Source organism: Hydra viridissima, unplaced genomic scaffold (assembly GCF_058129835.1).
Source record: "Hydra viridissima isolate aposymbiotic clone 2 unplaced genomic scaffold, HvirCarnegie_v1 scaffold_8, whole genome shotgun sequence".
Lineage (NCBI taxonomy): Eukaryota > Metazoa > Cnidaria > Hydrozoa > Anthoathecata > Hydridae > Hydra > Hydra viridissima.
The window spans coordinates 8,041,877-8,186,055 of record NW_028324307.1 but is presented as its reverse complement, the minus strand read 5'-3'; the positions used below and the strand labels follow the sequence as shown (position 1 = coordinate 8,186,055).

Below are 144,179 nucleotides of genomic sequence, written 5' to 3'. Positions count from 1 at the left end.
AATGAGATTGTTAAAAGCTTCAAAATACTGGGAGCTTGCATCTTAATAAAATTACATTTCCTCAATTCACATCTTGACTAGAAAACTGTGGAGATCATAGCAAGGAACCAGGGGAAAATTTTCACTAAGGTATAAAAATGATGGAGACCAGATATCAAGGATGCTGGAATATCAACATGTTAGCTAACTGTTATTGGTGTCTTCAATCCACAAACCAATATTGTTTCACAAGTGGAAGTCATTAAGGACTTCTTTCTTTGAGAAATAGATTTTTTACAGCCTTGGGTAAGTTCATAAGTTTTAAGTAAAATTTAATTTAAAAAGTAGTTAAACTGAGTCACAATTTTTTTGAAAAATGATGTTTTTTTTTAAAATAATGAGTGTGCTGTATCTCTAAAGTCTGACCTTGTTGAGCAAAAAGGATGGCTGATGGATTTGGATTTTGGAGGTCAATTTTGTTTAAGGATTACTTGGTGAAAAAAAACCTATCTAAGAAACCCCTCCCAGGAAAAGCATTTTTTTTTTCATATGCAAGCCAGGTTATCAATCAAAAAACGATTATTAATGATGCTTTGATAAAGTCAGGTTTAGTTGGTGCGAAATTGTTTGTCTTGAGAAAGTTTTTTTTACTTGTATTAGAATATTTTCCAATTTGATAGATTCAGAATAACTAGTAAAATTGGTCTCTTTGATGAAATCAAAGATAAAAAATGTATTAGTCATAACTGTCAATTGTTGTCTCACTGCAGTTAGCTTAAATAAGCGTGTTACAAAAAATGTTACTTAGATCTATCAATAAAAAGAAAAGTCTGGTGATGTCTTTTTTTTAACAACTTTATTCATCGGTGAAAAGTTCTGTAGCTCAAAATCTTCACTTTAATTTCCACAAAAAGTCACTAATCATTCAAAGTGAATGCTTATGTTGAATTCACGTTGAAAAGTATTGTGAGATGCATGTTCAGCAAACAAGAAAAAATATGCTATAAATATTTATTTAAAAAAAAATCAACTTTTTATTATTATTATTAAAATTATTATTATTAAAATATTAATTAATGAAATCTAACTAAGACATGTATATATGTATGTGTGTATATATATGTGTATGTATGTATGTATGTATGTATGTATGTATGTATGTATGTATGTATGTATGTATGTATGTATGTATGTATGTATGTATGTATGTATGTATGTATGTATGTATGTATGTATGAATTCATTCATGCATGCATGCATGAATGCATGCATGCATGCATGCATGAATGTATGTATGTATGTATGTATGTATGTATGTATGTATGTATGTATGTATGTATGTATGTATGTATGTATATATATATATGTATATATATATATATATATGTATGTATATATATATATATATATATATATATATATATATATATATATATATATATATATATATATATATATATATATATATATATATATATATATATATATATATATATATATATATATATATTCCAATAGAAGGAAAAAGCAAGTCCTGTGAGATTTTAGACCAATCAGGTAATAAGAACCCAATAATGTACCCCAATACCTCTGGCTGAGGCAGCAACATTACATATTTTAGTGTTAAAAAAGCAAAATATTAGATAAATGAATGATGCAATCCATACAAAGCCATGATTGATTTTAAAATATAATTGCTATTATAGTTTAACTAGTTTTCTTAATTTAGTAAGTATTGTTTAGAACACTTTTTGTAAAGTTAAATAAAAAAAATAAACAGTCTTGTCTCTTTTTATGGAAATTGGAAATTTCCTAAAAAAGAGACAAGACTGTTTATTTATTTATTGTTGGCAATAAATCTAAACAGTCAGATATCATTGAATTTCTGCTGAGGGGCTCCTTGCTCCTTTTAAATTAAGCCCTTCTGAATTCACTAATGCCAGTGATGGGTTTTAAGAGGGGTCAAATGATGGTCAAAGTCAAGAGCTTTAATAACAGGATTCCGATTGTCTATCTTGTTTATAAGCAGATGTTCAGCATTCGCAACATCAAAAGGGCTTGATAGATCCATCCTTTTGATGAGTGAATCCCACTATGAAGCGAGAATGACTGTGTATTTTTTTGTCTTTGCTTTTCAATACATCCAAAATCCCAATCACATGGCATTTGTCTATGTCCTAGGAGTAGATAGTTTACATGCACTGTTGTCAGAAACGGACTTTTGTTTACAATGCCCTGCAGATATGTAAAAATGTACAGACTCTTGTTCTGCAAGAAGCATTTATCCATAAACAAGATAAGCTTTGATATGGAATTATAAAGTGTAGAAATATAATGATCTAGACAAGAGATCACCTCATTAGGATCTTTGGCTGCAAAATGTTCTGCATAAAAATACATTTTTTGCTGAATTATTCAGATTGTCATGAATACACAAATTATTTATTCAAAGTTATCTCTTATAGTGCTCTTGTTCAAAACCAGTTAAAAGCAGTGGCAGGTTTTTTCAAAATGCAAGTTGCTGTAGTGTCTTGACTTAGCTTTGAAGCTAAAGTGGATCTGTGATTAGTATAATAGATACTTCAGCTTTCCTGCTGTGATGTTCATACTGTGTTTTCAGGTCTTCCAAAAAAACATTGCTATTTGCTTTTTCAACAGACTTTTTTTAGCTATAAATCTCTCACAATTATTGCAAATGTCATAATAAGAAAATCCAAACTTAATATTGAGTTTACAAATGTCATGGTATGACTAGTATTTTCATTTCTTTTTCAGATCAGGATTATCATCTATAGATAAACAATGCATTTCACCAACAAACAAAGAAGCATCAAAGTTTTTCTATGCCGATTTTTTAATCTGCTGTTGTGGCTTTCATGTGCAAGAACCATTTTTATGTGGTCACAAACATACTTTCAAATATCTTCATCAATCTCTTTATGATTGCTATGTTTTGTGCATCCATCTGCAAGCTTAAAAGAAAAATTAAGTACTTTTCTTTTTATTCTTGATTCTTTTATACCATGCATACCAAGTAATGTTGCTTTTCATATCAAAACAGTTTGTTCCTGGGCAGTAACAGAATAAGAAAACTGCTTTACTCATTAGCATCTATATTTCATGGTTTAGAAGTATTCCACTGTCAAGATTTACACTTATGCATCTCCATAGGTACATATTTTAATCCTTATGATCCTTGAAAATCTCTCATCTTCAGCAAGTTTTGTGAAGCATTTTCAACAACATTCCACAATGAAAGGTTCCTTTGATGGCTTGAGCTTTTTACCATAAGGTTTAAGTGCTTTAGAAAAGATATGTATATTTTTTTAGTATTAATTTTATAATTTTGAACTCAGTAATAAAAATTGTTAACACAAAATATAATAAGCTACTTAAAAAAACAAGAAAAAAGTGCAATATTGTAATATAAAATCATGGTATTAATATACTTTTTCTGATTCAATTAAATTTAATATTATTACCAGTAGATCTAATATATATGACTAGATCTAATATAATACTTAAATACTATTTTAAATAACAATAAGCCCAATACTAATTAAGTAGCAAGAGCTAAACGTTAATCTAAAAATACATAACATTCCTACTAACAGACTAATAGTAGTCTAACAGAAACTGTGAAAAAAATGATTAAATTGGTAAAGTTAAGAACGTTTAGCACTGAAACACTGGAGTTAATTATTTTTTGTTTACAAAATCTGTTTTTTTTTTTTTTTTGGTTTGCTTAAATAGGGAACTTAGGTACATAGATAAGCATCTTTATTTATACAGTATGTAAAGTTTAACTAGAAATATAGCAATGGCTACTTGGTTTGATTTTGAAAAAAATGTGGCTTAAGTACTGTAGCTTTATGGTCTTCAAATATTGTTTTGATTTTTCTTATTGTTTGGTACCTTGCCTGTCTCATTTAAACACTCACATGGTTTTTAATAAATAAAAGCAAGAAGGTTATTGTATGCATTGCTTAAGCAGATGAAAAATTGATGTTTGTGCATTTTTTTTTTTTTAAATAAATGTAAAGCAATAATATTTCATTAACATATTTATTAAACAATCATTTATTGTTATTTAACATTAGAACAATTTGATATTCTGATCCTTACACTATATGTATAATTACTTACTTTAGTAAGGTTTCCTTTTTTGCATTTGAAAATTATTTTACTTTCATCAGATCCCAATATCTTCATTTTCATTTGAAAATGACATTGATCATGTTTTTTCAATACTCTCATATTTAATCTATTGAACTATTTTATTGAGTTTACAGAATTACTATGAATCTACAATAACAAAAAAAATAAAAATACTTAAAATGTGCTTTAAAAATTCAGCAAATTATCTATGTTCTTGAATATATCCTTAAACTTTTTATTTATATGTTTGTAATTAATTAAAGTCATTGATATTTCAAGAAATATATTTCATGCATCATCCTAACTACATTGCATGTTTGTATGAAATTTTCTATTGGGTCAGTGTTGTTGAAGAAGTTAACAAGGAAGACATTAAAGTTAGATTCATGTATTCACTACATGAACTTGGAACATGTATACACATGGAACTACAAGAAACTTTCCAAAAAGAGTGAGTGTTAGATATCAGCAAATGACTTTAGTGCATGTAGAGTTGTTAAGAAATGTCACAGAACTAATGTTAAAGCAGATTACTTTAATTTGATGCTGCAAAAAGATAATAATCTTTTTAATTCTTGTTTGTTTTGTTTTTAATTCTTGTGTGTTGTAGCTAAAAAATGTACCATATACACAATCAAATGCCTTTAAGATTTTTATGGCATCTGTAAAATAAAGGAGATAATTCTGTTTTAATTTATTTTTTCTAAACAAACATAACAATTACATATTATGCTATGGCTAAGGGTTTTAACTATGGCATGGTTATTACTTATGTTAGGACAATGCCAAATTCTTTGCAATCTTCATCCTATTTTGAATTAATACGTAAGTTTCTAAAATATTCTATTGCCATAAATAATATTGTAATAAAAGGTTTATATTAAGATGTATTTATACTTTATCTTTAACTATTGTTTAACTTACAGGCTGTCCTTAGTGATAGTAGTGGTATATCTATTGATTCACTATTTTTAACTACAGATCAGGTAATTTAATTTTTTAGAAGTAAAACATTTTTATTTTGCATTTTTAAAATAGCTAATTATATGTTTTGACTAATTATTTTAAGTTAAGAAATGCTTTAAAATGTTCACACACACAAAAAAATTATATTTTAGTTGTGTAAAGGTTATGAGCTTGAAAGTGAAAAGTTTCTTATAACAATTGAAGAAAAAGAAAATGAGTCAAAAAAAGTACTCGAGTCAAAACCTGTTTTTCAAGAATCCAAAGCATCATGGAAACCAGCAAAGGTGAGTTTTCACTTTTTTTTCTTTGATTCTCAGTAAAAATTAACTTTAATAGCAGGTGTTCCGAAACTAGAGCATTTTTAATGTTGCAGAAAAGACATGGGTTCTTTAGGAGATTTATGAGATTAACAATATTTTTTATTATTTCACTTTTTGTTAGAAGTTCAATTAACAATAAAAATCTTTTCCTGGTTTTATTGACAAATTATCTGCTTTTTAAATTATTGTGATTTTTTATTAATTAGAAAAAAGATTTTTTATTACATAATTAACTTTTTTCTTTAATCTTATGATAATTTTTTTCTTTTTTTTTTTTCTTCTGATTGTGTTCTGATGATGTCATTTTTTGTTTTAGAAACATAGCTTTGAAAATAAAACTCAAAAGAAACCTTGTATTCAAACGAATGTTGAAAGAATCAGCCAAGATTGTCTAGTTAAAAGATCATCTCCTCTTGATCAAAGCCTCACATCTTTAAATAGTTCAAATTCACATGGTCTTTTAGGCACAAAAAATTTTAAACAGTTTTCATCTTATGACAAGTGATTATTCTTGTTTACTTTTTGATTTTTTGTTCGACTATTAAAAGGTTTATGATTTTTATTCGACTTTAATAAATGAAATTTTGAGTTTTGTGAAATTCCTTTGCAGCTTTTATAAACATAAATTTTTGGACAAAGTTTGCTTATTTGAAAATGATCGTTATAGAACAATCGAGGCAGAGAATAAACTTCAAGTGAACGACAGAAAGAGGAACGTGTGCGATATTATTGCATTGTTTGATTGTTGTGATGAAAGAGAATCTGTTAACTATTATAAAAAGAAAATTTCTCAGAAGTCCTTAGAGTGCAAAGGCGCTCAAAAAATGAAAGAACAAAACAATGATACGGCGATAGAACAAGTGCCTCTAAAGGACTGTATTCTTGAGGTCAGCCCCATTATTATTGACAAAGCTTTTTTAAAAACGACAAACCAATCGATATTTTCTGATTGCAGGATCGTTGATGATCAATAGGCACATTTATTCTTGATAAGCCTAATTTTGTTTTCGTAATGCCGCAGTACTATTGGTTCTAGTGACGAACTTTTCAATCATGTTTATTGCTTTTTGTTGTATCAAATTTTTTCATCATGAGTTGTATTTCAAACTTTTTTTAACATCCGGGACAGATTTTGTTAGTCATTTTGGCAAGTTTGAAGGGTTGCTGGTTACACTAAGAGAGGTTTGTGTTATAATTCATATTCTTTTATCGTAAAACGAAAGTTTCTATTTTAGACTTCATTCAAAGAAAGTGATCAAAAACTAAAATCTAGTTTTAAACCTGCAAAGTGCATCTATAAAAGTAATATTCTTTCACATGCTTCTGAGAGATCTATTGGTAATTTTTCATCTGCAAAAGCCATAACAGCTATGAATAATCAATTATCAATGTGCACTGAATTCGAATACAAAGATTGCTTCAATTCTGATATGTCAACGAATGTTAATAATGGAACTCAGGGAAAAGCTAATTATTTGAAACAGATGTGTGGGAAATCGTTTTCCGTCCCTCTGTTGCCTAACATGCCTAGTTCGACCTTTTTTTTTCCTTCTCACGACGATGTTAAAAACAAAAAAGTACCCAAACGACAAACCATTATCCCTGTGCGCTTTGACTCAGTTACAAGTTACAAGCAAGTATTTAAGTCAGCATTAATGGAACATTTAAATATCGTCTTATTCAGTGTTGCCATCAAATACTTTGAAGCATTAGCATGCGTGGATGTTTCAGCCATTACAAAAGATTTATGTTTAAAAGGATCCTACACTACAGTACCCAGTTGCGAGCATGGTCTTACGGTTATGCGAACAGTACAAAAGGACGGAAAAAATAAAGGACGCACCTTTTTCTGTTGCTCATCAACATCTCAACCGAAATGTAATTTTTTTGTCTGGGTTGATGAAACAAGCAAATGCAATAAGTTTTCTACTGGAGCTAAAACCCCAATTTTGGACCAGACGAGTGCAGTTGCCTACTTAAACTCAAAAGGAGTCGAAGTTTATTTTGGTGTAAAATTTTTACGAAAAACTCATGGTCATTCTTCGAAAGTAACATTGTTCCTTCTTTTACCAATAAAAAAACCGGCTTTACGATATAACAAAGATGATTTGTGGGTTGTTTCTAAGACATTTGATTTTAAATGTGAAACAACATTTATTGCAAAGAGTGTTTTTTACGGACCGAATTCTGTTGGCGAGTTAGAGGTTTCTCCACTATCTGGATATTCCCGTGGTGATTGGCACAATGGGGAAGTCTGCTACGCTATACAAGCATACAATGCGTCCAGTGAACTTGTTTGTTGTTCCAACCTTGATCATTTTTTGAATCCTATTGACGTACCCATTCTCAGATACTTAATTGAAAGTCCCTCTTTAACAAAAAAGCGCAATATTTATCAGTCTGATCCTTTTAAAATTAAACTTCCTGCATCAGGTGTTCTTGAATTGTTAAATGAAACTGTGCATAGTTATAATTTAAACCAGGATCAAGCCGCAGCTTTAGAAGGAATTGCGAACATGTTTTTAAAAGATGATCGTGTGATCCTAATTCATGGAGTTTTTGGATCAGGTTTGGATCAGTTTTCTTTTGCATTTTAGCTGTGTTCAAAAAATTTGTAGTAACTGAAAAGACTTTTCAGTTTCTTACTCGAATTAATGTAGAAACCGGTAAAATTCACAGAAGAATATTTGTAGCAACATTTAACTTATTTCTAAGAGCAATTCTTCTAACGTCCGTAAACCTAAAATACTCAATTTAACGTTGTTTTTTTTTTGTGTTTTTTGACTGTTCAATAAAACAAAAGTACCATTTTCATTTGCACTTTTCTTGGAAATTAAATCTGATAATTATATGTGTTTCGACATTTACTGATACGGTTAATTTTCAGCTACACTTATATCTACTTTCATATTGAGCTGTGGAAAGCGTTGTACTGAGAAAGATGTTCAAGATAACGAATGTTCACCAGCTAGACAAGTCTAAAAGATTGTATGCTCAGCAAAACAGTACATAAAATATACTTCTACTAAGTTCATACAGGAGTTGAATTTGGCTGCTAGTACTGTAAAAACAGCGTTTTTTTCGAGGAACGCTTCAATTGACCTTTAAAAAAAAAAAAGATATAAGGTCTGGTTTTGTCTTGCAAGGTTCTGCTGGTACTCATCAAAATATCAGAAGAATGCCATGAACAGCTTCAAGATTGTTCGGAATAATGGGATTTTTGAAATATTTCGAGAACCACTTAATCAATTTTTATTGTTTTAAAGAAATTCATTTCCAAATACAGTAAAGCTTTTAGAAAATATCATCGAGCTAGTCACAATATGATCGAAATTTTACGAAAACTGTAGTCCAAAAGATAACAGTTTTCGTAAAACTTCGTGATGTCACCCCTCAATTTTGGGAAAATAAAGCCCACTGCAATTTTTCCCTCTTTACTCAGCTCGCGTTTCATTTGCTCAAGATTTTTGAATTGGACGAAGCTGTGGCATGTTTGATAGATTCATGTTTTTAAGAGAAAATCGAAGCCATTTTGTTGATACAATTCGATTACATTTCTTGACTAATAGCAATATGTAAGAGAGGGGGAAGAGGGGGTACATCATCATGCTTTTGGATCATAGGCATAAGTCGCTTCTTAGAACATTTTCAAGTAAATTTCTAAGTTCGTGAAAATAGGCTGAGTCTTGAAACCACACGAACAAATGGCTTGCCAAACCATAACTTTATTGCCAAGACTTTTGATTTTAATTGCTTTTAGCAAAACCTCAAGCTATGTTCCTTTCGAGATAGTATAAAATTGCTGGCCTGGGAGTGTCGAACAGTCGAGTTTGCAGTAGGTTTTGTTATCAATTGTATTGCACTTTTGATTTCCTCGAACCTTCTCTCGTTGCAGTTTTTGAGCCGTGGATTCGTATCACATACATATACATACATATACATACATACATACATACATACATACATACATACATACATACATACATACATACATACATACATACATACATACATACATACATACATACATACATTCCTTCCTACTTTTTTCCTATCGAAATACTTGAAGCATTACGATTTTTAAGCTATTTGCCCAAAATGAATTTTCTCACATCTACTTGTAAACACATTTTCTTTGTTTACAATCAACTTTTTTAAAACTACTTTTTTATTATTTAAATGAGAGATGAATTTGCTTTAAAATAATTTTAAAATGACCAAAATCCATTAAGTGGTTCTCAAAATATTTTTAAAAATGCCAATATTCCGAAGCACACTAGAATGATTCCAAAAAATAGGTTTTCAGTCATCTGAATCCTATAGAAAACCTATGGGCTATGATATTAAAAAGCAATTTTTAAAAAGAAGTTCACCATAAAAACTAAATTTTGGGAGGTGTACATTACTTGCAGACTTAATGCAGCGTCGTTGTTCAGCCGTTACTTAAAATGCTGTAATAAACACTTAACATGTTTTTACTGCAAATTCCGTTATTTGATAGCAGTCTTGTTTAAGTAAAAGTTAATGACTATTATTTGAACAATGAAACAAGTTTGAGAAATTTATATCTTGAAGTTGAAAATGTTTTACTAACTCTGGAGTATTAAACTATTTTTTGTTTAAAGTCAACACATCTTAAAATATTAAAAATAATGATTTTTTTTTCTTTTTTGCAAAAACAAGATAAAACACTCCATTTCTGAAAACTTGAAAACTCACTGCTATCAGTTTGAGCACAGCTGTAAAACACTTGTGATCTATTTTATTGTACAGCTTGTTAATTATTTTTTGATCATTTTTTATTATTAAAAATAAAATCGTTTTTTTTTCTCATTTTCTCTAATTTTAATAGGGAAGAGTTATTTGTTGTCGACAGTTGTTGTATTCCTTACTCGTTTATTTTTAATGATCAAAACACATGGCGGTGGAAAGATCAAAGTATTAGTATCTTCAGCAACAAACGTGGCGGTCGATAGAGTTCTTCAAGGATTGTTAGATATAGGTTTACTTTTTAGTAATTGTTTTCTTTTTTCTTTTTTTGTTAAATGTTTCTTTTAGCTTCCTGAATTAATCCTCTTAAAGTAATTAATCTTGTATTAATTAATCTTGTATTAATTATTAATTAATCTTGTATTAACATCCACCTCTTGTATTAATCACTTTTTGTACAATAAAAATTGTAATAAACTCGTAATATGCCATTCGAGATATTTTTAGGTTTTGAGAGCTTTGTTCGTGTCGGAAGTGTCAAAAAGATAGCTAAAAGCATACTTCCTTATACCGTCCACGCGAGTGAAGAAGAAGATAACGAGTTGCGCGAGTTAAATGATATTCTCAAAACTGACCTAAGTGTAAAAGACAGGGGTAAGGTCGATGAAGTAAAGAGAGTGTAAAAAAAGCCTTTTTATACCATTAATTAACAGCATGTTAAATTAGCAAGTAAAAGCTTTTCAAGTTTAGTTTTGAAACAATTTTTATGTTTTCTATATTCCAGGGTATGTTCGCAAAGCAATAGAGCATCACAAGCTTGGAGTCAACAGAAAGAAATTAGCTGATGTCAATGTAGTTGGAGTCACGTGTGCTGCCTGTGTCTTTCCTTATTTACAAAAACTTGAATTTAAAGTTCAACTTCTCGATGAATGCACTCAGATGCTGGAGCCTCTTTGCATGCTTCCTATTGCACGTTTTCGCTGCGAAAGACTGATATTAGTTGGTGACCCGAAACAACTGAGTCCAACAATTCAAGGGTCTGAATCAGAGCACAAAATGGGTCTTGAGATGACACTATTTGAACGAATGCAAAAACTTTCTTTAAACACTTACATCTTGCGGACACAGTATCGATGTCACCCGAGCATAAGTTCGGTATGCAACCAAATGTTTTATGATAATAAGTTATTGGACGGCGTAACTGCCGACGAACGTCAAAAAATAATTGATTGGCTTCCAACTTTGTCTTTTATTGATGTTGATGGACATGAAAAATGCGAGTTGGAGAACAGTTACTGTAATGTTAGTGAAGCGCATTTTGTTGTACGGTTACTTGAATTGATTTTTAAGACTGGAATAGATCCATACCAAATCGGTGTCATTACACAATATAAGTCCCAAGTTGCAAAAATAACTAGTTTTCTAAGAGAAAGTAAATCAAGCTTTACTTCCAGCGATTTAAAAGCAATTCAAATGTCCACAGTCGACGCTTTTCAAGGGGCTGAGAAGGAAATTATCATTCTATCATGCGTCCGTAGTCAACATATTGGATTTATTGATTGTCCATTCCGTACAAATGTTGCTCTCTCTCGCGCTAAACGTCATCTGGTCGTTGCTGGCAATAAAACATTATTAGCTGGCAATACCTGCTGGTCTGCTATCTTGAATATATGTAAACTTAAAGATGCTATAATTGTGAAATCTGATGAATTTTTGAAAGACGTTGAGAAAAGAATCGTTAACTAGTCGCTGTAAAACAATTTTGTTCCAGGTGTTACGAATTTGAACTTTGATAAATTTTGAAAGCGTGTGCACTTCAATATTTCTTTCTTCCTGTTTTGATCTCATTGATATTTTAACAACAAACGGTGGTTTGTATACTTTTTAAAAATAATTTTTACTGCGTTTTTTTGTTTTATCTTTCAAATCCGCAAAACATTTTGCAAGAAGCGAATTCAACAAACTGATTTTGAGATGATCAGGTCTGCATGGTATCTCATAAAAGCACTATGTTAAAAATATTAGCTAAATGTATACTTTTAAACATATGCTTAAAATTTTGTCTTTGGAAAAACATTTCACCATATCGTTAACTCCAACAACATTTTAAAACTAAATTTAGCATAATTAAAAGTGTAAGCGCATTAATACAATATTTTTGGAATAATGACTATTGGAGCTAGAGCATCCTGCCATCGGAAATTGCGTAATTGCGTAAATTTCGATGAGAGAAATAGTTTATAAAGGTGGTTCCGATGTGATACGATGGTGAGGAATGGTATCACATTTGAGCTGCGATGTAGTCCGAGGCCGATGGCGAGATTTCACAATAAATCGTATTTACAGTGAAACTCGTAATATTGTGATATTTCCGATGTATTTATCTGTAATTACGAAGTTTTCGCAAAATTTTGCAAACCATCAGAAAATAAAAAGATTAAATTTTTTTTTTACATTTTATTTACATTTCATAAGCCATTGTAAACACATCGGAATATTTTTTTTCATTTAATTTATATTTGTTACAAAATTACAAAAAATTATCAAATAATTGATTCAGGTGATGAGTTTCCACCACTGCGGCTGTCATACATTTCATCTGGTACATCTATTTGCTTTGACCTGTGAATAATTCTCTTTAATAAAAACTAAGATTTTGAGTGTTTAATAGACTGCCGTTTGGCACTTATAATATTGCCACCTGTAGAAAACATCCTTTCTGATGAAGCTGATGTCACTGGTATACACAGATGGTCTCTTGCAACAGCTGACAACACTTGAAATTCCTTTTCATGCTTCTACCATTGTAGTGAATTCACATTATAACTTTGTGCAGGCAATTCCATGTATTTAATTATTTCAATTTCCATTGGGGGACATTTCAGCTTCGATGGTGAAGTTTTCAACATTACTTGCTCCTGAATGATATCAAACAGTTCATCAACCTCAGCTTTATCCAATTCTTCACCATTTTCCACTGTCTGAATTCAAGTGTTGTTGGATGATTTTCCACCAAAAAATTTGTCATTTCTAACAATTTGTCTGTGTCTTTTGTGATAGGTTTGACACCAACACCTCTTTTAGATTGGTTAAAAAAATTTCCATAGTTGTAATATTTATAATTTATGCCTTTTTCTGGTAGGCGAGTTTCTAATTCTGACTGGAAGTTTTTCAAAAGTGCTTTAAGAACTAATGAATCCCAATGTCCTTTTTTCACAGAACATCATGTGGAATTTTAACAATTGTTGTTTGTGTGTCGGATGCCCACATTTCACTGTTATGTTTGCACTTGGCAAAAAAAGGTTCAATTGCCTCAATTAATTCAAATTCTTCAGGTATTGGGATGGGTTCTGTGAGAATTGCATTGACACTGTTTTCCTGAACATGTCTCAAACCTGGCCCAAGGGTAGAAATTGATTTCATCATCATTTAGTTTGAGCTTCATCTTGCAGCAGCAGGTTGGATTAATTTGTTTGCAATTATTCCTTCTTCAGAACATGCAAGTTTGGTTTCCTGCCAATCAATTGTACTCTGATGTGCTTTTTGGGCCAGTTTCTTGCATTTGCTAATTACTTCATAAACCATTTGTTTGTTTTTAACAGCAGACTGGACGAAAATATACACTTAGTTCTTGATTTGTTAGATTTTTAACAGGTTTCTTAATGGTAAAACAAACTAATGCAGAAGTACTGCAATCATTTGGGTCATCTTCCAAACCTTTGCCTAATATTCGTTTTTTGGTTCAAAAAACGAATATTAGGCAAAGGTTTGGAAGATGATCAAAAATTTAAATTAAAATTTAAATTAAAACAAAAATTTAAATTAAAAAAAGGTTTATACAAATGGAAAGTTGATTATTAAGCCAAGCTGATACCGAAATCAAATTAAAATAATTACAAATCACTTTTAAAATGAATACCGCAAACAGTTTGTTTACATTTTTATCCTCTCATAATGGCAATTTTCGTCAAAAGTCACGTCTCTACGGGAACACTCTACAGAAACTTTGGAAAAATAAAAACATCGAAATTCTCAAGAGGTTTTTTGAGGTACGATGTAATTCGACGATTTATCACGAGATTTCACGGTAAATATGAAGTATTTCTTATAATACGAGGTATTTAAATAAATTTCCGATGGTAATCTGTAAAAAGAGTGAATTAGCTGTAAAAACAGGAACCAGGTTTTTGCAAATTCCCTCAGCAATTAAACACTTCATCGAAAAAAAATTGGTTGATAAAAAACTTGCAGTGAAGCATTGTTAAATAAACTACAGCCGTAAAAGCTTATTTAAACTAAATAAATAAACCAACCTGGTTAAATAAACTACAGCCGTAAAAGCTGCAGTTTATTTAACAATGCTTCACTTCAAGTTTTGTTTCACTGCATTTCACTCTCTCATAAAATATCCTTCAAAGAAAATGTTGACCAAAAGTAAATTTACTTACTTTTTAAGTATAGATTACTTTTAATTGTTACTAAAAGTTTTTTAAAATGTAAACTTAAGTCATATAAAGTAGTTTTATATAATTTACTTTTAATAGTCGTTTCACTTAACTTATATAAAAAAACATATCTACTTAGAAAAACTAATTTTTTAAGTAAATTTTATTTACATTTAATTACGTTTATTGTATTACCTTCATATAATGTATTTTAAAATGCAAGTTTTTTTAAAATTAAGGAATATAATTTTTTTTTTAAATAAATTTTTTTAAGTGTAAAAGTAAGTTACATTTGAGGTAAAATTATGTGGTATAATATCAAAAAAATAATTAAGTGCAAAAGTAAATTACTTTTTGGTGTAATCTACTTTTACATGTAAATTTACTTTCAACGTTTGTAAGTAAATGCGTAATTTACTGTTTCATAAAAACTTAAATTTATAAAAAATTAAGTGAAAAAAGCCATCCCTAAAACCATACCATACCAGTTTAAAATAAAAAGTTTGTAAATTAATAAGTTAATTTAAAAATTAATAAATCAATCAATCTATCAATCAGCATGGTTGTTCAACTCATTTGGGAATACTTCACTACTTGATGAGGACTCTATTGAATGGACGCTAACACTAAGAGTGAAAAGAGGAAGAATTATGATGCCAAATGTATTCTGTGTCCTGGCATCAGAAAACCATTTAAATGTACGAATGGAAGCACTATGAAATCAGAGGACATTTAGAGTAAGTTTTTAAAATAATACATCGCATTTTGTTAAGAAACAAATATTTGTAGTTATATAAATGTAGTTATAACTGTAATTACGAGTATTCGCTGTAAATACGAGTATTCGCTGTAATTACGAGATTTCGCTGTAATTACGAGATTTCTCTGTAAATACGAGATTTCGCTGTAAATAAGTGATAGTTTTGCTATATATTCTGGTTAAAGAAGCAAGGCCAATAGTTGTAGACTGAAGTTTTGTAGAAATACAGTATTATATTAAGAGAATATTTAGTTTGTTTAATTAAAATTACCAAAATAAACAGTAAAACTGAAATTTTACTATAATTATGGGTAATTCACGTTTTACAGTAAAATATTGCATATAGGAAATGCCATTTAAGGCGCCATCTGTAAATAACTTTAATTTCCCATGTTTAACCTTTTGTTTTTAAATTCTTTTTTGGAGATCTCCGCATCCTAAACAATTTGCTGGATGGAGGCTAAAACTTCTGCCCTTTGCAAGATGCTGGAAGCTGATAAAGAGGAAGCGAAGAAACAAAAAGAATTATTAGGTCTAAGATGAGGGTTCTTTTCTCCCATGAAGAAGACCCAATCTCTATCTAAGTCTTAGTCAAAATTTAAGGCAAAATCTAAAAAAAAATCCCAAGCACAAAGTCAGATAGAAGATTATATTGATGCATCAAAATGGTCCTTACAGTTATTCCTTTTCATGCTAAACAGACTCTAAATGTTCTAAAAAAATTCTTTTCTAAGGGCCTCTTTATATGGAAAGCGGGCTGGCTCGGTAAACGAGCCAGCCCGTTTGCCGAGATCTCGACGTCGTCCTTATTTCAACTTAAAGTTATTTTGCGTTTATATGAATAAACGAACTAGCCCGGATCGCTATCCGGGCCAGCTCGTTTATTCATATTAAGCATCGGCGTTACCGCACCGGCGGTAAAAAAATTTCGGTAAAACGCGGTAAAATGCGGTAAAACGCGTAATACGCATTTTTACCGCAGTGCGGTAAAAATGCGTATTACGCACTTTTACCGTATGCGGTAAAAATGCGTATTACGCATTTTTACGCTTCTTGTAACAGAAGACGGTAAAATTGCGTAAAAATGCGTAAAATCGGTAAAAATGCGTAAAAATGCGTAAAATGCGTAAAAATGCGTAAAAACGGTAAAATTGCGTAAATACGGTAAAACTGCGTAAAAGCGGTAAAAATCGGTAATTTCGGTAAATTGTGATAAAAGTTTGTATAAGCGGTAATTATTATGGTAAAAAATTACTTTGTTTTTATCAAGTCAGATAGTTGTTAAATAATTAATTACCCTCTAAAATTAAATTAGTCTCCTATATAAGCTTAACAAAAGTCAAGAAAGACTAACAACCTCAAAGTTCTTCAGTGATCTGATTAGTATACCAAAATCACTACCGAATCAAACCATCTTCAAGAAACAATGTCTCTTTGGAATTATTTTACCAAGCTAGACAGAGAAGAGGATAACATCTCTGGCTCTGGCAGAAAATCAGGATTTGCTGAGTGCAATAAGTGCAAAAAAGTGATTAAGCTGTCTCAAGGTAGCACCAGTGGAGTTAAAGCTCATTTAAAGTAAGTGTTTTACTCTTACTATAATTTAGTATATTTTAAACCACTGATCTCAAAATATAACTAGATAGCGTATTCTATTGTTGTTTTCGAAAAAATATTGAAGCAAAAATTGGCCTTCCAAGATGGTGGCGATCAGAGCTCTTAGCGGTGAACCGATGTACATCTAATAAGACTATTGTAATATGAAAGAAAATAATTAAACAGTTTTGAAAGAAAAACAAGACAATGAAACAAATTTTTAAAAAGTTTATAGAAATGAAATGATTTTAAAAAAATTAGACAATTAAAGAAATTGTTAATTTAAATGCTAAAGTTCAAAATATTCGATATAATTTTTTTATGTGCAATTTACGATTAAATTAATATTTATGTATAACTTATGTACCTTTTAGTTCTTAGTTACCCAATACAGTGTGCTAGAAGGTTGATAACACAACTGAATGGTAAGCGGCAGTGGTGTCTACCTACAATTTTGACAAATTTTATATTTTCAATAACGCAACATGCAGTTGTGCTACTAACCTTCTCAGGGCGTGTCTAGGGGATGTCTGCTACGTCGCTGGACATACCCAAAATATGTATCTTTATATATTTTTTCACAACTTCAATATTTTGAATAAATATGATGCCTCGGTAGATAAAAGCAAACAGAGCGAATAATTATAGCAAACTAAAGCAATAATTAAGCAAACTATACAAGGTTAATTGTTCGAACGGATGCACAGTGGGCCAGAATTCACTTTTACTGGACAAAATTTGTAACTAATTTAATATTAGAGCTATATTCACTAAAATTAGTATGAGTACTAATATGATGTCTGCGCTTTTTATGAAGATAATATTTTTTTATTTCGTTGCTATGGATACCTTTTTTTACTTAGCAACAACCTATTTTTGTTATCTGCAGATATTTTATAAGTGCTATATTCACTAAATTTGTCATGAGTACCAATATGAGATCACACTTCTTACAAAAGTGATAATTTTTTAAATTTAGTTGCTATGGATACTTATATTGCTTAGTTTCCGGATACTCTCCTTAGTTACAAAGTGGTAAATTGATATTTGAATATTTTATCGGATTTTTGTCCCACCTATATTGAATAACAATTGAGTATTTAGGTAAATAATGTTTTAGGAATAATAAAAGCAAAAATAGTGCAAGAAAACATTGTCAACTTTAAATTGCATCAAAAAATTATAAAACAATAATATCGTTTGAACCTTCCCATCAATCATTGTATGTTCAATAATACAAATTACTTCAATAGAAGATCTACAAACCTCAAATAAAATCATTCCCAAGCTTTCTATCTCACTTTTAATGTACTGATCTTCTTCAATCACAGATTCCTTGGATTCCATTTTGTATGCAAATCTTATGGGTCTACAATAGGCTGTGGAGGACGACTTTTGATTTTTCCAAATAGGCACCTTTTCGTTGCTGTTGTTAAATCCAGTCAAAACTAATGGTACTAGACAAGTAATAAATAGTGATTCTTCACGCTTTAAATCTCTGTTAATGTCGGGTTCTGATAAAACTTGTTTATAAATACTTTAGCCAGTAGCACCATCAAAACCAGCCTTACACGTTAGTGTCATTGTTTTTATTGCTTTGTCGTTCAATATCAAGTGCCTTAGCACAGGTTCCCGAACTGCACAGATTCTTATCAAAGTATAAATTATTAAATCTTTTAAAGGAACTGAAGCTGAATAGTCCTCCACTGTTATGTTTGCAGGATAACATTTCAATTTTGCATCTCTGACATCATTGTAAGCAGGGTAAATGTTATATTCTTTCTCCAAGGCTCCGCTTCTAACCAATTGATAGGAAGCTTTTGTCAGACTTGCATCAATTAATAAAGCCAGTGCTTCGTTTGCTGAATATTTAGTTGCTTTATCTGTATTTGAAATATTTAAAACGTTCTTGGCAGCAATAATAATAGATTCATCTCTAAATTTTTTATTAGCAGCAAAAAATAATTCATTGGATGAATGAGATTCACTTAAACAAGATACACGCCGTTTTTTAGTTTTATTAGAACAATTATCAAATGCAACTGGTTTTCGACCACGTCTACTTGCAGTTGGTTCATTGTCTTTTTTTCTGACAATTAAATATTCATTAAGCCAGCTCACAAACTTCTTTTCAAAATTTTTGACAGTATAGTTTGCAGATTTCCACTTTTTTTTATACAAGTAAACAAATCGTTGAACAGCGTGTCTAAAATCAACGTCTTTAAAATCAGCAAATTTTGGCTGAATAAATTTTAATATATCTTCAGAAATATATTGTTTTGAAATACTAAGATTGTTTTTTAGGAGAAAATTATGAATGTCTAAGTTTAATAAAACCATAACTAAATTATTATTGTAACAAGTATTTTGTATTTAAAAGTTTAATGTTATAATATATATGCCGTCCGGACTACTGATACTTGTTATTAATTAAGTTACTACAAGTGCTAGTAATTAAAATTAAAAGTAATTAAATTACTGTCAGTGTTAGTAATTAAATTACTAACAACTACCGAAAATATGTTGTTGCTATGCTATGCAAAGTAAGGTATCCTTACTAACCAAAAAAAATAATCTCATAAGAATTGTGAATCTCATTTTAATACATACCCCCAATATTGTGTACTTAGCGCATGTAAAATACTGTTAAAACAACGTTAATGTAAAAATGAGTTGTTGCCATGCAAAATTTAGTACCATAGCAACCAAGTTAAAACATATATAAAATCTGAACGGGGATTTAAGGGGTCGAGCAATCAATTAAAACTCAATTGAAGCATCATATAGATCAAATAAATATAAGATAGCACATGGCAAATTGTGGTAATTATTAGTTATAGTGCGGCAAAAAACAAATTTCTTAAGGAATTTTTTTTTTTAATCTGTGATTTTCAAAGTATGACTGAGATAACATGCTATGACAAATTTATTTCACACATTTGGTTTTTCTAATTTTTTTTTTCAAAAACGTAGATGTAATTGAAATATAACACAACGTTGATATCACCGTTAATTACTTATTTAAAATTTTTTTTTTTTTTTTTAATTTCAATATTCAAATGCTTAGAGTCCTGGTAACTAAGGGATTTAATATAAATAAGTTATCAATAAATTTCTCCTAATATATATAGATACTAAAATTAAATAAGTTTTCAAGATTAGACAACTAAAATTTTTCCCATTTTGTCCACCTTCTGGCCCACTGTGGGATGGTAAGAAGTTATTAATCTGGGATAACAGTTAGATTTACGATTTGGTATTTTATTATAGCGCTTTTCAAATCGAGAACGGTCTAAAGTTTATTAAAAAACGATTTATATATTAAACGGAGGTTGTTTTAATTTTTGACTTAAACAAATTAATAAAAAACTTGAATGGACATACCTTTTTTTATTAAGTTATAAGGTACTTCATTTTTTAAATATTTTCTTTTGTTAATTTAAAAAAAATAAAAGTTATTATTTCTTAGAGAACAAATTCCGGACTTCCATTTCAATTACACCCTTAGTAAAGTTTTAGTCAAATTCTTTTGATATTTATCATCAGGAGGAGAAGACTACAGTTAACAACAAGCATATATTAAAATATATCAATGGACATCCCCAATTGTTTTATACAAAGCTGTGTATCTTTTTAATTACTTGCATTTTGAACAATATAAAAAGAAAGTAAGGGTTTTAAACACTAAAAATTAAATTCGGACTTACGTTTGTACATACACTAAGCCGTCTTACCTCATATATGCGTTTCTCAATGAGGAAGGGGGGGGGGGGGATGCTAAAATTTAACATTTTTGGGAAGGGGTTAAAATTGCGACTTATCCAAAAAAATTCCTGTACAGGCCCCTGCTTCTAGCACAAGCATTGGGTAGTTAAGAACTAAAAGGTACGTAAGTTATATTGCAAATGCTAATTATTTTAAATTTGAGATTTCTGCACAAGTAAACAAATACTTTTCTTCACTACTATTAAACAAACTAAATTGAAACAAACTAAAATTAAAACTCCTACTTAGTTTGACTGAGAATCTGTATTTTATCATATGTGCCCATAATTATGAAAGTGGTCTAAGTCAAAATTAAAAAAAAAATGAATTTATCACTTATTTCACACGACATGATTTTAAACTAAATATATTCAATGTAATTTTTACGATATCGTCAAAAATGAACCTTTAAAAAGTAGTTGTAATTACAACGTTATACGGAATTTTTAATTTATTCAAATGCGAATCATTAAATATCTCGAAATAAGAAATATGACTTAGACCACTTTCATAATTATGGGCTCATATTTATTCTAAAAAACGAAAAGCAGAAAGTTAACATACAACAAGCTATTGTAAGAATATGTTTTGTTAAATAAAAAAATATTTATACTTGAAGTTTATGTAATTATGTAATATTTCGTTATTTTTATGAAAAAAATCTTATGCTAAACAAAAAAATAGATTTTTATTTGAAACTTATCAATATTTGAGCTTAAGATATAAAATTTGATTATCATTAGTTTCTTAATTTTCATATAGCCGTTCGTTGTATCCGCCGCCTTCTTGAGAGGCCAAAACTGGCTTCGAAAAATTTTGCGTTTATATGAATAAACGAGCTGGCCCGGTTTGTTTATTCATATAAACGCAAAATAAAATTAAGTTGAAATAAGGACAACGTCGAGATCTCGGTAAACGGGCTGGCTCGTTTGCCGAGCCAGCCCGCTTTCCATATAAAGAGGCCCTAACTCTAAATTTTCACCAGTCAACAAAAAAATCTATTAAAATGGCTGCCCACAGTTTAAAAACAGAACCTCTGATCACGTGGTATTAGTTTAAACTTTTATAGCATTTGTTTAATAAGACTGTACTTCAGGATAAAGTAACTACTTCACGCGTTGACAAATTACTAAACAAATTACACCAAGGTAAAGGAAATTAGTTGTCGGCACGAACAGATTTTCATCATTTTTTCAAGATAAATATTTGTAAATTTGGGAACTTTTTTCGTGTAAACAAAGTCTGTCAATGATAAAATAGATCTGTATGGATAATGTTAAAATGACTAAAAAAAGTATAGCGAAGTATAAAAAAGCTTAAATTAAATTTGTTATTAAGATCTGGTTTCATTCAACTCTTTGGTCCTTCATTCACCAGCCTTAATTTTGTGTATTTTTTTAGTATTTTTTCCGACATGTCGCCATTTTTTGCCTCGGCTACTTTATAAGCTCCATAATTTATATTCCTTAATGCATTATTTTTTTAGTAGGTGTATTTTCTTATAGACTTTTTTATAATTCATTTGATAAAGCATAACCTTTTAAAAAGTTATTCAAATTTATAATTATCTTGCAAAATGCGGTCAGATATTTCATGTTTTCGCTTTTCATATTTCATATACTATTTCAATTGTCATAATAAGCTCATAATAACCCATTTGTTTTTGTCAAATAAAAATTAGTTTATATATAGCTGGTAAATCATTTTATGTTAATATTAAATACTTAGTTATTCTTGCGGTTTGCCATAAATTGACTTTGCTAAATTCTTTAAAACTGTGACAAATTATTTTTTTCTTTATTGTATTTACATTCATTTTATGTATAAGTTATTTATTCTTTACTGTATATATTTCTGTTGTTAAACATAAAAATAGAAAATTCTATAATATTCATAAACTGGATGTCTACAGCAATATAATAGATGGAGTAATTCCCTAGACATGAAACCATTGTGCTCTAGGTAGCTACAAAACAATTTGATTTTTGTATTATTTATTTTATCTCAAGTTATACATGTACTAAGGTAGTCAAGCAAATGATCTCAATTTCTTTTCATTGTCCGCGTTATTTCTTAAGGTATTAAGAATGTCTATCTATATAAAATTAAGCTTAAAACTTGGTTCTTTTGCTGTTATCTTTAATAAATGAGAGGAAGTTGAAATGACTGGTTAGACGAGTCCAAAAATTTTCGTTAAATCCGACAGACTTTAATATAATTTAATTTCTATTGCTTAAAACAAAAGATTTCTAACTATGCGCAACGAGCATGGTTCGCAAAAAAAACAATAGGTTGCACGTCCATTTCTTATATGTCCATGGTAAAATGCAACATGATAAAAAAAAATTTATTTAGAATTTTTAAAAAAACACTAATGTGTCTTGTGGTTCATGTATTTATTTTTTATGAACTATCTACTACTGAAACATTGTAATTCGCATCCTTTTAAACATATATAATTCCACTATTTTATTTCAGATCCTGCAATCCGCTATCTTTTTACCAGATGCAAAAAGTCGATAACGAAAATAAAGAGAAGAAATTTCAAGAAAAGAGGAATGCTCAGGCAGAGGCTGATAAGTCCAGTACCATAAGAAGATATTTTGGTCCTATTAATAAAAACAAAAGGCTGGATAACCTCCCACATGATGCATCATCAAGTCACCAAACAAAAATGGACGACTTTACTGAAACAATAAAGTGGCCTTCACAAAGTGCTCAACAGTTGGAATTTGATACCATCCTAACCCTTTCACTAGTTCTCTCTAACCTCCCGTTTCACGTTATTGAAACTGATGGCTTCAAAATGCTGCTGAATTATCTTTGTCCACAAGCCAACCTAAAAAGTCCAACCACCTTATCCAAATTCAAGCTACCAATGATTTATCGCAATCTAAGACGTGATGTAAAAATGCAAATTGAGAGAGACATCCCGCATTGCGAAATGGCAGCTTTCACTACAGATGGATGGACTGCAAGAAATGGTGATCCCTTCGTCTCCCTTACATTGCATTATGTTACCAAAGACTTTGAACTCAAAAACTTATCTTTGGATTGCCAAAACTTTATTGGGAGACATACAGGGGTTTTGCTTGCACAAGGAATACACCACATGATTTCTCAATTTCCTGGTCTTCAGAGGGAAGACCTTTACAAAGTGGGTGTTACTGATGCTGCAGCCAACATGAAGAAAGCAATCACGGAAAGCAAAGAGATCAGTGATCATCTAACCTGTGCCGATCATCTGCTCAACACTTGTTTAACAAAGGCTGTAGAAAAATCAGAAGGAATCAATGGTATAATTAAGAAATGTAAAGGACTTGCTCAAAGGACCCACCAAAGTTCATTAGACTGGCAGGACATCAAGAAAGCGTGCGTGGAAGCAAATATAGAACCAGTCAAGATCATTCAGCCAATTGTAACAAGATGGAATTCTAACTTTATGATGCTTAAGTCAATCCTCAGATTGAAGGCTACTACTACAATTTGCGGGTTCTGGCTCATGGGCATTTTTGCGCATGCTCATGGATATTTTTTGCGCATGCTCATGGATATTTTTTGCGCATGCTCATGGATATTTTTTGCGTATTTCCATTTTTGTGGATTTTCATAATGAGATGACATAATGAAAAAAAGGTTGTGAATGACTTAATTTATTCTTTGTAGTTCAAGTATGGAAAAAGATGTTTATATTTTTCTCTTCGCGTTTCTCTAATTCTTTGTGCATGTTGTTTTTGTGTTGATCATCGTATTTTTCTATTCTACAGTAAACGATAGTGACGTATATATTGTGAAGATGTAAATTTTATATATCTGAAAATATATAAAATAGTTTTTAATGTGAATCAAGGAGTTCAGATGGAACAGGTTTTTTAATTATATATTTATAATATCTTGCTAGCCTTTGTTTTTGATAATTTAAATTTTGTTCTTTTTCTTCAATTCTCATTTTGCGCATCTGATCATATTTCCATGACTCTATTTTCCTTTTTTTTAGTTTATTTAATTTTTCTATTTCTTTTAACAATTGTCTACATTGTTGATTTGCTTCAATCTCTCTACTGTTATCTTTGAAATCTTTATCTAGGAGAATACGTTTTCTGATATATTGATCATAATCATTAAATACGTATGTATAGTACCTGTTTGATTCTTTATCAAAAATTTTAAAGGAGTATGTCATTTTTATATAGCAAGAAAAAATTTATTTATATCATTTTAAAAAGTTTTTTTTCTTTGTACAATTTACAAGAGTTTATTCATAGAATAGCACCTAAAAAGGGAATGCTATTAAAGGGTGAGTTTGGTCCGAGAAGCAAACCAGCTCCGATAGATTCATATCCTCTTCCGCTTTTAACGTAAACTCCGTCTTTGAATGATCCTCCTTTAGACCAGGGTGTTAAAAATAATCCGTTTCCTCTGTGCGTTCCCGTTTTCATTCCATTTTCATTCCATTTCCATTCTTTTTCTAATAAACGATACCTCTTCCTGCAATTTTATCAACCATAGCAGAACCTGCAGAAGATCCTACGCCTGCTAACAATCCGGTGGCAAGAGCTGGAACTACTCTTGTTGCAAGTGTACTACCCAACATACCTAATAAAGGTAGAAGAGCTCCAATAAATCCTCCTTTCACATTTGCGTTATGTTCCAATTGGGTTTTGCTCATTTTAATGGTGACTCCAACTCCTCGATGGAGAGCGTCCAAAAGTTTTCGATGTTGATTTTGTGTTACAAGTAAAACGTCGTTTCCATTAAAATCATCTTTTGAAATACGGATGCTCACAGGTTTACCTGCTATCATTGATTTTTTTATTTTTTCAATCTGTCCCTGAGACACATTTAATTTAACACTAACATATTTGCTCATTTTTAAATGTGAGAAAAAATATTTATTTCACTTCTCGAATGAGATAACGGATTGTAATGTCCTCTCCACGAAAATCAACCAAATTTCCATTTTGATCAACAACGCGAGTGATCATTGTAGAAATTTCTGGAACCTTAACAGGGAGGAAAGTCAAATGAGTGGGTCTTTCGATGATTTTAAAACCAGGACCAACAGCTGGATAAAAAGAGTAGATGCAATTGAGTGGGGTTCCGTTGACGTAAGCAGACCCGATGACGTTGTTGAGGATTCTGATTGTGTTGATGCTTGAAATTCTAACAATATCGTCAGACTCGTATGTTGAATTGGAGTCCAATTGTCTTTTTGTAAATCCTAAAAGTGGGGCGATGCTGTTATCCACGTTCAAATCCATCAAATAATTCATTCCAAGTGTGATGCTTGATTTTAAAGTGTTTAAATTGGCTTCTATTTTTATGTTATCGGGAGAGTAGCTGATTTTATTTGCTGTGACGTAGCTGGAGCTTTGAGACGCATAATTTTTTATTGTGTTTGAGACAGTCTTTTGTAAATAATTGTTGATGTCTTTGATGTCGTAGCTACCGTCTGGAATGACGACGTTTTCCCAATGAACTCCATTGTTCATGCTATACCGGAAAGAATTGTTTTTGCTGATGATGTTTGGAAAGCTGTTGTACGTCTCAAGCCCAAAAAAAGCCATTTCATAAGTTTTTCCTTTGTCAAAAACGATTTTGTCTAAAAATTCTGTTATGATTACGTTGGAATTTCCATCCACGTCGATGATTATGCTTGACATTTTTTATTATGTAACATTTTTTAAATGGCTTCTTTTGGAAAATAAAAAGTGTCAAATCCGCTTCGATATTTTCCATTGTCTTTTTTTGATGACAAATCAATCACCGCAAATCCGTGAGGTTCAGACCAGCAATGATTGCAAAAGGCTTTAAAATCTTCTATTTTCATATCGGTAGATACATGATCTCGATAAATGCGACCAACGTTTTGTAAGTCTTGAGGAAAGAGGCAGATAAAATTGGTGTTTTCTCTGATCGTTTGTCTTGGGAGCATGAAATAATTTTGAGCGAGGTAAAAGCAGTCGACGTTAGAGTGTCTTCCTTGGAGGTAATATTTTTCACATTTGTTTTGTTTGGTCAATTGCAAATCGTCAAAGATCATTAAATTGTTTTTGGATGAATCAAGATCTTCAGGATTAGGCACATCGTCAGCCGTTTCAAAAAATTCACACTCCATATCCTCGGTTTCGGAAAAATTTTTTGAAAGATCTTTGATAACACATTCAGGATCTAGTTTCAATTTTTCAATTTCGGTTTGTACCTTGAACAAGTCGAGAATTACTTTTTTTGGTAATTTTTTTTCGAACGAACTTTTTAGTATTTTGTACTCGGGTTGGAAAAGAGATTTTCCAAAAACTTGCAAATGGTTATAATCCAACCATCCAGGCCTGAGCAATAAATTGAGAAGCAACGTTTTTTTTCCACATCCGGATTTCCCAACGATGATTCCGCGTATGCTTCTCGGTAAAAGCTTGTTGTTGTTTCTTTTGATTTTTCCAATATTCCATGACAAATCAGACACTTCCATTTTTAGTTTAAAAATATTTTTTTTTAAATAAAATGTATTGTGTTAAATGCAAAAGGAAAACAGAAACGAATCATTTGAGAAACGAAATCACAAAAAACAACAGGCATATGGTTAAAGGGGCTTGTAACGTTTGCGGAACGACCAAATGTAAGTTTGTTTCTTCACATGCACTCAAAGGATCATCTTCGCATACGACAAAAGGAGGAGACTTGGTGGAAACGATTAACAATTTTTCAAAAAAAATAAAGCTTCCATGGGCAAAATTTCCAGGAGAAATGCACATTCCAGGAATGAATTTTGCAGGACCTGGCACAAACTTGGACAAAAGACTCACATCTACCGATATGTATCAAGAGTGGAGCAAACCGGTAGATCGAGTGGACAATGCAGCATACCACCACGATTTAGCTTATAAATATTTAAACGACGTTCAAAGCAGAAATTTGGCAGATCAAATGATGCTTGAAGAAATGAACTCCATTCCAAACCCTACTCAAAAAGAGATAAACGAAAGAAAACTGATCACTCCCATCATCAAAGCAAAAGCTAAATTCGGATTAGGTCTAAAAAATCAAAGATTTTCCATGGATTCGCAAGCGAATCTAAAAAAAAAGCACCGGAGAACCTGAAATGGACGGATCAGCTTGCAAACGAGCTTCATAAACCAGTCATTCATCATTTTAAAAGAAGAAAAGTGTTTGTGAACGACATGGATGAAATATGGGCTGCAGATTTGGTTGACATGCAATCGTTTTCAAAATTCAACAACGGGGTAAAATATTTGCTCATGGTGATCGACGTGTTTTCAAAGTATGGATGGATTGTTCCGTTAAAGAGTAAAACTGGAGTTGATGTAGCTAACGCTCTAAGCAAAATATTTGAGGAGAGAAGGTGTACAAAGATGTGGGTGGATAAAGGTAAAGAGTTTTATAACAAGCATGTACAAGCTCTAGGTGTGCAATTATACTCCACTGAAAACGAGGAAAAAAGTTCTGTTGTCGAGCGATGGAATAGAACGATGAAAGAGAGAATGTTTAAATATTTTTCATCCAACAATACCAATAAATACATTGACGTATTAGATGAAATGGTTGATAACTACAACCACACAAAACACTCTTCCATTAAAATGACACCAGTGGAAGCCAGGGATAAAAAGAATAAATATAGGGTTTGGATGAACCTGAATGGAAAGACGCAAACAGAAAGAGCAGAACCAAAATTTTCAATGGGAGACAAAGTGAGGATCGTAAAAAAGAAGTCTCATTTTGAAAAGGGGTATACACCGAGATGGACTGAAGAGGTTTTTACCGTGTCAAAAGTTCAGCATACGAATCCAACCACGTATAAAATCGCTGATGCTAACGGTGAAGAAATTAAAGGTACGTTTTATGAACAAGAAATGCAAAAGACCAATCAAGACATATTTAGAATTGAAAAAGTCATTCGAAAGCAAAAGAACAGATCTTTAGTCAAATGGAAAGGATATCCAGATTCATTCAACTCGTGGGTGGATAATGAAGAATTGATACGTTTGCAAAAATAGTCGTTTTGTATGGCAAGAAAAAAATTTTTGATTTTGAGTTAAATAAAATCTTGTATATAGAAAAGAAATGAATGCGATGATTGAATTAATAAATGTGTCTGAAATTGCTATGTATAAGCGCATGAGAGATAATGATTTGCATATGTTCATGTCTAGGTATCAATTGTTGTTGAATGAATTACGTTGTAGTATGTATGAAGCAGAGAATTTAGATGATATGAATGATATCCTTAAAAAGATGGAAAATCTTCATACTAAATTGGCTGATGATTATTTAGAAGTACAAGATGAATATCGTTGGGATAGAGAAAATATGAAATTGAGAACAACCAAGAATAACTTGAAGTTTTGCTACCGTAAAATGAGTGAAATAATTCAAATGATGATAAAGTTAATTCCTTAGTCAAAAGGTTAGGATAATAAAGAAGTGAAAAAAATTTTTATTTTGAGTTAAATAAAAATCTTGTATATAGAAAAGAAATGAATTTTATTACAATTGGAAATTTTGATGAGAGCAAATTATCAGTTGGAGAAATTTACGCAGCGACCAAACCAGTTGTCTATCAAAAAGTACCAGTAAAATATTCTTATCCAAGTGGAGATGGTCCTCTTGTATTACGAACACCTATATTATTTTCGTATGGTGTGTGTGAGAATAAAGATCCGACAACACAAAAATTGACTGGGTATTCCATGTCCTTTGTTTGCTTTGATGCTAAAAAGGGTAAAACTGAAGAAGAAGCAAATTTTATTAGTACAATGGAAAAGATTACTTTGTTTATTAGAGGTGAAGTAGATAAATTGTCAGCCAAACTTAAAAAAGGAGGAAGAAAAAAGCAAATTAATTCAGACGAATTGAGTATTTTAAAATATAAGCCTGATCATCCTGAAGCAGCGCCAGTGTTTTATGCTAAAATGTATATTACTAAAAGATCTAAAAATTTCCATGAATCCGCAAGCGAATTTAAAAATGAAGACGAAATATTCATTACTTCTACATTTCATAGAAGGAAAACAGCTCTTGATATAAAAAATGGAGTCAAAGGAGAACGTAGTAATAAAAATTTGGTCAACTCTTCTGGATATGATTTTATCAACCAACGATGTTACGCTATTGGAGGACTTAGAATTGAGGGGGTGTATATTGGTCCTTCGATTGTGTCTATTCAAGTTAAACTGGTCGAGGCAGTCATCGTGAAAAATGCATCTTTGTCTCATAGCATCATGATGTGTGAAGACTTGGATTTAGAGGTAAAAGAATTAGACGAGGAAATGTAAAAGCACAAAAAACTGAAAATAAAACGACTTAAAACATTTTATTTTCATATTAAAAAATGCATGCCCCACACAAGTTGCTTAAAAACAGCGCCTCAGTAGAGATTCACAATTTTAATTTCCAACTGAGTCATTTAGAGGATAGAATCAAAGAGTTGGAACGAAAAAATACGAAAAACATTATTGTAACAAAGAAAAAGTTGGATTATCCCACCTATTTCAACACCAACAGACAGCACGAGATTTTTGCTCAACAAGACATTAAATTTTCTCCTGTATCTCACAAGCAGATATCGTTGTCTGTAGGTTTACAATTAGACAAAGGAATTGCTGTCGTCACTTTGATGGATAAAATAAGCAACCAATTGAATTATTTCAAAAACGATGCTATTTTTTCCGAGTCTGTGGATGACATAGTTATGACCATACACAATTATAACAACCAGGAAGTCACCGTTAAAAAAGGTGAAAAGCTTTGTAAAATAAACTACATCGATTCGAATTAAAAAAAAATGTGTCTTTGTTAAAAAGATGGAGATAATCAAAAACACTGAAAAAATTTATCCAGTTCTTCCAACGGCACCATCAGATGGAGGGCATTTATATCGACTTCAAAAAATCAGTGAGATCCAAAAAGAAATAGAGGATGAAAAAGTGAAACGAATGGCTTTGAGTAAAAAATACCATCGAGCTGCAAAAATAATTCGTTTCACCGACGACGGATTGCAAACGGTATGGATTGGTTTAGGGGTTACAGGGATTGCACTTTTATCAACCGTTGTTGCCACTCCAGTTTCGATTGCGTGTGAAGGGGTTGCTGTTGTATTGGGAGCTTTATCCATTTTCGGAAATCATCAGAACAAAAAAATGATGATAAAGGCTGAAAAGCATGAAAAATTGAAAGTTCTTTCCGAGTCAAAATTGAATACGATTAGTGACCACATTTCAAAATCTCTTATGGATGGATTTGTGAGTGATTCCGAGTACGAACTCATTCTCAGCGAGCTTCAAAAATTCAAAGTCATGAGTGAAGAAATCCGAACCAAGACAAAAAGCGTCATTGACGAATTGACTAAAGAGTCGTTGATCCAAAAAGGAAGAGAAGACGCGATAAAAGCATTCAACAACCTGTTTAAAAAATAGTAGATTTCCATAGGATTCATAGAATCTAAGAAAAATTAAAGAATCAAGAAATCGTAAACGCAATCGAGTTTTTGTTTTAAGTTTTTTTCTCCATATTCTAAAAATGTCTTTTTTTAGAATACAAGATCCTGAAAAGCGAGATGAGATTTTGAGAGAATATAGAGCTAATAGAGAAAAGCTTTACAATGAGAGTCTCAACACCAACATTTCAGATGCAAATTATCAGACTGATTTGAGCAAGTTTTTTAAGCCTCTGATTGAAAGCAATGAGAAGACGTTCAAAAAGATAAAATCCGAGGTTAAAAACGAGGTTAAAAACGAGGAGGAGAGCATCAAGCAAGAAGCGTCTTTAGAGTCGTCTTTTTTTCCTGAGGATGATCAGTTCATAAAAAGTTTGTTTGATCTGGACACAAGAGCTGAATTTAAAAGAAGCTTTAAGAACAAGTTTGAATTGAGCAAAAGCGATGGTCAATATACGATTGGAAAAATGGGGGTGATGTTTGAAGGAAACGATATGATTGTTGGAGGTGAAAGGTATGAAGGAACCAAAGGTCTTTGGGAGTTGATGACCAATCCAAACGTTTCAAAAAACGTGACAGCAGAAGATGTGGATAATTACTCGAAAATTTTAATAGAGAGTGAGGCCGTAAAGTCGGATGCGAGACACAACAAGCCTAAAGTAACAGAGGTTGAGAAATACAATAAATTCATCATACCTATTGAAAACAGACTTAAAGAAAAAAAAGGTCATGGTTTGATTATCCTTCCGAGCGATCCTAATGCGTTGGTGAAAAAACTTAAATTGAGCATCGCCGCAGTACATACTGGAAATATAGCATCGAGAAACGTAGCCGTTGCCATTTGTGATGAGCTTTTGAGACAGGGTATAATCAACAAAGAAGAATACAGAGCGATTCAAAAATACATCGAGTCGTGAGAACGGATTCACTTGTGAATTTCCATGAATCCAAAGGATTTAAAAAAATATTTTCTCATTTTAAAAAATGCTCATTGTGAACAACAGAAGATATTTTAAAAAGAACGTCGTTGGAGGTGGAGGAATCATGGACGCGATTAAAAATTTTTTGAGGAGAATGGCAGCTTCAAACGCTTCACGATCGTCTCTTCATTTATTGAGAAAAGCAGCCGCAAGCGAAATTGGAAGAGAAGCAATCACAGCCGCCAAATCAGCTGGAAAAGAATTAGCCTCTTCAGCTATATCCACTGCTAAAGACGTTGCCATCGACAAAGGAAAAAAAGCGCTTGAAAAAGTTTACGCCAAGACAGGAACAGTGAATCCAAACCAAATACTAACCACGAATGTAAACGAAGAGGTAAAGACTGATCATTGGATTAATCCAATGGAAGAGCTGTATAAAAAAATGCTTGGTTCTTCCATTCAAGTGAAAAAGAAATTGACGAAAAAGAACGCGGCTAGAATCCAAGATCTCGTTAAAATGGGGAGCGGGCTTTTGATTGCTTGATTATTTTTAAACCCTTCAGGTCCATGGAAAAATCTTTGATTTTTTTTAACAAATCAAAAATGACATAAATTTTTTTTTCTCATTTTAAAAATGATAAACACCGATAGATTAAGAGTTGATGAAATGCCAGAGTATGACACTGGAATTGAAAAAATCAACTTTTTTGAGTACCACCCAACAGTCCTCGATTTAAATTCTTCAGGATCGATCGATTTTGAAATTGATTGTCAATCTGTGCATACAGTTCCGTCTGAGGCTTACATACTTGTTGAAGGGGTTCTCAAAAAAGCGGATGGAACTGCATACACAGCAGCAGACAACATTGCTCTGGTAAACAACGCCATCATGTATTTGTTTAGCTATGTCACCTATGATTTAGAAGGGCAACAAGTGGAAAAGGTCATGTATCCAGGTCAAGGAACAACCATGCTCGGATTGTTGAAATACCCTTTTAGTTTTCAGCTTGCAGATGGATTGAAGCAAATGTGGTATAAAGACACTTCAGCCGCCACCGGAAATTCAGGATTTGTTATGAGGCGAGACCACTTGTTTGCAGACACGACATCCATTGGCGCATTTTCGTTCAAGATACCATTAAAACACATTTTTGGTTTTTGCGAAACTTACGACAAAGTTGTTTATGGATTCAGACACGTCATTAAATTTGCAAAAAAAGATTACGACGACGCCATTTACAGAGCTGAGACTGTTGCCGCAGGAATGATCGACCTTAAAAAATTCAGACTTTTTATGCCTAGAATAGAGTTGGATGTTTCGAATAAATCAGAATTCTTGAAATTAATGGCAAGTAAAATTAAAATCCCAGTAGCTTATAAGTCAAACAGAGTCGAAAGACAGGTCGTTCCTGCTGGTCTTACAGAATTTACTTGGACTCTTGGAAGAATCGTAGACAAAAGCGTTCCGAGATATATCGTGTTTGGGCTTCAAACAAACAAGAATTCCAGTCAAATTTTAAATCCAGCCATTTTCAACCATTGTGATGTCAGCAATTTTTTCGTAACCGTCAATGGAATAAAATATCCATATTACGATTACGATTTGAATTTTGGAGAAAAGAGAATTACCATGGCTCATTCTGACGCGTTCTCTTTTGACGATAAATATTACGGTACAAACGAACTTGTTTGTCAATCTGGTTTGACTCTTCTTGAATATAAAAATTTGTATCCGTTGTTTTTTGTAGACATTAGCAAGCAAAAAGAAAGAGTTGTTTCTGAAACGGCAGAATTGGTGCTCAACCTCAAATTTCGAACAGCAGTACCAGAAAACACCGTTATTTTTGCAGTGATCATTTCAGACAGATTGATCACTTTCGAATCCAACGGAACCAGCATGAACGTTGTTTATTAGGTTTAAAAGACCGTCATGAGATTCTTAACAAAAATGATTTAAATAAATTTTTTTCTTTTTAAAACTAAAACATGAGATATACAAAAAATTATCTGAAAAATTTGCTTATGGAAAATGGAATCACATTAACCTCAAACAAATTGTTACCTTTGATGATGATTGCGATTGATAATAATCTAATAAGTAAAGATTCGCTTTTGAAAGGTGTAAAAGAACACAGGGCAGTGGGTCGACCAAAAAAAGAAATAAAAATGAAAAATGAGAAAACGGAAAAAAAACCGATCGATCCAAAATACGAGAGGCTTGCTTCAATTCGAAATAAACCTGTGTCTGTGAAAACAACCAATATGGAAACCGGGGAAGTGGTTGAATACAAGTCCCTTTACAAAGCAATGAAAAAGACAGGACATGGATGGAGATATTTAGAACGTCGAAATGGAAAAGTGGAAGATGGAATAAAGATTGAAATTTTAAATTCGGAAAAGCTAGAAAGAAAAAGTCAGTGAGAAATTCCATGAATCCGCGTGCGGATTTAAAAATTTTTTCAATTCTTTTTCAGAGAATTGAAAAGAAATAAAAAAATATTAGAAAAATGATTTTGAGTTAAATAAATTTCTTGCTATATTAAAAATGGAAAACAAAACGTTGAAAGAATTGCGAGAAATCGCTAAAGATCAAAAAATAAGAGGGTATTCTAAAATGAGAAAAGGTGAGCTTATGATGACTTTGCAACCTTCAAGACCTGTGGTAAAACCTCCTATTGCTCCGAAACCAGCAATCATTCCACCGAGACCTGTGGTAAAGCCTCCTATTGCTCCTAAACCAATTCATTTGCAAAAACACATCCTTGATGAACCGGTTTCAGATTTAACACCTGTCATAACACCAAAACCAGTCATTCCACCGAGACCTTCATTTATTCCAAGTCTGAAGGCAGCTGCAAAAAGTGTAGCGTCGTATGTTAAAACTAAGTTTAATGATATTAAAGAATGGATAGAACCCTACGTTCCTGAAATAGTCAAGGAGAAGGTAAGAGAATCAGTGGAACAAATCGATAAAAAGATACAGTCTATCAAATCACTTGTATTAAAAACAGTGTATAAAAAGCCCTTGCCAAAGCCTTATAAAATAAAATTCAAGTTGACTGAAAACGCGTTGGGTAGTACTGCTAGGTTATATTCTTACGAGCCTTCTTCTCAATATCAAGACATTGCATCCTTTTTTAATTTGGTAAGAGAGTCTGCCATTCAAACCATGGAAGGAGAAAGGAATACAAAAGTAAGAATTATTTTAACATGCAAAATGAAATCTGTAAGCATGATGACTGGTGAAGAAGTGACTCGGGAAGCAAGCTTTTCATCCAGCTCGGAAATTATTCTAGCAGCTACAGATGTAAGAGAGTTAATGAGCGAAATGGAAGAAAAAGTCTTGGAAAATAGTGTCAAATACAATGCTTTAGGTTCTAATAGCATCCTATCTAAGATTTTAAGAATGGATATAAACTTTATCGAATACACACCTCTCAGCGGTGGATCCCACATTGAGCTGACTGACGATCTAAAAGACAAAAAGGCAATCATCAACATGAAAAACAACGACAATCAATGCTTTAAATGGTCAGTTACCAGAGCGTTGAATCTGAAAAATAAAAACAACGTAAGAATTGATGAAGACTTGATTGAAAAGTCGAAAAAGCTGAATTGGGATGGGATAGAGTTTCCTGTGAATTACCATAATATTAGCAAGTTTGAAAAAAATAATCCAGACATTAGTATCAACGTTTTTGAGTATGAAAATGAAAAACCCAACCCTTTGAAAATATCTGACTTTCTCGATCGAAAGCATAATGTTGATTTGCTGTATATTAAAAACAAAGACACAGAACATTACTGTCTCATTAATAGTTTCAGTCGATTTGCAGGCTCCTCAGCAACAAAAGGTAAAAGAAAACAACATTTTTGTAGAAGGTGTCTTCAATGTTATGATCAAGAAGAAAAGCTTCAAAATCATCGAGAAGATTGTTATAAAAACGCGCCAATGAGAATTGAACTTCCTAGAAAGGGTTCAACTCTACAGTTTAAAGGCATCGGAAAGTCAATGAGGGTTCCATTTATCGTATATGCTGACTTTGAAAGCTTTATCAAGCCGATAGACTCGTGCGTTCCCAACTCAAACCAGTCTTACACAAAAAAGTTTCAAAGACACATTCCAAATTCCTTTTACTATTACATCAAATGTTTTGATGAAACCGTTTTAGAGCACGATCCAGTCATTTCCGTATCGTCAAACGAGAACCAAGACGTGGCTCAATTTTTTGTTGAAAATTTGGAAAGCGCAATAAAAGAACTTTTTGGAAAAATCGAGAAAAAAAAGATGGTTTTTACAAAAGAGGACAAAAATAATTTCAAATCCGCAACAGTTTGTCACATTTGCAATAAAAAACTCAAAGACGACAAAGTACGCGATCACTGTCATTTTACTGGAAAATATCGTGGAGCGGCTCACGACGAATGCAATAAAAAATTTCAACTTCCAAAATTCATTCCTGTTGTCTTTCATAATTTGTCTGGTTACGACACTCATTTGTTCATCAAGAAATTAGGTGGAAAGATCACCTGTATACCCAACAATGAAGAAAAATATATCAGCTTCTCGAAAAAAATCAAAGTGGGAGAGTACATTGGGAAAGATGGAAAACCAAAAAACAAAAAAATTGAATTGAGGTTCATCGACAGCTTTAAATTCCTTTCCTCCAGTTTGGATACTTTGTCTAAAAATTTAAAGCCAGAGCAGTTTAAAAGCCTTTCATTACATTTTGAAGGTGAAAAATTTAATTTGCTTTGTAAAAAAGGTGTGTACCCTTACGATTGGGTGGACGGATTCGATAAATTTCAAGAAACGCAATTACCTCCAAAAGAATCGTTTTTCTCAAAACTTAGACACGAGGGAATAAGCGATGAAGAATACGCGCATGCGCAAAAGGTTTGGAACACGTTTCAATGCAAAACATTTAGAGATTATCACGATTTGTACAACGTGTCGGACGTGTTAATACTAGCAGATGTCTTTGAAACTTTTAGAGACACTTGTATGAAACATTACAGTCTTGATCCTGCTTGGTATTACACCTCTCCTGGTTTGGCTTGGGATGCTATGTTAAAGAAAACTGAAGTTGTAATAGATCTTATAACCGATATTGATATGCTCAACATGATTAGAAAAGGAATACGCGGTGGAATCTGCATGATCTCCAATCGACATGGAACTGCTAACAACAAATACATGAGTGATGATTATAAACCTTCAGAACCTTCGAAGTTTCTTCAATATTTAGACGCCAATAATCTTTATGGATATGCTATGAGCAAACCTCTTCCAGTTAGAGGATTTAGTTGGATGACTGAGGATGAACTTTTAAATTGGAAATCAATGCCTTGCATTCTCGAAGTCGATTTAGATTATCCTGAAAGTCTTCACGATTTACACAATGATTACCCTTTAGCTCCTGAAAGAATGCTCGTTGGAAAAGTGGAAAAGTTAGTTCCCAATTTAAACAACAAGGAAAAATATGTCATTCACCATGAAAACCTAAAACTCTATGAACGAATGGGGTTGATCACTACTAAAATTCATCGAGGTATCACCTTTGAAGAAGAACCTTTCATGAAAAAGTACATTGATCTCAACACCGATAAGAGAAAAGAAGCTACAAACGAATCTGATAAAGAATTTTTCAAACTCATGAACAACTCTGTCTTTGGGAAAACCATGGAGAATATTCTAAAACGCGTTGATGTTAGACTCGTTACTACGAGAAAAGAAGCTATAAAATTATCTAAAAAAATTAAATATAAACGAAACACCATTTTTGATGAAAACTTAATCGCGGTTCACATGGAAAAGGCAGTTGTTTTTTACGACAAACCTGTTTTCTTGGGAATGAGCATCCTTGACATCAGCAAAACACTCATGTATGAACATCACTACGACTACATGAAACCTAAATACGGGGATAAGCTGAAATTACTCATGACTGATACTGACTCGCTCTTTTATGAAATAGAAACGGAAGACTTTTACAAAGACATTGCTGATGGCGTTGAAAGCAAGTTTGACACGAGCGACTTTCCTAAAGATCATCCTGCCGTTCAAAACTTTGCATTTGACGTTGGGTTTAAAAATAAAAAGGTTATCGGTAAGTTTAAGGATGAAACAGGTGGTAAGCAAATTAAAGAGTTTGTTGGGCTTCGTCCTAAGCTCTACTCTTATGAGGTCTTTAATGAAAAAAAAGAACACAAAAAATGCAAAGGAATTCAGAAATGTGTGGTTGAAAAGCACATCACTCATCAAGATTATAAAGATTGCTTAATGACAAAAGAAAATCAGCTCAGAAAAATGAACGTCTTACGATCTCATCATCACGATGTCTACACCGAAGAAATCAACAAAGTCGCACTCAGCTCTAACGATGACAAAAGGTTCATTTTGGAAGATGGAATACACACGTTGGCTTATGGGCACTACAAGTTGAAAAAATCGGCAGAGACAGAGGTAGAACATGAGCCAGAGGAAGAACACGGTGTAGAGGTAGAACCAGAACCAATGACAGAGGTAGAACACGGTGTAGAGGTAGAAGCAGAACCAATGACAGAGGTAGAACACGGTGTAGAGGTAGAAGCAGAACCAATGACAGAGGCAAAAAGGTTGATCGCAGAGTGCAGAAAGATAATCGAGGAAAACAAAGAATTTTCAGGTAAGTCAAAAATGTTGATCGAAGAGTGCAGAGGTATAATCGCAGTGACAAAAAGGTAAGTGACAAAAATGAAGAATTTTTCACGGATCTGAAAGATTTAAAAAAAATAACAAAATAAAAAATGAGAAACAAAAAAATAAATGTGGAGGGAATTGTTTTACCAAACGAGGCTTTATCCACTATTCAGTTGATGGAAGCAGCAAAAAAACTAAAAATAAAAAACTTTCGAGGAGTTTTTGTCAGAGACGCGTTGCCAAAAAAGCCAAGAAAAAAAGAATGTGGAATTGTCAACACGGGTGATTCGAGCACAGATGGGTTTCATTGGGTGTGTTGGTTCAAAGACGGAGACAAAAAGTTCAGCTTTGACTCTTACGCTCAACCACCTCTCGTCGAGCTCGTTGACTATTTGAAAAGTCCTGTCTTTTACAACAGTGAAAGGGTACAATTTGGAAACACGTCTTATTGTGGTCACTTGTGTCTTTACGTCTTGAAAAAATGCGAAGAGGGAGTCAGCTTTCAAGACGTTGTTAACACCCTTTGGTGAATTTTTTTTTAGATTCAAAGGATTTAAAAAAATTTTTCACCATTAAAAAATGATTGACAAATTCAACAGAAACGAATTCAGTGCTTATTTTGATAATCTTGCATCAGACTCAGCCAGCAACGTTTATATTAAAACGGACGGATCGAGCACCATCACTGCAGATTTGGATTACAACTCTCATAAAATCATAAACCTGGGTGAACCCACCAACGCACACGATGCTGCCACAAAATATTAAGTAGACAATCACGTGACAGGTGGTACTGGAACTGTAGTGGGAACTGCAGACTTGGATTTGAATTTTCACAAGGCGATCAATTTGAACGAACCGACTAATCTTCATGACGCTGCCACCAAAAATTACGTCGACGTTAGCTCGAGCATGAATGTGAAAGTAGATGGATCCAGCACCATCACTGGAGCCTTGGATTTAAATAGCCACAAGTTGATCAACGTTTCCGACCCTACCGCTTTAAAAGACGCAGCGACAAAAGGGTATGTAGACACCAAAGTCTCTTATAACACTATTTCATACACCGACATTAACATGACGGCTCATAAACTAACTAATTTGGCTGAACCTACATCAGCTTCGGATGCGGCTACGAAAAATTATGTAGATACGCATGCGTCAGGTGGTACTGGAACTGTAGTGGGAACTGCAGACTTGGATTTGAATTCACACAAATTAATTAATGTGACTGATCCAACCAACGCGCAAGATGGAGCGACAAAGAATTATGTAGATTTGCTATTGCAAAAGTCGAGTTTGACCAGCGTTGTTCCAGGATCCAGTTTTACCAGTTTGGGGTTGAAGTCTCAGACGGTTGCAGCATTAACCACTTCGCCAGTGTTTGCGTTTTCCGGAAAATCCGGAGTGTTGAGAAGACTGTGGCTGGCTTTATACAGCACCTCTGGCACAAATATTCCAGGTCAAGTTTTTATTCGAATCTTTACTGACGGAGAAATCAATGTAGGGAATTATGCAGAAACCACGGAAGGAATTGGAGTGGATCAAACAGGACTTGCTACCGATTTGCTTTTTTCACCATTGGGAGGAGCTTTTTACGCCAATTCTTTGCAGGGATGCAACATGTATAACACCACTTCCTTGGGAGGATATTTCACATTGGACATGCCTTTCAGAAACGACATCTCCATTCAACTGGTTAACAAAAATGCAACAGCCATCACGTATTGGATTCAACCGTTCATTTCCACACTTGCTTCCATTCCTGCAACCATCCCTCTTTACAAGCTGTACTGCAGAACGTTTCGATATTTGAATACCACTTACGGCAGTGAATACGTTTTGCTGAACACCAGCGGGAAAGGAAATGGCGTGTCGTTGAAATACATCAGGATGCACATCATTGGAGCCTCTGGAAACTGGTGGGAATCAAGAGTTAGAATGTACGATGGGAATTTACCTCCAGGTAACGGTACTGTACTCACTCCTTGGACACCGTACAACACCAACAATTACACCTACTTTCCAGGATATGACGGTGACAGCACATGCATCTTTTCCTCTTCTGGATTAGAAGATTTTTATTTGTCGTCATGGAACGGATCAAATGTGACTTCATTCAACAACAAATCGACTGGACTGCTGTATCAATCCACTTCATCCATCGGCTCTACATCTACCATCTCTTTTTACAGAAATTTCGGAGAAGCAGATTCTATGCCTACTGTCGCAGCTGGTAGAAGACTCGTTGTCACGCTCAACTCTGGTGATGCTCAAGTCGGTCAATCCGGAAGCTTTTACCTTCTTCTAGGACAAGTCTATTACTACGCTTAAAAAATCGCAGATTTTCCACGGTTTCAAAGAAACTAAAAATCACTTGCGAAATTCTATGGATCTATTATACAGATGAAATAAAAAAAATGAAAATGACTTAAATAAATTCTTCTTGCTATAAAAAGATGAGTATTACAGAACAAGAAGAATTTGAGGAATTCCTTTACAGTGAACTACCGGAAATAATTAATCCCACTTTTGATCCAGAATTACACAGAATGGCCATACAATTCCACGATGATCAACACAAAAACAACATGCACAAAGAATTAGAGAAACGCGAAGAGAAAAATATAAACATCTTTTTCCATACTTGAACTACAAAGAATAAATTAAGTCATTCACAACCTTTTTTTCATTATGTCATCTCATTATGAAAATCCACAAAAATGGAAATACGCAAAAAATATCCATGAGCATGCGCAAAAAATATCCATGAGCATGCGCAAAAAATATCCATGAGCATGCGCAAAAATGCCCATGAGCCAGAACCCGCAAATTGTAGTAGTAAGGCTGGTTTACTGGTTGCTCTAGAAACTCTAAACAAACCAGATCTTCAAAGTTTGATTCCGGATGAGTTAGAGTTTATTAGTATTTACAACATTTTACCATTTCTGGCAGAATGTAAGCGATGCTCTGATTCCTGGTCTTCTGAAAATCTAGTGACTATGCATAAAGTTCAAAAAGACATATTAAATCTCCACTTGCTTTGCAAAAGAACCATAAATGACATTGAAGAGCGTGACCCTCAAGTTGCAGAGTGCCTACACAACTTCATGAAAGAATTTGAGAAGGGTTTACCTAATTATGGCGTTGGAGTCAAATACTATAATGTGGGTTCACTTCTGCACCCATATTATAGAGGATATACACTCAAAAATATTGCAAACAGTGAGGAAGGGAGGGAAGCCGCCATCAAGGAATTGGTTGACAATCACCCAACCACAATCCAGTTCTGCGAGTCATTGGTTGATGATCATACTTCGCTAGAAACATCAGATCTTGACGAAACTATGGATCCAGTGGACCTTGAGTTTTTGAAAGACAGGAGGCAGGTTTCAGCGCATCGCCCTGGGACTTCACAGCCTAGCCAATCAAAGCTCAAGCCACCCTTGATGCTTGAATTTGAAAAGTATCAGACTATGGCCTTAACTGAAAGGGATGTGGATGCTTTAGAATGGTGGAAGCAAAATAAAAATGAGTTACCTTTGCTAGCTGGTCTGGCTAGAAGTTACTTGGCTATACCTGTGACTTCTGCTTCATCAGAAAGAATGTTTTCAGTAGGAGGTAGGACAGTTACTGATTTTAGACATAATGTAAAACCAGAAAACACTAGCATGTTAGTTTTTGTGAGTCAAAATTACGCAAGGGTTCCTTCTAACCTCAACGATTGGGAAAAAACTTGCGAAGAAGAGCCGTATGAATTACCACATGTCACACCACCAACTAAGAAGACTCACCAACAGGGAAAATCACATAGTCAAACTGAAACTAAAAAAAGAGGTGCACTTGAAAAGGCTTCTCCAACTTTATCAGATACTCAAACTGGTCCTGAACCTAATAAGCAACAACAGCTACAGTTAGATACTCAAGAGAGTCAAAGGACTCTAGCTCAACAAGAAGGGTATGAAGTGACTCAAGGTAAAGACCAAACTCAAAGTGTCTCTTTGTTTATTCCAATGACAATCCAGCACAATCAAAGTAGAATCAAAAAAGCAAAATTAGGTAATATAATGAAGTCGAATTGGAAGGGGAATGAGAAAAAAAAGTACAGAGCATCTGAGCTTGCAAACATTTTATTAGAGACAGATGATGATATATCTGATGATTAATTTTTTATCAATAACTTGTTTGTTTAAAACTGTAAATGTAATATTTACTAATAGAAATACAAAAAGCAATTTAAAGTATCTTTTTTTAGTTTTTCGGTAATCAGCAAAAAAAGAGGTAATTTGTGATAAAATGCAGTAAATCGTGATAAAAAGCGGTAAAAAGTGATAAAAAGCGGTAAAAAGTGATAAAAACGGTAAAAAGTGATAAATGCGGTAAAATTGCGTATTACGCATTTTTACGCAAAATTACCGCGGTAATTACGCATTTTTACGCATTTTTACGCAGATTTACGCATTTTTACGCAAATTTACGCATTTTACGCATTTTTACGCATTTTACGCATTTTACGCAAATTTACGCATTTTTACCGACGGTGCGGTAACGCCGATGCTTAATTCATATAAACGCAAAATAAAATTAAGTTAAAATATTGATGACGTCGATATCTCGGCAAACGGGCTGGCTCGTGTGCCGAGCCAGACCGCTTTCCATATAAACAGGCCCTTAAACAGTTCATTTTATACCCCATTCGCACCAAAAATAAAACTTGTTTTAATCGTGGTTATTTAAACTTGTGACGCATTTTTTCCGTTCACACTGCTTTTTAAAACCTTGTTTCAAAGAAAAGAGTTTAAAAAAGCGGTAGCTAAATAAAACACCGTTTTAAAAGCGAGTGTTATTAAAACTCGGTTTTTTTGGTGTGAATGGGGTATTAGTTAAATATCATCCACCCAATTAAACAAATACCCTTGGTATTCATTTTAAATAAATTAGGTTTTTCAAAAAGACTTTTCTTCACATTAGTTTACTTTACGTCATAAAAGTTACATAGTTTTGGCTTTTAAATGACGTGAAGTCAATCCGTGAAAGAATTATTTGTTTAAAACTAAAATATTTTTTTTAACGAGTGCACGTCACGTTGCTTTCCGCTATGAGAACAAATTCATTTATTAAGTTTTTTTTTTGAAGGTCCTTTCTTCAGAAAACATTTTGGTAAGACGCTTTAATTAATTTTAAACAATTTTGTGTTCTTAAGATTTTTAAATTTTTTAAAATTTATATTGTTCATATGTATATGAACCAAATAAATCAAAAAATTTATATATATATATATATATATATATATATATATATATATATATATATATATATATTTATTTATTTATACATACATACATACAAACATACATGCATACATACATACATACATACATACATACATACATACATACATACATACATACATACATACATACATACATACATACATACATACATACATACATACATACATACATACATACATACATACATACATACATACATACATACATACATACATACATACATACATACATACATACATACATACATACATACATACATACATACATACATACATACATACATACATACATACATACATACATACATACATACATACATACATACATACATACATACATACATACATACATACATACATACATACATACATACATACATACATACATTTCATACATACATGCATACATACATACATACATACATACATACATACATACATACATACATACATACATACATACATACATACATACATACATACATACATACATACATACATACATACATACATACATACATACATACATACATACATACATACATACATACATACATACATACATACATACATACATACATACATACATACATACATACATACATACATACATACATACATACATACATACATACATACATACATACATACATACATACATACATACATACATACATACATACATACATACATACATACATACATACATACATACATTTTGGCGCTTTATATTTTAGCGGACCGGCAAAATCAACACCTGTAACCTTAAACGGTTCGATATCTTCAGTTCTAAATCGTGGTAACATTGCTTTTGTTGGCGGTAACAGCGGTTTCACTCTATATCTCTTACATAAATTAACATTCACGAATGATCTTTTTTAAAATAACTCTCATGTTTGGTATCCAAAATCTTTCTCTTATGCAACCCATCTCCTACTCCCCCGTGTGGCGTTTTCGCGTGATGATGTTCGATAATTTATAGAGTTAGTTGGAATCTTTTTGTTACAAATATTGGATATTACCCAGAGACTTTTCCGTGACATCTCCAAAGCTGTTTTTTATCCTGTTTAAGTTTCAAATTGAACTTTATTGAAACATCGTCTAGTAGTTATTTGATATTCATTAACTTTGCTTCTATTATCTCTTCGGCTTTTAGCGGTCCTGTTATTTTTTCTTTATTACGACATTTGTAAATAAACCTTTTTATAAAGGATGATATTCTTATAATCTTCCAATACTTGTGTTTGCTCAACATTTCTTTAAATGCATGATGTCCCTTTATTTCTTCTGTTGCCATAACGACGTTTTCTTTCACAATAATTATTTCATATAATGCATACAGCGCTTCGATTATTTCCAGTTGAGTTGGCCATCTTTCTTTGTGTTTCAACCATATCGGTCCATTGAACCACAAGCTTGATAATTTCTCTGCACTCCCTCCTCTTGTTCCTAGATCACTTGGGTTTTCTTTTGTTGGGACATAAAGCCATTTTACTTCTCCATTTAATAAGATCTGTTGAACTCGGTTTCTAACAAACTGTGACCAACTGCCTCTTTCTTTCAACCAATAAAGTACCGCAGTACTGTCAAACAAATGATATACTTCAATAGTATTATACTTCTTTAATGTCTTCCTAAAATGATTCATCAACTTGCTTAAGGTGTGCACCGCTACCAGCTCCAGTCTTGGAATACTAAGATCCCTTGGTGCAATCCGTGCTTTCGCTACAAGTAGGTTGTTTGTTTTCGAATATTGATGACTCACTGCAACTAAGACGCATGCACATAGTGCTAATTTACTTGTATCTAAAAATTCATGGAGCTCCATTTCAATGATTCTTTTAGACACAAAAATTCATTTGGAATTTGTTGATCCCATCCGAGTTTTAATAAGCATAGTCGACTGTATAGTATTTTTCCAGTAATTAAAACAGGTGCACTAAATCCCAATACGTCAAAGACACTGTTGATAGCGGATAGCATTGTCCTTTTTGTTATCACTTCTTTATTTCCGATAGTGATGCATGCAGTAAAGTCAATCGATAGTTGATCCGTTTCTTTGTTCCAAGAAATCTCAAGTATTTTTTTGTTGATTTGGCCTCAGCGACGCTTTCCAATTTGCTTACGTTGCTATACCATTTGTACAGCTGGAAACCAGCTTCCATTAAGATTTGCGTTGATTCATTTGGAAACCTGATAAGTTCTTCTTCCGTTTCTCCACCTGCTTGTGAATCATTGACATAAGTATCTTCTTCCAGAGCAAGCACCGTTTTTGGATAAATGTCCTTGTATTTTGATATATGCTTTTTAATCGTGGCGCCGAGAATGTAAGGACTTGAACTTGAACCAAAAATCACCCTTGTAAATCGTAACTCCGTTAATTCCATTTTATTTAAGTCGTTATACCAAATTAATTGTTGTGTGTCTCTATCCATTTCGTGTATTCTAATTTGTAGAAACGCCTTCTTTACATCAGCTAAAACGCAGAGTTTATTCATCCGATTTCGTATGAGTATGTCAAATATTAAAGGTTGCAGCGATGGTCCCACTTCTAGACAGTCATTTAATGAAGGTGATTGAGCGTCTTTTCTTGCTGAACAATCATAAATACCATAGATTTCCCTAATTCCGAACAAAATCGTACCTAAAGTTGAATAACTTCGCTTGCTTTTTGAAACTCATATTAATTTTTTTAAACAAATAAACTGGAACCTAAACTGAATCGAACCATATTAAGCAACAAGTATATTTATTATAAAAGAATTGTTAATTTTTAAATTTAAAAAGAAAAGTTTTCGTTCGGAATTAGGAACATGTGTTCCAAATTGCGAACGTACATATCAAATCCCAAAAAATGGCATTCAATTTAAAAAAGTAAAGAATTTATACTAGCGTAGACCCTCTAGATAAGAATTAGGTAAAAAGATTTTTAAAATTTAAAATTACTTATATTTTAATGTAAGGGTATAACTTTGTGTTGGTGCAGAGTACGAATTATCTATTTATAAGATCCTGTCTTCCATTAATTTCTTGGAATCAGTTAAAAAAAACCTTCACAGTCACTGCCTGTTTCTGTCAGTTAACCAGAGGTCACTACTATAAAACTCATTCCGATTGGAATCCACGACCATTTCATCTGAAACCCGCTGAAATCAGCGGATTGTTACTATAAACATATTTTTTCGTAATTTCCGCTAATTTCAGCGTACAAACCCAATTAAAGTTTACGCGATCTTTGTGTAGCGGAAATCGTAAATCCGATAATTTGAGCTAGCTTTTTTTTTAACAGTTTCTTGTTTTGAAAACAAAAACAGAAATCAAACTCAATTTCTAACATTTCTTATTGTCAAAATTAGAATAATAAGTTCTACATTTCATTTTTCACAGTCCACCTCGACAACAGATAATCAACAATGGGTAAGAAATTTAAAATATGAATTTGGGCACGAATAAATTTCTTACTTTGTTCAGACCAAACTCTTTTTTCATATGAATTTCTCCACAAATATCAAACACCAAGGTTATCATTAAATATTATTTGCAAGAAAAGAGACTATTAAGGTTAGCGTCACTAATAATGAAAGAAACTGCTTTGCCAATTACAAATACTTTTATCTAGATTTCTTTATATTATAGTAGAACACACTGAATTTGAATGTAAAAACTCAGAATTTAATTCTAGAATAGTTGTACTATATTCTATAGAACTATTTGAGTCTAATGTCAAAAACAATTTCATCCAGTGGTATTAGCTTTTGACTCCACATACTACTTTTGTTAGAATCTGTCACCTTCTTTGTAGTCACTTGTTTGATGTTGTCCCAGAAGTCCTACATAGTTAAATAATACATTTTAAGTTTGTAACATTTTACAACATTGATTACATCCTATACTATGACATTGCATTATTGCAGTATTTTGCACCGTCTAGGAATCATTTACACCTTGGGCAATAGGTCACTTTTACTACATTAAAATATTGTCAGGTAACTAAAACTGATGCCTGGCAATTTTTATTTTAGTAAAAATGACACAAATTTTCCAACATACAAAATGTGTAAATGGCATCTAAGGGTCAACATAGACAGGTGATACTAAAGCAATACTTTTTATAAAGTAAAATTATAAAGGATATGATAACCACTGACTTTCACTAAATAATTAAAAAGAGAATTAAACTTTTCAGGAGACAACAAATAAAGTTTTTGATTGGTCAGAGCAGCCTTGATTATTACTTTAATTTCTCCTAAAAAAAAATTTTAAATAAATGGAATTGAATTGTTCAATTTTAGTTTGCTAGTACAACTTTTAGGATATTTTTTTATGCTTTTTAAAGGTATTTATTGTTTTTTATAGTGTAGTAGAAGTGGCGAAGGCTTCCTTTTAAGGGCTTATGATAAGTTGCATTTAGGACCAATACATTTTGTCTGGTCAAAATGGATCCTGCTTCTAACAAACCAAACTAACATCTAATGTGAATTAAACTTGGTAATCTAATTTTAAACTAGGTTTAGAATACTTTTGGAAATGTAAGAAATTATTACATGTCTTAGGTAGTAGATGTTTGGAATAGGGAGTCCATTTCCAACTGCTTTAGAATAGATAGCCTCAGATGCCCAGGTTTTTTTCAAGATTGGTAACCTTTGGTGTTTTTGAGCCATCTGTGACTTTTCACCAAATCTTCTCATTAAAACATCTTTGAATTGTTTAATCCAGTCTGCCAAATTTTTGTGACAAACTCAATGACACTCGAGCTATGTAGGCATCTTTTTTCTGTCCCCTTGGATAAAAAACATTAAAGCACATTAAATGTAATGAACTAAGTGTAAGAATAGTATTATGTATAGGGTCAACACAAACAGGCAACAATAACAATAAAGAATAACTTTGATGTAATGTGATGAAAATTATTTAACATGACATAATAATTTCACTACTTTAAAATTACTATTTAACTGTGGCTGTGTGCATGTCTTTGTTATGTCTTAGAAAAAATTTTTTTTTTAATTAGAAGTTCTATGACATAATTATTGCCTTTGTGGTATGCCTATAACATAGGAATATTACAGTGAAAAAATTACTTATAACTATTTAATGGTTTTAATCGTTTAATAAAACATTGATTAGCTGGCCTTGTAAATTGATAAAGAAAGTCTTAAAACTCCTAAATTATATGAACGTAGGACTGTGCTAGCTAGTTACACAGAATGATTCATAACTGGAAATAACTGTAATGTTTATTTAAGATAAGGATATTGGGTTTACATTTCTTTTGTGAAATTTGTTTTTCTTGCGGCATTTAGTTGAAAATTTGCACAACTGTCCATAATATAAACAAAACAAAATGTAAAAAAACAATGGATTAACTAGATAATATCTTTTTGTTTTTCATGAATCCGCTAACATTTTCGTCGGAAAGTTTTTACGATACGAAAAAAAATGTTTTTAGTAAGAGGCAATTAGGGATTATCGGGTTTACGCCAATTTTGTCGAACCGAAGAAATTCATCGCTCAAGTGAACTAAGGCGGGAAACCAGGATTTTTTCAACAAAAACTGTACTTATGCTATAGTTGATATTTTGTTTAAAAGTTAAACAAAATGCCACATATTTGGTACCGTTGGAAAGATCTTTTGATGAATTTCTTGATGAAATTAAAATATATATTTTATAGTAACCTATGAGATAGGATAGGCGCTAGAAAGTAGCCAATATTTACTACAAAACCTGTCCGCGCACAGAGATTAGCGCTCGTTTTCGGCTAAATTTTGCTTCAGAATATCCGTTGAGCTTTGAGCCATACAATTACATCGTGACAAAGTCTTTTAAATTAACATAGAGCTCGAAAATTAAATAAAAACCATCTTTTTTTTGTGTTACAATAATAAAACTTTGTTTTTTATAGAACAAAAACAAAAGTGATACCGTTTGTCACGTACTTTTTGTGCACAGTTTTCAGTCATGTTCACTAAAAAGTAATAAAAATTTATAAATAAATTATGGTTCGGTTGCGCCAAAGATAAATGTAATAAAAATGAGTCTCGGTTGTATTTTACTCGGTTATATTTCCTCAATATTCTCGGCTGTAGTTTTCGGTAAATTTATTATATAAATTATCTTACACGTCATTCGCAACAGAACTGTTTTTTAAAAATTGCTTATATATACAAAAGAAATTATTGACGCCAAATACGGTTTGCATAAGTTATAAAGTTCTCGGTAGCGAAGCTTACCGCGGTATGCATAAGTTATTAACGAAACAACCGATCGAATTTAACTAAAGCTTTCGGCTTTTTTTTTAGAAAAAAACTGGTTTCCCGCCTTAATACACTTGAGCGGGTTTACAATTTTTTAAGTTCCGATCGGAATGAGTTTTATAATAGTGACCCCAGAAGAAACCTCAGTTATTAGTATCAGGATGGTTGCAGCCTCAGCGAATGCTTCCCCATTAATCAAATAGGAAGCTTTTTTTTATTAACAAACGATAAGATAAACAAGACGTTTAGAAATTCAATAAAAAGGTTAAAAGCGTTTATAAGTTAATGTCGTTAAAATACTATTGTTAAATATTGCTGTTAATTACTTGCGAGTAAAAACGCCAGCTTTTGCAAAAAAAAAGGTGCATTCCAAAATCTTTTCAGAATTTGGGAAACGTTTTAATTATGCAGAAAAGTACTTTTTTTAAGATATCTTACGAAGTATTGCTAACTTTTGACTTTTTTTTTAGATAAATAATCACCATTAAATTTTTTAAGTCGGTTTTATATTTTTGGTTTTTCATGGTTTTAAAAAGTGTTTTCCTTGCAATTAAAAAATTTAATGTTATAAATATACATTTTGAAAATATTTTTTTTATATTCTTATTACCCTAGTCTTCCAATTTATTAATCAGTTTTCCTTTTAAAAATCCCACAAAATAAAAGATGTAATAATAAGTGAACTAAAGCTGTTCGGAATTAGGGACTGTTCGGAATTAGGGAAATCTACGGTAATTCTCATTTTCGTTGACTTGGCATTTTCTTTATTTATCACTTGACGAGGAACGTAGCGTGAGGGCAGGGTTTTGTCAGATGACTTTTTTTTTATATATATATATTGTGAGGGCGGCGGATTTTTATTAATTAATTTTATTTTATTTTTTTAAATTTATGTTAAAGATGATGATTATTAAATGTGACTGTGGTGGTTCTATGTAAGAGTAATGGTAGCGCAAATATAGAGAGTGATAGAATGTGAGGTAGGACTGTCAGTGTGTAACGCAGATGTGGTAAAAGCGCGATAGGAGCTTCAGACTTTTTAATAAAAATTGTTTACTCGAATAAAGCAATAATAAAAATATTTATAATGATAATATTGCCTTACTTAAAATGAAAGCAAAAGTAAAAAATACTTACGACTGATTTTTCTTTTCTTACTTATTTTTCCTAATCAATATTCTCAATTATTTGTCATCAATATATATATTCTCTTAATATTAACTCATACAAATAACAATACATTAATAATTATAACAACGCAAATTGAAAGTTACTCAAATACATTTCCTTACCAAATCCTTCTCATAAGTTCCTCTTTAACTTGTTCATAAATTCTTTTCATTAAATTCTCTTTAAATCTTCAAAAACCCTTTTCTCATAAAATCGTCTTTTAAAATCTCTTAAAATTCTTTTAAATTCTTTTCTCATATTATCTCTTAAAATCTCTTAAAACTTTTTCTTTCTCTTAAAATTCTTTTTTTTTTATAATCTTTCATAACTCTTTCTTAATACTTCTTCAAAAACTCTCTTTAAAACATTTCATCAAAATTTTCCGAAAACATCTCTCTAACGAGAGGTCTCAAGAAAATCTACTAAAAAATCTCCCCCAAAAGAAAACGTAAAAATCTCTAAAAGATTTTCTCAACCGTTCCTTTTCTATCTGTCCGCAGGTGTTATTTTGAATTCTCGTCCAGACAATAGATTTCTCTTTCTTCAAGTTCGTTCAGTACTTAAGTTTCAACTTCTGAGTCATGGTATTCTTTAAAACAAGTTTTACTAGTTTTCTTTTTATTAGTCTTTATATCAGAGTGGCTACAGAACTTTCTAGAACTTTACTAATTAAAATCATATCATTGTGTTTCAAGTCGTGTTTGCGAAACAGTTTTAATCATTTATGGTGTGACTTATTCATTTTTCATGTTATTAGACATGTGTGTTCACCTGGTGTTTTTTTTTGGTTGACTTACTCTTTTCCTCGTTCGAATGTAGCGTGTTTGAGTCGGGTAAAACTTAAAGATAATGTTTACAATTTTCTTCATCTTCCCTCCTCACAATATATATTTTTTTGGTGTTTTATTTTAGTGTGATGATTTAAAGAGAGTTGTAGAAGTGATGGTAGTGTGACGCAAAGTAGTGACGCTGGTAGTTGGACAGAGGTAGTGTGGGGACAGTGATGTAAGTGTGGAACAGAGGTAGTGTGGGAGTAGCGCAAATATAGCATGAGATGTAGGTTTGTCTGTGTAACGCAGATAGTGTAGACGCGCGGTTGGAGCATCAGGCTTTTCAATAATAACAAATGTAACATATATAGTAAAGTAATCTTAATATTATCTTGATGCAAATAAAATACTTGCAATAAATATTTCCATCAGTTCTTCTCTAAAATCTCTTAAAAATCTATAAATACAATCTCTTAAAATTATTTACTCTTGAAATCCTTTTAAAACTCTTAACATTCTTTTCTCATACTACCTTCTTTTCTGCATTGGTACATTCGACCTTAATGCAAAATTCCGGTATCGTTGTTGATTCTAGCGTAATGTTATATAATTCCACACGCTTGTCCACCGTTCCATAGAGCTGTCCGATGCTTTTATATTCCTTTCGTGTAGGTTTCAGCTTTAGTTTTGTTATCAAGTTTGTACATATATAGGAACATCCAGCACCCGTATCCAACATTATCCTTGCTTTTTCACCGTTTACTTTTGCAATCACGGCCGGGTGAATAGTTTTACTCATAATAAGCACCGCTCCCATGGTTTCTTTTTTACTTTCAATTTTACCGTCCATCGTTACATTCCCACTTTGACAAATGGAGGTGTGATGTTTTTTATTACACTTTCTGCATCCTCTTGATTTACAATTTGCCGCCAAGTGTCCGTAACCAATAAAGTTGTAACATAATCTTTTACTTATAAATATCCCTGCGTCTTGCGGCAGTCGCAATTGTTAAATGTTTTTCACGGTTTTTATTAAAGGTTTTGGTTCACAGCAACTTTGGCTCTTACTTAACAAAGTATAAGACTGTTCTTGGGCTTTTAGATCAGCAGCGTGTCTCATAAAAGCAATATGTTTATTTTAGCAATGTGTTAAAAATGTTAGCAAAATGTATACTTTTAAACATATGCGTAAAAATTTGTCTCTGAAAAAACATTTAACCATCTCTTTAACTCCAACAACATTTTGAAACTAAATTTAGCTTAATTAAAACTGTGAGCACATTAATACAATATAATTGGAATATTGACTACATAAAAAGTTTTCTGTCAATTCACGCAATGTGTCGTAACAATAAAAACGTTTTATTTATACTTAATTCGAGTTAAAGCCTGTTTACAGGTATAAAAATTCAAAACATATCTGTATACTCTCATAACTTTTTCAGTTGTAAGCGCTTTAGCCTTTAACTCATTTTTATAATGGGTGGTGATGTGCTAACTGCCGGGCAGGTACTGAGAAAGCGTCAACGATATTTGAAATGGGCTACGGTCATGCTGAAGATTTTTGTTTTGACTCTTGATTCCTCAAATTTAACCGGCAAAAAACAACCGGCACTACCAAAGAATGGCAGCAATGTAGATACAAGTTCATTGAGCTTAAATAAAAAAATTGGGTTTACATTTTTAAACATTCGTGATATAACTCTTCATACAGTGATAAAAAGGTTTTGGGCGCTACTGCAGTTTCTCCCCCCCCCCCCCTTTTTTTTATTTTTGATTATGATAGAGAATTTTATGCTGATTCAGAAAAATATAAAAACATGGACCTGAAAATTAACGGAAAGTGCTCTATTTCGAAGTCAAAGTTGAAAAAAATCCCACTAAAAACCCTTATATTCGCCATTTTGAGAATATTAAGTTAATGATTTTTTAGCTGACAAAAGCAATACATTTATAGCATGGTTTTTACATTAAAAAAAGTCGTTAAAGTATGTTTATCTCGCGCAATTTTCGTGGCAATGAAAATAGCCGTTTTTTGATTTATTAGAGAATAAACTATATTGCAAGTAATGTACTTTTGTAATGAATTTTAAAAAAGAATTCAGCAGTTTTGTTTTCTAAAAGAAGAACTTTTGAAACTTAGTTCATAGTTGTTTTATCACATGTAAAATTAAGAAAATGTCATCTTTAAACCGTTTTTTTAAATAAAAAAAACCAGCGTACAATACAATAATAATTATTCATCAGTTTGTCTACATTCCCACACTCTACGTTCAACTTTTATTTGAAATCTTCCATTAATTTCATTTCGTTTATTACACTTTCGTTATAACACTTTAAAATAGTAATGCGAAGGCTGATGGAAACCAGGTCTTTTTATTGCGCAATGTAACGGTAATTAACTTTCGTTAAAAATGAAAGCGTTTTGAAAAAAAATGGCGAATATTAGGGTTTTTAGTGGGATTTTTTTCAACTTTGACTTCGAAATAGAGCACTTTCCGTTGATTTTCAGGTCCATGTTTTTATATTTTTCTGAATCAGCATAAAATTCTCTATCATAATCAAAAATAAAAAAAAGGGGGGGGGGGAGAAACTGCAGTAGCGCCAAGGTTTTGTGTAATTATTTTTTTTAATAAAGTGTGACGTGCTTAAAGTAAATTGTTAGTTTTTTCTTACTTTATCTTCAATTGAGAATCCCAAAACTTATTTTTTCGTATTGTAAAATACTTATTAAAAATAAAGTGAATGTCTAAAACTGTCCACAAAACAACTATCAATTTACGTTTTAAAAGTTACTATTTAGATACCGAATATTTGGACAACGCGATCCCTAGTACGTAATCGATCTCCTGATAAATGTACTTCGAGTTATAATTACCTTCAACATTTGGTATATTAATGTTGAGTTTTGGCAATAGGGAGTTCTTAACTAATTCATGGTTACATAAAATGCAACAACACAAAATAACTTTAGATGGAAAAGCTGGGCAGAAACGAAGTGTTCCACTAGTACCATTAAGGCATTTAAACCTGCTCTTTAAAAACTTGCTAGTCTTGGATCAAAAGTTCTATCTGTTGTCGAGGAAATTGGTACAACTCAATTAATTTAAAATCGAGTTTTCCAATGAGTTGTATTGATCTCGGAAAGGTCTCTGCCGATGAAACGATCTGTAGTCGACGGTCTCCACCATTTCATCAAATTCAACCAAAAATACATGCGTCATAATGAAATAAAAATTTTATGCTGTAACAGATGAGTGATAAACCAAATTCAAAATAGCTGTTGCTTGCTTAATGTTGTTAATCTGATGTTGAAATTCCACAATAATTGCCACATTTTCTAATTTTGTCAAAAATCTTAACTATTTATAAGACAAAATTTGTTTAACCACATTGCTATTTTTGTTTAACAATGTGTCTAATCTCTAACGATATGGATAATACTATATGAATTTTATGAGATAAAAACAGTTGTCCAAATGTTAACTTGCACAGCAATGTCGTTAAAATAATCATATTGCTTTTATGAGATACCCTACAGATTTTCTCAAAATCTTAAAATAAAAAAAAAATGAGTTTGAATAAACTGGTTAGTCAATTAATTTCTTTTTTTATCGTTTGCAATTTTATCTATCAGTTGCAATTTTTTGCAACCTTTTATGGAAAAACAGAAATTCATCAAAGTTTAAGAAGAGAAAAGCAAAGAAAGTGATTTAAAACTTTACGCGTCAATTTGTTTACAACATTTTCCCATATATTTTTTTTATATGCAAACGATGATGACCTAAAGATATATTAATTGTTGAGAAATATTTTTCTGTTATACAAAAAAAACAATCCTAAATGTGATTACTTTTCAGTTTTAAAAAAGATTAAACTCACAGTTTTTTATGCACCTAATTTTTTCTAGTGCATCTAAATGCTTAATGAACAAAATATTTTTAAGTACATATGTATGCTTTCAAAACCGTTTGCTTTATTTTTATTATCACTGAGTTTTAATCAGAATTTCACAACGCTTGATCAAGGTTAAAATCTTTGATTAGGTGTTTGTTATGGTCCATTCTAGAACTTTCTAGATACAACAGAAAATTCGAGAATTTTCTGTTGAATAGAACCCTCTAGATATAATAACGTTCCAGAATGTTCTGTATCTTTCGAGGAACTTTCTATTTTACTATAAATATTAGGTTTGTGATATTATTTGTATTGTATTGGTATTCTTGAACCAAAAATAAAAGCTTTACTGAAATCGAACTTTTCTTTGGATCTGTCAAGAAATATAACTATTACAGCGTTCTTGTTCTCTATAAGCAAGATTATATATTATGACAGATGACAAATTTCCACGTCTATCTTTTAAAAATCTTTTCATATGTATTTCACCACAAATCATCCACTTTCATGCGAAAACTAAACATTAATGTAATCTTATTTTAACAAATACCGTACTTTCTTGTGGGGATTTCTGGCTCCCAATCAGCACAAATCAAGGTAAAATCTATATTGTAGCATTAAGTACATAACAATTACTATGACAGTAATCTATTATATTAAAATAAAACTTTTTGAAATTTTGTTTCTTAAGGTCAGTAATGGTTAAAGAAAAGATCAACTGGGAACCTGAGTGTAAGATATTTGTTTTCCATGAAGAGATTAAAGGAAAACCTAGAATGCACACCAAACGCTTAGAGCTTAAGGATTGGATAAAAATTGATAATAGTTACATCAACCAGCAACGGCTGAAAAAAACTATCCTAGAAAAGAATCGTGACAAAATATTTGTGAGCAACTCTACAAGTTCCACCGAAGAATGTAAATGGGAACTTTTTCAATTACTGGTTGATTATTTACCCAAACGATTTCCGGATATATTTGAAAAAAGACCTGGCTGTATAATCAATAAAGTTTTTGATGAAGAAGTATCAACCGCACAGCATGGGGACGAAGATCTTCTTATTCGAATTTCGAGCCTGACCCAAGAAGATTGGGTAATACTAGAGTGGAGCGATGTCCATCAAGGATATATTTTAACTGCTGACGTTGTTTTTTTCCCAATGCGATGGTCGTTACAAGCAAAGTTCAATAAAGTTTTGGGAGAAATCCATATACCAGTTGCCCAGTTCACTAACCATTTTGCTTTAAAAGCCTACAGTATTTTGAAAAGTCTAAAACCCGAAGCACCAATATGGCGAGCAAACTGGAGTATTTTTAACGATTTAGAAAGTCCACTTGATCTGTATTCACCAACAGGTCACAGTGAGCGTAACGAAATTAATACTTCTACTGTTTATCAAGGCGAGAAAACGGGACGCGACTTAATTTTTAGAGTTGAATACCAAACGCTTAGAAAATTGCCGAAAACTCAGTGCATCGTTTTTAGCATTAGATCTTATCAACGTTATTTGGAAGATTTCAAGCAGTTTCCGGCAAACGATGCAGAAGGGTTGATCAAGGCAATCGAGAACCTTGAGGAGGACGAAAAAAATTACAAAGGAGCAGCATTTTGGACCGAAGCTGCAATAAAATACCTACGTAATGATGTTCTAAAAGAAAAAATAGAGAAAAAAGTAAGAATTCTGAAACCTGTAACAGCTTCCATTATTGTTGCTGTTTCTGCTTTCGTTTTCATTTTCGTAAAAAGTTTTTTTAAAACTGAAATTTGAAAAAAAAAACTTATGAATTTGTAAATAAAAAGTCAAATATATTCTTATCAAAAACAACAACAAAAAGTCAAGTGTATTAATCTGATGGTTTTCTATTATTTTTGTTATTTTAGGGCGATGAATTAAAGTTTTTTGAAATGAAATTCTAGCGTATTCGTTTAAGTCTTTTTTTTCAATTTTATCTGAGCTTTGCACGAGTTTAATTTTCCAAAAAGCTCTTTAGTTTATTCTCTATTTGATGGATTGTAAATGTAAATCTTTAGTTGATTATTTTTATTTGAAATGTTATGAATTTGATTTAAGCAATAGCAACTTTGTAGCTTATCTGGAATTCAATAAAAAGAAAACTTGAAAAAGATGAGTCTATCAATAATGAATTATTATATTCATATTCAAATGGTTTAAATTGTAAACAACAAGTCACTTTTAAAGATAAGATTGCATTAAGAATCCATTTACATTGTGATGAATTCAAAGTGTGTAATCCAATTGGAGCTCACCGTTCAGTACATAAACTCTGTGCATTTTTATTTCTTCTGTACATTTTTAATTCTTCTTGGGCAAAATTGAAGAACAATATATTTCACAACCTCAGAATATAAATTTATGTATTCTTGTAAAAGAAAAGTTTATCGAGAAATATAAAATATATAAGCAAATTTTAAGACCTTTAATTCAGGATTTGCTGACGTTGCAGAATGAGGGTATTTTAGTTACAGTTGATAATATGATGGTTCGATTGTTTGGTGGGGTTGTAACTGTATCTGTTGATAATCTTTCCTCCCATGCACCAGCTGGTTTTCAACGTGTTTTTAATTCTGGTCGTTTTTGTCGTCAGTGCATAACTTCTTATGTTGACAAAAATAAAATTTTGGCTGAATGTGATACAACAAATCATCAAATTTGTTGATGAAGTGAAAATCAAACAATGATATTTGTAATGTAGTGTTATCTTAATAATTACTATTAATAGCTAAAAATCATAAAAAAATAACTAACAAATAGATAAAAATAGGTTAATTAAGAATCTTAGATAAATAATGATAATAAAAATAATGTTAATAAGATAACAAACATTCATAAAATCCTAATTATTTTAAACTTGCCAGGTGACTTACAGTAGGAATAGTGTAACTTTAACGTTGAATTTGTTACAATTAAATAAAAATCATTTTAACAATTAAATCAATATATAAAATAGTTGGGCCCTTTATATTGTGACACTCAAAATTACTCTCTCTCTCTCTCTCTCTCTCTCTCTCTCTCTCTATATATATATATATATATATATATATATATATATATATATATATATATATATATATATATATATATATATATATATATATATATATATATATATATATATATATATATATATATATACCCAGCAAACATTAGGCAGGCGGACCGACAACGGACCACTGTCAGCACTTATGCCGTGCCGACGTCGGCCGCCCGCTGCGTTGCCGCGTAGGCTTACACATCGTATTTACATCGGTCCGTTAGCGGAAAGCTGCAGGCGGTTCGGCAGCGGACCGATGGCGGCAAATCGACAACTTTTGAACAACAGTCCGTCAGCGGCAAACCGATGATAAAGCGATAGCGGAATAGCATAGGACCTATAATAAGTTTTGACTAAGATTTGAATGCATTGATATACATATTATTTTTATATTTTTGTTTGAATAGAACGCACTCATCGTTAGCAAAATTGTGTATATCTTTCAGCGTAATTTTTACTCATAAAAGAATGGCAAATCCTGCCGATGCCTGGAAGGCACATCAAATACCTTTTGACTTTGTGCATAGGTATATAGCCATTAAATACGAATTTATTATACTAAAATTCTCCTTGCACCAAAAAACACTACCCCAACTGTAAATCATTAGGTCATACGTGACAACGCTTAAGCTCGGTGAACAAAAAGAATAATCAGAAGTTATAATAAAAATCATTTTAAGATTGCAATTTACAATTACAATATGAATATTAAAGTCACAATAATATTTTTTTTATTTAAAGCAGAATATATAAAATATTTGTATCTGTAGGTTATTGCTTAACTTGCGTTTAGCAAACGTTTAAAATATAAAATATAAAATAAATAGTTAATTTTAAACACATCTTTAAGTTTAGTTTATTCTCATTTCAATCGAAAACTAAATATATTCGGAAAGCCATGTGTTGAAAATCGATTTACGTTGCAGTCTGCAGACTTTTAACTTTTACCTGAAAGCAGACAATGATATATAATGAAAATATTGAAACAGTTAAGTTTAGAGCTATTACAACAATAATAATAAACTTACCTTCTCAGTCCTTAAAAACGTTTTTGTTTAAAATAGCCTGATCATCAGTTATTGACAAATAACTCCAGATACTAAGTTTATCTACATTGAATAAATATAAATTTAATTTTGTTATTTAAGCATAATTTAAAACATAAAAACAACAAAAACATTGCTTAATTATACTGCTACATTATCTTAACTAAGGAAACATCTTTAAAAAAAACTATTTAAAAATAAAGTCATAATGCGTGCCTTTTTTTAAAAATAAAACTTCATATACAGTAATCTTAAATACTCTACCTGGTATATCAATTCCTATCAATATGCTTGAGGGGCTAATGAACAATAAAAAAAAATTGTATTTTCATTAAAAAAATTATCTTTAACTTTAATTTTAAGTTAACAAATAAAATAGTATTAAAAAATGATATACTTATATGCCAGGTTGGAAATCAAACTGTGAAATCCACAGCAACTTAAGGTCAATGGTGAACCTTTTGCAAACCATAGGCCTAAGACACAAGTGCAGATCTGAAAAAGAAAGAATCAGAGACAGAACACATCAATAAAAATATAATTTGATGAACTAAAATATAGTTTGCACATTGAACATAGTTTTCACCATACAAACAAAAACATAGCACGATATAATATACTATGAAAATACCTTGGAAAAATATAAAGACAGCAAAATAATTGATTGAAATAAAATGGTTTAGTAAATAAGTATATAATTATTCAAACAGTAGACAGACCTCCTGAACTTATATTTTGGATTTCTTTCAAAAACAACATTGAAACAAATAACAATAAAATGATAATACCACGATCAATTTAAATTCTCATTAACAATCTCATATACAAGAGGTTACAGTAAAAGGGAATGAATATGAAAAACATGGAATATTTATTGCACAAATACTTTACTCCAGTGAGTTTAAAAAAAAAATATTTAGAAATGTATTAAATATTGTAAAATAAAGATAACAAATTTGTAAATAAAGATGCTTATTTTATTTAAAAATGTTATTCATCTTCTGAACTAAAAAATGCCTCTTTATTTAATGGCATTGGAAAACTTGATGTAGGCATCAGTTTTTTCTTGGCCTGTTTGTTTTTTTGGTCTTGTCGAACATTTTGTCCACCATTGCGGTCAGATGCACCACGCAAAAAACGGACAACCTCATGTTGAAAATCTGATTCAGTTGCTGAAGTTGTTGCAGGATTTCTTTTTACAGCTTCTAAGAATCAATTTAAGACTTTTATTTAACTTTCCGTCAGGAAAAAATCTTTATATTTTTCAATGTAATTTCAGCAATATTTTAATTTTTTTTATTAACAAATTTTATTTATTTATTAACTATTTATTAGCAAATAATTAAATTACTTTCAAGCACATGTTGACATTGTAAGTCTTTTAGGCTTTGTTTTACAAAGATACTTTCATTGTCATTTCTGGTAATACCAGTCCATTTAATTTTACAGCAGAGGTTATTAGTAAATAACGTAAAAGACATTCTCCGCACAGCCTCCTCCTTTAATGTCTGGCCTCCTTTACTTGCCACAGCTATTACCTACAAAAAACATAGAAAAAGCATCAGTAATATATATACTGAAAAATATTTCTAAATAAATTTATAAAAAAATTGATTTCAAATTAAGGGCATAAAATATTCCATAACATTTATAATTGAAAATTGTATTGTATAAAAATGCTTACAAGTTTGTTAAACACTGCCTTGTCAGCTGCAAGGAGTTTTTCAATTTCACACAATTCTTCTAAATTGTCAATGGGAAAGCTGTATTTTTCTAAAATATCATTTTCTCCCTTGCACTCTAACATTTGCTGCAACATTTTTGTGTTGAACTCAGCTTGGCGCTTTAAACCATTGATTTCACTTTTTATCTCCATAAGTAAAGTAACCAGCTTTTCAGAAACATCCTGAGAAAGCAAACACTGAGTCCTGTGTAAAATGATATGTTAAATAAAAAATTGTATATATTACTTCATTGATTGCTTTTTAAAAGTATTTCCTAATTTTTTTTTGAAAGTAAAAATGTATTGATTACTCATTTGATGTGGTTTTATTTGAACTAACTTCAAACACATCTTCAGACATCGAGGACATTGATTGTTGAAGCCTAAAAATTTTTAATGTTTTTACCAAAATTTAAAAAATGTTACTTTGATCACATTATTTTATTATATAAAAGCAATAATAAAACTTTTTATTAATTTTTTGTTGTATACAAATTTTATATATTATGTATTGGATTATTTAAAATTGTTTTATTCCGATAATGTAAACAATCATACATTAACAGAGGTACAAACGGTGCACTTTGTAAATCTTTCTTTGGAAAATGTGATTTCTTAATGATTTTTGGGACATTAAACTCTATATCATTGTCACTCATAATCTGAGGGGTGTCAATATTGTAGTCAATTGTTTTTCTGAAAATATATAATAAATAATGCTATCTATTGCATTTTTAATGTTAAAAAATGAATAAAAAAACTTTTCTTTGGTTATTATTTATATTTTTGTCTTTAATTTTATAAAGACAATTTCTGCCTTTAACACAAACCTCTTTGTTCTCAAGCGTGCAGGCTGTTGTTCAGACTCTGTTTGTAAATCTGATGTGTCTTCTGCAATCTTTAGCTTTAAACAGGCTTTTTCATAAGTGTCTAGAGACAAAAAGTAGGTTAAACTTAACTATTTAAAATAGATTAGTAAAACATGTTTTTCAATAAAACCTTGATTATATAATGGTAAAATTTTCACTAAACTATACTCTTAGTTAATTTAGCAATAGGTTAATCATAAAGAGATGGTGTTATTTATTACTTTATAATAAAAAAGTAAAAGTGTAAACCTGTAGAGTATAGAACACGAATGTCATGTATTGCCCAAGTATCACATGCTGTTTCAAGACTTGTAACAGCTTTAACAACCATTTTATCACTAATAAATGGTGGCCATCGATAAGAACTCTCATCAATTAGCCAAGTAGATGGGACCACAAACAACAAACCTTGTTCGTTAATGAAAGAAACTACAGCAAACGTTTTGTTATTCATGTTAAAGCTTTAATTCCTAAAAAATTTTAATTAGCTTAGTTTGTAGTTTCGGTTTAATATTGTTGAAGATTTTTGTGACAAAAGGGAACTTTAAATCAAGTTAAAAACTAATCTTTTAACAACAAAATTAAAATATTACTTAGATTTATATATATATATATATATATATATATATATATATATATATATATATATATATATATATATATATATATATATATATATATATATATATATATATATATATATATATATATATATATATGTATATATATATATATATATATATATATTGATTGGTTATGTATTATATCAAAATAATACAAAGCTCTTGTGCGTAAAAGAGTGCTCAATATTATAATAATAGAGCAATATATATATATATATCTGTTATTTAAATGGAGAAAAACAACATTTTAATAGTACTTAAAGTTTCGTGCCTTACGGCAATCATCAGCTATTAATTACAAATTAAAAACGTAAAAAACCGTTTAAAAACGAATCAAATTTACGGTAGAACGAATTCTGACGTAATGAGCAAAAAGACGCAATCATTTAGTCTTCAGTATCAAAAGAGGATAAAAGGAACTTGTTAGCATGTCGACATTTAGATAATATTTCGCTTCTTTTGTTGAGTAGGTTGTTTTCTTTATGCGATAAAATTTCAAACTTCTCGTGAAGGCAAAGGTTACAGGTCTTGGTTTCAGGGTTGGAAGGTTTGCATCGCTTTACAATTCTCCACTTTATTATAGGTGTGATGGCTTTTTCTTTTAATTTCCAAATTTCCTTTGAAAGTTCTGTATCATTCTTATACCTGACCGTATTAAAAGATTTTACATGGTTAGCATATCTTAGTTTAAATGGTGTCTCGCTAATGCCAAAATAAACTTTTTCTTTGAGTTCAAGATTTTCGGAACTCACGATAGCTTTATAAACGATGTTGCTTAATAAACATTGATTGTTTAAAGGGCAAGTAGTTTTGTTAGTACAGTTGCAAGTGTTTTTTGGTATGCTTTTTTGGTCTTGTAAAATTTTGTGGTTATGCGAATTAATGATGGATTTTACGTTTCGCATACAGCTATAACTTACCTTGATCGAATTTCTATTAAAAATTTTGTGCAATCTATGATTTACCGGGAAGTGAAGGTCAACCAATACAAGTAAACGGTTTCCTATTTTTGTTTCCACGTTTTGACTGAATGGAGGGTTAAACCATATAATGTTTCGCTTGCGTTTTGTATTTTTAGTGGTGGCAACATGATGTTGATAACTAAGTTTACATTTATAGCCTGCTTTATTTAAAGCCTCTTCGTAAGGTGGAGTAGCATTTTTAAAAATAAGTTCGTTTGATGAAGTGGAAGATAATCTTAGTTCAACAGTGCGAGGTAGTCTTTTGATAACACTTGGTGGATGGTTGGAATCACAGTTGACGTAACTCAGTTCGTTATCACATTTCGAGTAAGGTCGAAAAGAATTATCATTAAGATCAAGTGTCACATCAAGATAATTTACGATTTTCATATTGCATTTGATGGAAATAAGAAAGTCATTACTTTTAAATATTTTCACGAAATGCTTTTTGATTTAGGATAAAGGCTGACAAAACGTCAAATATGTACAAGCTATCTAAAGAAGAATATAACCACCTTTTAACTAATGCTATCACCACCACCTACAAAAAAGGTGACACAAAACTAAAAGACAAAATAAATAAAGAAGGGAATAACATTTTGCGTAACCACGATGTTTATAGTAAAATCAAAATAAACGGTTCTTCTGGATGTTTTATTACATTGAAAGACCACAAAGAAAACTTTATCAACAACCCTACTGTTCGACTCTTAAATCCAGCAAAAAACGAGGTAGGAAGAATAAGCAAATTTATTTTATCTCAAATCGACAATGAACTCAAAAGTAAGCTCCTTGTAAACCAATGGCAAAGCACCTTAAATGTTACCGACTGGTTTAAAAAAATTAAAAACAAGCATCTCTACAAATTTCTAATTTTTGACATTAATGATTTTTATCCTTCAATAAGTGAAAAAACTCTCAACGCTGCAATCAACTTTGCCGAACAGCACCTTTTAATAAACTCGGAGCAAAAAGCAATAATAAAACATGCAAGAAAATCTTTACTTTTTAACAACAATGAAACGTGGATTAAGAAAAATGGGGGGCAGTTCGATGTTACAATGGGGGCTTACGATGGTGCTGAAGTATGTGAATTAGTAGGAATCTTTCTATTATTTCAACTTTCTCAATATTATAAAAGTGAAGATTTCGGGCTATATCGTGACGACGGGCTAGCAATATTTAAAAACAAAAACGGCCAGCAGATGGAAAAAATCAAAAAGCATTTCGTGAAAATATTTAAAAGTAATGACTTTCTTATTTCCATCAAATGCAATATGAAAATCGTAAATTATCTTGATGTGACACTTGATCTTAATGATAATTCTTTTCGACCTTACTCGAAATGTGATAACGAACTGAGTTACGTCAACTGTGATTCCAACCATCCACCAAGTGTTATCAAAAGACTACCTCGCACTGTTGAACTAAGATTATCTTCCACTTCATCAAACGAACTTATTTTTAAAAATGCTACTCCACCTTACGAAGAGGCTTTAAATAAAGCAGGCTATAAATGTAAACTTAGTTATCAACATCATGTTGCCACCACTAAAAATACAAAACGCAAGCGAAACATTATATGGTTTAACCCTCCATTCAGTCAAAACGTGGAAACAAAAATAGGAAACCGTTTACTTGTATTGGTTGACCTTCACTTCCCGGTAAATCATAGATTGCACAAAATTTTTAATAGAAATTCGATCAAGGTAAGTTATAGCTGTATGCGAAACGTAAAATCCATCATTAATTCGCATAACCACAAAATTTTACAAGACCAAAAAAGCATACCAAAAAACACTTGCAACTGTACTAACAAAACTACTTGCCCTTTAAACAATCAATGTTTATTAAGCAACATCGTTTATAAAGCTATCGTGAGTTCCGAAAATCTTGAACTCAAAGAAAAAGTTTATTTTGGCATTAGCGAGACACCATTTAAACTAAGATATGCTAACCATGTAAAATCTTTTAATACGGTCAGGTATAAGAATGATACAGAACTTTCAAAGGAAATTTGGAAATTAAAAGAAAAAGCCATCACACCTATAATAAAGTGGAGAATTGTAAAGCGATGCAAACCTTCCAACCCTGAAACCAAGACCTGTAACCTTTGCCTTCACGAGAAGTTTGAAATTTTATCGCATAAAGAAAACAACCTACTCAACAAAAGAAGCGAAATATTATCTAAATGTCGACATGCTAACAAGTTCCTTTTATCCTCTTTTGATACTGAAGACTAAATGATTGCGTCTTTTTGCTCATTACGTCAGAATTCGTTCTACCGTAAATTTGATTCGTTTTTAAACGGTTTTTTACGTTTTTAATTTGTAATTAATAGCTGATGATTGCCGTAAGGCACGAAACTTTAAGTACTATTAAAATGTTGTTTTTCTCCATTTAAATAACAGATATATATATATATATATATATATATATATATATATATATATATATATATATATATATATATATATATATATAACTACAAGGAAATGCCTTGTAGTTATATATATATATAACTACAAGGAAATGCCGGTTCTGGCGCATTGATACTTTTCCATACTTAAGGATGATAACTTTGATGCGTTGACTTACCTTTTTTAAAAAAAATGTGTGCTTTCTTCCCGTGTTGAAGTTATAAAATTTTTCTTGACATAATCCGCAACGAAGTATTAAAATATTCGTCGTAAGATTTTCATTCCTAAGCTATTCCTGAGCAAAGACTTTATCGATCAAATCAGGGCAAGGTCTGCTTTTGTAGTGTCCAATAGCCAAGGTGCTGATTTTATCATTTTGGATGATTCTTTTATCATCGTTAGCGCTAAGAGCTATTTTGTTTATTTCTTCAGTGTAAGTGTCGTGAAGATGAGATCGGATGACGTTCATGGTTCTGACCCGAGTACGCCGTTTAGTTTTTAGTGTGATTTTTTACAACTTTGACTTCGAATTAGAGCACTTTCAGTTGATTTTCAGGTCCATGTTTTTATATTTTTCTGAATCAGCATAAAATTCTCTATCATAATCAATCATAAAAAAAAAGGGGGGGGGGGGGGGAGAAAGTCGAGTAGCGCCGTAAGTTTATAACACCAACTACATATATATATAACCAACTATAGTTGGTTATAGCAATGAGCTACTGGACTAAAAGAAGAAAGATTCGGAAAGAAGTAAAAAATATTTTGATTGAAATAAAACAAGGTGAAATCGTTATCGATGGAGCCTGTAATTATGATTACATACGCGAAACTGGGTTTTATTTTCCTCAAGCTACTGACACTTTGCCCGAGACAGTCATTCAAACAAATTGCAAAGAATATGCTATTAACAACTCAGATAATGAAGCTTCCAACTCTACTGCTCTGGATGATAACCCCAATATTTCTTATCTAATCGATAATGAAAATAGCGAGTTTGAAGTTTTATCCGATAGTGATTCAGATATAAGTGACAAGCATAATGCAGTAGATGAACTGGAGGGTGATTTAGCTTTTTGGTCTTCTCAACATAACATTACACAATAAGCATTTAGTGATTTAATTTGCATTGTGAGCAAGTTTGTTCCTGGTTTGTCAAAAAGTCCAAAAACAATAATGAGAACAGAAATTGCTAAGCGTGAAGTGAATGAAGGTTTTTGTTATTTTGGTATTAGCAGGAGATACTCAATAAATTTCCAACTTTGTGTAGTGATAATGAAATGGAAGTTTCAACAATATCTTTTCAAGTCAATATGGATGGCCTTCCATTATTTAAGAGTTCTAACACACAACTTTGGCCCATTCTTGGACTAATAGAACAGTTTGAAAATAAACTTCAACAAAATAGGGAACCATTTGTTATTGGACTATACTGTGGAAATAGTAAGCCAACGGATGTTAAAAAAATTTTAGAAGATTTTGTTAAAGAAGTAAAAGAGCTTCAGCTTAATGGTCTTATCATTAACAATGTGCATTACAAAGTAGAACTTTCTGCTCTTGTGTGTGACACCCCAGCTAGAGCTTTTGTTAAATGTATAAAGGGGCATAGTGCTTATCATGGGTGTGATAAATGTGAACAGCATGGTGTCTATGTTGGTCGTGTCACCTTTCCAGAAACAGGTGCAGTTCTTAGAACAGATAACTCTTTTGCCAGAATGACAGATCGTCATCATCATATTAGTGAAAGTCCACTTATAAATATTCCAATGAAAATGATATCACAAGTGCCTGCTGATTATATGCATTTAGTTTGTCTTGGGGTTATGCGAAAATTAGTATATTTATTTTTGAAAGGTCATTTAAAGACTAGACTTAGTCCTCGTATTGTCTGTGAGTTATCAGAAAAACACCTAAATTTAGGAAATTATATCCCATTTGAATTTGCACGTAAGCCTAGATTGTTCAAAGACTTTGAGCGTTGGAAGGCAACTGAATTTAGACAATTACTGTTGTACACTGGCATGGTCTGTTTTGAAGGTATACTACCAACTGCGTTATATGATAATTTTATGTTACTGTCAGTTGGTATGAGTATCCTGTTAAGTGAATATTTGTACAATGAATATGTTGACTATGCTCACAATTTGCTATTGTTGTTTGTTAAACATGTTGGTGATATTTATGGCAGGGAAGTGATCACATACAATATGCATGGGTTGCTGCATTTAGCTAGTGTTTCTAAAAGTTTTGGACCTCTAGATAATGTATCATCATTTCCTTTTGAAAATTATTTGAAAAAATTAAAAAAGCTTGTACGAAAGCCTCATTTGCCATTGCAGCAAGTAGTCAGAAGGTTATCAGAAAGACAAATAATTGATAGGAGACAACAGTTGAGTTATAAGGTGAAAAATTTTCCCTACTTTAAGAAAGAGCACAGTGATGGACCTGTACCAAGAGAACTAAAAATAAGTACTCAGTTTAAAGAATTGTTTGCTAAACATTTTTGTATCAAAATAACTGATGGTGATAATTCCTTTAGCTTAAATGATGACAAAATAATTGTAGTGATGAATATTGTGAAAGCGATTGATGATGTGTGTATCATATATAGAGTGTTTGAAAACATTGAAAATTTATTTATATACCTTTGAATGCAGCACTGTTTTACTGTTCACTGTCAGAAATAAAAAGGAAATATGTTCTTTTACCTTTTAAAACTAACTATGCTGCTATACCCATGTTACATTTTTAAGATTTTTTCCATATAATTTTTTTACATTTTTTTTGTATATATTGCTTACTACAATAAAGTTATTTATAAAAATGTGTACTTTGTTTTTGTTTAAGTTATTATGTTATATATATATTTATATACAGCCTATAAATATTTATTTTAAATTAAAAATCATATTATGTGTGTGTATAATATATATATATATATATATATATATATATATATATATATATATATATATATATATATATATATATATATATATATATATGTATATATATATATATATATATATTTGCAATAATAATAAAAGAGTATTAACAAGTAAAATGTTTTTTATTATCTCCTATTATTTGTTTTATTGCATTAATAACTCTGTCTGATTCTTCTGTCTGACTTTTTTAATTTTAGGCATTATAATGATTTGTCTGACTTCCTTATTTTTGACTGATGTAAAAAGATCAATTTTTATTATCCATTCATTATTGAATCCATTGAAAAAGTTTAAGGTTTGTTGAATTTATAACTACATGTTTTATTTTGATATTATTTTTTTAATGTTATTATTTTGTAATTTATATAATCTTCCAATTCCTCTATAACACTTTTCTTTAATAGTTTTTATATATATCTTTTATAGTTATTAATAAAAGAATTAAGACTAATATATATATATATATATATATATATATATATATATATATATATATATATATATATATATATATATATATATATATATATATATATATATACAGTGTCCTCAAAAAAAAAAGGGACAGCATGACTTTTTTGTTAAAAGTCATAAAAATCATTGTTGTATCAATTATTTTAAATTTTTTTTTCTTAATTATAAAATTAGAACAAATAATGAACTATACTATTTAATAAAAAAACAAAAATAATTGACTTAACTTTTGTAATTCAACTAAACTGCAGAATTGTTAGAAATCTAACATAAATGAAAAAATTGTATACATTTTTTATAATAAAGTAAAGTTGATTGTACCATTAAATGTTTAAAAATTTTTGGTTTTCAATGTTAGATACTTAATATATTTACACTATTTTAATATTTAAAATGAAAAGAAATTGAAAAAAAAGGAGGTGGGCCCTCAAATTAACAACAGGTAAAAAAGGGTATCTTTAACATTGTATTTTATATTTCCGATTAAAGCTTTCCTCATTATAAAGTGTTACATGTAATTTTATATTGTTTTTTTGCAAAGTAAAGTTCTTTTTAACTTTTCAAAATGACAATTTGACTCAAAAAAGTTTATATTATTTTATTTAAATTAATTTTTTTAACAATTTTATATAATTAGAAAATATAATTAAATGGCAACAATGGCAAAGTTAAATGCTTTTGATTCTACTACTACAAAAATTCAATCATTAAATAGGTATAAGACATTCATACTTATAGTATTTTGGTATTTAGTTGGAACTATATCATTTGTTTATCAGTTAAAATTCATATTTACCAACTTAGGAAAAAACACGTTTCAGACTTTGATAAAGGAAGAATAATTCAAATGCACAATGCAGATTGGCCTTTGCGTAAAATTTCCAAACAAGTTGGATGTGGTAAATCTACAGTTCAAAGAGTTGTGTCCAGATTTATTTCTCAAAATTCAATTAGCAGAAAGTCAGGGTCAGGAAGAAAGCGAAAAACGACAGAAAGAGAAGATCGATTGATTGTTAGGGAAGTGATGAAGAATCGTAGGATATCAGTGAGTCAGATAAAACAAAATTTAAACCTTGAACACTTATGTAACAATACAATTGTTGCAAGAATAAAGAAAGGTGAAGAGTTTACTTCAGGGTGGCAAACAAAAAAGCCTTTTATAAACGAGAAAAATCGTGTTAAGAGATTAAAATGGTGTAGAGATCATTTAAGCTGGACTTCATATCAATGGAAATGTGTCATATGGACAGATGAATCACCTTTTGTGCTACAATATGGTAATCGAGGAAGAATTTGGAAAAAAAAAGGTGAACCATATAATCCAGAGTGCACTCGTGCCACAGTAAAGCATGACAAAAAAATCATGGTTTGGGGTGCATTTGCTGCTCATGGTGTGGGAAACTTGTACAGAGTTGAAGGAATTATGGATCAACATAAGTACCATTATATTTTAGTTAACCAATTAAAACCTAGTATAACACATCTATTTCCAGATGGAAACTATATATTTCAGCAAGACAATGACCCAAAGCATACAGCAAAAAAAAATAAAAGATATATACAAAAGGCTGGTATACCTACCTTTGAGTGGCCGGCACAATCACCTGATCTTAATCCAATTGAGAACCTGTGGTCTATATTAGATTCTAAACTAAAAGACAGAAAACCTTGTAATGAAGATGAATTATTTTTGACACTTTTAAAAGGTTGGAACTCACTGGAAGTTAGCTTGTTAACAAAACTAGTTGAAAGCATGCCCCATAGATGCCAAGCGGTTATTGATGCAAAAGGTTATGCAACCAAGTATTAAAAATGAATATTATGCTTAAAACTGATTTAATTTCTATTTAGTTGTATCAAGGGAAAATGTAATTGCATAAAGCATTCTATGTTAAACAACATAGATGTAAAAAATTAGAAAACATACTCAATTTTACCATTCTTTTTTAAAAAAGTTGAATTTTCCTATTGTTTTCCTGTTTTGTTATAAGTCTAACTGTTTTATTGACTTCTTTTTGTTTTTAATGAAAAATATTGTGTAATAGAAGTAATTATTTGACATATTTTAAAAAAAGTTAAAAAATATTTGACAAAAATTTAATTTTTTTTGCTTTTTTTTAAAAAATCATGCTGTCCCATTTTTTATTGAGGACACTGTATATATATATATATATATATATATATATATATATATATATATATATATATATATATATATATATATATATATATATATATATGAGATCAAAAACAAGCTATTTTAATAAAAAATCTATTCACAATTTATTAATAAATAAAATATGAGGATCAAATAATACAAGCACACAAATAAATGTGTTACAAAATTTTTATAGCTTTCAAAGTAAGTTATTTATTTTACTTTTCCTTATAAATAATATAACCATTGTTATTACTTTTTCACTATTGATAATAATATTATTAATAACAATATTAATTTTCACTATAAATAATATTCGTATTTAATAACATTATTTGTTAAGTAATAATAATTGTACTATAATAGTATTTATAAGAAAAAAGTAAATAATTTAATTTGAAACCTATAAAGAAAGAAGTTTTTTATATATGTTATTTATGTATCCTATACGATATTATAATTGATTTGTAATGTGGTTATTATTTTTAAGATTAATAAGAATTGAAATTTAAACTTTAAATAAATTTAACACATTTAAAATAAGATAAGTTTAAATTATTTATTTAACTGAGTTGATTACAAAAGGCTTGAAGTTTATTTTGTGTTGGATTTATTGTTCTGTATTGTAGATGGATAAAAATTGTTTTGCAATTGTTGCTTTTGTTGATGAAAATGATGATGTTGCAATTGTACCAGGTACATGGCTGATCGGTAAGGATATGTGTTATTGGCCTCCTTATACAAGCCAGCAAAGAAACAATAAAGCTGCCAAGGAGGAAGAAATGCCAACTGATAATTGGAGAAAGCATTCAGTCAGAATTTTAGGGACAAAAGGTAATGCACTCATATTTTAATTTAAAAAACAATTAAATACTCTCTTTTTTATGATAGGATGTAAAGTTATTGTTTTAGGTTTTCTCTAAAAATGTATAATAAAATGGTATTCTACTTCTTAAATGATGTCTAGATATGCTTATAGTTTATCATTTATCTAATTAATTGTACTTCCATTAAACTTGTGCCACAAATTTAAATCCAGTTACTTTAATACAATGGTTTTAAGCTGTGTTATTAATTTTTCTACAATTTTCAGAATCTTATGGGAAGGCTCAATTTTGCCTTTCTAAAGCTACTGTCACATCAGATCTGCAGAGTGACACCGAAAGCCAAAGATTGCGCCCCAAACTGTAAGCTACTATAATTTATATGTAAATTTGATACACACCATATTTTTAAAGTGAAATGTATTGCTTTACTTGTTGCATAATATAGTGGCGATTGCTTGGTGTTGTAGCAGTAAATTAGTTAAATGATATTGTGTAGGTTGGTTCATAATCCAATAAATATAAAAATTTATCCATACATTAATTTGCTAGTTAAATAAATTTACTTGTTTGTAGCAAGCTATCAGGTTGATAAAACGTAGCCAGGGCCAGGTTTATGACTGGGGCTGCATAAATATTGATGCGTCCTTGTAAGATCTTTTTTTTATTAAAATTCACATTATATATGTATTTATTCCACCTTTATTTTATGTATATATATTTTTTTATTTGGCCTTAAGTAAAACAAATGTTTTACTAAGTTTATATTATTATTTGTTGACTATGTATAAATTTATTTACTCAGTCAATGTTTAACCTTGAAATTGTTTTCACTGCTGTGTTATAATATCTTAAGGTCTTATATGGCATTTCATAATGTATACTTTAGGGTATTTATCAGATACCATAAGATGGATTTCTTTAAATCATTTTTAAACATATGACTTATTTGTTTAGAATACAAAAGTATCCTGCTGAAAATTATGATAGTGACTCTGAAGATTATTATGAACAACCACAATTTAAAAAATCTTATCTGCTACCACCTACTCCTATAGTCAATAAAGAATGGAACATGATTGAAAAAAGTGATAGAACAGCAAAAAAAAAATTATCTCCTTCTCGTGCACCAATACCTCCTCCATTTCCTGATGCCAATCAAACATTAATAAAAGCAGTTGTTTCAAAAGAAGAATTATTAACTAGCCAGATTCAAAATAATTCCTCAAATGACAGTAATAATAATGTTAATAGAGAACAGCTTGAGTCTGAGCTTGTTCACAATGCTGAAACTGTTTCATTAGTTTCATCAACTACTGCCTTTTCATCAATGAATGCCACTTTGAACAAGGTTATTCTTCTTCAGGTGGAACTTAAAGCTGCTGTGAATAATCTACAGAAGAAAGTGAACAACAACACTGCCATGTTACAGACTCTTACACAAGGTGGTAAAGATGATGATGATGATATATTTGATTCTCTTGATTTACCGGTTTGTGACATCGAACAATTGCAGCAACTTGAGGATGCACTAAAGCAGGATAAAATTGTTTTTATTAAGCTTGTAAGCTTTAGAATTGTTTCAAACATGATTTTAATAATTATTTTTCCTAATTTAATAGTTTAAGTTTTTTTAATTTATATATAGTTAAAATTAAAGATTAATTTTCAAGCGGACCATTGACTTATGTCTTAACCTAACAACATAATTCAAATAATCATTTTAAAGCAATGATTTTTGTAAGAGGCTATTGATTTGTGTATATATTAGTGATTCTGAAACAGTAAAAATGCTATTTACAATTTTTTTCAAATTGTAAAACCTTAAGACATAATCTTTGTCAATAAAGAGCCATACTGATTAAGTTGTCTAAAAAATGCTTATGAAAGTTTGAGAACTAATTGTAATGGTTATTAATATATGTAATTACATAAAAATTATCTTTTTGCAACTGGTAATTGGTTAGGTATAGAACTTTACTTTTTTTTTAAAGGATTTATTGAAAGAGCTAGTCAAATATTTCTAAAGTCAAAACAATCTTAATCACATCTGTAATTAATTTGTAGTATATTGCAAATGATTTTATAAGTTAATAAAAAAAAAAAACAGATTTGTTTTATTAAGAGTAACAGTTTTTTTTAGGTAAAGGGAGTAGCAGCAAAAGGCGGGCAAAATCTCAAGGAAGCCACAAAGCGAATGCTATCATCCGTAATAAATAATGAAGTGGCAAAAAAATTGAATTGGACGGGACAAGGTGAACTTAATAAAAAGTCTTTCCGAGCTCTTAAATTTTGCCAAGTTATTGAAAGTAAGTTATTGAAAGTAAGTTATTGTAAGTTATTAAATATAAATATTTAAAAGTAATTGTATGCAATTGTTTTCTTTAATTAATTGTCATTTATTTAATTCTAATCGTTGTCATATACTAAAATCTTTAAATATGTTTGACGTTATTCAGAATATTTTGTGAATATCTTAAAGATTATTTAGCTTCCTTGACTATTTATGGATGTGTTATGTATATTTAAAAAATGAAAAATTGTCTTGTTATATATAATATATATAACATTTATCAATTGAAATGGTAAATTTATATTAGGAAATCGTACATCCCTTCATTACTACATGATTAGTTTTACTTGCATGAACTTGTTTAGAGTTTTCATTAAATCAGAATGAATATATAATATTAGCCTTTTTCTGTTGTATTTATACTACATTATTACTACATATCTGTTGTTTTTTTAAGTTGTAATTCGACCAAATAGTTGCTATTTGTTCGAAGTTTACTTACAAAAATTATGAAATAAAAATTTAAGCATGCAGAGTGTAAAATACAGCGTGTATAATACATTTTACGTATAGTATAACAAAACTATTAGTACGTACGTAAACAAAGGCTATATTATTTGTAAAATTTTTTTGTAAAAACACTTTGTATATGATTGTTTCATGTTTGTAGAAGCAATACGAAGAAATTTGCCAACAAAAGATGCCACAGACAGCAAAATTCAAAAGGCAATTGTGGCTTTCTTGTCTGGAGCTCTCGACAGAAATGGAGGCAGAAAAGAAAGAGCCGAAAGAAAGTCCATTCTGAAAGCCAGTTCAACAGAAAGTCGTGGTAATTTGAACCATACCGTCCAATCATTAACATCGAAACCGCGATTATCATTACCACGATTTGAACGCTCTAATTCTAACGAATCTGACAAAGATTAATGTGCTTAGGGTGTCTTACATTATCTGTTTTATATGTTTTGTATGTTAATTGTATATTTGGCATTATTTTAAGCTTTACAAGTTTTTCTATTATTAATGATATATGAGCATGTAATTTTTTTTTTTTTTTTTTTTGGAATTTCTTTAACTTTTAAAATAAAATACCTAAAAAGTACATAATTAGGAAAACATTCATAAATTGTTGAATTATTTATTAACCACTTTTAACTATTTTTTATTGTTAACTTACCACCTTGTTAAAAAAATTTAAAAATAGATATTGTAAATATAAATATAATAATTAGGTAATATTTTTATATAATTTATTTATAATTATATATTTAGGTATGTATAATTTAAATAATTAAGTATATGTGTAATTACGATAAATTGAATAATTAGGTAAACGCATAATGTGGGCCTTAAATGGACCCACGTTGCAACATGCGCTGGTTGCCAGCCTTGGCCATGAATTGAACCAGTACTGGCTTACGGATACCGGGCCATTGCAAAACCAATGGGCAACCCGGCGCTGGCACAGCACTGGCGTGCCAGACCTGGTACAGCGTGGCAGCCAAGCCTGGTACGCTATTGGACCAAATAGTGTCTGCTTATTGGGGAGCTGTTCTTTTCCATTCATTAAGCATTTTTTGTAATGTTTATGCTTTAGTTTCTTTTTAACGACGCTCTTCTTGACACCTATGCATTTTTTATGTTCTTCTTCTTCTTCTTCAAGAATCTTGTAAGAGTAGAGTTTCGGTCGAAGTCCAACAAATTCTTCAATTTGCTCACCTCCAGTCTCATCCTTAAACATGCCGATAACCTTTTTGTTTGCACCCACTTTGAACTCGACGTTTTTAATGGCAGGATGGTTTTTGTCAAATTCGCTCGAGTCAAACTTGCTCTCACGTCACCAGCAATGTCTTTGTAAAAATCTTCCGTTTCAACTTCGTAAATGAGCGAGTCTGTGTCAGTCATTAACAATTTTGCCTGATCACCGCATTTAGGTTTGATGTAGTCGTAGTGGAATTTAAACATGAGAGTTTTGCTGATGTCCAGGATGCACATTCCCAAGTAAACAGGCTTGTCGTTAAAGAGATTTGTTTTTTTTTTCATGAGCACCGCGATCAAGTTTTCATCAAAAATGGTGTTTCGCTCATAATTAGGACTTTTAGATAATTTTAAAGCTTCTTTTTTTGTGGTGATGAGTCTAATATCAACATGCTTTTGAATATTGTCCATGTTTTGTTATTTTTAAAAAATAAAGTTTTTAAAAATTTTACCACAAGGTATTGATAACGTCTTGAAAGTCAAGCCCTTCATTCAATTTTTTTAAGACGTAAAGACACAAGTGACCGCAGTAAACCGTGTTTCCAAATTGAACCCTTTTGCTGTTATAATAAACTGGACTTTTCAAATAATTAACCAATTCGACAAGAGGAGGCTGGGCATAAGAATCGAAACTATATTTCTTATCACCGTCTTTAAACCAACACACCCAATGAAACCCACCTGTGCTTGAATCTCCCGTGTTGATAATCCCGCATTCTTTTCTTTTTGGCTTTTTCGGCAAATCGTCTCTCATAAAAACACCTAGAAAGCTTTTCAATTTTAACTGTTTAGCAGCCTTTATCAATTGAAAGTTGGTTAAAGCCTCATTAGGCAAATCAATTCCATACATCAATTGAAAATTAGCTAAAATTCTGTCAAAATTGATTTTCTTGTTTCTCATTTTACTTTGTTAACAAATTTTTTTAACGAATTAAAAAGTTCTAGAAAAAGGTGAGAGCAAAGAAGTTTATAGAATAGCGCCTAAGAAGGGTATGCTTGAGAAGGGTGAATTGGGTCCGAGCAATAAACCAGAACCGGCATATTTATATCCTTTTCCAGTTTTAATGAAGAGCCCATCACCATGAACATTTTTAGTCCACGGAGTTATAAACAATCCGTTTCCACTTACAGTTTTCATCTTCATTCCATTACCATTTTTGCTCAAGTAAACCACACCTCGTCCAGCGATTTTATCAACCATAGCTGAGCCTGCAGAAGATCCAATACCTGAAAGCAGTCCAGTAGCAAGAGCAGGAACAACCTTTGTAGCGAGAGTTCCTAATAAAGGTAAAAGAGCTCCAATGAAACCTCTTTCCACTTTAGAGTTGTATGCGATTTGTCTTTTGCTGAGTTTAAGAGTGACTCCTTTTCCATTGCCGTAGGCTTTTTTAATTTTGTTCAAATGCGCGTTAGTGACAGCGAGAACATGTTCACCATTCAAGTCTTGATGAGTGAGTTTAATGTTAGCATCAGTTTTATCATGCATTGCTTTTTTAATTTTATCAGCTTGTCCTTGTGAGATGTTAAGTTTGATCTTTTGATAATTGCTCATTTTTAATACATAAAAAATTATTTCACTTTTTGAATGTGATATCGTATTGTAACATCCTCTCCACGAAAATCAACCAAATTTCCATTTTGATCAATGATGCGAGTAACCATTGTTGAAATTTCGAACAGTTTAACAGGAAAATAAATCAAATGCATCGGTCTCTCAATGATTTTAAAACCTGGACCAACATTTGGATAAAAGGAGTAAATTCAATTTAATTGAGTTCCATTAATATAGGACGATCCGATAACGTTGTTAACAATTCTGATGGTGTTAATGCTTGAAATTCTAACGATATGATCAGACTCGTATTCAGAATTAGAATTTAATTTTCTTTTAGTAAACCCTAAAACTGAAGCAATGCCGTTCTCCACGTTAAAGTCAATCAAATGATTCAAGCCGAGTTTAATGGTTGATTTTAAAGTATTAAGATTGATTCCAATTTGAAGGTTGTTTGGAGAGTAATTAATTTTATTTGCAATAATATAACTTCCGCGTTGAGCTGTTTTAATTGTGATTGAAATAGACCTTTGCAAATACTCGTTGATGTCTTTAATATCATAACTTCCATCAGGAATGATAATGTTTTCCCAATTAGCTTCATTGTTCATGCTGTATTTAAAAGAATTGTTTTTGCTGTTTACATTTGGAATGCTGTTGTAAGTCTCAAGACCGAGAAAAGCCATTTCATAACTTTTTCCTACGTCAAAAACGATTTTATCTAAAAATTCAGTTGTGATAGCACTTGATTTTCCATCTACATCGATTATAATACCAGGCATTTTTTAAATAAGAATTATTTTTTAAATTGTTTTTAGAAAAATAAAAAATCGTCAAACCTGCTTCGATATTTTTTCTGGTTCTTTATAGAAGACAAATCAATGACAGCTAATCCGTGGGGTTGAGACCAGCAGTACTTGCAGAACATTTTAAATTCTTCTTTATTCATGTCAACAGCAGCATGGTCTCTGTAGAGGTGATCCACATTTTTTTGGTCTTGTGGAAAGATATAAATAAAATTAGCATTTTCTCTGATGGCTTGTCTAGGGAGCATGAAATAATTTTGAGCGAGGTAAAAGCAGTCGACGTTAGAGTGTCTTCTTCGGATGTAATATTTTTCGCATTTGTTTTGCTTGGTAAGTTGCAAGTCGTCAAAGATCATTAAATTGTTTTTAGTCGAATCGAGATCTTCAGGCTCAGGAACATCGTCAGCAGTTTCAAAGAATTGACACTCCATATTATCGTTGTCGGAATATTTTTTTGAAAGGTCATCAATAACATCTTCAGGGTTTAAATTCAATTTTTCCATTTCGTTTTACACTTTGAACAAATCAAGAATATCCTTTTTAGGAAGTTTCTTTTCGAAGGAGCTTTTGAGTATTTTGTATTCCGGTTGAAAAAGAGATTTTCCAAAGACTTGCAAATGGTTGTAATCGAGCCATCCAGGCTTGAGCAGTAAATTGAGCACCAACGTTGTTTTTCCGCAACAGGACTTTCCTACGATGATTCCTCGAATGCTTCTCGGATAAAGCTTGTTGTTGTTTCTTTTAGTTTTACCAATGTTTCATGACAAATTAGTAACTTACATTTTATATTAAAAACTTTTTTTATATATGTTAAAATGTACTGCGTTAAATGCAAAAGAGAAACTGAAACGACTCACATGAGAAACGAGATGAGTAAAAATAATAGACATATGTTGAAAGGGACTTGCGATGTTTGCGGAACGACCAAATGCAAGTTTGTTTCTTCGCATGGATCAACAAAAGGAGGTGATTTGGTGGAATTGATTATTAAGCTGTCGAGTAAAATCAAGCTTCCATGGGCAAAATTTCCAGGAGAAATGCACATTCCTGGAATGAACTTTGCAGGGCCTGGTACGAATTTGGATAAGAGACTGTCCACCGGCTTGCTCCAATCTTGATACATGTCCGTGGAAGTCAGAGTGGATAATGCAACGTATCACCATGATTTGGCTTATAAATATTTTAATGACAGACAGAACAGAAATGTGGCGGATCAAATGATGCTTGAAGAGATGGATTCTATCACTAACCCCGCTAAAAAAGAAATCAACGAAAGAAAGCTTACTTCTCCTGTGATTAAAGCCAAACCAAAAATCGGACTTGGTGTGAGTGATTTGAAATGACGGATTAGCTTGCAGAGGAGCTTCATAAGCCAGTCATTCATCATTTTAAAAGAAGAAGGGTGATTGTGAATGGCGTCGATGAAATAAGGGCTGCAGATTTGGTAGACATGCAATCGTTTTCAAAATTCAACAACGGAGTAAAATACTTGCTCATGGTGATCGATGTGTTTTCAAAGTATGGATGGATCGTTCCATTAAAAAGCAAAACGGGTTTTGAAGTGGCTGAAGCGTTGAAAAAAATATTTGAAGAAAGAAAGTGCACCAAATTGTGGGAGAGCGCTGGGTGTGCAATTGTATTCTATTGAAAACGAGGGAAAAAGTTGTGTAGTCGAGCGATGGAACAGAACGATGAAAGAGAGAATGTTTAAATATTTTTCAGCTAATAACACTAATAAATACATCGACGTTTTAGATGAAATGGTGAAAAATTACAACAGCACAAGGCACTCTTCCATCAAAATGACACCAGTTGAAGCCAGCGATGAAAAGAATAAAAATAAGGTCTGGATGAACCTGAATGAAAAGGTGCAAACAGAAAGAAAAGAACCGAAATTTTCCATGGGTGATCAAGTGAGGATCGTAAAAAAGAAGTCTCATTTTGAAAAGGGGTATACACCGAGATGGACTGAAGAGGTTTTTAACGTGTCAAAAGTTCAGTATACGGATCCGCCTACGTATAAAATCGCTGACGCTAACGGTGAAGAAATTCAAGGCACTTTTTACGAGCAGGAGATGCAAAAGACGCATCAAGACATATTCAGAATTGAAAAAATCATTCGCAGAACCAAGATCAAATCACTGGTCAAATGGTTGGGATACCCAGACTCGTTTAATTCGTGGGTGGACAATAAAGAATTGATCAGTTTGCAAAAATGATCTAAAATTTATTTTAAATATATTAAGATGCATGCTCCTCACAAGTTTTTTAAAAATGTTGTTACAGCAGAAGTTCACAGTTTAGATTTACAACTAGCTCATTTAGAAGAGAGGATTATAGAGTTGGAGGAAAGAAGACCGAGCAACATTATTGTGTCTATGGAAACGTTGGATCATCCTACTTATTACAACATGAACGGACAGTATGAGATTTTTACTCAGAAAGACATTAGATTTGCTGCTCTCTCACATACAATGATATCTCTGTCCATTGGACTGAATTTGGAGAAAGGTATTGCAGTGGTGACATTAATGAATAAAATTACCGATCAGTTGAATTATAGAAAAAACGAAGTTATTATTTCAGAGTCTGTAGATGACGTCATTATGGATGTGAATAGCAACAGCAAACAGGACGTGATTGTTAAAAAGGGAGAAAAACTTTGTAAAATTAATTGCATTGATTTAAAATAATTTTTGTGTATTAAAAAATGGAAATATTGAATGAAAAACTTTATCCGGTTATTCCTTCTGCCCCAGTTGAAGAAGGTTATGCTTATCGTCTTCAGAAAATAAGTGAGATTCAGAAAGAAATAGAGAGTGAAAAAGCAAAGCGAGTTCATTTCAGTAAAAAGTACCATCACGTTTTCAGAATCATTTCCAATGTGGACATTACAATGCAAGCCTTATGCGTAGCTCTAGGTGTAGCCGGAATTCGTCTTTTATCAACCATTATTGCCAGTCCAGCGGCGATTGCATGTGAAGGTGTAGCTATTGGAGTTGGTTTTTTATCGATTGTCGGAGGCCAAGTGAATAAAAAGTTAGCGTTAAAAGCGGAAAAGCATGAAAAGATAAAAGTGTTGTCAGAGTCTAAATTGAACACGATCAGCGACTATATTTCGAAAGCGTTGATGGACGGAAAAATAAGCGATTCAGAGTTTCAATTGATTCTTGGTGAGCTTCAAATATTTAAAGAGATGGTGGAGGAGATAAGATCAAAAGCTAAAAACGGAATGGACGAATTGGCTAAAGAGACACTGATCCTAAAAGGTTGAAAAGACGCGATTCAAGCGTTCAACAACCTATTCAAAAAAGGATCAACATAATCGTAAAAACCAATTTATGATTTTTTTTCCACGTATTTTAAAAAGATGTTTTTCTTTAAAATACAAGACCCGAATAAACGGGATGAAATTGTGAAAGAGGTGTTAGCGAGAAGAAATAAAATTTATCAGGACAGCATCAATAACAAAATTTCAGAGTCAAATTTTCAAGCTGATTTGAGCAAGCTGTACAAGCCGATCATTGATAGCAATGCGCTCATCAATAAAAAGCTGATCAAAAGTAGGAATGAAAAGAAAATGCCTTTTGAAGTGAACAAAGTTGGAGATAAAATGTACATTGGAAAAATGGAGGTTGAAATGGATGGAGATGACATTATTGTAGGTGGAGAAAGGTATGAAGGAACAAAAGGCCTTTGGGAGCTGATGACTAAATTTATAAATACCAAACGACTATACCGATGAAGATTTGCAAAATTATGAAAAAATTCTGATGGATAGTGATGCTATAAGATCTGATTCATAGCCGCATAAACCGAAAGCTTCAAGGAGACCAAAGTATCAGCAACTTATTGCTCCTATTTGGGAAAAAATGATGCGTATTGAAAAAAGGAAAAAAGGTCGTGGAGTGATCATTCTTCCAAGCGATCCGAATGCGTTGGTGAAAAAGCTTGAAATGAGTATTGCTGCTTGGCATGCTGGAAATAAAGGGTCGAGAAATGAAGCTGTTGCCATTTGTGATGAGCTGTTGAGACAAGGGGAGATTAATAAAGAGGAATATAAATCGTTAATAAAGACTATTGATAAAATCATTTAAAAAAAATTGTTTTATTTAAAAATGCTTATTTGTAATAATCGAAGATATGTGAAAAAGAACGTTGTTGGAGGAGGTGGTATTGTAGACACGATTAAAAATCTCATAAAAAGAGCGGCTGCTTCAAGCATGTCAAAAGCAACAGTGAATTTGCTTAAAAATGCTGCAAAAAGTGAGTTGGGACGAGAAGCGATTACAGCTGCAAAATCTGCTGGTAAAGAGTTGGCCTTTTCTGCTAGTGGAAAGAGTTATTCATCCAGGTCAAGCCACCACCATTCTTGGAATGATAAAATATCCTTACGGATTTCAGGTTACAGATGGTTTGAAGCAAATGAGGTTCATGGACACATCAAATCTTGTTGGAAATTCAGGATTCAATATTAGACGAGACCACTTGTTTGCAGACACTACATCCGTTGGAGCTTTTTCGTTTAAAATTCCGTTGAAGCACATTTTTGGTTTTTACGAAACCTATGACAAAGTTGTTTATGGGTTCAGACACACCATCACCTTTACAAAGAAAGAATGCGATGATGCGATTTACAGAGCGGAGAGCGTTAGTGCAGGAATGATCGACCTTTAAAAATTCAGACTTTATATGCCTCGCGTTGAATTAGATGTTTTGAGGAAGACTGATTTCATGAATTTAATGGCTAAAAAGATTCCCATTCAAGTAGCTTATAAATCAAACAAATGTGAAAGACAGCTTATTCCAGCTGGGCAAACAGAATTTACCTGGTCGCTTGGAAGAATCACTGACAAAAGCGTTCCAAGATTTATTCTATTCGGACTTCAGAAAAACAGATCTTCCAGTCAAACTGTTAATCCGTCTATATTCGACCATTGTGATGTTAGCAATTTTTACGTGACCGTTAATGGAATAAAGTATCCAAATACAATTACGACTTGAATTTTGGAGAAAAGAAAGTGGTCATGGCTTATGCAGATGCGTTCTCTTTTGATGAAAAATATTACGGTACAAATGAACTTGTTTGTCAATCAGGGTTGTCCTTGTTTGAGTATATAAAATTGTATCCATTGTTCTTTGTTGATATCAGCAAGCAAAAAGAAAGAGTGGTGTCGGAAACAGCTGAATTGGTGGTAAACCTTAAATTTCGAACTTCGACTATTGCAAATACCGTTATTTTTGCAGTGGTTATTTCTGATAAATTGCTTAAATTTGTTTCAGATGGAACCAACATGACTGCTGTTTATTAAGATGTCTTTTCGGGAAATTTAAAAAAATTGAATTGACTTCAAAAAAATCATGGTATAATGAGATATACAACATCTTATTTAAAAAATTTGTTGAATGAAAACGGTGTTGGTAAAACAGCAAACAATTTAATAACGTTGATGATGCTCGCGGTTGAAAATAATCTGATCAGTAAAGATGAGATTTTAGAAAGAGCAAAAGAAAAGAAAATACGTGAAATAAAAGAAAAAAAACCAACCGATCCAAAATGGGAATGGCATCACTGTGAGAATAACCAACATTGAAACGGGTGAGGTGATTGATTACAAGTCTCTTTACAAAGCGATGGCAGGGACTGGTCGTGGATGGAGATATTTAGAGCATCGAGATGGAATGGTGGACAATGGAATCAAGATTGAATTTTTAAATTCTGAAAAGCTTGAAAAACGTAAAAAGCAGCAAAATTGATTTTTTTAACGTGGCAAAAGTTAAAAAATTGAAAGCATTGAACTTGGTGACTTCTTCCAATGGTTGTCATGGCATATTGATTTTTTAATTCTTTTCATTGGAGCTAAAATTTAAAAAGATTGAATTCAGGTTAAGAAATTTCTTGGCATAAATAAAAAAGATGGGTAACATGCAAAGCAAAATGTCTGAAGATGCAGTTGACAAATTAATGGTAAAAATCGAGGAGCAAAGCAAAATGATTAAAAAAATTAAAAGTAGCAGATCAAGTTGGTTTCGTTATCGGTATGAAGTTGCTTCTGCCTATGAGATTGGAATAGAGTGGGAAGATGGACAGCCCTCGGTTAAAATAAAAAAAAGGTCTGAAGATAGATGCAAGCAGCTAATGAAAATGATTAAAGACTTCTCCCTTCTCAGAAGTCAACTGTACTCAGAATTCATGGAAATTCCCAATGAGAAAATAAGATACAAGAGAATGATTAAAAATCGGTTTCGTGAAGACATGGAAAATATTGACCATATATTGAAGTGGGATGACACTATCAACGAATACTATGCTGAAAAAGAATTAAAAAGAGACCAAATAAATATTCGAGACATGTTGGTTGATATCAGTTTCACTTTAAAATGGATGTGGTTCAAACTGAGTTCATGCTGTCAACTTTTTAATTCTTTTCGAAGAATTGAAAGAGTTAAGAAAATTTCTTGGTATTTAAAAAAGATAGTTATCTGATTGATGTTCATGGAAATCGATGTTTGTTGACGATTTTGAAGTGATTGATGAATCTGGCGCTTCTTACACACTCGGTTCTGATAGAGATGAAAATCCTCTTTTGGTTGATTTTGATTCTGGTTTTGAGGAATGGGAGTACGATCAACAGTTTGAAAAATGGAAGGAACAAAGAACATTATTGGAAAGAATGTGCGCTCCTGCTGCCTGAAAAATCCTTTAGATCTTGAAAAGTTGCTAAAATGAAAAAAATTGAATTGAGCTAAATAAATTTTCTTTCCAAATGAAAAAGATGGAAAGGAAGTATGTGATTGAATTTGATGAAATGGGATGCGCACATATATTTGATGAAACTATAGAAATTCATGCGGCTGGATGTGAATTTACTGCATATGATAACTGGGGAAGGAATTATACGATTAGATTTGATGAAATGGGTTGTGCACATGTATTTGATGAAATAAGTGAAATTCATGCGAATTATCTTGCTGCTTAATTTTTTAATTCTTTTCACGGGAGAATTAAAAAAAAAAGGTAAAGACTTTTCGAAGAAGAAAATATGCTGAAAGTGTGTGCGAAAGTATGCCAAAATGAAAAAAAAAATTGAATTGACTTAAAGAAAATCATGGCGTAAATAAAATGAGTGATAAAGCATCGAAAAAATTAATCGCCAAAGAGCGAAAAATTAAAAGCACCGAAAAAAAAAATCTTTCCCTAATAAAAATGGAAGATAAAACTGCTGCTAAAAAGCAAAAAGCTAAAAGTGTCGCCAAAGAGCGAAAATTTAAAAATGACTTAAAAATCTTTCCGTAATAAAAATGGAAAATAAAGCAAAGATAAAAGTTAAAGAGAAATCTTTAACAGCATTACGAAAGGATGCTAAAGAAAGAGCGATAAAATGCTACACAAGAATGACCAGGGAAGAGCTCGTTGAGGCCATAAAAAACACGAGACCTGTTATCGGTTCTAAACCTGTAACGCGTAGACGTACGACTGATGCGAGGCCGGTTCCTGTTTCTCGTACCGTTTCAAACGACTTGATTTCATTCGGACCTGCTCGCTTGCAAAATCGGGTGGCAAGAGCTGAACCATCTATCCTTGACACACCTGTTGTCGATTCAACAAACGTCATCACACCTAGTCCACCTGGTTTGTTTACAAGAATTGCAACGAATTTCCAGCGGTTTCAACCAAGTAAATGCTCTCATTGATCCATTCATTCCAACTACTGTGAAGAATGCAGTGAGCAGCGTGAGAAATGGATTGGAAAAAAGAATAGAGTCTCTCAAAGGTCTTGTATTTGGTACATCTGTTCCCACTTCTCGTCCCGTTAGACCTTTTACAATAAAGTTTAAAATGACTGATCATGCAGTAGAGCATATCGTTAGGCAATTTTCTTACGAACCTTCTGTTCGATATGAAGACCATGCAGCCTTTTTTAACTTGGTTAGAGAATCTGCTATTCATATCATGGAAGGAGAAAGGAATACAAAAGTAAGAATTGTTTTAACGTGTGAAATGAAATCTGTAAGCATCTTGACTGGTGAAGAAGCTACTCGAATGGCTAGTTTTTCATCCAACTCTGAAATTATGCTGGAGGCTACGAATTTAAGAAAGTTAATTGGTGAAATGGAAGAAAAAGTCTTGTAAAATAGTGTTAAATACAATAAGATGGGATCCAATTGCAGAATATCTAAAATTTTAAGAATGGATATTAACTTTATCGGTTACGAGCCTCTCAGCGGTTCTTCCTACATTGATCTCCCTCCTGAGTTGAAAAGCAAAAAGGCGATTTTCAACATGGAAAACAAAGACGATCAATGCTTTAAATGGTCCGTTACCAGAGCGCTGAATCTGAAAAATAGAGACAATGAAAGAATTGATGAAGACTTGATTAAAAAATCTGAAGAGTTAAAATGGGATGGAATTAAATTTCCTGTCAAGCTTAATAAAATCGACAAGTTTGAAAAGATCAATCCAGATATCAGCATCAACGTCTTTTGCTATAGGGTCATTCCATGCCAAGTGGTGCAAATTTTAATGAGGTCCCTCATGGACCATCTCAGATTTTATTGAAATTTTTTGATTTTGTACATATATATGTTAAAAGCATGTTTTGAAAATTTTAGATCAATATCTAATATGGTTCTTGAGAAAACGCTATTTAAGTAGTGGGCTATTTTGCATAAAATTTCACTCTACAAGAAAAAAGGGTTTTTTCATCATTTTTAACAGCCAATAACTTTTGAACAAGTTAGTTTTATACTTCAATTATTATAAGATAGCAAGTGTGCTGTGGATACTTTGAAAAAAGAAAAAAATATTATTTCTGGCATCTTAACTTTTTCCATAATGGCGGGCTAAAGTTGATTTTTTTGTTTTAAGAATAAGTTTTTTTGTGATTTTAAAGACCTTAATCTTAAAAACTAGTTACAAAGTTAATACAAATCAAATTGCCTGCTGATCTACATGAGGTGGATAAACATTTTTAAAAAAATCAGTTGATTTAAAGAGCTGCATTCAAAAGTTATAGGTCTCCAAAATGAGTCAGATCGAGATTTTCGTAAAATTGATCTGTGATGCAAAGCATCTGTTACCTAAGATGGCACTTTTTTTTTTTTATAAAATTTTTTATACGCATCAATTAAAGACTGTTAGTTAATAAAAACCAAAAAAATTAATGGGCGCTTATTTATAACCCCCAAAAGGTAGTCTCTAAAAGTCAGGTAAATTTTCCATAAAATTCTAAAATTGACATAATAAATAAATGCATTGAATTATATAATGTTATTTATTATGAAATATCAATTAAAAAATATCAATGCTTAAAGCCTTTTAATCCCTTTAGATAAAGAACTTTTAAATCCCAATAGATAAAGTCCCCTCCCCTCTGTCCCCTCCCCTCTTTATAATACAATAATTTTTTTAATGAAAAACAAACAAAATGTTTTTAAGAAAATAAACAAAAATAATAAAATTTACAAAAAGTTAAATTTCTCAAATAATAAAATAATCTCATTGATTTCTTTTAAGTCAATACTATAAAATCTTCTGAATTCTAAATTCTGCAAGTAGAAAAATCCACATTAGTGCAAATAATATCAAATGAGACTCTTCTTATTTTTATTGAAGTAAGTGACATTGGGATAAAACTGTGGTGGTTTCGTGTCCCAGGTATTGTCGAACAAGAACGATATCTCTCTTCCAAATTGAAGTTTGTAGTATGTGTTTCTATTGAAACTTTGTCAACAAAAAAAAAAAGATATTCCTTTGACGTGTTGAACACACCAGCTGTACATTTTGCTTGGTGTGTCAATAGGATCGTTTAGTGATTGTAGACTGGCTCGTGCAACAAGACGTTTCACTGTTCACCATCACAAGGGCTTTAACCATGCGATGTTGCAACAAGACGTTTCACCAACACCATCACAAGGGCTTTTACCATGCGATGTTGCAAAAAAGTGCCACTCTGCAGTCATGTCAAAATCGTGTTTATGGTAGCAGAAGTTGATAAGATTTTTGTAATTTTTATATTGTGATGCAGCTCCATCACTAAAATAGATAATGTGTTCAAATGTTTGTAATTGTTTAAGTTTATCAATAACATTACCGATAAAGCAATGAACAGCATCTGTTCCATGTTTCAGATGATCTGATATAACACAATAACTTTGACTATCAAGTTTTCCATCTTTTATAAAATACGCAACAAAGGGGTGCACAGTTGCTTGGCTGTTATTCCAGTGAAAACCTTGCACTGCATCCTGTATTAGAAAACTATAGTTTTCTGCAAAGTCAAGAAGAACCAAAGCTTGATTTTCTTTTAAATTAGTTTTCAAATGTTGGTAGTAAGTGGCTTGACTTTTTGATATAAAATGATGCACTCGTAAACTATCTAACTGTTCATAAACCATTTCAATAAATTCATCTAAAGGTAGAGTTGCTGGTACTAAAGTACATTGGTAATTTGATTTTTGCCATTGATAAAAGTTAACTTCACTAATTTCTTTTTCTGTAAACAAAGTGTCAATGTAGTCTAACAAAACCTTTTTAGCAGGACATTTATCGCAGCTATGCAGCATACAATCTCTATTTTCAATGCTACAAACCATTAATTTTAATAAGATTTTGTAATCAGAAATTCCAGGAATTTTCTGTACAAGGAGCTTTACATTTTGATGGTACTGGCAAACACAAACTGCATGCAGACCAGAAGCACCACCCACAGGAATGCACCACTTGGGCCTTAGCTCACAAAATTTTGAAAATCCAACTTTAAGATAATTATATTTCTTTTTAAACTCAATATGTAGCTCTTTCATATTGACTAGTAGAAGGCGCTTTTGGATATGTTGCTTTTTACTATCTACTTTAACTGAAACAAACTCTTTTTTTCCTGGACAAACCCTTGAATATTCATCGCATTCGTAGAAATGAACAACCTCTGTAATTACATCTTCGCTTAGTTTTCTACCCGATTTTGGAGAAGGTTTTGATAGTATTCCACTTTTTTTACTTAATTTTCTGGCTTGTACTACAGATCTTTTTGAAGTAAAAAAAAACTTCTGAGTTTTCTCTATTGACCAACTGTCTGGAGTGAGTGTAAGAAGTGTGATTTTTTCAGAATTTGACAATGTTTTTTCAAATTTTGACTTAATTTTAGTCATAATATTGTCTAAATCTGTGTTTGTTTTTTTCAAACATTTTTTTGAGGGTGATTCAATTTCACAAAGTGCAGCTATTTCTATACCTAGCACATTGGCAACAGCCTTTTGTGTATGAGCTCTTATGCTATCAATTTTACGCTTTCCATATGCAACTCTATCTTTTTTTGAAACAAGTTTTAGAGGTGAGCATCCAAAACTTGCAATACTTGAATTAAGATCTTCTTTTAATGTATGGTTGTCAACATAAATTTCTTTTTCTTGGAGTTCATTTTCTTTTGTATTATGTTTGCAATTCAGAACTTTTCTGCAACTAGTGCAAATTTTTTGACCAGGTATTAAACCAAAATCTTTGGCATATGAAAGACTGATAACTCTAAGAGAATCTAAAAAATAACGGAAATAATTATTAAATATTTTTTTTTTAATTTATTTAGTGTTATTAAGGTATTTTTATTAAATTAAGATATTAAATATTGAAACTTACTTTTCACATTTTTTGCGTGCTTGTTCAACGGATTACAACAATACCTGCGATGTTCAATCTCATACCTCGACAAGTAAACTTTCTTGTGATAGCTACAAATAAAATCTATGGGATTTATTTTGCTTCTCAAAGAAATAAGCTCTTGGTTTAGTTTAGACAGTTCTTGGTAGCGTTTACTTTTATTAGATAGATAGCACTGTTCATTTAATACTTTACCAATACAGCAAGTAGAAAGCTCAGGCATATTACTTATTATTAATTAGTTCTAAAATACAACAATTTATTTGGTTTTATTAGTACTTTTTAGATTGACATACTAGCAATATAGAATTAAATGAAACAATAACTAAACTTTTAAAAAGTAATAATTTTTTATGGAAAATTTACCTGACTTTTAGAGACTACCTTTTGGGGGTTATAAATAAGCGCCCATTAATTTTTTTGGTTTTTATTAACTAACAGTCTTTAATTGATGCGTATAAAAAATTTTATAAAAAAAAAAAAGTGCCATCTTAAGTAACAGATGCTTTGCATCACAGATCAATTTTACAAAAATCTCGATCTGACTCATTTTGGAGACCTATAACTTTTGAATGCAGCTCTTTAATCAACTGATTTTTTTAAAAATGTTTATCCACCACATGTAGATCAGCAGGCAATTTGATTTGTATTAACTTTGTAACTAGTTTTTAAGATTAAGGTCTTTAAAATCACAAAAAAACTTATTCTTAAAACAAAAAAATCAACTTTAGCCCGCCATTATGGAAAAAGTTAAGATGCCAGAAATAATATTTTTTTCTTTTTTCAAAGTATCCACAGCACACTTGCTATCTTATAATAATTGAAGTATAAAACTAACTTGTTCAAAAGTTATTGGCTGTTAAAAATGATGAAAAAACCCTTTTTTCTTGTAGAGTGAAATTTTATGCAAAATAGCCCACTACTTAAATAGCGTTTTCTCAAGAACCATATTAGATATTGATCTAAAATTTTCAAAACATGCTTTTAACATATATATGTACAAAATCAAAAAATTTCAATAAAATCTGAGATGGTCCATAAGGGACCTTTGCACCACTTGGCATGGAATGATCCTATATTGAGAAAAAACCTCGCCCTTTGCGAACATCTGAATTTTTGGATCGAAAGCATACTGTTGATTTGCTGCTCATTTCAAACGATGACACTAACCATTATTGCCTCATTAAAAATTTCACTCGGTTTGCTAGTTCCTCAGTATCAGCTCGTCAACACATAAAATATTCTTGCAGAAATTGTCTCCAAGCTTACAACCTGGAAGAAAAGCTCCAAAATCATCAACCTTATTGTTATGATAACGCCCCAGTGAGAATCGAACTTCCTAAAGAAGGAACAACCGTTCAGTTTAAAAACTATAAAATGTCGATGAAAGTTCCGTACGTCGTATATACTGACTTTGAAAGTTTCATCAAACCCATTGACGACAACACTAAATATCCTGATGATGAGTCGTACACCAAAAAATATCAAAAGCACGTTCCAAGCGCCTTCTGCTATTAAATCAAATGCTTCGACGAAACCCTTTATAAAGGAAAACCTGTCACGTACACAGCAGAAAGCGATGACGATGATGTTGCGCAAAAGTTTGTAAATAGTCTCGAAACAGACCTTACAAAAATTTGGAACAAGATTGATTTTAAGGAAAAGGTGGTCATGACTGATGAGGATGGAAATAATTTTAAAGATGCAACACAATGTCACATTTGCAGTAAAGATCTTGACGGTGATAAAGTGTGTGACCACTGCCATTTGACTGGAAAGTATCGAGGAGCCGCTCACGACGCTTACAATAAAAAATATCAAATTCCAATATTCATACCCGTCATTTTCCACAATTTGTCTGGTTATGACAGCCATTTGTTCATCAAGAAATTAGGTGGTGAACTCTATTGCATTCCCAACAACGATGAAAAATACATCAGCTTCTCAAAAAGCATCAAAGTGAGAGAATTTATCGATAAGAAAGGAAAACTTCGGGAAGTATGGAAAGAATTGAGGTTTATTGACAGCTTCAGATTCATGGGAAGTTCATTAAAAGATTTGGCAGACAACCTTGTTAAAGATTTGTGCGCTGAATGTGCTAAATTAAATCTAAAGACATGCAAGGAAAACTGTCAAGATAAGAAAGGAAAAAAATATCTTTGCAAAACAAATTGTAAAGATTGCGCTTATAGAAGATCTAAAAAAGGAGATGAAATGTGCAAGAATCTAAACTCAATGTATAGCGGAACAAAACGAGATTTGTTGCTGGGAAAAGGTGTTTACCCTTACGAATGGGTAGACTCGATTGAAAAATTCTCCGAAACAGAATTGCCACCTATTGAAGCATTCGACTCCAAATTGAACGATAATCCAATAAAAGTTAAAGACTATGCGCATGCGCAAACGGTTTGGAACGAATTTGGATGCAAAACGTTTAAAGACTACCACAAGCTGTACAACGTTCAGACGTGTTGATACTTGCAGATGCCTTTGAAAATTTCAGAGAGGTGTGTCGTACTTATTACGGTCTTGACCCTCCTTGGTATTACACCTCCCCTGGTTTGGCTTGGGATGCTATGTTAAAATAACTGGAATTAAATTGGAGCTTCTATTCGACCCTGAAATGCTTCTCATGTTTCAAAGAGGAATACTCGGTGGAATAAGTATGATTTCAAACCGACTTGGAACTGCTAATAACAAATACATGGGCGACTCGTACGATCCTTCAAAACCGTCGAAATTTATCCAATATTTAGACGCAAACAATTTGTATGGATGGGCGATGAGCAAAAATCTTCCGTTGGAGAATTTAGATGGATGACTGAAGACGAACTCCCCGATTGGAAATCCATGCCATGCATTCTTGAAGTCGATTTAGATTACCCTGATGACCTTCACGATGATCACAACGATTACCCTTTGGCTCCTGAAAGATTAATAATAGGCAAAGTGGATAAGCTGGTTCCAAATTTAAACAACAAAGAGAAATACGTCGTCTATCATGAAAACATGAAACTATATGAGCGAATGGGTTTGGTCATTACCAAAATTCATCGAGGCATCACCTTAAAGAAGAACCTTTTATGAAAATTTACATCGACCTCAACACCAATTTAAAAGCAAAAGCTGAAACCCCTTTTGAAAAAGAATTCTTCAAGCTGATGAACAACTCCGTCTTTGGAAAAACTATGGAGAATATTCCAAAGCATGTTGATATTAGACTCATCACCACAAAAAAAGAAGCTTTAAAATTATCTAAAAGTCCTTATTATGAGCGAAACACCATTTTTGATGAAAACTTGTTCGCGGTTCACATGAAAAAAAACAAATCTCTTTTACGGCAAACCTGTTTACTTGGGAATGTGCATCCTGGACATCAGCAAAACTCTCATGTTTAAATTCCACTACGACTACATCAAACCTAAATGCGGTGATCAGGCAAAATTGTTAATGACTGACACAGACTCGCTCATTTACGAAGTTGAAACGGAAGATTTTTACAAAGACATTGCTGGTGACGTGAGAGCAAGTTTGACTCGAGCGAATTTGACAAAAACCATCCTGCCATTAAAAACGTCGAGTTCAAAGTGGGTGCAAACAAAAAGGTTATCGGCATGTTTAAGGATGAGACTGGAGGTGAGCAAATTGAAGAATTTGTTGGACTTCGACCGAAACTCTACTTTTACAAGATTCTTGAAGAAGAAGAAGAAGAAGAACATAAAAAATGCATAGGTGTCAAGAAGAGCGTCGTTAAAAAGAAACTAAAGCATAAACATTACAAAAAATGCTTAATGAATGGAAAAGAACAGCTCAGAACCATGAACGTCATCCGATCTCATCTTCACGACACTTACACTGAAGAAATAAACAAAATAGCTCTTAGCGCTAACGATGATAAAAGAATCATCCAAAATGATAAAATCAGCACCTTGGCTATTGGACACTATAAAAGCAGACCTTGCCCTGATTTGATCGATAAAGTCTTTGGTCAGGAATAGCTTAGGAATGAAAATCTTACGACGAATATTTTAATACTTCGTTGCGGATTATGGCAAGAAAAATTTTATAACTTCAACACGGGAAGAAAGCACACATTTTTTTAAAAAAAGGTAAGTCAACGCATCAAAGTTATCATCCTTAAGTATCAGGGGCGTGTACAGGAATTTTTTTGGGTAAGTCGCAGTTTTAACCCCCCCCCCCCCCCCCAAAAAAAAAAAAAAAAAAAGTTAAATTTTAGCATCCCCCTCCCCCCCCCTTCCTCATTCACAAACGCATATATGAGGTAAGACGGCTTAGCAATCGCCCGATATTTTATCGCACATGATGCTAACCATTATCAAACATCATCGCTTCGCACGCTATCTATTTTTAGAAGAAAATGATGATAACCATAGTCAGCACCAACGCTTAACAATTACACACGACCTATTCTTATATGAAGCAAAAAAAAATTGTTGAAAAACTGTCTAAACTTTATGTTTAAGAAATGTTTAATAAATACTCACTAAACAGGGTGTATGTACCAAGGGAAGTCCAAATTTTATTTTTAATGTTTAAAACCCTTTCTTTCTTTTTATATTTTTCAAAATGCAAGTAATTAAAAAGATACACAGCTTTGTATAAAATAGTTGGGGATGTCCATTGATATATTTTAATATATGCTTGTTGTTAATTACAGTCTTCTCCTCCTGATGATAAATATCAATAGAATTTGACTAAAACTTTACTCAGGGTGTAATTGAAAAGGGAAGTCCGGAATTTGTTCTCTAAGAAATAATTACTTTTATTTTTTTTAAATTAACAAAAGAAAATATTTAAAAAATGAAGTACCTTATAACTTAATAAAAAAAGGTATGTCCATTCAAGTTTTTTATTAATTTGTTTAAGTCAAAAATTAAAACAACCTCCGTTTAAATATATAAATCGTTTTTTTTTTTTTTTTAATAAACTTTAGACCGTTCTCGATTTGACAAGCACTATGCGCGAGGTTAGAATTATTTAATTCTATCTCCTATTTTAAAAGTTGGGAGAAAATGAGTTATTAATTTTAGTAAGTAATGATTACTTCTAAAATGCGCTCTATTTTACAAGTTTTTTTCTAATTTGTTTAAACATAAATTATTTAAAGCATAAGTTATTATTTCTTTAAAAATTAAGACTAAGTTTTTAAATAATTATTACTTTAAGAAAAAAATCAAAAACTTTCTCCCAACATTTAAACTTGGAGATAGAACAAAATAATTCTAACTTGGCGTATAATAAAATACTAAACCGTAAATCTAACTGTTATCCCGGATTAATAACTTCTTACCATCCGTTCGAACAGTTAACCTTGTATAGTTTGCTTAATTATTGCTTTAGTTTATTATAATTATTCGCTCTGTTAGCTTTTATCTACTGACGCATCATATTTACTTAACGAAATATTGAAGTTGTGAAAAAATATGTATATATACATATTTTGGGTATGTCCAGCGACGTAGCAGACATCCCCTAGACACGCCCCTGAGTATGGAAAAGTATCGTGCGCCAGAACCGGCATTTCCTTGTAGTTATATACACACATGTTATTATATTCCGAAAACAAAAAAGATCTAAAAATAAAGAAAATTAATTTATTAAATATAAAAAGTATAATTAAAACTAGGGTTCGGACTGTCTGCGCAGATCTGCGCAGATCTGCGCTGACAGTGTAATTTGTCTGCGTAGACGTCTGCGCAGACGTCGGCGCCGACAAAATTTACTGCTCTGCAGACGATTTTTTGAAATCAACAAAAAAAAGTTTTAAACTTAAAAAATGTTTTAAGTAATATTTTAACTTTATCATAAATTTGGTGATTAGTAACAATAGGAGTTTTCAAAGATTCTTACAGTAATAAAAAAATATAATGCTGGCGCCTATTCGGTGATTTCTTGACATTCAATTTCATTGAAAATTGCACCTTCTTCAAGAATGTAATCAGTCTTGTCATTTGTGTCCATCAGCACGATATTGGTATACAAGAATACCAGCTTTTCAAGTCTCTCATTCGTAAGACGATTTCTTAGTCGCGAGTGAATAAATCGAAAGGTCGACCAAGCTCTTTCTGCTGTAGCCGATGAGCAGATCATTTCGTTAATAGGCTTAGCAATTTCGTAAAGAGCAGGATATTTATCGCGACCGATAATGTTCCAATACTTTCGCGCGTTCATCTTGAATATTGTTTCCTTTCTTCTCTCAGGCAGCGCAGCCATTTCTCCTATAAAAGCAATCAATTCATCCTCAGCAGTGTCAGCAATTTCAGGTTTGATCTTTTCGGCGAATTCAACTGTTGCAGTGATAAAATCGGTTTTATCTTCATTCAAATATAAACCTTCTGCGGCATTTTTGGGCGTTAATATGAAAGCAATTCCAATACCTGGTGTAAAGAGAAAATCGAGGCGAGATTGCACTTTTTGTTGTATGTCTTTATCGTCCATATATGAATTGTACATTTGACCAAAGTAATCATACACGAGAGACAATGGAGCTTCATCACTTTCTAGCTTTCCGATCACGTTGGAAGGAAATTCAATGCTTTTGACAAGCTTAGAGAGACGGTCCAAAAATGGGTTAGATTTTATCAACGCCATAACATCAGCAGATGTATTCTTTGGTTGAATTTCCTTCATTTGATAATTTTTTCTGCATCTTTGACTGTTTTTGTGGCCCCAGCTGTAGAAACTATGTCATTCACAAGCAAGTTGACTCCATGAGCTCCGCATCCGCTAGTCGAGATGTGTGGATATTTCTCCTCGATGATCCTCCACGCTGATTTCATAACAGGAGCGTTGTCGCTTATGAAACTGGTAAATTTTTGCGAGCCAATCTTCTCAATAACTTGTAAGATTGCCGCGGCAACTGTAGATGAATTTTGAATGATTCCGAATGTATTTATGGAGGTGTAAAAAAAAGGCTTCTGATCGGGTGCTTTAATACAAAAATTCACAATGTGATCGCCTCTTATGTTCGTCCAGCCGTCAGACATCAGTGTTAAGTTTGTTTCAGAATTCAAAATTTCATTTACAGAAGTAGAACATTTTATGTATTGATTGTGAGCAGAGATCCTGATAAGGCTTTAGCATTCGGGATGACAGATGCGTACGATGGTTTGAGCGACTTAACGAAATCCTTAAAGGCCTCCGATTCGGCTAAACAAAATGATATACCCGTACGGTAAAAGAAATTAGCAAGCTTCGTGTCGATATCATTTTTGAGTTCTTCATTAATTGGTGGATGTAGACGCTGCGTCGGTGAATCAGACGTTGACGGAACTTGCTGAGAATCATTGATTAGATGTGACGATTCATAATTACGCTTTGAAAACAATCTTTTTTCCTCGACACTTGCGTTTGGACATGTAGATCTTTTATGCGCTGCAAGGCGTTCCTTCGACCATTGAACAGTTTTGTTGCATGCTAAACATGTGCCAGAACGCTTCTCTCGATCAACATTTGTCAAATAATTCGAAATTTTGATGTTTTCCATTTTAAATACTTTGAATGACGAAAATACACGATTTCTTGATTCTAAATCACTTTAAATTGAAGTAAGAAAAACTTACAAAAGCTTATATCGATTGATTATACGTAGCTCGAACCAAAAAGAAACAGGTAAGCAACGAAAAACTCGTAAAAAGTAGATAGTTATGTAAAAATAATTTCAGACATTTGATTCAGATAATTTAAATTTTTCTTTTCCATTTAAGTGTCTGCGCAGACGTCGGCGCCGACGTCTTCGCAGATATGCGCTTATTTTCGTCTGCGCAGATCTGCGCAGACACTTTTTCCGAACCCTAATTAAAACTTTTGTTCGAAGTAAACAGCAACAAAGTTACCAATGGTGAAAAATATTTAAATCACCATCACTCCAGTACTAAGATAGATTAACGAAAACATTCAGAGTATATAAGTCTAGGTGTGTAAAAGTGGAAGTGCTACAAATGATTTTTTGTGTGGCAAAAGAACATATTTTTTTTTGATATCATCAATACAACAAAATTGTAAATTTTCTTACAATTCGTCGACAGAATAAATACCAATCAATCTAGAATCCCACGGATAAACAAATAACTTTAATTTCTTTTTAAAAATGTTGAATACTATAAATATATCATAAGGTACTTTTTTTGTCTTTACAATGTTTTGTACAATCACTATTTCACCACTTTTTAAACCAATACAGTTATCACCTACTGAGGTTGTTACCCAAAAAATAGTTGCTTATATTGTGAAGAAATATCAGGCAGACCTATTGGTAGTTTGATAGTTTGCTCCTGCTTCAATAAGGGGTATTTAACAAATGTTTCTTTCAATTGCAATGACGCTCTTTCTGACAATCTATGCGCTACTTATTGTAAAGGAAAGCTTGGTTTGTGCACCAATTTTTAAACTTGAGAAAGATAATTTTCGAAAGGAAAACAAGATATATTGTCTAATGCTCCGTCCGTATTTTTTTACATCTGAACATAAATGTGAAAGTCCATGAAGGTTTTAAGTGACCACTTCTGGACCAAATAAAGCAGAGGCATGCTGAATAAAAAGAGTGAGCAAAGTGTAAGCTGATTCTGCATAAATTGCAGCAAGCTGTGGACACAACAAAATCCTCATGGCAACAGATAATAAAAGAAAACTTTTATACAAAGCTTCTGGGAGTACTTCAGCCAAATAAATGACACCAGTATATAAAAGAAACTGCCGAAACTCTGTTGCCTTATACCTTTCAAAGTCAGTAACAGATCTTGGCTTACGTCCAAACTCTTTAGGAACAAACATGGTTGCACCAATTAATTTATCCGAAAAATTTTTCACATCTCTGGGACCAATTCTAACATGTAATGGACCTTTGAACCAAAAAAACATCAACTTTCGAACAACTCCTAAGCATACAGGGTGCATATAATCACTAGGAAACTGGGTTATCATACCAACACCAAGATGAACGAGGACAGATTCTTTTACATGATGTTCTCTTTGTGTCATATTTGAAAATGAACAATCCGTCCTAAGTTTAGCTTGAAGATCTGGAAAAGTTGCTCTTCCAGCATATACACCCTTTTGACAGCATTTATCGCTGCCATAATAGGCTCCATTTCCTTTAATTCCTTTTATAAATGATCTAGCTGGCGTATCACAAACAAAAGCTGATATGGCAAACTTATATACTTTACCACTAATACCAGAATCAAATAGAGCAATACTTTCATCAACGAACATTTTTAGAAATTCATTAGGGTCTTTTGGTTTAGACCTACCATAAAAAAGGCCAATTATAAATGGGGTTTTATTGTGTTGAATATTGTTTTCCACATTTTCAATTAAACCTAATATTGGCCAAAATTGTCTATTGCTGCTTTTAAACAATGGTAAGCCATCATTGTTGACTTGAATTGATATACAATCCTTTTTCTTTAAAAAAACATGAAATATTACTTAAAATACCTTGTCTAATGCCAAAATGACAATACTGTCCTCCAGTTATATTGGTAACAGGTACTAAAGACTTTGTTTGACGCATAGTGCGTGGATCCTTTGGCAATTCAGGAAACAATTTACCCAAAATTTTTAACAAAAATGCTATTGCTGCATCGGTTATAGCAAACTTAACTGCCCACTGCATCAAATGATTTTTTAGTTCTCCATCGTTATCATCATCACTCGTTTCAGAACTTGATGACTCTTATGGGTAACATTCAGAATCAGAAACTGTTAGATTACTGTCAGAGTTCACTTCACAATTAACATTATAAGCACCTGAGGGAATAGCACTCTCAGTTGAAAATTTTCGATCTGATATACTCTTTAAATACGATAATGGTACTTTTTCTGGTGAATGTGAAACATTGCTTGATTTATTGGTAAGATCTTTTAAGCAATACTCAACATCAGCTAATATTTTTCGTCGTTTTGTCCAAAAGCTCATTATTGAAACTTATATAAATTTATATAAATTGTTTTATTTAATAAAGCTGGTATATGTTAAAGACGAATATTAAGGAAATATTAAGGACGAATATTAAGGAAAATTTTCAAATAACTTAATAAATAATTAGTTCTTTTTCAGAAACTGTTTGTATGCATCAAAAACAATCACGTTTTATTTAGCAAATATTAAGGAAATATTGAGGCAAATATTTCAATAAAAAGTCCGTAAACCAAAAACGTGATTTGATCTGTGCTTTCGAATTTTTAATCCGAAAAGTAATCTTTATTAATGATCTGATCCAATTTTGTGGATTTTAAGTTCAATAAATAATCCGAAATATTCGTCCGATCCGATATGGCAAACTTAATCCGATTCGTTTCTTTTTTTTTTTATTTCACTTTTTTTTCTTTTCAGATGCCTAAGCTATCTAATATTTGGGAATTCTTCAACAATGTGGAGGATAACAAGGCAAAATGCAAGGCCTGTGGCAAAATATACTTAATCAATAAAAGCTCCACAAGTCCTTTAAGGAACCATTTGAAAAGAGTCCACTTGAATTTATGTAAACAATTAGAAAGGAAAGGCAAGCAAAAATCAACAATACCAGACATTTTTGATGAGCTTGCCTCTGAAGACTCAGATTTTGAACAAACACAAGAAAGAAGAAAAAAGAGGAGATGTCCACAGACACAAAAAGATATACCATCATCGCCACAGCCTGGACCAAGTGGAACTTGCGGTACTTCCAACACACAGACACAGCAAGGCAGAAAACAGGCTACCAAACCTGAATGGGAAGTTACTGGCATCAATCAAATAAGAACTGTTGTTGACATTACTAAATGGGTGATTGAGGACACTCAACCATTTTCTATTGCAGAAACTGACGCATTCACCCGGATGGTGAAAACTGCAACCAACGATCAATTTAGAGCCATTACAGCAAAGAATATATCTACAAAATACATTCCTCTCCTTTTTAGATTTATCAAGGAACAAGTAAAAAACATTTTCAATTCAGACAAGTCAAATCTTGATGGAGTGGTCTTTACATCCGACGTGTGGACCAATGATCACACCAATTTGTCTTTCATGAGCCTTACACTCCACTATATAGATTCAAAGTTCCAATAAAAGCGCTTCTTGGTGGAAATGTCCTACCTCCCCGAACAACACACTGGCGACAATATTGCCAAGAAGCTCAATGAATCTATCAACAAACTTGAAGTAGATTTTGGAGTCAAAACCTGGATAACAGTCGACGGTGCAGCTAATGTCCAAGCAGGTGTTAGGAAATCAATTGGGGTTCAAAGTGAAATTTGGTGTGTCGAATACCGTCTAAATCTAGTTGTCAGTGGTGCTGTCGATGATAAAAGATGTCCAAAATGGTCAATTCTCAACCACAAATAACAAAATTAGTTGGTCACTTCAACCAGTCCTCTCAAAAAGCTATGACTTTAGTTAATGCTGCCAAAGCCTTAAATAACTCCAGAACGAAGTTATTACAGAGATGCCTCACAAGATGGAACTCTGACCTCCATCAAATGGAGTCTGTGGTAGATCTTCTTCCGGCAACGCATTCTTTAAAGAATCCGAACCCTACTGTTTCTGGAGGTTGTAAGTTGACAGATCTTTTACCAACAGATGATGAAGTGGAATCTATTCAATCTGTCATCCGGCTTCTAAGAGGCTTCTCAGAATTCTCTGAGAAATGCAGCTGTGAAAAGAATGTTAGCATCTGTTCCGTTATTAATTGCCTATACAACATCAGAGGAAGATTAGCAAGGGAGATAATCAAGCCTAAAACCGACGTGTCATCAGAACTTGCTCACTACTTCAATAAAGATCTAAACAAAAGATTCGAAGGGGAGTTGATGAATATTGAATTCTCTATAGCTCATTTTTTAGATCAGCAAGGGCATGTGCTTTGTGGATAAGGGGGAAAAACTTGAAGTAGTCAAAACTGCAGTAAAGAAAGCTATGGAAGAACTGTCAAAAAAAGAAATTTTGGCTAGCCAAAGCACTCCTTCCCCTTCAATGTTGGATGATGAAGATGATGACGACTTTGATTTCACTGAACAACTGAGGAAGAAAGTATTTGGTGCAGGTTACATTAATCCTGGAGGTGAAAAAAGCACCAAGAAAGCCATTTCTGCTGAAATTGATGGGTATTTGAATTCAAAACCAGTTCTAACAAATACAAATGTACTGGAATTCTGGAAACAAAACCAGTATATTTACCCAATAATGTCAAGGCTGGCCAGAAAAAACCTCTGTATACCTGCTGCATAATCAACATCTGAAAGAGTTTTCTCAACAGCAGGGAATATATACAGCTCTAAAAGAACCAATCTTTCAATCTCAAAGGTTGAGATGTTGGTATATATGAAAGAAAACACTAAGCAACTCAGTAAAATTCAAGACATTGAGTGGCCAGGAAATGAATTTGGAAAATGATTAACTTTCAGTGTGATTTTGACTTTTTTTAATTCTTAACAAGGAAATCATTTCGTTTCATTGTATATTTGAATAATATAAGTAAATAAAAATGAATCTTATTTCAAAAGCATTTTTTATTCTGAATCCGTATAAATCCGTAAAAATAATATCTATTCGGATTCCAAATCGAAAAAAATTTTTCGAATTGCAATCTGATCCGAAAGTATCGAATCGGATTGCAATCCGAAAAAATAATCCGAAAAAATTTTAACAAATTTTTTTCCGATACATTATTTTCGGATCAAATCAATCCGTAAGTAATTTGAACCGTTTAGCATAGATAATTCGGTGCACAATCCGCAAACCGATAAACAGTTACGAATCGGCGGTCTCTAAGTAATCTATACATTCATGCATGTTTTGGGCTTCTTGTTTAACTTCTGTGTTCATTATCGACTTTCGTTACTGGCTGAATGCATTAAATCCAATCATTCAAAAAGCTACAGTGATAGCATCAAACGCCATTTATGGAACTTGAACAAGATAACAATAAGTTTAGCTTTCTTTGATTAAAAGACTGTTCAGAATGATAATGACCCATGGGATTTTTGAAACGTTTTGAGAAACACTAAATCAATTTTGATCATCTTATTGCTTTAAAGCAAATTTATCTCCGAATACAGTAAAGTTTTTAGAAAATATCATCATCGAGCTAATCACAATTTTTTCTCAATTTAGTGCGGACCTTGTATGAGCTTTTGGTCAATAGTTTTCAAAAAATTTCAAGATGCCATCTCAAGTTAGGCGGAGTTGATTGATGTGACCGCAATTCTACCCTTCTTATGCAGCTCACATTTTGCACTTACTCAAACCTTTTCAATTGGGCAAAGTTGTAGTGCGTTTGTCGGATTCATGTTTTCGAGAGAAAATTGAAGCCATTTTGTTGATACTGTGAGGGCGGTGGATTTTTAATTATCTTTCTTGTTATATTATGTTTTCTTCTTTTGCAGTAAAGGCGAAGGGGAATGGGAAGGGGAAGGGGAAGTTTGGGTTTAGTGTTATTGTTGGATTAGGTATATGGAGGTTGGGAGCTAGGTTGATGGTCTGGGGTGTATTTGGTTAGGAAAGGGCTAGGTTTGGGTTGTGAGAAGGTATATGGAGGTTGGAAACAAGGTTGGGGGGTTTTATTAAATGTTTTCTATGTTCGGTCCCTCAGGTAATATATTACGGCGCGGCTATGGTAAGGTGCGCGGTTAGAGCATCATACTTTTTTAATAACAATATTTAACGCATATAGTAATAACAATAATATTAATAATCGAAATGCAAACAAAAATACTTACTACTGGTTCTTCTTCTCTTACTTACTTTTCTTAACAAATATTCTCAAATATTCTCATCAATATATATATTCTCTTAATATTAACTCATGCAAATATCAATAAATCAATACAGATAATAACACTTATTTAAAGTTACTCAAATATCTTTTCTTACCAATTCTTCTTTTAAAATCTTCATAAATTCTTCTCATAAAATTCTCTTTGAATCTTTAAAATCCTTTTCTCATAAATTCCTCTTTTAAATTTCTTAAAATCTTCTTTTTAAATCTCTTTAAACTCTTTTCTCTTTAAATCTCTTAAAATCTCTTTTAAAACTCTTTTCTTATAAAATCTTCTTTTAAAACTCCTTTAAAACTCTTTTCTCATAAAATCTTCTTTTCAATCTCTTTTAAATCTCTTTCCCTTCCCTCTTTTTTTCTTTTTTAGCTTTTTATAGTTTTTGGTTGTTTATCGTTTTGCAACTTATTCATCATTTATTTATATGACAGGCTGAATAAGTTTTCCGCGTGTACGTCTTTTCTTGGTTGTTGTTATTTTTTTTACTTTCTCTTTTCGCTATATCGTTTATTCATATGACAAATTCAATAAGTCTCCGTGTGTACGTCTTTTCTTGGTTGTTGTTATTTTTTACTTTCTCTTTTCGCTATATCGTTTATTCATATGACAAATTCAATAAGTCTCTGTGTGTACGTCTTTTCTTGGTTGTTGTTATTTTTATTCATATGACAAATTCAATGAGTCTCCGTGCGTACGTCTTTTCTTGGTTGACTCACTCTTTTCTTCGTTCCAATGTTAAAATTGAAAACATTATCATTTTCCCTCCTCACAATACCATTCGATTACACTTCTTGAATAATGGCAAGATGTAAAGGCGGGCTAGAAGATAGTTACACCGTCGTACTTTCGGATCATAGGTATAAGTCGCTTTTTAAAACATTTTTTCAAGTATAATTCGGAGTTCGTGAATATCGGCTTTGAATATATCAGTTTTGAAACCACTTAAACTGATGGCTTGCCAAACCATAACTTTCTTGCCAAATTTTTTGGTTTTAATTGCTTTTAGCAAAACGTTAGGTTTTTTTCTTTTTGGAATTGTATAAAATTGCTGGCCTAGACGGCGTCGAATAGCCGAGTTTGCAGTGGATTTCATCATCTATTTTAATGTACTTCTAATTTTCTTATAAATTCTTGTTGCAGTTTTCAGTTGCGAAAATTTTCGACATCGGTTTTTGGCCTTTGCTAAATTGCTTTTGGGATCTTCCAGGAAATTTCTGCTTCCTGTTTATCTTGTAGCAATATGCCTTACTGACTTTTTGGGTTGTCGACTTAGGAACTCCTTTTTTTTTTTTGATATCCTAAACAGAATACTCTGGATTTGCATCAGTCCCTTTAATCACTTTATCACCTAAATTTAAATTTGACGGACTTCTTTCGAGAGGGTGTGCGATGGCTGAAGTCTCGAGTTCGAGTTTATTCAATAATTGAACTTGAATCGAATGTACTCAGTTAATCGAATATATTTCGAGTTTTAAACCTTGATTTAATATTTAGAAATTCGCAGAAAATTGCTAGTAAAATATTATTAAAACGCTTCAAAATAAAGAAGGAAAGAGTAAGAGGCGTTATTTGGAACTATTTTGAAAGGCTTAAAATTAACAATCCATTTTTTTGGTTTTTGTAAAATTGGAAAATACAGTGAAAAGATACTTTGTCCTACTTCATCTATAACTCACTATACAAAGATTTTTATCAAAAGTTGATCAAAAAGGTGATACAGTTCAAACAACAAAAAAATGATACAGTTCAAACAACAAAAAGATGATACAGTTCAAACAAGATTACTTTCGCACTGTGCACTCTTGAGACCGCCAGGGTAAATTTTGGTTTACTCTAAATTTTTTTGTTTATTTACTATTAATGGGTTAAACAAAGTATTTTGAAATAATTTTTAAAATCTAAACTAACTTTTAAACATAGAAATTTTAGATTTAATTAATTAAAATGTCTAAAAAAAATTGCGTCATTTTATGATTGCGTCATCTATTCTATTTGGAACAAAATGTTGCGACACCGATGAAAATAATTATTATTACAGTTAAAAGCGATCATATCAAACTTATATTTTTTTGTCAAAATGGCCGACGAAAAATGTCTAATTGCATGTTGCTTTATTTTCTTTGGAAAAGGATCACATAAACTTATTAAAGTAACTCCCGCATTACAACTTCACATTCAAAATTTGATTTGGAGAGAATATGATGTAGAAAAAGAGTGTTGTCCAAAAAACATTTGTAATTCTTGCAAAACAAATTTATATGCATTGAACAGGGGTGAAACATCAAAATTAGATGATTGGATTGAGAAAATATCTCAAATAAACAGACAAAAGCTCAGAAGATCATCTGATATTAGTGAAATATCTGAACAGTTCACAACAAATAATCAAGATATCGTAGGTACGCGGAAATCGCGTTTTACGGAGCCGATTTTTGTGCTAAAATTTTGTTCCACGTTTTTTTCACTTTTTTTTAGGTAGCGTCAGACAAACGTTTTTTTGTGGTGTTTTTTTTTAGAAACATATATAAACCTAGATATTTTTCTAAAAGAAGAAGGGTTAATCTTGATTTTTATGTGGCTTTTAATGTATGGTTACTAATTTTTCATGGTTTGTTATGGTCCTGAAAATATAGTGTATGTTCTCACATTAATTTATAGTAGAAGAAATGTCGAGCCCGCTTTTTTTATTATTGATTTAACTTTCTACATGCAATTTCTAAGCACATGCCAATTTTCAACGAAAAAAAAATGGGAGCAGATAGTTTACTATGTGTTATTCTATAAATACCACTTTTTTTAGGTAGCCTTAGGCAAACGTTTTTTTGAGGTATTTCTTTATAGAAACACATGTAAACATAGAAAATTTTTTGAAAGAAGAAAGGTCAAGCTTGATTCTTATATTTTTTTAAAATATGGTTGCTTAACTTTTTTATGAATTTTTTTGCTTACAATTTTCCATGAAAATTTAGTCGATGTTCTCACATTAATTTCGTATCGAAGAAATGTTGAGCCCGCTTTTTTTATTATTTATTCTATTTTCTACATGTATTTTCTTTTTGCCTGCCAAATTTCAGCCAAAAAAAATGGGAGCAGATATATAACTAAGAACAGCACTTTTGGTACCTTATTTCTGTTTTTATGAATTTTTTTTCGGTAACAGCGAACTATAAAAATACGGGGGCGGATAGGGGGGCCAGTTCTTAGAAAAACATTTTTTTTTTCTTATTATTTTGGTTATTAGATAACAGTAAAAATGGAAAATAAAGAGGTTCAAAAATATATAGATTCTTTACCAGATAGTAAGCAATTTTTTTTTCATAATTATATTATTGCTACCTATTTTTAAAACAATAACATAAATGTAAAAACCATATTTTTTTTGTTTATCTTAGTAAGATAATCTTAAGTATAAAGACTTTATACTTAAGATTATCTTACTAAGATAAACAAAAAAAATATGGTTTTTACATTTATGTTATTGTTTTAAAAATAGTTAAATAATTAAAAATCAAAGCAGTTTTAATCTTATATTATTAGATTAAAACTGTATTATTAAATATGGATTATTAAAAATGTATTAGTAATACATAAATGTAATAATATTAGATTAAAACTGCTTTGATTTTATTGATAGATAAAAGTATCATTTCACAGATTCATTAAAACACCATATAAGTATAAAAATTTGTTAACATGCAAGTAAGTATTAATAATACTTATTTGTGTATTAACAAATAGTATTTGTTAATACACAAATAAGTATTATTAATACTTGGTATTTGACAAATACTTTGTTTAGAATAAATTATTTTATGAGATGTATAATTTGCTTCTTTCCTTCTAATTTCTATAGAAGTCTACAAATCAAATTTATATTGATTTATTCTTAACAAACATATTTTTTAGTGTTTAGTTGAAAAATGATATAAAAATTACATTCATCTTCTTTTATCATTTTCCTGTTGTATACTACTTCATCCTTTAAATATTAAATAAATATTTATACAAACATGTCTAATATTTGCTTCTTGTTTAGATCATAGCACTATTATTAACGATTTCTTGAGATTTTGTAAGTATAGTTCCCATAACATTTTTCCCTTAACTCAATGTTTCTAAGGTTTTTTTTTAAATATAAGATATAATTATTATTGTCTATACCTTTTTTATTGATGTACATTAATTTATATATGTTTATTATTTACATAAGTATATACCCATTCTGAATGTTAGCTTCTTGTTTATATACATATAATCTTTATATTTTAATTTTTTAGTTGTTATTTTTTGAACTTACTATTGACAATTACAAGGTGTTATTTTTTATTGTACAATTTTTTTGTTACCTTTAGTTGAATCGACAAGGTCTACCATTGGTAAGTTTGTATATTATAACTTTTGTTATGAATCATAATAACAAACGTTTAAACATGTGTGTCTAGGTTTAACTCATATTTTGTTTAATTCTCCTTTCATTACTTGCTATAGTTAGTAATTTTGAAAACCAGTAATTTTTATTCTGTGAATATATTTAATGCTAAACTTCTTTTTTTTTTTTTATGCAGTGTCTTACTCCTTTTTTAACTTTAGAACCATCTTCATCTGTTACAGCTGGTAAGTTCTAAAAACCTGTTATGCATTCCTTATCAAATACAACATTTATTTTTTATAACAATCTTTTAACCTTAGTTCCAACTTTAACTACAACAAGTGGTAAGTTTAAAAACTATTACTTTTTAATATGTGTATGCATTTCTCAACAATTGCAATATTTATTTTCTATTAAAACTTATTAACCTCAGGAACATCCTCATCTGCTACTATTGGTATATTTTAAATACTTTACTTTCTAATATCTGTAATCATTTTTTCATCAATTGCAATATTTGTTTTTTATTACAACTTTTTTACCTTAGCTTCATTGTCCTCTGCATCAAGTGGTATGTCTAAATAATATTACTTTTTAATATGTGTATCCATTTGTTATCATTTGCTATATTAATTTTTTATTACAACTTTTTAACCTTAGGACCATCTTCATCTGGTACGATTGGTAAGTTTTAAAATTTTTACTTTCTATTTGTGTATGCCTTTTTTTATCAATTGCTATATTTTTCTTTTTTAAACTTTTTTTACCTTAGCTTCATCGTCCTCTACATCAAGTGGTATGTCTAAATAATATTACTTGTTAATATGCGTATCCATTATTCATCATTTGCTGTATTAATTTTTTATTACAACTTTTTAACCTTAGGACCGTGTACATATTCTACAATTGGTGAGTTTTAAAAATTTTACCTTCTAATTGTGCATGCATTTTTTATCAATTGCAATTTTTCTTATTACAACTTTTTAATCTTAGTTTCATGTTCATCTGCAATAACTGGTATGTCAAAAAACTATTACTTTTTAATATGTGTGCGCATTTCTCAGCAATTGCAATAATTTTAAATGACAACTTTTTATACCTTTAGTTCCACCTGCTCAACCTTCTGCTGGTAAATTTATGTATTAAAAATGTATCTGAATGGTTATCAAATTTTTATTATTTCTATTAATATACACTGTTTAATACATTTATATTGTGCTCTCATTTGAATTCTCATAAAAGGAAAATCACTAGCAGTATTAAAATTTTTACTCTTATTAAAAATTTGTTTACCTTTCAGTGATTTATTAGTCAATAATTTTATACATTTAGATAAACTTTAACAAGTAAAAAATTTGTATTAAGTGTTACATAATGCCATTTGTTACTAATATAAATATTATTTATTTGCTTTTAGAGCTGTTTATTTGCTTTCTCTCTGATTAAGACAGCATTTTAACATTTTTTGTGAAAATTGTTATTAAATTTTTTTTTTCAGGTTTATGGCGGCAGGGGGAGGGGCGGCATACGCCCCCTCCAAAAAAGGCAATTTTATACACCACTAGTTACTATTTTTCAAAGAATTAAAATATTATATATTTTTTTTTATAATTTACTCATTTTAGTAAATATTACAATATTTAAAAGAATGAAATTTTGATAGGGTGTGTTAAACCTTACCCACAACCTAACACCCAACTTTAAGATTGACCTGTTATACTCGCTAGTAATGTAGAATAAAATAATACCAACATGTTATTCATAAATATTATCAGTTTCATAAAAAAAACACTCTTTTATGGAGAAAAAGTGTTTTTTTGTGAGGTGTTAGTGATAGATTAGCACCCCTCTGGAGCCCTTGATGCGCCATTTACCTAGAAAAAAGTTTAAAATTAAAGTCCATTTTTACACCTATTTTTTGATACCAAGTTATAGATTTTTAAATAAGAATTGATAAAGTTATAACAATTTATGTAAAAAAAAAAAATTTTTGACCACAGTTTTATCAAGAAACCCATATATCGAAAATTTGCTACTAAAAATGTCATAACTTTTTATAGAATTGTCCGATTTTTGTAATTTTTTCACCTTTGAAATACTGTATTTGAGGGCTTTCTAATGATATATAACATTCTAGCATTTGAATAATTTAAAAAAATCAGTCCACGTACCTAGATATCGTTGATAAAATTGTTAAAAAGATATGTCCTTCTTGCTTTTCTACAATAGGTATGATTTCCTTAAACAAATTAAAAATATTGTATAACTTATATAATATTTTAGTTAATAAACTATTTCTTCAATTATTAAAAAAAAAATAATTTAATTTTAGCATAGAGTCTATGCTAGTCAATGCATAGTCTATGATAGACTTATTAAATATTAGTGTATTATTTTTATATGTTTTACAAATATAATAATATCAGAGTTTTTTCTACTTTAAATTTCTATTTAGGCAAAGGAATTTCTCACTTTTGCTGTAAAAGTGAAGTTGTAAAAATTTTAATTATGTTGGCTGAAGGTCTTGGAAATGTATCCAGTGAACATGTTGCTTCTGGGATTCTCAAAATAAAAATGAAAAGAGACCATATTAAATCTGGAGACAAGTTTCCTTTAAAAACCTTTGGAAACAATCTTCTTATTGTTGTTGGCACACCTGATAATAAATGCAGCAGAGCATCCGTTAAAAAGTTATCTCTAGAAACTATAATGGAAGTCTCTAATACTCTAAACCTGAGTAAAAGAAAGACTAACCTACTTTGTAAACATATTCGACAAAATTTAGGGAAGAAAATCTTAGAACCTAATATATCAACTCAGATAGAGGAGCTGCATAATGTATTTTCAGATTTTTATGATGTCAAAACTGAATCATTCATTTCAGGGGATGAAGAGATAAGTCGGAGTTTGGTATTTGTTAAAGATACTTCTGATTTAATTCTTCATATAATTAATGAAAGAAGTTTGAATCCTTATAGCACTATTGCTAGGGTTTCCATTGATGGTGGACAGGGTTTTCTTAAATGCGTTATAAATGTTTTTGAACCACTATGTAAACATACAACTTCAGAAAGTCTTGATGATTGTGGTGTAAATAGATCATTGGTTTTGGCTTTAGTTGAAGATGTTTCAGAGCATAATGGTAATCTTAGCAAACTATTGAAACCACTAGCTCTGAGTGATGTAAAATATTCAATAGCATTTGATCTAAAATGTGGTAACTCTTTATTTGGTTTAAGCAGTCACAGCGGCAAGTATGCATGTCTCTGGTGTGAAGGGGAAAGTGCTCTTGAGAGCGGAAAAAAAAGAACCTTAGGTTCAATTGATACCAACTACAACAAGTTCATTGAAGATGGATGTAAAAAGAATCACATGATGGAATTTAAAAACTGTATTTCTCCTAGAGTTGTGTATCTTGATGAACCTCTAGAAACTATAGTAGAACATCTCATTCCTCCACCAGTTACACATTCTTATTGGTATTACTTCTATGTTTGTAAAAATATTAATTACATTGTGGCCTGATTTTGATTCGTGGCTTAAGTCGAATTATATAATCTTTAGAGGTTACCACGGAACTGGTTTGGATGGTAATAATTCACAGAGACTTTTAGATAAATTAGATAATTTAGAAGTTGACCTTTTAAGTGCAGCCTCTATATTACCAAATATGATATTTCTCCAACCTGTAGTTAACTGTCTTAGAAAGTTTTCAATTATTAAAACAAAAGGTTTTAGCATGTTTATTGGAGAATCTATTGCTGAATCAGTTTTAGATTTTAAAAAAGCTTTCGAAAATCTGCAGCTTCATCTTCTGGAAAAGTTTAACTACCAATTAAATATTAGTTGGAAAGTTCATATTTTAGTATGTCATCTTGTTCCTTTTCTTCAGCATAGTCAGTTTGGGCTTGGTGTATATGCCGAGCAGGCAGGAGAAAGTGCTCACCACTATCACTATCAAGTATGGAAGCGATACAAGCGTCGTTTGGAACACAATGATTATGCAAAACAGTTTAAGAAAAGTGTGATTGAGTTTGGTATAAACAGTTTCAAGTAGTCCTTTTCTCTCATTTTTTAAAATTTTTAATTATTGTGAACTTTGAAATGATTGAATTATTTTATAAGGAATTTCAATATTTCATGTTAAACTGCTACATTTATTGCCTTGATGTTATATTGTTAATTTAGAATTTATCTTAATTTTATCATAAAAGATCTCATTTTTTCATTTTAAAGTTGTATTTTTTGTAACAAAAATTGTTTTAGAAGTGTAATACCCCCTATAAATTTTGAAAAAAATCCCCGCCCTCCTCATAAACCCCCTCCCCCTCTATATGTTATTTTAGGTAAAAACTATTTTTGCAAAAAAAAATGTTTAAAAGTTAGTTTAGATTTTAAAAATTATTTTAAAATACTTACCTAAATCCAATATTAATAATTAAACAAAAAAAATTAGAGTAAACCAAAATTTACCCTGGCGGTCTCAGGAGAGCACAGTGTTTCTCAAGATCATTTTAAAATTCATTCAATTATTGTTTTATTATGACATTTTACTGTATATTATAGATAGCTGATTTTTTATATACACTGCCGCTCACGGAAGTTAGGACAATGGAGATTTTTTCAAAAAAGCAATATTAGCATGTAATTACGTTATAGAATTTTTGATTTATATTAATAAAAGTTATATTTTTTATACATTTTCAATATAAAATATATTATTAGTCAGTTTTATGTAATAAAAATTTACAAAAACCATTATAATAATTAAATTTTCTTTTCGTCAAAAAAACCACCCTTTGATTTAATAACTGCTTTAACTATTCTCGGCATTCTTTCAATTAATTTTCTAATTGTTTCTTTCTGAATATTAATCCATTCCTGTCCTATAATGTTCCATAAATGAGATTTTGATGTTGGACATACAGTTCTAATTTTTCTATCCAGTTCATCCCAAAGTAACTCAATGGGGTTGAGGTCTGGGCTTTGGGGAGGCCAGGTCATTACACGTAATACATTTTCAGCTTTTTTTGATTCTAAATAATTTCTACATAACAATGCAGTATGTTTAGGGTCATTATCATGCATCAGAATAAAATTATCTCCGATTAATCGAAGTCCCGAAGGGATCGCACTTGTTTCCAGGATATCTCTATAATGTTCTTTTCTCATTATACCATCGATTTTACGCAAATCTCCCACTCCACCCAGAGAGAAACAACCCCAAACTATCACAGAGCCTTCACCATGTTTTACTGTTGGAACCAGACATTGAGTTAGCATTTTTTCTTCAGCAGATCTTCTGACGTAAACTCTTCGCTTATTTCCGAAAACTTCAAATTTTGACTCATCGGTCCAGAGTACTTGTTTCCATTCATCCATCGTCCAATTTTTGTGGAACTGTGCCCAACGGAATCTCTTCTGTCGATTACCTTTTCGTAGATATGGTTTTCGGATAGCAACACGACCATGCAAATTAGCTTTTTGCAACCTTCGTTTGATTGTACTGACAGAAACTTTTTTTTCTCGATCACAGTTGAAAATAGCTGTTATTTGTGGAGCAGTTAACATTCGATTACGTTTACTGATGACTTTTATACGACAGTCATCAGTTTTTGTTGTTATGCGAGAAGGACCTGGACGATTTCTGTCTTCCAAACTTCCAGATTCTCGATATCGACAAATTGTATAGCTAACTGTTGATTTACTAAGATTTAATTTTTCAGCTATTTTTCTAACTGTATAGTCTTCTTGAAGCAAAGTGAGTATTGCTGCCCTTTTTTCTACACTTATTGGCTTACCTTTAGGCATATTTTTTTCAATATTTTGAATTTACACTAAAAAAAATAAATTTAATTACACCTTTTTATATATTTTTAAAACACTAACACAAAATACACAAAATATCTGCATATAAAAACTCAGTAAACAATAGAAATACTAGTTAAATGACAAACTTAAAAGATTTGAATCAATAATGTAAAATACAGGTTCATACGTGAATTTAATATGTTTCTGGGTTCTCTGTTTATTAATTTAAAATTTTTTTACTTTTTTACTGACTTTTACTTGCGTGTACAATTTATGTTATTTTAATGTATTTACATTAAAATAAACTTAATTTAGAATTTTTTTATACAAGTTTTATTTAACTTGATTAATTTTTATATAAACATGAATTTTACTAATATAAGTTAATAATTTTATAACGTTATTACATTTTAATATTGTTCTTTTGAAAAAATATTTTTTGTCCTAACTTCCATGAGCGGCAGTGTATATTTAATTTTCGTAAAAATTTTGTGAGTTGTTTTTAAAAACTGTTTTGCTAATTTTACTTTGTTTTATATTACTTAATAAAACATAATTAACAAAAATTACATTTCGTAACTTCATTCGTTATTATTTTTGAGAAAACGATGGTCATATAAATTTAGATCAAGTCTCCCTTGTACAACTTCTCAAGAAATTCATGTTTTCTTTAATCAATCTGTTATAGATGAAAGCAATAACGCTTTAAATTATTAGAAACATTAAGGAAAGTATACACTGCTAAAAGAATTAGCCCTTAAATTATGAGAACCGCCAGCATGTGTTTTCAAAGAGATTGTTTTCTGAATATGGAAATATTAATGAGAAAAAGTGATTAAGATTGTTACCTCAACGCGGAGAAATGTTATTGTTTATACCTCGTGATTCAAATAGACTTATGAGTGATAAAATCTGTAGTACTTGTAAAATTAGTTCTTAACTCAACTTGAACGATATTTTATTGAATCCACTAACATTAGATTATTTAAAAAGATGAACACTTTAAAATTTATGTCCTAGGCTCTCTCACTCTGTCAATTACCAAATGATTTGTCAGGTCTAAAATGTGTATCTTTAAGACTGCAGAAATAGTTAAAACAAGTTTTTTCTTGGCATTGATAAACATGAAATATCCGGTATAATCAATCGGATTACTTTATTATCCGGCCGGATACCGAGTTATATGCCAATATGACCCAATCAGTAGCTTGATTCTCTAAATTAAGTATATTCTAGTAATGTCTCGCATTAGGACACCCGGTCAGATAATCCATCCGTGACAACCCAAGAGTATTCATCATATTTTAGAAAATCAAGCTACTGATTGTATAAAACGTATTTTACTGATTTTAATAATTAATTCTTATTTAGCTAAAAGAATATTACAATAAATTACGGAATAAAATTCATGAATAAATATCTAAAATAATTGAAAAATGTGCTAATTATATTTTCAAGAGAAATTAAATTATTCTTGAAAATTAGGTCACTGTAAAGTCAAATTAAGTCAATAAATGTCAGTATTTATTTCTCAAAGTAAACGAATAGAAAACACACTTTAAGTACGTATATAAAAAAGGTACAAACATGGTACTTATGCTATATAAAAAATGAAGATGTAGATATCATATTATCACATATTCAATTTACGTGCAATTACATGTTTTTAAATGTATTTATTTATGTTGTAAATATGTTTTCTTATCATTTGTTATCGATGATGATTTCTTAATGCTTTGCAGTCTTTTTAAGTTTTAAGTTATAAAAATGACTTCTCCGTGAGTTTGTTTAATGTTTTAGATAATAACCTCTCAGTGAATTCAACTAAACTTTGCATCAGCTTCAACACTTTTCAATCCTTTGAATCTTTTCAATCCTTTGAATCTTTTCAATCCGAGAATCTAAATGTTAAATACGCATCTTCCAAATTTGAAGTAGCGTCTGCAATATTAGGATCTTCAATATTTAAAGCAGTCTCATTATCTTCTTCAACCGTTGAAGTAGTGTCATCCTGAATAGTGAGATATTCAACAGGGCCCAAAAGGATACCGTCTGTAGTTAAATTTTGATTGAAATCATTATTTTCAGTAGAACATTCGTTCAGAAAAAAATAAGGATTTAATTGATTAAGTTGATCATGATAATTGCTGAAATTTTGATCATCTGTTAATAATAGTTGTTGAGGTGCAATGTTTATTAACTGCTCCTCCGGTTTTGGGAAGGAAAGATTATATTGAGCAGGTGAAAAGTCAGGAACTAAAGCAATTTTTTTCCTCTTTTTCCCGATTTCATACCCATCATCGTTTGCAGTAGATAAATCAGCTGCAGAAAAATGTTGACAATACAGGTTGCTACACAAAAAAAGTCACAAACTTGTATTAAGAATAAAATCTCACGAAAAAAAATACTTACTACTCATATAAGTGAAGTCAAAATGATTACTGCAACGACGATGGTCGGAACGCGCTCGTAATTTTACTTTCACTTTTGCAGGTTGATTCAGAACTTTTGTCTTATAAGGCGGCGTTCGAAAAATGACAAGTCTCTAATAAAAAGAGAAACTTAGTTAAATTGCACGTTACCATATCAACTTCATACTAATTAAGTTGTTATCCAATAAAAAATAAAATAAAAATACAACACCGAAGACACAAGTTAAATTTTAAAAACTTATTTTTAATTTACCACATTCTGTACACAACAAAAAGAAATGCAGTTACAAACGGCCTAAAAACAACGTTTGACCATAGAAAGCTGCTTGAACATTTAATTGTTTCTAATCACAAGTTATCAAAACGTTGACAGAGACCAACGTTCAAGTTTACAAGAAAGTTGTTCCACTGCGAACAGACAACCAGCGCACACGAATTCATTTTAATCTCAGCGTCATAATTGAAAGCGTCAGAGAGAACTGTACTTCTTTTATGATGAGTCGAATCTCATTTTAGCTAACACTAAATCAATTTTTAGTCTCGAGCGATGTTGAATGAGCTGTTGATGTAAATCATCAGTCAACTGCAAACATAATTGCCTAATTTTCCGAAAGACGAGTTTAAAAACCTTATTTCGCTCCAATTGGACAAACTACATTTACAGTAAACATAGAAATACCAAGCAACTAAAGAGGTGGTATTATATTTATTTCGCGCTTATTGACTCTATACCAGTTAATAGAACCGTAAATAAACTTTAAAATAACCTTAATAAACATCAATGTGCCATTAAAATCGACAAAAACATAAAATAAGATACGTTTACAATAAAAACATCATTATTGTGAATAAAGTGGATTAATTTAATTTGCGAAATCGAAATTCTCCAAGCTCATACCTGACTGTGAACGTCACTTTTGCTAAAAATACCAAAACTGTTCCATGGTACAACATTATCTAAAAAATGTTATCTAAAAAATGTTGATTTAGAAACCCACCAAATTTTCAATTGAATGCAAATAATATTTGTTGACGGCTTTTCAAAAAATAGATTAACAGTTAGATTAATAGAATAGAATTTGAGAAATTGTCTTCCAAAACAACAAAAGAATGAAATGTAAAATAAAAAAAAATTGAAAAACAGTACCATCAAAAAAATGAACTTCTACATCAGACACTAGAAATATAAAATGGAGTTTTTTAGTTAAACAGGGATAATAAAATAAAAAAACTCTTCTTTTATAAAGTAGGATACAATTAATAGTATAATGAAATCAAATATAAACATTGACTAACATGAATAAGTTAGCAAAGTCAAATTTAAAAGTTAATTTATCTAAGGACTTAAATACTTGACTGAAGATGGATTTAGTGCCACTGTGGCTTGCACCAAAATGTAATTTTTAAATATTTGGGAAGAAATTTCAAACTAAAAAAAACATTGAGAATTACTGTTGAACTTATCACACAACATCCAAACTTCGTCTCCTCCATTTGCAGATCCACAAAGAGTACTCATGCGTTGTATTTTATACTCGCAACCTGCTTTATTTTCTACAAAAGTTATAAACAAAAATTATGAATGAATCTTAAGTAAAAAACTGATACTGTAAAATGGGAACTCAATTTTTTCTTGTCATTTTTACAACAAAATAAACTCACAAAATGAAAACTCACTTCCATCATAGATTGGGATTGAATAAACTGTAGGCAAGTGGATAGTATATTTTCCATCCTTATCTTGGACAAAGCCATGAAAAGCAAGAACAACAGAATGAACATTTAAATCCTTCTTTAACGCTGATGCTTCCTGATTTAAATCTTTATCTGAAACTTTGTCATATCAAAAAAATTATAACTTTTAATGAAGAGCAGTGTTTTTTAAAAGTCTTTTGCTACAGTTTCATCCACTGAAGGAAGGTTTTTCAAAATTATTTGTTAAATTTTAAAAAGTCAAAACTTTCCTTAAAAATAGAAACTATCTTTTGAAACTAGTTAATAAAGAAATAAAATTCCAGTCATCCAGTCCAATTAAAAAAATCCATGAACTAAATTTCTTGAAAATAAAAAATTTAGGGATCTAGGAAAATATCTTTGTAAAAATCAAAAATGCTTTAAAGTAAACTTATTAAGTATAGATTTAAGTAGATTAGAACAAAAATATATAAAACCTACTATCATATTCTAAACCAGTTTCTCTATTAACAAGCTTGCCATCAGCTCTTTCTTGAATTTGTTTCACAAATACTTCAATGCTAATAGAAGGAGTAATTGCTTTATAGTTTTTAAGATAGCGTGACTGAAGTACTCTTTCTTTGAACAAAAAATCTTTTTCTTTATTTTTCTTTTCTTGCTGAACAGCAACATTCTCCAGTCTGAATATTGAATAATATGAATAATTAAACATTTAAATTACAATTTCTTAAAAGAAAAAAAAAATATTTCTTTGATTTGTGTCAATTGGAAAAAAAAAGCAAAAAAGGGTTCTTACTCAACTTCATTAGCTTCATTTAAATCTAAAATATGAAATCCTTTTGTCACTTCTTTGTTGTAGACAAGAGAATGGATGTGCATGATCTCGTTGTTGTGCTCAGCAGCTAATCGCAACACCACTTTAGCCTTCTTTCCATTCAAATTATGAATCTATAATAAAAATACTTCAACTTGTCAAATAAAGTTTGTTTGTCAAAATATATGGTAATATTGACGACAATTAAAATAAATTAAAATGTATAAGTAGTGCGTTAATTTTGTGGTTAAGTGTATAAAATAATTACAATATAAACAGTATGAGTCCTAATCCCTAATTACCTTAATCTTAGGGCAGGTTTTGCTGCTACCAGAACTGACACCATCATCAGGTTGTGCAAGAATTCCACCATGGTTATTTCCTTCTGTTTTATATCGAAACCGATAACCATACTAAAAGAAAAAATGGCTAAATTATACAACAAAATGAAGTTCATTCATTTAAAACAAGTTCATTCATTTGAAGTAATATAACTCAGGAATATTTTAAGTAAATAATTAATACAATATACTTGATAGTCTTGACTCTTGAGGACCGTAAGAGTTTTTATGTTTGCTTCAAGCAGCTAGTTATTAAAACAATTTAGAAGCTTAAATTCAAAATTTTAATCTTTTTTCATTTTATTGGCATATTTAAATTTTAGAAAATTTCAAAATGTTTTAGCTCTGCCATTGCTTTTTTTTACAAAGATTTCACCTGAACATTTTTGCTTTGGTCTGTTATAGTGGTAGCAAACTGTAACAAAGACCTAAGTAAAAAAACCTTTCACAACTGCATTCCATCAAGTATACAATACAAAATGCACATGCCTTTTTTGGTTCTCTCACAATTTCAATATATGGCTCACCAAAACCTACAAAGAATTAATATCAAACTTGAAAAACATAAATTTAAGATTTCATTCCTACAATCATTCAGTATTAAATTTGGTGAAAGACAATTGTAATTTTAAAATATAAATACAAGTTGTAAAATATAATATTAAAATACGATTACAAGTTGCTTTAGAAGGAAGTGAAAACTTTTACTATTTAAGATAAAAAGTACTAAAAAAGAAAAAAATCAAACAAATCTTGATGCCCTTTAAAATAAATGTTCTTCACACACTCACTATTAAAATGACCTATTTCTGCCACTTTTTAAGCCCTTTCCAAAACTATACTAAAATTATCCCAATTGAGGTATTCCATGAGAAAGCAGAACAAACTTTCCAGTCATGTAACACATCATTTCAAGTTTTTTTTCATACTTTATCAAAATAGTCACATTCATCACATAGGTTACCTTGTAAAATTACTTCAATATTACCTATTACAGGGGATTTTTTTTGTTCAACATATTGGTTTTTGTGTTATTTTTCTTTTACAAGTTAATGTAAAACCATAGATGTAATCAAGCTTAAAATATACCCCTGCATAGTTTTGAAGATGAGGAATTGATGGAATAGGATATGATGTTTGCTTTCCATTAAAACAATGGAAACTAAATCAAAATGAGGATTGAATTTCACTTAAAGTTTTTCTGGGAAAATGTAACAGAGAAAAAATGGAGGGTTGAGATTCAGTAGCATTAGATTTTTGTCAACCATTTTTTATCTTTTTGAAATAAATGAACCTTCGGCAAATCACCTGTTTTTATTAGGTATTTACAATCTGTTAATGAATGTAATGATCTTATAACTATCCCACCAAAGCCACCACATGGTAACTTTCCTTGCAATGTCACAAAAAAATTCCATTTGCATTTCATCCCTAATTCTTCAGCATTATGGCAAAAATTTAAAAAAACTGGTAGAAATTTTTGTACCGACCAGCACAACCATCAGAAAATTAGTGGATTTTTCAGCTGTAAGTTTTCTTGCTTTAGTTATGGTTAACTTTGATGTATTAAATACTTTGGCTGCTTTCCTTAAAGGCAATAATTTAGGAACCAAATTCAAAACCTGAATCTTTTCCCTTTTGTTTACACTTTTAAGTTCTGCTTGTATTCAAAAGATTAACTTATTTAGATCTTTGGTGTTTTCCTGATAGTTAACATCTGGCTCTTTAGTAACATAACCTCTCAGGTCTGTTGTATTAAAATTAAAGATAACTGATAGTTTTTTTGACATGATATCAGAAGCTTGCATTAATTTTTACTTGCCTAAAAAAATCTTTGCATGATTTGGAATTCCATGAAAATTTTCTTGTGGTACATCTTATGTCTCAGAACTGCTGTTTATAAGTTCATACTTTTTCTTGTGCAACTTCACCAAAAAAAGTTTCGTAAAAATTCCTGGTTTTGAAATGTGCCCTTCATGTTGAAAAGAACATGAAGGACACATTTTTAAACCAGGTGTTGTTACCAAACCAATTGAACAAATATCTATTGCCAGTTGAATATTGCTTTCTCACAAATCACAATAATTAAGAGTAAAAAGTAAGAAGTATAATTTAGGAGCCAAGAAAAAGAAACTGGTTTTATGCCTTTTAAATAGGTGAATGTAATTCTTTTAGGAATTAGCAAATCTGAGTAAGAGTTGCTTGTGATAAAAAAGATTTAAAAAGTAAGAGTTGCTCATGATAAAAAAGATTTTAATATTAAAATTTAATATCGATAAACCAGATCTCCATAATAATAAAATTGTCTCTCTCTCTGAAAAACTTCACATATCTGTCGAACCAGTTGATTTAGTGAATAAAGTTTTATGAGATTTATCTTTTGATAAAATACCAACTGTTCATAAGTCCTTGTCCATTTTAGATATACAACTCTTTGTGTATCAATGACAAACACAAAATATACAACTTATACATAATATTTCAAACTAAGAAAATCTTTATCATTAGCATTTTTATATATTTAATACTTTTTGAAATTTTAATTAAACAGCTTACATTTATTTTTGTAATTAACTAGGGAGATAGAACAGCCCATTCACACGAATGGTTGTTTAATAACTGGAGGACCAAACAAAAAAAATCTACTAAATTAGCTAATTATGAAATAATGATATTTCTAAAACCTATTTGATATCAGTGTTGAAATTTTACAAGGTAGTCTGTGTGATATAGGCGACCATTTTGAGAAAATATGAAGAAAATCTGAGATACAAGGATGTCCAAAATTCTCATGTGATACCTTTTTTAATAACTGATATACATATTTTATATGTACATATACTATCAGCAATTTTACGGGGTGTAATAGTTATACTCTATTGCATATATAACATACAAAATAAAAATGGAGTAGTCTTTGTTACAGCTTTCACTTTCCTTTATTGTTTGGATTGTTAGCAAAATTTATAATGAAATTTATAAAGAGAAAATTTAATTAATTTGCCAGTAACAATTATATAAAATTACTAAAAAATAATATTATAAAATACCGATAAGATTTTAATTATAAGATGAGGATATAAGATTTTAAAAATATGCAAGTGTATTAAAAGTTTGTGCAATTTCTATTGTTATTATCATTATTCAACTTTTTTAAAAATGGCTATAAAGACGCTTTTATCCTAAGCAAGGCAACACCATCCAGGACTCACACTCTGTAATTAAAATTTTGATAAAGGATTTTATATTTAAAACGAAACAATTCTATCATGCAATCAAAATTTGCACTAACAGTCATATAGCAACTCAATCCGCTCTAAAAAGTTCTTCTAAATAAACCCTTTTTATTAAAAAGAAAATAATGTTTAATTTAAAACATAATTGGAAAAAAGCCCTATTTAACTTACCAAATACTTCAGAACTAAACATTTCATAACTAAAATTAAAAAACAAAACATTAGCAAAGTATGACAAAGAGTCCAACCAGAACACCTTAATATTCTAATAAACTTATTAATATGAATATTTTAATAAGTTTGTTAGAATACTTTAATAATAGATCTCAGTAATTTATCAACTAATCGATAAAAGCCTTACATATGGAATTACATACCAACCCAAAATATATGAAATTACATACCATTCCAAATTCCGTTTATAGAAAGAATGTGAGCTAAATGGGTATAGAATGTTTAGCGAGAAAGAAAAAATCCAAGTCTTGATAAAACTTGTTAACGTCCTTGCTAGATAATGAGAAAATTATTTTTGTTGTCATAAAATTTAAGTTCTTTTTTTATACCATTTCCTTATATTAGTATTTATTAATACTTAATAGCTAATCTTATAAAATATAAACGAGCAAAACAATTTTTATAACTTTTTCCTATATTAGTATTTATTAATACTTAATAGCTGACCTCATAAAATATGAACGAATAAAACAATTTTTATAATGTTTAAATTTAAATGGTTGATCTTTAAAAGTTAACAAATTTATAGTTCTTCATTGAAATTCTTTCTTTGTAATTCATTCAAGTATATTAACGTCGGAGTGAATATTTTTGTATTTATTGCGGATATTTCTATATAATTGTAATGCGAAATAACATCCGCGGTTTTTTCCCGAAAATTTCCCGTTGTTTAGATGGGTATGAAACGGTGTTTTGAAATTTCAAATAAAAATTTTATTTTGTTATTTGGCTTTTATCAAATATAGAGTCAAGCATCAACAACAAAGTAAAACAACAAAAAATCAAAATATAGCATAATTGATATGGAATGTTTGATTTCATTTAGTTCGTTTCAGTTTCTATTTCAGGAGTTGTATATATCTTTGCTAATAATAAGATTTTCATTGTTGGACTGGTTCTGATTCTCTACAGGTATATGCACCGCAAAAACTATTGCACCTCAAAAACCACACAGTTACTTATTGGAATGTAGCTAGTCCGATTTACACCTAAAAAGTATAAGAGTTTGATTTTTTTTTTCAATAAAATGTTCAAGCTAATGGAAAAATAAATCAGCTTTTCATTTTAATAGCTTTAAGTGAATATTTTAAGCGTTTTCTAAAAATTTCTCTGGTTTTTTAAATCAAATATTTCAGTAAAAATACCATAAAACATGTAAATAACAGATAAAGTTTGCAAAGTTGACTTTTTTATAATCCCTAAAGTGCCCTTTTCAATAGGAATCATAAAGTTAAATTATATTGAAGTATTATTTTTTACATTTTTGAGCCAAGTTCAACCTAATAGTGATGTGGTTTTTGGGGTGCATTAAGGGCCTGTTTATATGGAAAGCGGCTGGCTCGGCAAACGAGCCAGCCCGCTTTCCATATAAACAGGCCCTTAGAAAATAAACTTTAAAGTCAAAAACCGCTAGAAAATTAATATTTAATAATAACTTGAAATCATAATAACTTAAAATCATTACATTTGAAAAGAATGTTTTAGTTATACATAAATTCTTTATAAAAAAAACTATTCATCCCTCTCTGATGTATTACTATTTGAATTGAATAAACTTTTCCTAGGATTGGTCCTTGTTTTTTGCAAAGCTGCAGAAGGAAAGATCATTGTAGGTTTGTTGCCCTCTACACGACACGTTAACTTGCTGCACTGAGATTTTAAAATATCGTGGCATTTTGGAGATTCCCTAAGCATTGCTACTTTACAAATCGCGAGGTTAGAATTATTTTGTTCTATCTCCAAGTTAAAACGTTGGGAGAAAGTTTTTAATTTTTTCTAAAAGTAAAAATTGTTTAAAGTTTTAGCTTTTAATTTTAAAGAAATAATAACTTATACTTTAAATAATTTATGTTTAAGCAAATTATTTAGAAAAAGTTTTTAAAATAATGCGTATTTTAAAAGTTATTATTACTTACAAAAATTAATAACTCATTTTCTCCCAACTTTTAAAATTGGAGATAGAACAAAATAATTCTAACCTCGCGAAATGAAGACCACACTGGAAGAATAATAAAGCTACATTTCTGCTTTTTTGGGGTTTTTGCCCGTTTTATACTCGGCTGCAGTTTAACTATATAATAATTGACTATATAACTAGAAAACTGATCAAATTACACAGATATTTTGCTTAACAAATAAGTGAGCGATGGTTTTTTGAAGTTTAAAATCTAATTTACTCAAAACAATAAAAATGTAGCTTGATCGTTTTTCCAGTGTGGTCTTCAAATGTTTCCAGTATAAACACATATCTCTTTACATTTAATAAAGATTTTCTTTACTTATTTTTTTTCTGCATTTTGCAATTGTGTTTGAACCTTTTGTTCTTTCTTTTCATTAATGTTTACAACTAAACTCAAAATATCTTTAGCTTTCATGAACCCTTCTGCCGGTTAGTTTACATCTTGTGGTAGGATTTTTTTTCCATTTTGAAATTTTAAGCTTGCGAAGTGGAGGGCGATATTGTTTCTAAGATTTGAACTTAGTCAATAAATATATCTCCTTTTAGTTTGACCTGACATCTGTATAAGAATTTGGAATCCTGTTCTGTTAGAAAGTTTGGTAGTACAATGCCTATAATGGGTGAGCGTTGAGGATTTGTCAATTTGTGTTTCATCAGTAATATACAGTAGTCCTCTTACCGCTGCCTTGAATCTGAAAAGGAAGTAGTTCAGGTTTTGATGACACCATTTCTCTTAAAGGGCTATCGGAGATTATGCTTTAAACTGGATTCCACGATTTATGTAGATAGAGGTTGGTGAAGCAAATGATGAGAAGAGAATGAGAAGGGGACGCAAAACAGTGTCTCCGTTATTTTGGCACAGAAATGTGAATGGTTAGCGTGAGTATTAGCTAACTGCCACAAGGATGCATTTATTTGCTGTAATGGATTGCAGGAGCACAACAAAGTCAATGGCTTAGCGTTTCCAAAGCCTTTTTACATAAATGAGCGCCTAGAGGAGGTTCGCAGAAACGTGGTTTAAGTTCATTGCATGTTGTACACTGGTATGTTAATTGTTTGATTTCTGTGGTTGAATGAGGGAGGTTTTGAATTTTTGTAGTAATGCAGCAGTCTTATATGACATAGTTAGGCATGAGTATTTTAAAATGCTTTTAAGGTATCTCGAATCGAACAACATCGGAGAGGGCATCCGCTACATTATTTTGATGTTACGGACTGTATGAGATCGTATAGTTAATATCTGTCAATTCCAAACGCCAGAGGTTTGGTTTTTCCTTTTTGTTTTTTGTTTAGTCCTGTTTACTGAAAGAAAGGTATATAAGTCTTTGGTTTATTACTTTGTTTAAAGCAAGGTTGTACACTCTTGCGGAGAGTGTGGAGGAAAACTCCACATTTCCGTCCACATTAGTGTGTAGTCTTCACTCCTACACAGAAATGTGGACTTATTTTACACAGTTGTGGAATTTTTGTTTCTTCACAATAATGTGGAATTAATTCTATTTAATAAGAGAACGGCTATTAAACTGCTTGTGGGTTTGCTCGACAAAAGTTTTTTTTTTTTATGCATTACTGTTGTTTTTTTTACGTATTTTTGTGATTTTTACACAATAATTTGCATTTCGTTCAAAGAGTCGATTTTTGCAAGTTTCTGTTAAGTCTTTTTTTACTCATTATTGTGATTTTTATGCATTATTGTGTATTATGCATTTTAAGTTTCTTTAAATATTTTGAAGATTTTTTAATATTTAAAACTTTTTACTACAGTATATCGTAATTTATTGATTTTAATTTTTTTTAGCATTACGGAATTTAAAAGATGGGTTAACATTTTAAAGTCATAATATTAAATTACTGTCAATTGAACTGAAACAATTAATACATTCAGATGATAACAAAAATCTAAAAACCGCAAATCTAAAAAGGCAAACAATTATAATCAATTATTAAATTAAAAAATAAATATAAATAGTTATCTCCAAATAAGAAATATACCGATAAAAGATCTCATCAAATAAAAAACAAAACAAATAAGTTGTCTTTAAATCCAACTGGGATTTAAATTCATCATAAATTTCGAAGAAAAGTTATTTTGGTAAACAAATCAGCAACGGTTGCACTTTTTACAGTAATATTAAGTCCCATGACTTTCTTTAAAAAGCCATAAAAAAATCTTAATTCGGTCGGATATTCGACGGCGAAAACATAAAAAGACATAAATAAAAACTCTAATGCCTCCATAAAACAGCTGCAAAAAGCAAGTGATATAACTGTATTATCTGCTTTAATATAATATCCATTAGATATGCGCAACAGCATCGGTTGTTTGACTCCACGATCTTCCAGTGCTTTTAGTGCACAGTCAATTGTATCATCCTGCAATATGTATAAAAATATTTTTTTACATGTTTAAGTAACAGATAATAATATTAGCAATGAAAATAAACTAAAAAACTGGAAACGAGTTCTTTAAAAACATTAGTTAACAAAAAACAATACCTTGAAGTCAAAGAAAAGATTTTCCATGACCACATTTGGTAGCAAACGAGCCTTTTTAAAACAAGACATTCAACCGCAAGCTCACTTTTCTTGTCTAACATTATATAAGAAAAAAGTGAAAAAAAGATAGACTGATATTTATTTGCAAGATTTGCAACTTTTTCAAATAAAAAATATGAGCACAAAAAGATTTTTATAATTTTTATTCAGGTAGAATATAATTTAAAATAGTGTTAAAAATAGTAAAAACTTGAATATATTAGTAAAGCATAATTTAATTTAAAAGTTAAATTACCAGTTAAAAATTTTGAACTGATTTTGAACTGATTTTGAACTGATTTAAACGATTTTCAGAAAATAAGTATATTCGAACTAAAACCTATTACTCTGCTACTAAGTTTTCTAAATTTATTACAATTTTTAACTGGTAAAAGTTCATAATTTACCTTCATCTAATTCATTTGTTAAAGAAAACATTAGAGTATGCAATGACGGCTTTGATTTGGCATATTCCAAAATTTTAGGTTTGTATTTCTGCCACTCAACATGCAATCTTGTTTCTAAACAATTGCTACTTTGGAATTCTTTAAGAATCTAATAAGAGTATATATTTACACACACACACACATATACACAGAATAATTTTAATTATAATTTCATTATTTAATAAACAGTTTATAATTTCATTTTAATTTAACTATTATTAGAAACAAAATAACTCATGTACTTTAAATATCAATATATAAGTTTTATTAAATAAATTTAAATATACTGATTCTGACATGTCTAGTAGTCGCGGGTACTGGTTAACAATTTCCGTAATCGATGGGAACGATGTGTTAATCCATGATCGTCGATGGTTTCTTGTCATCTCCATGAGTTTATTTAGCTCTTCTTTGTTTTGAGCATTTGGTCGTTGTTCACGTAGTAATCGAATGGCACTTTCAATATCATCACTTGTTGTGAGACCTATTCTATTAGTAGCATGACTACCATAAAAAAAATTATTTAAATTTGAAACAAAGGGCTGACAACTATTATAACGACTTATTATCACCATTGTCATTTATTAAACGAAAGAACAGATCTAATATTTACCTATTTGATGGTGAATGTTTCCACAGTGTAGTTATATCTCTACAATCAGAACGCCTGCTACGAACAAAGTATTCCAACTTTCCACTAAATGATTTTCTATCAAAGAAGTATCCCTAAAGATAACACAAAAAGTAACACACAAAGTTTAAAATAGCAGTTAATTAATAAATATATTACTCACATAGCCACTCGCTGTTCCATCGTGTAAGATAGGAAAACAGTCAATAATTGACTTTGATAAGTCCTGCTTCTCAGTAACATTTGGCCTGTCTTTTCTGAAATAAGGAAATAGAAACATTATTCTAACTAATTAAAATCCTATTAAATTTTTCATTATATTTATACTTACTGAGCACAGTTGTTCATCAGATATCGCCCACAAACTTTTGTTAGAAATAACATTTCTGATTTTTCAATCGGCACTCCTGACTTCAACTTTTGTGTTAATAGCTTACCACAAATAGGTCCATGCTGCTGCCTTTGCTCTGATATAATATTATTGATTTGCAGATTCTAATAAAATTAATGGAATCAGCATGTAACTAACATAATTTCATATTATTTCATTTTAGAATATAAGTACAATACAAAATATACCATGTCATCATTATTACTATTATTAATATTATAATTATTTTTTATTGTGACTTGTCTATATTATTTATGTCATTTTTGCCATTTCAGCAATCATATCTTAAGTGTTTGAAAACTAACCTTGAAACTGATTACACTAGTTGTGGTGCAGCTACTGATTCTGGGGGAGGCATTAACTGACTCACCAATACTCGGCAAACACTGTGGGGTAGCATTAACAACTGGAACATTAACAAGTGTTTGACTCCTAATCCATTCCTGCAGTAACCTTCTTTCTGCCATCCTAAATCCTAATTGAATAAGGTCTGCTTCTGTGGCTAGTAAAAATGACCTTAGTGTAAAACCAGATTCTAATATAAAACAAAATAATAAATAAAAATATTTTTATATGTGTATTGATTAATTAAAATTTGATTAATTTTATAATTTTTCTTAACAAAATAGTTTTTTGTTTAGAGTTTAATTAAATCATTTATATTAGGTGTGTTTATTTCAAGAGAAACTCAACATCTTTTAAAAGATACACATATTAAAAGAGGGAAACTCATACCCAATAAAGCATGTTGAATTTCATCAGGAAGAATGGATAACTCCAATACAGTGGCGAGTGTGTTGCTTAGACTCATGGTTTAAAAATATATAAACTAAATATAATCAAAATAATAATTCCAAATAAAAAAAATCAAAAAATTCCAATAAAAAAATAATTAAGTTTTAAAAAACACTTTTACTTAATTATTTGAACAAATGTAAAATTTTGAAGAAATATATTTTCTACAATTTTTTTTAGATTTGCTATAAACAAAACATTGAAGAAACTTTAACCTTTATATTATTAAAAAAACCAAAACCCAAATAATAAAACCTTGCTATTGAATGATCTATATAAAGCAACTTAAGTTTATACTATTTACACAAGATATTACAAATTAAAAAACATGATAGGGCAATCGAACAAAGTGCTTCTTTTCAGTAGTTGCGAGCAAACTATGACAATAAAGTGGATGATAATCAACAAAATTAGAAAGCTTGAAAATCTGATATTCTGGTTGACAAAGAAATATTACTTCATAAGAATGAAGGTGATAAGTGAAATTGTTTGTCTTCACAATTTCTAAGACAAAATACCACTCCTCTCCTCTGTTCATATTAATTTGATTATCATTTGGGGTTGAAATAAAACATACAATTTTTCCAAAGTTTGGCAAGCCAGACTCCTTATCTATATTAATTGCAATGAAATGTCCTTGCTTGTATTCAACACTTCCTGCATGTAATGTTTTTGCAATAGCAATTACTTCACATGATTTAAAACACAGTGTATTACGTATAGCATTATAAAAAGGAAGCAAATTAGTAGATTCAATACTATATTTTACCGCTGTAATAATTTTGCGAATGTGTTTGTTACAGAGTTGTGACTCCAAAGCCTGCTGCTGATGTCTATGTGCTAGAGTGTGACAAATATTGGTAAAATTGCATACAATATGAGCACACCTTTTGAAAAATGAATTTTTTAATTCGTATGGCATACAACTCATGCCAACAAGTGGACCAGACTTTGTTATAATGTTGGGCAAATGGATAAGAAAATGATGCTTTGGACGTAACCTTACTTCATTGTTGCAGTATAACTTGCTAAACATAGATAAATGATCACTAATAACATGCTTCATATAAACAATCATTTCATGTGTAAAACATGGTGCAAAAATCAAATCAATTAAATGAGACAAGTGAAGCAGAAATTTCCAGTTTTTATTCTTTAGAGGGACAATTTTTCCTACAGCCATTGGTAAATACTTGAGCAGAGCCCACCATTGTACTGCTTTCATAGAAGGTGCAAGTACATGCCCTGGTTCTTGTATTTTGAAAATTTCTGCAGGTTTATGAGTCTTTTCAATAGTTATTTTTCCCCATAGTAAACAAATAGCTTTATTAATATCTGATAGAGTTAGGCACTTATCTAATATGACCAAACCATGAAGTATACAACCTAATTTTGTAAGCACAACTCCTTCTAAGAGAGTATGCATAATATCTATACACCAATTATCTGTCACATGATAACCTTTTATTTTATTGAGTGGACATTCAGTCTTTACACCTCTGTAGTGAATTTTCAATTTATAACTGTTCTTATTGCTTGCCCTACTTGCTTCTAAATTAACTAAATCTGTTTTGTAGCTATGCACAGTACGCATCTGAAACAGTTCATCTTCAAATTTATTTTGAACATCAGTTTTTGTTGCATAGCAAATTGTACAAAAATGACTGCCAGAGAAAGACTCAAGAAATCCAAGCAAGCCGTTAAGAGCCAAGTTATCACAAGTAACTTGGCAAAGACTTGCATAAATTGTACAACTACCTAAAACTGGAAATACTCCTTGTAATCCAAGAGTGCTTAACTCCTGTATCTCATCAACAAATTTGCTTAAAATTGGTCCATGACCATAAATTGCAATATCATGTGTGTAACCCATTGCTAACAAGTGCACATTGCCAAAACAAGAGTTAAATGCGTGTGGAAGATTTTTTATAGTATAATAAAAGACACCTATGTTATGAACTGAGCCTTGACTTCTCAACGGATTGGTTACACCTAAACCATCATAAAACAATTGGATCATTAGGGAAATTTTAGAGACATCACTAAAGAGGTAATGTTCTTTAAAACGACTTCCGTCTGAGAAGTCTGTTAATACACCAGGTCTACACTTTTTCTCGAGAATTGCTTTTACATAGGCCTCATTCTGTAACAAATTAAATAAAGTTTTTTTGATAGAAACATATTGGAACTGATTATATACAAATTTGCTATGCCCAAAATGAGACTCTAATCGTGGCATATAACAAATACCTTCAGGTTGAACCATAAGAGGATGCCCTGCAAAATAAGAGTCAATGCGATAACGCGTTGATAAAAAATCAAGAGGATTATTGCATAGTTCCAATTTGGGTTGCATTTCTTGAAAAATTTGGTCAATAACTGCACGATCAATACCAGCTAATAATAAACTTTTATTAAATTCTTCTTTAAAATAACATGATAGTGATCCAGCCATATTATTATATGACTGGACAATTGTCGGTATGATACCATAAGGTATGCTACTATTTGCACGAAGTTGTGTTACAAGTGATGCTCCTTCAGCTTTAACATCCTGCAAAAAATCTAAACTATTTACCGACGAAACAACATCTAGATTAGGAGATGAATCTTGTATACGATTAATAGAAGGAGAGTAATTATCACATACAAATAAACTTTCTGGTGTTTCTTCTATTAACGCAGCTGCATCACTAACTCTCACTGTATTTGTTTGGTGATACGAATTTAAATGTCTAATAAAATTAAACAAAACCGAAAACGAACTTTTGCACTTATCCTGACGACAACATATTGGTATAGATAATTGTTGGTTGTCTTTATGTCGTTGCAAATGAACCCTTAACTCAGAAATATTATTATAATCATTATTGCAAAGATAACATATAAACATTCTTAAAATATGCAAATTTTTTGAAAATAACTATTACTTTTGTAACTCTATAAATGCTTGAAATGGCGGCTTAAATTATATCACGCGTTTCTTGCGCATTAATTTACTCCACATTAATGTGCAATGTTTCAGTTTTTAAAAAATTTACACTCGACTAGCTTTTTATGAAATAATAATTCCACAAAATTGTGCAAATTACGGCCTCTACACTTAGTGTGGAGTTTTATGTCCACACTTTCCGCGAGAGTGTACGACTCAGTGTTCTGTAAGCTAAAAAACTTTATACATAACTAAAATTGAACCACCCCTGATCAGGTATTAACGAGGTGTTAATACCTGATCAGGGGTGGTTCAATTTTACCCACACCCCACACACCCTGCAGTCTCGACTAAACAAAACTGTCGATAGCACAAAAATTATGAGTTTTAAAGACAAAATGAAATCTGATCATAAAATTACGTGATTCTTTTTTTATACAGAAGTTTAGATTTATATACAATACTAAGGTAAGTTTTACGAAGCGTTCAGTTTTTTTCATCTTTATTTTTAAATTAATTTATTAAAACACTAAAAGCTAATTTACACTGAGAACATCTTAAAATTATAATTAAAGTTTAATTGCAAAGAAATGAATAAATTTTATGAAACGACCTGAATTGTTTCCCACGAATAAAAAAATTTAAACAAAAACAGAAGATTAATGACTAATTTTAATGAATCTTAATGGAATTTTTTTTTATCACTTATCTACATATATTACTTTTATCTTTCAATCTTCCTTGTTTGAAAAAAAATTGGATTTTAACTGAAGTGTTAATTAGTATGAGACCAAGCAAATCTGCAAATATTTATAGGTGGAAGCATAAAATAAAAATTCTGGAAAAACCACTACAGATTGATTTCTGAAATTTTGATTTACTATAAATAGGACCAAAATCCAAAAAGTTTTCAAAAATGATAATTTACTTTAAAAGTTATTATTTTTAAAGTAAATTATTCTTTTTTTATACAGAAGTTTAGATTTAACAACATATAATAACATCAGGATTGTGAGAAATTTAGATCATGTTTTAGTTATTTACGGTTCATAGTACTCGTCATGGTTTTTTGTGTATACTGAATCCTAACTTTCAACAATGCATCAATTTCTGTCGAATCGCGGAAAATTTAAATCTTCTTTTGTCTTTACGAAGACATCGAAATATTCTTTTGTAATCAAGGTAATAATTATGTAATGCATAGTTGGTTGCAAAATTTACAGCATATTCCATAAATAACAGGACCAACATCATAACTTTCAGTGCTTGTAGAGCTAGTATTACTTGAATCATAATCTATTACAAAACTATCTATGATAGGTGTTGAGCTGCAATCACTAAGGGGTCTAGTTGCCCCAAAAAATAATCGCTTTTTTTAAATAACATAATCATTATTATCATAATAATATTTATGTAATAATAATAATTTTTTTATAAATCATAATAATAATAATAATAATAATAATAATAATAATAATAATAATAATAATAATAATAATAATAATAATAATAATAATAATAATAATAATAATAATAATAATAATAATAATAATAATAATAATAATAATAATAATAATAATAATAATAGTAATAATAATAATAATAATAATAAAAATAACAATAATAATAATAATAATGATAATAATAATAATAATAATAATAATGATAATAATAATAATAATAGTAATAGTAATAGTAACAATAATAAAAAGAATAATAATAGTAATAATAATAATAACAATAATAATAATAATAATAGTAATAATAATAATAATAATAATAATAAAAATAACAATAATAATAATAATAATGATAATAATAATAATAATAATAATAATGATAATAATAATAATAATAGTAATAGTAATAGTAACAATAATAAAAAGAATAATAATAGTAATAACAATAATAATAATAATAACAATAATAATAATAATAATAATAATAATAATAATAATAATAATAATAATAATAATAATAATAATAATAATAATAATAACAATAATAATAATAATAACAATAATAATAATAATAACAATAATAATAATAATAATAATAATAATAATAATAATAATAATAATAATAATAATAATAATAATAATAATAATAATAATAATAATAATAATAATAAAGATAATAACAACAATAATAATAATAATAAAAATAATAATAATAGCAATAATAATAATAATAATAATAATAATAATAATAATAATAATAATAATAATAATAATAATAATAATAATAATAATAATAATAATAAAGATAATAATAACAATAATAATAACAATAATAATAATAATAAAAATAATAATAATAGCAATAATAATAATAATAATAATAATAATAATAATAATAATAATAATAATAATAATAATAATAATAATAATAATAATAATAATAATAATAATAATAATAATAATAATAGTAATAATAATAATAATAATAATAATAGCAATAATGATCTTAATATAATTCCTACAGAAACGTTTAACGTTTAATGTTTAATGTTTAACGTCGTTTCGTCATTAGCAACAAGGCTTTGAAAGAGCGCGTTTTGAGTAGGTACAAACGGCGGGGCGGGGCGGGGCGGATCAGCGGAGCGGATCATTCAAGTGACACGGCACTTTTAATAGTTAAATTTCTGCTAACGAATTCAACCTGAACAAACATGTCGCTAAATTTTTTTATGATGACTTTTTAGTAAATGGCTGTGCCTGTTTTGATAGGTAGCATAAAGCACCTTAAAATAGAGGTTATTGCAAATCTTATCGCCAAGAGCAATAATGAAGATAGAACAACTACACTCAACAATCCTAAGGCAGGCGAAGTTTATGTCATACAAGTGAATCATGAAAAAGGTTAGGCAGCAATATTTCAGTGCACTTGTATAGTATTTGTATTTTTAAAATATATTTGTATACTAAAATAGTATAATGTAGTAAATAGCATAGTTTTTGGATTATACTAGTAAAAATCAATTACGATGCCTAAAGTAAAGTTAGACTTTAAAGAAGTTATACCTGTAATCTACAATGTAGACTGTAGCCTACATGTAGTCTACAAGACTGTATATAGCTTTGTTTCTTTTAATATGTTTAAAGTAAAATCTAACACTACTTAGGCATAGTTTATCCTTTACTTAAGGCTATGCTATAGTAAAGCAAGATATCTTATTAATAAATATGTAAGGACTTCTAAATGTCATTTAATATTATATTGAATATTTTCAAGATGTCATTTAATATGCAACATTTTTTTGAAGCTAAAAATTGTCTTTCCTATTATAATTTATTTGAAGATTTATTTATTATTGTAAAATGGCTCCATAACAAACTTACATGCTTGTGTCTATTTTATATTATGTCAGTATAAGACATGCTATAGAAAATAATCTGCAGGTTTTTAAATGACCTTTTTTATACATGCTGTTTAAAAGTATCTGTGTTATGATTTTAAAATGTGAGCACCAATGTGCTTTCATTGTACTTGCCTAAAAACAATCATAAATTATAACAATATAGTAACTGCTATATTATTAAAAATATTATTATAATTTAGTAGTAGTATATAAAATATGTATTATTATTGTAATTATAATTATAGTTTATTAGTAGTATATATAATTTAGTAGTAGTATATAAAATATGATTTAGTAGTAGTATATAAAGTGAGTTTCTAATTCACTCGCTGTTAACACATAGCTATGTGTTAACAGCGAGTGAATTAGAAACTCACTTTGACAACTCACTTTTGATAATATAGGTGTATATTAATAAAAAGAATAAAAAATTTAAACAAAAACTTCTTAGAAGACTTAAGACCAAAAGTAATTTTTGTTTAAATTTTTTATACTTTTTATTAGTATTAAAAATTTTTATTACTATTAAAACTCATTAAGTTAATTTTTTTAATGCTAAATATTTGTTTAATTTGTTCTTGAAACTGTTTACATTTGTTGGCAATGTTGGGGTGTTAGCCAGGAATATATTTTATGATAAACAGAAATATATCTATAATCCCGGTTCGAAGCCCTCATGTAACCCAAACTTCTAGCCCTAAAATGGGTGTGACATATTTTCAAAGTTATAACTTTTCGAAACTTTTTTATAAAATTAAACTTATAATTTTGCAATCAAAATGAAATTATAATATTTTTTCTTTTTTTGATAGAGAATTATCTCTAACGCAGATAAGACTAATTTTTTTTCGGGGAATCCTTATCGCAAAAATCTAGATCTTCTTATATTTATGAACAGTAATGTACTGAATGAGTCATCTACCCTTTGACTTCTAGGATCAAATCTTACTTCTGATCTTAACCATCTGCTAAGGTTGTATCTCTTTACCATGCTTGCTACTTTATTACTCCTGATTCTATTCTTTATCTCTGTAAATCTCTATTAGTTATAGTACCAAAAAAACATAGAACTTACATCAATGAGGACCTCAAAGGTATTATTAATTAGTATGATTAGTCAACAAAAAGTTCAATAACATTGTTGGTTTAACAATAAACGCAGATTAATTACTACCTAGGTAGCAATAAATTTATGTTTATTGCTGATAATAAAGTTAGATTAAGGTATTAGTTAACTTTATTATCAATCTTAATTAATATATTGTCAATATCATTATTCAATTTATTTTAGATATTATTACATATATGTTCAACATAAATATTATTTATTAATATGTTATCGTTCTAACTATATTATCAATCTAAATTTATTACTATATCAATCTTAATCATTCCACTAATACATCAAACTTTGCCATGTTTAAATTGACTATTTGCTTGCTTAATCGTTTATCTTAAAATAAATAACTTTTATGACAAATGCCCTGATGTTACTATGTAGCTTAACATGAGTGCAGTTTTTGCCCTCATGCTATGCACATTTTGTGACATAAGGGCAGATTCCTAAGATGAGAACATTCTGTGTAACTTAATATTGTTACGCAGGCAAAATATTGTAACATGAGGGCAAAATTTGTAGCGCCAGAGCTAGGCAAATCGTAAAATGAGGCCAACTAAGATTACTACTACTACTATACTACTACTACTACCACTACCACTACCACTACTACTACTAAAAAAAAAAAAAGAGGTATTGAATTTTGGAAGCTTTAAACCCATTGGGAATTCTACAGTATACTCGGTGCCATTTGGCTAATGATTAGGCTAGCTAACACCCTGAATATGTTCCATAAATTTTCTGTTTTGTTTATAAGGAATTTGTACCTTGGTATAAACTTGGTTTGTTCTCAGCTGTATTTTTTATTATTACCTCTGCATGTTTTGAACTTTGTTTGTTTGCTTATATTTTTGCTCTTTTTACTCAACAATTTTGGTTGTCCTGATTACTGTCACTTAATTTATATGATGTGAAGTTGTTCTCCATGTATAAAGCAATTTCAATAATTCCAGCAATTTCCACCTTTTTGCCTGCCATATCTATTTTTATTTTATACTGTGGAACCTACTAACTATACAATTGATGAGTTGTTAAATCATGCTCTTTTTAGTTCACACAAAAGTTTAAATTCTCCTTATTTGTTACCAAGTGATGTTGCATGTAAATATTGTGGTTGTTTATTGTATATGCAATGTATATGTGTGTGTATATATAAATATATTATTATTATTATTATTATTATTATTATTATTATTATTATTATTATTATTATTATTATTATTATTATTTTTTAGACGATTGGTGGGCAGATGGGTATAGGTGGAAGCAAAATGGTTCCAGTAAAATTCCTCGGGCTTTGCCACTTTACACAAAGATCCATTTTGCCACAGTTATACCAACAGGAATTTCAAATGATTTCCAGAAGTTTGTGTACTGTGACCTGAGTCGGACAGATCTTGTTGTTATCCATTACATCGGTAACCACAACCTTGCAGTTTTAGTTCCTCATGGTAAATATATCTTGCATTTTGATAATGGTTTTTGTTTTTCTTTTAAAAGTTTTACGTAAGTTTACTACTAAATAAAACCTACTTTAAATAAAATCTTTTAATAATATATTTAATTAAAATTCATGTTGTGTAGTCCCCTCTCTTTTTCATTCCAAACTTTGCTTTGAGTTTTTTTTACACTGTCAAGTAACATTTTGTTTTTAAGCAATAAACATTCACTCTGGCCGATGACAACAGTAGGCGGATTACCTGATATAAATCGGCGGATCACGTTTTTTTTTGTAGAACAATCATTAAACTTTACAGAGTTTCATTTAAACAATCAAAATATTAGGCGAATCACTTAATATAAATTGGCGGATCACTTTGTTTTTTGGTAGAACTATCATTAAAGCTTACAGAGTTAGACTTAAGCAATCAAAATATTAGGCGTATCACTTCATAAAGTTTGGCGGATCTCTTGATATAATTTGGCGGATCACCTTGTCTTTTTGTAAAACAATCGTTAAAATTAAAGGAGTTTGATTCAAATAATCAAAATATTAGGCGGATCACTTGATATAAGTTGGCGGATCACCTTGTTTTTTTGTAAAACAATCATTAAAATTGAAGGAGTTTGATTCAAATAATCAAAATATTAGGCGGATCACTTGATATTAGTTGGCGGATCACCTTGTTTTTTTTGTAAAACAATCATTAAAATTGAAGGAGTTTGATTCAAATAATCAAAATATTAGGCGGATCACTTGATATAAATTGGCGGATCACTTGATATAAATTGGCGGATCACCTTGTTTTTTTGTAAAACAATCGTTAAAATTAAAGGAGTTTGATTCAAACAATTATAATATTAGGCGGATCACTTGATATAAATTGGCGGATCACTTGATATAAGTTGGCGGATCACCTTGTTTTTTTGTAAAACAATCGTTAAAATTAAAGGAGTTTGATTCAAACAATTATAATATTAGGCGGATCACTTGATATAAATTGGCGGATCACTTGATACAAATTGGCGGATCACGTTGTTTTTTGAGTTCATAAAATTTATAAAATATTATAAACTTATATACTTTTTTTTGTCGTTTAATAAAATTGTAATATGCAAATTCCTTCTAAATATTATATCGTTAGTGAATTTAAACTATATCTGAATCGTTTTTTTAATGAAATATAACTCGCTTTAGTAACGTTTAAATGATCCGCCCCGCCGTTTGTACCGTTTAAATGATCCGCCCCGCTGATCCGCTCCGCCCCGCTGTTTGTACCTACTCACGCGTTTTTCCGTTGCACGCGGCCATTGAAGAAAGATCTCTTAAGCGAGTTGAAACTTTTTTCCTTTTGGAATTGAATTATTAGTTTAGATTTGGAATTTAATCATGAGTTTAGATATATTACATAAAGAATCATATTAAGATAAATAATCATCGTTAAGATCATCTTATAATTGAAGTAAGTATATAAAATAGTTATATATACATTTTTATTAGGTAAAGTAGAAAGGATTTAAATTTTAATTAGATAAAGTAGAACGGATTTAAATTTTAATTAAATAAAGTAGAACGGATTTAAATTTTTATTAGATAAAGTAGAAAGGATTTTAATTTTTTAAATCGTTTATATTTTGTTTGTTTTAGTTTTTCTTTTTGCAGTTTTATTTTTATTATCTTATTTTTTAGAAGGAAAATAGGAGTATAGATGTTATTTAAAGTTATACTAATGCTATTTCCATAAAATGGTTATTACTACATTGAAATTTCTGTGATGTTATTAACTATTTTTGTTCTTTTTTAGAAAATTTAAAAAAAATAAATTAAAATTTTGTGCCAACACTGACATGGCATGTCACATGTTATTGTATGTAAAGGTTAAATTTTGTTAAGAGGATTACAGTTCTTATGAAAAAAAAAAAAAAGAAGGTAAAGAGTATTATTTGTAAATATATATTTTGTATCTTTTTAATTTTTCTGGCGTCATTTTTAAAATTTTTGTTGGCACACGTTTATTGTTTGCATATATGCTTTTTTGATAAGTATGTCTATGTGGTAATAAGTGCTTTATAGTTGTTTTATCAATGTGTTTTTACAATAATTTAAAGTAGTACAATAATGTAAAGTGTTTTTATTATTTGTATGTTTAAATATGTGTTATATAATTGTTATAAAAATGTGTTTAAATATGTATGTAAGGTATATATTTAACCTTATTTACATATTTAAACACATTTATTGTGTTTATAGTTGGTACATATGTTTACACTATCTTATTTCTGTGTTTTCAAAGTGCTGTGACTTGGTAAACATCTACCTGAAAATCAAATATTTTATTTTAGAGAAGGAGCAGAACAAATGGCTTTTGATTGTGCAGCTCAACGTGATACACACTTAACAGCATGGTTTAAGTTAAATACTGAAAATGAAAGAGCACATTGCTATTCTTATGTAGACATTCCTTATCACTTTATATTTGATGATAAACATTGTAAATGGAAGGGTAGACAAAGGGGTGGTAGTAAGGTGATAGTAAGAATGTATAAAGGTAATCCAACTGGAGAATTTTTTTTTCTTAAACTGTTACTTTTGCAAGCAAAAGGAGCAACATCTTGGGAGGATGTGCGTACTGTTAATGATATTGTCCTTGAAATGTTTTGTGAAGCATGTGTTTTGAAAGGTTTGTTGCAAGTTGACACTGAATGGCGGAATACTCTTTCTGAGGCGGTTTTAACACATCCCACAGCAAATTAGACAGTTGTTTTCAATTATTTTCACCTTTAGTGAACCTGACAATCCTTTACATTTCTGGAATACATGCAAAGCTTTTATGATGGAAGATTTAATTCACCGCTCAATCCCACTTCTAATAGCTGAACAAGCTACTCTTCATCAAAACCTCTAGAATATTTTAATGAAAATATTCTACAACTGAAATAGTAGAATTGTGTATAAACACAACCAGCTGAAATAGTAGAACTATGTATAAAATGTTATTTGCATTGGCAATGGGTGCAGAAGTTTGCATTAACTGAAAATATGAGAGTACAAGATGAGGAAGGTGAATTTTCCCAATGGCTACTAAAACTTGGGAATGGAACAATACCTGTCAAAGAGGAGGATCCTTTTAAAGGATGCATTGAAATACCAATTCAGTGCATTATTAGAGAAAATGAATCGATTGTTGAAAAGATTTTTGGAGTTGCTGATCAAAATGATTAATCTAAGCACGTAATTTTATTACCAAATAATGTTGATTCATTATCAATGAAGAAGTGCTTGAATGTCTGCCGGGTGAGGTCAATTTTTATTTAAGTGCTGACCAAATTGAAACTGATGACCTTAATGAAAGAAATAACTTTCCTGTTGAGTTTTTGAACAGCTTAACTCTTTCAGGTATGCCACCTCATTGTTTGAAAATTGAAAATTGGTTGTGTAATTATGCTACTTAGAAATTTAGATCTCAAAGCTGGGTTATACAATGCTACTCGAATGAAAGTTTTTGCGCTTCTTAGTAATTATATTTATGCAGAGGTTTTGACAGGTGTTTCTGGTGGTAAACAGGTTTTTGTTCCTTGAATTCAGTTGGCTCCATCAGGTTCTAATTTACCTTTTGTTCTGAAACGTCGTCAGTTTCCTGTCAGATTGGCTTATTCAATGACAATTAATAAAAGTCAAGGTCAAACATTTGATAGAGTTGGGGTATATCTCAAAAAACCGTGTTTCTCTCATGGTCAACTATATGTTGCATGTTCAAGAACTAGAGCATTTAATAGTTTGTTTTTCAAAATTGATAAACATCTCATTCAAGGTATGGTAGGTGAAAAGTGTTACACAAATAATGTTACAGTGGCGAGCAAAATAATAGGTGTGAATAATAAATTTCACTTAAATTGATATTTTACAGTATATTTTATAAAGTGACATCTAGGAACTGATTGCTACACAAACTATGCTTATTTTATTATAACAGAGAGCAGTATATTTCCAATTTCTTACAAATTTATGAGGGGAATACCCTATTTATATATTTAACCTACAAATTTGGTGGAGCAAAATAATAGGTGTGTGCTTATTTTAACCTGTTTGCTGTAAGATTAAAAACATTTTATTATTTTTATTTGTTGTTGATATAAAGGTAAGGTCAATATTTATGCAACTTATATAAAATAATAACATTTCATATTTGTATTGAATTAGAATTAGATATAAAATGGGACGAGGAAAACATTGCACAGCGATAGAAAGAAAACTTATTAGAAATTTAAGAAAACAAGGAAAAACTTACAAGGAAATTTCAGTTACGATGGGATGTTCTCAAAATAAAGTTACAAATGCCTTAAAACCAGAAAAATCACGTGAGAATAGAGGAAGACCACGCAAAACGTGTCAGCGTACGGATGATCACATTACAATTATTTCAAAAAAAGACCCATTCAAGCCAGCAACAAAAATTTTAAATGAAATTAATGAAAATATTAGTGTTTGGACAGTTAGAAGAAGGCTTTTAGAAAGTAAGTTGCCAGCTCGAACTCCGAGGAAAGTACCATTAC

General features: G+C 30.8%; 8 protein-coding genes, 1 long non-coding RNA gene and 5 pseudogenes across 32 annotated transcripts in view; 6 read left to right on the top strand and 8 right to left on the bottom strand.

Moving 5' to 3' along the window:
- The window catches only part of LOC145186626 (5'-3' DNA helicase ZGRF1-like), a 16,193-nt gene extending 4,152 nt beyond the window's left edge, over window positions 1-12,041 (top strand). Inside the window, exons 1-9 of one of the 2 annotated variants that reach the window (XM_090095389.1) lie at window positions 1-285; window positions 5,064-5,123; window positions 5,256-5,387; window positions 5,740-5,924; window positions 6,091-6,310; window positions 6,659-7,991; window positions 10,276-10,425; window positions 10,641-10,787; window positions 10,918-12,041. The exon at window positions 1-285 is cut by the window's left edge and continues 307 nt beyond it. In XM_090095389.1, the coding sequence (XP_089951515.1) occupies window positions 6,248-6,310; window positions 6,659-7,991; window positions 10,276-10,425; window positions 10,641-10,787; window positions 10,918-11,879 (2,655 nt within the window). In that variant the 5' untranslated portion in view covers window positions 1-285; window positions 5,064-5,123; window positions 5,256-5,387; window positions 5,740-5,924; window positions 6,091-6,247 and the 3' untranslated portion in view covers window positions 11,880-12,041. The remainder of the gene's footprint in view (window positions 286-5,063; window positions 5,124-5,255; window positions 5,388-5,739; window positions 5,925-6,090; window positions 6,311-6,658; window positions 7,992-10,275; window positions 10,426-10,640; window positions 10,788-10,917) is intronic. The other variant, XM_090095388.1, reaches the window with a different exon arrangement.
- A 4,660-nt stretch (window positions 12,042-16,701) lies between these two features.
- LOC149884857 (uncharacterized) lies at window positions 16,702-21,275 on the bottom strand. The gene is made up of 2 exons (XM_090096570.1): window positions 17,302-21,275; window positions 16,702-17,088 (listed from the first exon to the last, which is right to left on the bottom strand). Exon 1 carries the CDS (start codon window positions 19,272-19,274, stop codon window positions 18,474-18,476), a length of 801 nt encoding a protein of 266 aa, XP_089952696.1. The 5' UTR covers window positions 19,275-21,275; the 3' UTR covers window positions 16,702-17,088; window positions 17,302-18,473.
- A 22,524-nt stretch (window positions 21,276-43,799) lies between these two features.
- LOC145187115 (uncharacterized) lies at window positions 43,800-58,257 on the top strand. 3 transcript variants are annotated; one of them, XM_090094995.1, is made up of 3 exons: window positions 52,310-52,478; window positions 56,832-57,813; window positions 58,023-58,257. In XM_090094995.1, coding segments are annotated over exons 1-3 (1,020 nt in total). In that variant the 5' UTR covers window positions 52,310-52,476; the 3' UTR covers window positions 58,059-58,257. The 3 variants fall into 3 exon arrangements, with proteins under 3 accessions (XP_089951120.1, XP_089951121.1, XP_089951119.1); XM_090094994.1 differs by lacking the exon at window positions 52,310-52,478 and adding an exon at window positions 43,800-43,914 and having other exon boundaries at window positions 56,832-58,257; XM_090094993.1 differs by having other exon boundaries at window positions 56,832-58,257.
- A 1,598-nt stretch (window positions 58,258-59,855) lies between these two features.
- Window positions 59,856-63,305, bottom strand: LOC145189384 (uncharacterized). 4 transcript variants are annotated; one of them, XM_090094988.1, is made up of 10 exons: window positions 63,082-63,305; window positions 62,794-62,893; window positions 62,522-62,659; window positions 62,275-62,346; window positions 61,925-62,168; window positions 61,592-61,778; window positions 60,638-61,445; window positions 60,505-60,539; window positions 60,223-60,303; window positions 59,856-60,142 (listed from the first exon to the last, which is right to left on the bottom strand). In XM_090094988.1, the coding sequence occupies exons 1-7, from the start codon at window positions 63,284-63,286 to the stop codon at window positions 61,231-61,233; spliced, it is 1,161 nt and encodes a 386-aa protein (XP_089951114.1). In that variant the 5' UTR covers window positions 63,287-63,305; the 3' UTR covers window positions 59,856-60,142; window positions 60,223-60,303; window positions 60,505-60,539; window positions 60,638-61,230. The 4 variants fall into 4 exon arrangements, with proteins under 4 accessions (XP_089951114.1, XP_089951117.1, XP_089951115.1 ...); XM_090094991.1 differs by having other exon boundaries at window positions 61,925-62,146; XM_090094989.1 differs by lacking the exon at window positions 62,522-62,659.
- A 4,243-nt stretch (window positions 63,306-67,548) lies between these two features.
- LOC149884856 (uncharacterized) lies at window positions 67,549-67,941 on the top strand. The gene has a single exon (XM_090095007.1). It carries the CDS (start codon window positions 67,549-67,551, stop codon window positions 67,939-67,941), a length of 393 nt encoding a protein of 130 aa, XP_089951133.1.
- Window positions 67,942-68,112: 171 nt separating this feature from the next.
- Window positions 68,113-76,577, top strand: LOC145198348 (uncharacterized). Of its 7 annotated transcripts, XR_016454726.1 has the most exons (8): window positions 68,113-68,871; window positions 69,980-70,077; window positions 73,044-73,248; window positions 73,508-73,601; window positions 73,815-73,888; window positions 74,196-74,802; window positions 75,382-75,547; window positions 76,202-76,577. XR_016454726.1 is itself a non-coding variant. In XM_090094972.1 (7 exons), exons 1-7 carry the CDS (start codon window positions 68,115-68,117, stop codon window positions 76,456-76,458), a joined length of 2,184 nt encoding a protein of 727 aa, XP_089951098.1. In that variant the 5' UTR covers window positions 68,113-68,114; the 3' UTR covers window positions 76,459-76,577. The 7 variants fall into 7 exon arrangements, 4 of the variants coding, with proteins under 4 accessions (XP_089951098.1, XP_089951099.1, XP_089951100.1 ...); XR_016454724.1 differs by lacking the exon at window positions 73,815-73,888 and having other exon boundaries at window positions 75,372-75,547; XR_016454725.1 differs by lacking the exon at window positions 73,815-73,888 and having other exon boundaries at window positions 75,372-75,561.
- Window positions 76,578-89,656: 13,079 nt separating this feature from the next.
- On the bottom strand, window positions 89,657-91,793 carry LOC149884855 (uncharacterized; annotated as a pseudogene). The gene is made up of 2 exons (XR_016454729.1): window positions 91,283-91,793; window positions 89,657-91,181 (listed from the first exon to the last, which is right to left on the bottom strand). The product of XR_016454729.1 is annotated as an uncharacterized LOC149884855 (transcript).
- A 5,064-nt stretch (window positions 91,794-96,857) lies between these two features.
- On the bottom strand, window positions 96,858-105,877 carry LOC149884853 (uncharacterized). 2 transcript variants are annotated; one of them, XM_090095006.1, is made up of 3 exons: window positions 105,183-105,877; window positions 97,175-98,859; window positions 96,858-96,897 (listed from the first exon to the last, which is right to left on the bottom strand). In XM_090095006.1, exon 2 carries the CDS (start codon window positions 97,952-97,954, stop codon window positions 97,202-97,204), a length of 753 nt encoding a protein of 250 aa, XP_089951132.1. In that variant the 5' UTR covers window positions 97,955-98,859; window positions 105,183-105,877; the 3' UTR covers window positions 96,858-96,897; window positions 97,175-97,201. The 2 variants fall into 2 exon arrangements, with proteins under 2 accessions (XP_089951132.1, XP_089951131.1); XM_090095005.1 differs by lacking the exon at window positions 96,858-96,897 and having other exon boundaries at window positions 97,086-98,859.
- On the bottom strand, window positions 98,870-105,183 carry LOC149884854 (uncharacterized; annotated as a pseudogene). Its single transcript, XR_016454727.1, has one exon. The product of XR_016454727.1 is annotated as an uncharacterized LOC149884854 (transcript).
- Window positions 105,878-107,939: 2,062 nt separating the features above from the next.
- Window positions 107,940-113,682, top strand: LOC145186950 (uncharacterized; annotated as a pseudogene). The gene is made up of 13 exons (XR_016454728.1): window positions 107,940-108,384; window positions 109,122-109,157; window positions 109,438-109,461; window positions 109,676-109,699; window positions 109,775-109,798; window positions 109,888-109,911; window positions 110,002-110,025; window positions 110,115-110,138; window positions 110,227-110,250; window positions 110,340-110,363; window positions 110,448-110,471; window positions 110,560-110,583; window positions 111,910-113,682. The product of XR_016454728.1 is annotated as an uncharacterized LOC145186950 (transcript).
- Window positions 113,683-116,772: 3,090 nt separating this feature from the next.
- LOC149884852 (nuclear factor NF-kappa-B p100 subunit-like) lies at window positions 116,773-124,636 on the bottom strand. 5 transcript variants are annotated; one of them, XM_090094489.1, is made up of 14 exons: window positions 124,465-124,625; window positions 124,188-124,290; window positions 123,955-123,983; window positions 121,037-121,080; window positions 120,739-120,792; window positions 120,509-120,619; window positions 120,189-120,340; window positions 119,873-120,072; window positions 119,375-119,530; window positions 119,150-119,251; window positions 118,845-118,874; window positions 118,596-118,654; window positions 117,678-117,810; window positions 116,773-117,587 (listed from the first exon to the last, which is right to left on the bottom strand). In XM_090094489.1, exons 3-14 carry the CDS (start codon window positions 123,974-123,976, stop codon window positions 117,154-117,156), a joined length of 1,497 nt encoding a protein of 498 aa, XP_089950615.1. In that variant the 5' UTR covers window positions 123,977-123,983; window positions 124,188-124,290; window positions 124,465-124,625; the 3' UTR covers window positions 116,773-117,153. The 5 variants fall into 5 exon arrangements, with proteins under 5 accessions (XP_089950615.1, XP_089950616.1, XP_089950614.1 ...); XM_090094490.1 differs by lacking the exon at window positions 120,739-120,792 and having other exon boundaries at window positions 124,465-124,636; XM_090094488.1 differs by lacking the exon at window positions 124,465-124,625 and having other exon boundaries at window positions 124,188-124,404.
- A 1,256-nt stretch (window positions 124,637-125,892) lies between these two features.
- On the top strand, window positions 125,893-128,213 carry LOC149884851 (uncharacterized). Of its 2 annotated transcripts, none has more exons than XR_016454632.1 (3): window positions 125,893-126,424; window positions 126,524-127,020; window positions 127,134-128,213. It is a non-coding gene; the product is annotated as an uncharacterized LOC149884851 (long non-coding RNA). The 2 variants fall into 2 exon arrangements; XR_016454633.1 differs by having other exon boundaries at window positions 125,893-126,597; window positions 126,717-127,020.
- Window positions 127,899-130,929, bottom strand: LOC149884850 (uncharacterized; annotated as a pseudogene). Its single transcript, XR_016454629.1, has 9 exons — window positions 130,716-130,929; window positions 130,286-130,515; window positions 129,921-130,084; window positions 129,753-129,846; window positions 129,572-129,684; window positions 129,246-129,462; window positions 128,920-129,067; window positions 128,474-128,567; window positions 127,899-128,350 (listed from the first exon to the last, which is right to left on the bottom strand). The product of XR_016454629.1 is annotated as an uncharacterized LOC149884850 (transcript).
- Window positions 130,930-131,046: 117 nt separating this feature from the next.
- On the bottom strand, window positions 131,047-133,924 carry LOC149884849 (uncharacterized; annotated as a pseudogene). Its single transcript, XR_016454631.1, has 2 exons — window positions 131,220-133,924; window positions 131,047-131,152 (listed from the first exon to the last, which is right to left on the bottom strand). The product of XR_016454631.1 is annotated as an uncharacterized LOC149884849 (transcript).
- Window positions 133,925-144,179: the final 10,255 nt, after the last annotated feature.

What these genes read in the sequence shown, in the direction of transcription:
- LOC149884852 (XM_090094489.1), bottom strand. Translation starts at nt 123,976, where the DNA reads ATGTTTAGTTCTGAAGTATTTG. An exon ending in GTTTAGTTCTGAAGTATTTG is followed by an intron (nt 121,081 to 123,954) that starts GTAAGTTAAATA and finishes AATTCTTTGTAG; the next exon opens with GTTTTGGTGAGCCATATATT. An exon ending in AATGAAGCTAATGAAGTTGA is followed by an intron (nt 120,073 to 120,188) that starts GTAAGAACCCTT and finishes TTCAATATTCAG; the next exon opens with ACTGGAGAATGTTGCTGTTC.
- LOC149884856 (XM_090095007.1), top strand. Translation starts at nt 67,549, where the DNA reads ATGAGCTACTGGACTAAAAGAAGAAAGATTCGGAAAGAAGTAAAAAAT.
- LOC149884853 (XM_090095006.1), bottom strand. Translation starts at nt 97,954, where the DNA reads ATGAAGGAAATTCAACCAAAGAATACATCTGCTGATGTTATGGCGTTG.
- LOC149884857 (XM_090096570.1), bottom strand. Translation starts at nt 19,274, where the DNA reads ATGGTTTTATTAAACTTAGACATTCATAATTTTCTCCTAAAAAACAAT.
- LOC145198348 (XM_090094972.1), top strand. Translation starts at nt 68,115, where the DNA reads ATGGAAGTTTCAACAATATCTTTTCAAGTCAATATGGATGGCCTTCCA. An exon ending in TGGCATGGTCTGTTTTGAAG is followed by an intron (nt 68,872 to 69,979) that starts GTATACTACCAA and finishes TTTTAATTTTAG; the next exon opens with GCATTATAATGATTTGTCTG. An exon ending in CAGAATTTTAGGGACAAAAG is followed by an intron (nt 73,249 to 73,507) that starts GTAATGCACTCA and finishes TACAATTTTCAG; the next exon opens with AATCTTATGGGAAGGCTCAA.
- LOC145189384 (XM_090094988.1), bottom strand. Translation starts at nt 63,286, where the DNA reads ATGAATAACAAAACGTTTGCTGTAGTTTCTTTCATTAACGAACAAGGT. An exon ending in CCGTTTGTACCTCTGTTAAT is followed by an intron (nt 62,347 to 62,521) that starts GTATGATTGTTT and finishes AAAAATTTTTAG; the next exon opens with GCTTCAACAATCAATGTCCT. An exon ending in AGGCAGTGTTTAACAAACTT is followed by an intron (nt 61,779 to 61,924) that starts GTAAGCATTTTT and finishes TGTTTTTTGTAG; the next exon opens with GTAATAGCTGTGGCAAGTAA.